Source organism: Varanus komodoensis, unplaced genomic scaffold (assembly GCF_004798865.1).
Source record: "Varanus komodoensis strain SLA01 unplaced genomic scaffold, ASM479886v1 scaffold25, whole genome shotgun sequence".
NCBI classification, from domain to species: domain Eukaryota; kingdom Metazoa; phylum Chordata; class Lepidosauria; order Squamata; family Varanidae; genus Varanus; species Varanus komodoensis.
Genome location: NW_025335661.1, coordinates 481,752 through 625,930, shown reverse-complemented (window position 1 = coordinate 625,930; position 144,179 = coordinate 481,752). Strand labels below are relative to the sequence as shown.

General features: G+C 40.0%; 2 protein-coding genes across 16 annotated transcripts; one reads left to right on the top strand and one right to left on the bottom strand.

Annotated features, from left to right (window-relative positions):
* The first annotated feature begins 26,088 nt into the window (after positions 1-26,088).
* Positions 26,089-110,604, top strand: FARP2 (FERM, ARH/RhoGEF and pleckstrin domain protein 2). Of its 13 annotated transcripts, none has more exons than XR_006414970.1 (27): positions 26,089-26,221; positions 30,813-31,045; positions 48,682-48,786; positions 50,001-50,043; positions 55,369-55,447; positions 59,166-59,263; positions 62,530-62,644; positions 66,351-66,498; positions 67,105-67,200; positions 68,773-68,936; positions 69,123-69,191; positions 74,384-74,441; positions 77,756-78,008; positions 89,804-89,967; positions 92,437-92,526; positions 94,053-94,186; positions 95,059-95,140; positions 95,658-95,895; positions 98,546-98,676; positions 99,431-99,499; positions 100,283-100,372; positions 100,938-101,020; positions 101,559-101,677; positions 102,301-102,464; positions 104,544-104,656; positions 106,977-107,084; positions 107,640-107,664. XR_006414970.1 is itself a non-coding variant. In XM_044432662.1 (27 exons), exons 2-27 carry the CDS (start codon positions 30,842-30,844, stop codon positions 108,851-108,853), a joined length of 3,096 nt encoding a protein of 1,031 aa, XP_044288597.1. In that variant the 5' UTR covers positions 26,089-26,221; positions 30,813-30,841; the 3' UTR covers positions 108,854-110,604. The 13 variants fall into 13 exon arrangements, 9 of the variants coding, with proteins under 9 accessions (XP_044288597.1, XP_044288599.1, XP_044288596.1 ...); XR_006414969.1 differs by having other exon boundaries at positions 104,517-104,656; XM_044432662.1 differs by lacking the exon at positions 104,544-104,656 and adding an exon at positions 108,763-110,604 and having other exon boundaries at positions 77,756-77,957; positions 107,640-107,791.
* Positions 110,605-110,788: 184 nt separating this feature from the next.
* Positions 110,789-132,352, bottom strand: STK25 (serine/threonine kinase 25). 3 transcript variants are annotated; one of them, XM_044432671.1, is made up of 12 exons: positions 132,253-132,352; positions 130,962-131,067; positions 125,600-125,830; positions 124,674-124,730; positions 124,139-124,247; positions 122,554-122,711; positions 120,824-121,009; positions 120,447-120,592; positions 119,624-119,738; positions 119,004-119,075; positions 112,724-112,860; positions 110,789-111,836 (listed from the first exon to the last, which is right to left on the bottom strand). In XM_044432671.1, exons 2-12 carry the CDS (start codon positions 130,989-130,991, stop codon positions 111,821-111,823), a joined length of 1,257 nt encoding a protein of 418 aa, XP_044288606.1. In that variant the 5' UTR covers positions 130,992-131,067; positions 132,253-132,352; the 3' UTR covers positions 110,789-111,820. The 3 variants fall into 3 exon arrangements, with proteins under 3 accessions (XP_044288606.1, XP_044288608.1, XP_044288605.1); XM_044432670.1 differs by having other exon boundaries at positions 110,791-112,341; XM_044432673.1 differs by lacking the exon at positions 132,253-132,352 and having other exon boundaries at positions 110,790-112,341; positions 130,962-131,006.
* Between the last annotated feature and the right edge of the window lie 11,827 nt (positions 132,353-144,179).

The following is a 144,179-nucleotide window of genomic DNA, read 5'->3' as shown; positions in this document are numbered from 1 at the left end:
GGTATTGTTACACTCCTGCCCTGCTTGTGGAATTGCCATAGTCAATCTGGTTGGCCTCTGCTGAACAGAATGACAGATTAGATAGGTTTTAGGTCTAATCCAACATGGCTGTTCTTACTATGTTTCTAGTATCGTGTTTTCTTCCCTGTACCAAAGGATTTGACAGACTAATAAGGGACTACATACTTAAATGCTTGTTTTTCATTGATTAAGCTTTATTTATTGTTACATTTATATGCTGCACCTATAACCAAAGGCGTTCTGGGTGGTTTACAATAGATAATAATAAAGCATCAATTATAAATACAGTTAAAATAACAAAATAGTATAAAAAACAATAAAATTATAAACAATAAAATAGTAATAAAAATAATTGAGAAAAGGTCAGTTTATAAATTAATCTGGCAGTTAAAGGCAGCAGTGAAATCAAAAACCCATTATTAAAACCCAATTACCAAAACAACTATGGAATACAAATGTTTTCAGTCATGATGAAGAAAGTGTTAATGGCTGTCAGATTTCTTTAGGAAATGAATTCCAAAGGTGGGGTGGTACTACAAAAAAAACCCCTCTCCTGGCAATCTCCCCCCACCTCACTTTATGGGGGGGGGCAAGTTGGAGAAGGGCCTTTGACAAGGACCTTAGTGATTGGGTAGATGTTCCCTCAGATATCCTGACCGCAAGTTGTTTAGGGCTTTGAAGTCAGCACTTTGAATTGGGCCCAGACAGCAACTGGTAGCCAAAGCAGCCTGCAAAGGAATGGTGTGATATGTTCACAAAAACTAGTCCTCATCAATAGTCATACAGCCCTGTTCTGAATTAGTTGCAATGTCTGGAGCATTTTCAAAGGCAGGCCCACATAGGGTGCATTATAATAATGCAGGCACAAGGTAACCAGTGTGTGGATGATTGTAGGAAGGCTCTACTCATCCAAGTAGGTTAAAAAGTATTCCTGGCTAGTGAGTATCTCCCTTGCTCAGGAAGGTGATATTGGCTATGGGTCTATAGCTGTTTACATTGTCTGGGTCCAGGCTTCTTCAGGAGTTGTGCAATCAAAGCCACCTTTAAGGCAGCTGGCATGACTCCCTGTCTCAAAGAGGTGTTGATCATATCTACATCTGCAGGCTGCAATAGCTGAAACTCATTCAGTATAATGGAACCAGATGGTGCACTGGACACCTCTGCCAATGGAACTGGGATAACTGTAGTGTCCAAGATGTTATGAAACCAAGTGACTTTATCCTCAAAGTATCGTGCAAATTCATCACAGCAAGCTTCCAAGGATTCATTTGGGTCTCCTTTTGGGCCAGAATGGAAAAAGCCCTGAGCCAAATGGAAAAGCTCCACTGGACAATGCTGTGAGGATGTGATGCTGGTGGCAATAAAGTGCCTCCTTGCCACCTTCACCACCACAGAATAGCCTCAGTGAGCACCAAGCCATGTTCAGTCAGATTCATTTTGAGTGCTGCTCCACCTGAGTTCTAGCCATTTTTCCCTTGCTTCATCACCCTCAGCTCTGGTGTATACCAAGGAGTCAATTGGGCTCTATGAGGAGGAAGATCATGGTGATCATGGAGGTGATCATGTCAATCACCCAGGCCATCTCCATGTTCCACAGAACAACTTGGGCTTCAACAGGAATGCCTACCATGCCACTAGGAAAATCCCCCAGAGCCTCTGGAATTCATCAGGATCCATCAGCCTCCAGAGATGAACCATCATAATGGGTTTCCCTACCTTTGCAGAGGGGAAAAGAGGCTACAAGTCAGGAGGAAGTGATCAGACCATGAGAAAGGGGTCCCAATTATCAGATCACCATCTTCCTGCCTGTCCAGCAAACCAGGTTCAGAGTATGACCGTTTATATGCATTCAGCTGATGACATGTTGAGACAGCCCCATGGTTGTCATGGCTGCCATGAAGTCCTGAACTGCCCAGACAAGATGAACTAACTTGCAGTAATGGAAAAACTCATTCCTTTATACATTTATAATCCACTAGGTGAGTCTTTCCCCTGACAAATGATAAATACTGATCTAGGCTATAATCCTTTATACTTTCTTCAATACAACATAGATTATCCTGCCACTTTCACCACATATGATGGAGCTGTGCTGGTTAGCTTGCTTATGCTTCATTCTGAAAGAATGTGGAGGATTAGTTTTCTGGAACTCCGTGCCACCCCTAAAGAGTGCCTAAAGAGACATCTGTTTTTGTGAATGCCGCTTCAGCTACAATAGAGTTAACAGTACTTCTGCACAAAAACGCACTCCTTGTCACCCAACATTTCTTCATCACTGGAGTATTTAAGGGTGGAAGTTAATCATTTTGTCACTGCTACTGTGAAATAATTGAGAGTTGGAAATCCTTGCTGATCTACTGCAAATCACACAGAAAAGAAACTAATTAGCTTGGTTCTTATGATGTGAGTACTGGATTGAACCACTCCTAGAGTCAGAAGTCACGATTAGAAACACTGAAATGTTTGTTAAGGGAATTACTTACCCAGAGGCAGCCAGAAGTCATCTTTTAAATAATAGGCTAACATTGATTAAAAGTACAGCCAAATAGGTTTTAAGTAGCTTTTCCTTGAACTCCACCCTAGGCAATCCTGCACAATCAGGTGCAACTAATGTGATGGAATAAAGAATAAAACTAATCAACAAAGACCTTTCAGAGCACTTGCATGCCTAACACAGATCAGAAAGATATGTTTGTCCTCAGGAATGCCTGATATTTGCATACTAAGCAGAGCATTGTGTACAATCTCAAGATGTACTACCACTTTGGTAGTTTGTACCCAGGACAACAGGGAACAAAGAAAATCAATTCCAAGTGCAGGTTGCCTTTTGACTTGTTTAGCACCAACAGTAAGATGTGGTCATTTACAAAGCACACAACTTCAGGAGGGGATATGCATAGGGACACTTGCCTAGTCAGGCAGATCAGTCAATTCAACCCTTGCAATTAATGGGTGGTGTGTCATCCCATTGCTCTCCACATCATGCCCAAGTTGATGGAGATCACATAGAAGCTGTGTGTGACCTGAATGGTGGGCTTGTGGCTGGCATTGTCTCCTGTTCTTAATATTGTTTTTGGAAAAAGACTGTCCTTCCAATGCATTCTACTGTAGTCTCAAATGTATTTGAAATCAGACACAATGTGCTATGCACAGTTAAGACCTTAAGGAAAATAAAATGGTAGATGAAAATAATGGAACAAAAAAAGAACAGAAAACCAGTTGATGTATTTACTATTTCAAATGTTGGAGTCCAAGTAAAGTGCTGAAACAAATATTGAAGGCCTGACTGTAAAATATGGCAATCCAGTTTAAAATGAGGAACATCTCACTTCTAATTTGTTCCACCAACTCAGGGTACAAACTGGAGAAGGGCAGGAAAGCTAAAACTTATGCTGATAACTTATATAGATACCAGAATCCAAATGTAGCTTGCACTTATACCTGACAGTAAGCCCCTTAACACAGGGAGGTTTACTTCTGAGTAAGCTTGTGTAATTGCGTTATTAATCTGGTATCATGTAGTTGGAAAACCTTCCCACTAGAGGGCAATAGCTACCGCTTTTTTGCTCACAAGCTCAACCAGCTTTTCTGTGGTTGAATGGGCTTCAATATCGCAACTTTCTGCAGTGTTGGTCTGTTAACTACCTTTCGTTTTGAGCACTTCAGTGGACATTATTGTATTGCTTCCATCCATTGTAAACTGATCCTTTTGGGGTGTAACAACCTGTTACAACAAGAGAACTGATGGAAGTGGTAGAACAAGTATGTGTGTGAACATGTACCAATATATCTTCAATGCAATGTTTGAACAGTCTATTTTTAATGTTAAAAACTAGCTGAAACAGCAGATGTGTTTATATGGACACAAGATGTATTATTAAAATCTAATAAATTAGATTGCAATAATGCTCTATTTGATTTACACTGTTCCTAATATTTTATTACACAAATTGGATTCTAGGCTGCTATAATATATAGCATGTTTGAGGTACTGAATAAAAGTATGTGGTCTTATTGAGATTTCTACAGCACTATTTGAAATAACATTTTACACGGGCCTTTTGTTAACTTGCATAGTGACAGTTTAAAAGATAAGCAACATTTACATTTAACTATAATATAGGAAGCTGTGCTCTTTTTTTTTTTTTTTTGGTTTATATCCTGCCTTTTTCCTACAAAGGGCTCAAGGCAGCTTACATCTTCTCCTCCATCTTATCCCCACAACAACCACCCTGTGAGGTAGGTTGGGCTGAGAGTCTGTGACTGGCCCAAAGTCACCCAGTTGGCTCCATGGCTGAGCGGGGACTAGAACCCGGGTCGTCTGAGTCCCAGTCCCACGCTCTTAACCACTATGCCACACTGGCTCTCTTCCATCTTTATGGATTAAATTTTGTTCTCCTTTTTTCCATATTATTCTTCATGGTCTCTGTGCATTACACACATAGGCTGGCTTTGAATATTCTGCCTTTTTCTTTTAAAGAACTCAAGGTGACTTACATCATTCTCCTTCTGCTCTCCATCTTATCTCCATCATTCTCCTTCTGCTCTCCACAACAGCATCTGTGAGGTAGTTTGGGCTGAGAGTCTGTGACTTGGCTGAAACTGACACCCAATTGGCTCCATGGCTGAGTGGGGACTAGAACCCTGATTACCTGAATCCCAGTTCCATGTTCTTAACCACTATACTCCACTGGCTCTCAGTGAATTGTGTGCTCTGAGACTTGGTCCTCCTTTGAATCATGGCAAGGTGGTGCTTGATGCTGATCTCTCCTTCCTTCCAAAGGTACCTATATACTTCCATCTAGATCAGGATATCACCCTTCAAGACTTTCCCCCTTCTTTTTCTTCTTCACTGGAGCATACTTTACATTATTTGGACAGAAGATGGGCTTTAGCCTCTAGGCTTTAGCCTAGTCTTGATCTGAGGGTTTCCATTGTTCTGCAAAGAAGGTGTGCAAAGAACTGCCAATATAATTGCAGCATTTTGCCTCTTGGATAGTGCATATAATTTCCCTGCTTTAGGAGCTTACAGGCATTGATCCTCTTGAGAAGGTGCCTGCTAACTCCACCAGAGGGACCACTAAACTGTGACATTTGGATATGACATTACTCTACCCAAATTCTGTTAAGCAACAACTTGGGCCACTCCATCTGTCTTCATCAACATTATAATCTGGATTTTTGAGCCCAAGTAGACTACTCTCAGACTACAGACAGCAGTACTTTCCTCTCTGTTGCGATGACAACTAACCCCTCTCCAAGAAGTCAGTTTGTTGTTCATAGTGAAGAAGCCTGGAGATGGGAACCCAAGAGGTTAATTGCACTGGCTGGTCTTTTCTTCATTCACCTACTGAACCTAACAGTAAAGGTTGGAAAAGTAAATAATTTATTTTCTGTACTTATCAAGGAAGGAGGTGAGCATAACCTCAAATGTCAGGTGTTATAGCCTTAAACTTTCAAGTCTTGATTGCCTGCAGCTGGGACAAAGACCAGGCAGGAGATGACAGGTGAAATAGCAGGCCATCCTAAGATCTGCTGTTGGGAATCTATTGCTAGGAAGTGGATAAAATACAGGCATGTGGAATGGGTCTCTGTAAGACAAGAGTCTGTCTGGGGACTTCCTGTTTGATCAAACCTGCTGGACCTCTACTCATGAGAGACCTGTTGCTAAGGCGATGTACCATCAGGACCATTTTGTTATTTTCTTTGTTGGGCGAAATGTTTGAGATCATGGTGTTAATCTGTTTTATTATTTTACCTTGGCTCTTTTTATTGCCTTTCACTTTCCCCTTCCCTTTTAAATCCTAGCAGTCCATTCCCTTAAAGAACAAAAACAACAACAAAACCCTCTTTCTACCAGCTTAGTGGGATTGTTTCAGATAAATCAGTGCTAAATCCTAAAGTGGTGCAGATTAATGAACCAGGGATGAGGAGCTTGAGTCCTTTGCTGAGGGCCCTGCTCCATCCTTCCTTCACACTCACCATATGTACAGTGCATGGAAACCACAAAGAAGAAAGGCAAGATGCTTACCTGTAATTATGTTTCTTTGAATGGGCCATTTTGCATTCATACAACCCACCCTCCTTCCCCAGTTCTTGTTTAGTCTCATACAGTTTTTTTTAAAGGAAATAGACTTTGTGCTGGTATTGATTTTAAGTATATATGGTAGCAAATTGCATTTTATTAGGTTCTGAAGCTACAATGTCAGTTTCAGGGAACTGAAGTAAGAAGCTGGAACTTCTTAAGGAGTTGTATATTAGGATGGTGGGATTCCTGCCAAAAACATTTCAGGAGGCTTCATTCACATGCAGAGCCCATATATGTGACTGTACAAATGACCCCCAGTTACAAGTAATCAGCCTGCCTTTTCTCTGTTTTCTTGCTCATATATTTTTACTCATATATACTTTTACATTTGTGGTTGCCTGGGTGTAGTTACATGTATTGGAGCACACAAATATCTGCATAAGCTGTTTTTAATTTTAAAAAGTGGCTTTCTGCTCTCCACAAATGATAGTTCTCTAAACTTTAGTCACTGAAACAGCTCGGCACAGCCTATTCATATTTCCCTGTGATCCAGAAAATACCACTATAGACTGTGAAATCCTGCCTGAAATGGAGCAGCCCCAACTAGCAAAGAAAACTGTTGGTGGCCATATATAACAACTTCTTGGGTCACAGAAGGAAGGAGCCAGGCTTTGGATTCTAACCCTAACCCTAAGCCTTTTGATAGGTAGTAGTAGGAGCCCTTATTCTGAAGGTACTTGGAGTTATCCATGCATGACAATTTGGAGTCTATGGCCATGATTGCCTTACAACTCAGTTAACGGCTTCCTCAGATGCAGGCAAGCATTGCCCCATGGCATCTTCAGAAAAGTGAGAAAAGGTTTAGGCATTGCTCATGCTGCTTCTTGCACTTGACACATGGGCAAATTGGGACTTTGCCACCGAAGACTGTTATGGCGCATGTCATACTTCTATGGATATATAGGATGATTCCACCACTGTCATATTTATTCTCTTTGCCCCAAAAGGAAAGACCCCAAAGTTACAGACAGACTCTGAGTATTGGCTCGTACGCTAACTCTTATGCCGGGCATGGAGAAGCTACTTTAGAAGAACTGTTGGCTACAGAAGAAAGAGAAAAACAAGTAAAGCTGTTGCTTTAAAATATATAAAAGCTTTCTAATTCTTCTTCTGTCTCAAAATGCTCCTTGAAAAGCATTGGAAATGTTTTTTGTGACTGGGTTAGAGAAAAATATGCAACTTCTTCAGGAAGGAAAGTTCTTTCTAAAACACATTGGACATAATAAAAATAAAATTATTAAGACCTGAGAATATTTCTCCTTTTCTGTTGGGACACAGAAGTATCTTCCCCACTCCCCACATGGATGTTTCCTTGCTTTAAAAACACCATTACAACCTTTAATTGAGCAGTAGTGAACAATACTGGGAGTTGTGGGTACTTGGACATGCATCAGATCATGAAGCTGCTGTGTCAGAAAAGGAGACGATGCTGCCACAAGTAGGACAGCATGGATGCTTTAAAAATGCTAAACTAGGCATATAGGAACAAGTAACGTTAACTTTAGTAATTTTTTATTATACTCTTTGGGCTCAGAAAATTACATTGGTTCATGTGGGCAGGAACTCTACTGTCAGTTTCCCAAACAGTACAAATGACAGGGTGTCGACACTTCTGTAGTGTAAAAGAACCAAAAAATAGTTCACTCCTGGCAACCAACATGCCTCTTATTTCAGGCAGGTGATAGTAACAGACTCTCAAAACCCAAGGACATAAATTTTGTCTCTTGCCCAACCCCTGGGCCTATTATAGGCTGTATCAATTCTATATGCATAAACTATGTCTATAACTTGTAAATCAAGTTAGGCTTTTCTAACTCTAACATTTGGTATATATTCTGTTTATATCAAATAAGTTTTCTATTTAAAAATTCTGCTCTGGGGGCTGTTTTGAAACTGGGAACACCCTCTTATGAACTCACAAGCAAGTAATCTAATAAGCCATGCATTAATACTTGCAAGTGCAATATGCAAATATCTTCATATTGTACATCCAAACAGAATTTAGTCATTTAAACTGTATATTAATGAAAGGGTACAATTTGTGGTGCAGAATTATGTAAATACCTTAACATGCAGGTAATTACATGTATACTAATTATGTGCATGCAATTACCTGTGTTCCAAAAATCTTTGTGTGCTTACATAAAATCATATGCAATCATGCCAAATATTTCTGCATGTTACCATTAAAAAGAAGAAATGAAAAATGTGAGTCAACACTTTGAGATGTTTTTAAAAATTAAAGTTTTAGATCCTTCTCTTTTAAAAAACTGAAGGCTGCCACACTGTATAGATCCCTGTTGCCATTTTCAACATCCATGTTTTGGGTGTTAACGCATTTGAACCACTTGGTCTATCTGAGACTTCTCAAAGAACTCACATGTGAAATTGCCGATCTTCTAACAAAAACATATAACTTCTTTCTAATAATAGACTTCATACCAGAGGCCTGGAAAGCAGCCAATGTGACAGCAATTTTTAGAAGAGGAATGGCGCAGGGGATGGGAAGACTCCAGGCAATTACAGGATACTTAACTTAGGTTTTCGGTAAATTGGAAAACATTATTACAAATGAAATTATCAGTCAAATAAAATACTTCTTGTAGAAAAAGATTGGCATCTGCAAAGGGTAACTTTTAGAGGGTTTTTTTTAAAGGGTACCAGCAGGCACATGGATAGAGGGGAATTAACACAAGTCATAGAATCATAGAATTGTATAGTTAGAAGGGGCCAGAGCCCTTTTGGATCCAACCCTCTGCTCAGTGCAGGACTCCAGGTTAAACTATCCCAGTTGTATTCCTGAGTTTTAAAAAAAAACAACAACAGAAACAGGGTGAGTCAAAAGGGGTCTCCTGGGCCATCTAGCTTGACCCCTGGCTCCAGCTGGCTTTGCTCATGACATGCCTACCATGAAGTCATTCATCAAAAGCTCCTCACTAAATTAAGGAGGTAAGATAGGTTCCTTTCAGGAGATAAGATTGGTTTCTCTTAGGAGTTTATACATAATAAGCAATTATCACAATGTCAGGGGCAGAATAAAGAAGTGAGATCATCAGGATTAAAAGCAGATGAAGGAGAATATAAAATGAAATGTTATGCTGATGATATAGTCTTGACCATTCTAAATCCACATCAGTCTATTAGCAAATGACAGAGCAAACTGAAAAATTTGGACTCTATTCTGGCTATAAGGTTAATAAGAAACCCCCCCCCCCCAAATTATATTAAATGTTTCAACAAAACAGGAAGAGGAAAATATAAAATAGATGTCAGGATGCAAAATAACCTTAAACCTGGTTAAATATTTAGGAATGAATGTAACAGGACACAATGATGCATTATTTCAAGATAATTACCAAATAACATGAAGACCCAAAATGATCTACAAAAATAGACTAAATTAAAAGTATCGTGATTGGGAAGAATTTCCATTATAAAAATGAACATACTATCCAAATTGAATTTTCTATTTCAGATGATACCAATTTCTATATCAGGATAAACTCTTCAAAAGTGACAAAGACAACTAAATACTTTTATTTGGAATGACAAAAGGCCGAGCATTAGATTAAAAACCCTTCAGGATGAAAAGGAGGCCTTGCAGCAACTAATTTAAAACTATATTACTATGCAGCTGGCCAGGCTTGGATTACAGATTGGATTCTAAATGCTAATGATAGGCTAGAAGTTAGAAATAGCAGATCTTGAAGATGGAATACACAACTTTTTATGGGTGAAAGAGTCAGTTGAAAAGGTCTTGATATCAAATAATAATCATGCATTAAGAGACTGCCTAATACAAATTTGGTATTTCATGAGAAAAAGAAATTAGTCCTCCAAACTATCCTCTGATGTTCCCAGTTGAAGCATACAGAAAAGGAAAAATAATGATTTTATAACTATGGGGATATGATCAACCGACAAGGACGAGTCAAATCTTGGCAACAACTAAAAGATGAAGGAAAAAAAAAATACAATGGTTTGTTTACTGCCAATTGGTTTCAAGACTGAAAGGGGAAATATAATTAGGGAAAGGTAAAAGATTTGACAGATTTTGAAAAGTTGATTACACAACAAAATGATCATTCATTAGGAACACTTTATAAGTAGTTACTTCAGCTTGATACTGAAAATCAGCAAGACAAAAAATGTATGACAGTTTAAAAGCAAAATCTTGGAGAAGAAATATCACCTCATCAATGCAAAGCTTTATGGAAGAAAGACATTAAATTCACAGCTAGCCAAGTGCTAAGAGAAAATTGGTATGTTTTTTCGGTGGTTATTACTCCAAAAGAGATAGAAAAAAAATATGAACTACAGTGGAAAATGTTGGAAATGTAGCAGGGTGGATGGAACTTTATACCATATGTGGTGGACTTGTGAAACAATTAAAAGATTCTGGAAGTTGATACATGTGGAAATACAAAAAAAAAACCCTTTTAAAACTAAGTTTCCTGTGAGTCCTAAGAATATGCTCTTGAACATGATGCCAAAGACTTTTTGAATGATATGTTGGAGTTATTTAAATATATGAGAACTGTAGTAAGAATTATAATTGTCTCTAAATGGAAAACATCAGACTCCCCAACAATTGAAGACTGGAAAAATAAGTTGGAAGAGTATGCAATGATGGCAAAATTAATTAATTATGTAAACAGAAGACTGACTGAAGAATTTAATGGCAAATGGTTCTTGTAAACCATCCCAAGATGTAAATGATGGGATGATATATAAAAGTTTTAAAAAAATAAATAGAAATTCTATTATACCCAGTATAATTAATATGATGTAAAAGGAAGTTCTTTTACAAGTTGTTGATGATTTCTAATAGATTTGAAGTGCTATACAAAATAATAATTTCCCTTTTTCTGACCTTCCATAGAATATCGGATGGCAGAAAGATAGGCATTTGTGATCTCTTCAAATTTGCAGGCTTGAATGCATTGGTTATACTTGTCCAGAATTCCTTAGCTATTTTATTTTACACACACACACACACACACTTCTTTTTTGTATTCTATTTCTGTTAATAAAAAAAGAAGTAAGATCCTCCAAGGAACTGTTTGATCTAAAGTTTTTTATAAATGACCTAGTATTATGGGTGCATAATAAAGTATCCAAGAGTGTGAATTCTGCATGGTGAAATCAAAAGGTTGTAAGAAAACCTCAAAAATGATATCTTGAGGCTAATTAGATGTACAGTAACTTGCAAATGCATTTTAGTGAAAAATTGCATAAAATAATGCACAGTGATGCAAAGAAAAATCTGAACTTTACATTTAGGCTGCCAAGAAAAAATATCTTGGTATTGTGCTGCATACTTCATTGGCATAGTTCAAATTTTCACATTTCATTGGTTTGAAATATGAAAATAAAACTATCAATGTTATGTTATGCTCCTATACAAATATATGTTTTGATTATTCTTGGAAAACCATTAATGGTTCTGGTTGCTGCATCTCAAAAAGGAGATGATGGAAAAGGTGCTGAAAGGGGCAACCAAGACAACCTGGAGGCTGGAGCAACTCTACAACCTGGAAAGACTCCAACCTTGGGGCTTTTTAGTTAAAAAAAGATAAATGGAAAGGGGGTATAATTGAGATGTATAAAGTTATGCATAGTATGAAAAAACTGGTTAGGGAGATACTTTTTTCCACCTTTTATAATACCTGTATTCATCTCATGAAACTGATTTGTGGGAAAATCCACAGATTCACAGATGCTGCTTCACACAGGGTGTAGATAAAATGTGGAAGTTACCATAATATTTGGAGGTAACTACTATCTTAAAGGGTTTTAGAAGCTAACTGACAAATTCACAGACATGGGGATAACAGTCATGATGACCTCCAGAATTAAAGGAGTTCTTCTGAATCCCAGTTCTTGAGGGTCAGTGAGTCTACAGTGAGAGGGTCATGGGTTTTCCAAGACACATCTGTTTGGCCCTTGTAGGAAACAGTTGGTGAATAGGTTTAGGGCTGCTTCTACCTTTGAAAACTGGAAGGGGAAAAAAACCCTAAACAATGTCTTTGACCTAAATGTTTACAAGAGAATGAGAATGATTCACTCTTCCTGCAAAGGTGAACATGATGCTGTAGCTGTAGCTTTTATGTCCACTGGCAGATTAACAATGATAATGAGATACATTTATAAGAATTACATTTGAATTGTAAACTTACTCTAGGCTGGATATAATTGTGTTTTTTATAATACAGATGAAAGATAAGAATGCTGACAACTAGATTGTGAATGTGGATCACAGCTTGTTTCCATGATTTAAACTAAAGTTCTCTCAGTTGGTGTTTATGAATTGTTTGAATAAAATTATCCTAATTACTGTATTTTTCGCTCTATAAGTTGCACCTGACCATAAGACGCACCTAGTTTTTAGAGGAGGAAAACAAGAAAAAAAATATTCTGAATCAAATGGTTTACTAAACTATTTAATAAACTATAACAGAATACAGTAATACCGTATTTCAACCTTGTAAAGTGAACAGCAGTCAATAGTGGCATTAAGAACCATCATCACTGTCATTAACAAAAGAGAGACTTTAAAGTTCGAGTACTCTTCTAGTTTTTGTTGAACCCATAGAACTCATCAGCGCTAGAGTCAGAATTTATGAAGCTCTGTTGCTCACAATCACTGACATCACTTTCTTAGCCAGTAGTGGAATTATTGAAGGAATCCACAATCTACACCAGTTATACAAGAGCTGCTGCAGACAATTCAATAACAAATCTAAAAAAGCCAGTAATGTCCACACTGCCCTACTAGTAAATAATAGAAAAAAACTTCTGACAAAAAATGAGATATTTACAGTAAATCAAACACACAGCAGACTAAGTAGCCTTTGAAGAATAAACTTCATACACGAAGGTAATGCTGTTCAAATATCCACTGATCCTAAAAAAAATGTGTCTGATCAACCAACAGATACTGGTCCTTCTATTAACTTAATAAAGCAGGCACTGTTCTGATCCATGGAAAGCTTCCTGATAATCACAGGCACATTCCCCATCACTTCCCCATGGGCTTCATTAAAAGACTTGAAAACACACACCGACCTGTGGGCGGTGGGTGGTGGGGGTGGGCAATCCGTCCCAGTCCGTCTCTCCGTGGCGGCCGGCGGGTTAAAGCCCACGGCTCCTGCTCCTCCGTACCCCTCCCCCTGAGCGGCACAGCTCTCATGGGTGCCGGGGGGGGGGGGGGGGGCGGAGCAGGGCACGCCAAGCACGTGCCGGCCAGGTGGTGCAGGGGGGCCGGCAGCGTCCCGGGGGGTGGTATTACATGTCCCGGGCGTCGGGCACACCATGCTGCACATCTGACAGACTTGCTGCACACACACATTCGCTCTATAAGACACACAGACATTTCCCCTTACTTTTGAGGGGGGGAAAGTGCGTCTTATAGAGCGAAAAATACGGTACATCTTTTCAAAATGGGACTAACAGCTATGTAGTGAACTTGCTTTGTTTTTATCAGAGATTTCTGCCCTTCCCCCACAACACACAACCAAGCCACACCCATTACTACATGCTGATGGCTTTTTAGCACTACCAGGAATGGATATAGCAAGCTTTTTAAAAACTAAGCCACCGCCCTGGAAAAGTACATATCTCTTATGCAATAGAATTAGGGAAAGACATTGTCAGAGACAGCTAGGAAAACGGGAAAATCATCCACAACAGGAAGAATGTTCCAAATTATTTTTCTTGATAAGCACTGTTTTCCCAAGCTCATGAGTCAGGTATGGCTGGATTCGTAATCTAGGATCAAATTTAAGAACTAGGCTCCTAAAAACTCATTTTCCCATGAAAATTTAATCCATCTTAGTCCACAAAATAAAGGTGTTTCTAGGGTGTTTATAATTCCATGGCCATGTCTTATTTACAGAATTTTATCTGGGGTTCAGAGTTTTCACATGAATGCTTCCATCTTTTTTCTAACCAAAGAAAATTTATTAAGGAAGAGGCAGAATAGCTGTGCAGTACATTACGATTGCTACAGCTAGGACTTCTTTGTACGAAAGCATCTTAAGTCTAGGAACAGGTAAGTCACCTTGCCTTTCCTGGTTTCACCTTGGAGTCTCCACTGTCAATATGTAAACTAGAAAGACTTTGGAGCATGGACCTGTGATTCTACTTGTGTAAATCTGTGAATTGCCAATTATTTTGGAATAATAATAATAATACATTAAAATAATTTTTAAAAATCTAAATTGGATAATTCTAACTATTTATTCAATTTCACCAAAACCCTGGTGCCACTGCTAATAGACTGCTGGACTAAATTAAGCTTGCTTTATGGAGTGTGTGTTAGAAATGTGTCTACCACTTTATTACCTTCTGTCAAATGTAATTTTGACAATTCTGCTTTTTCTCCACCCTCTTTGATATCATCCTCATCCTCAGAAAATGTGAGCACTACATGGAAAGTGATTTGGTTGTGGTTACAAGTATGATGCTAGTAAAGTATGGAGTATACCAGCAGTGGCCAAACTGAGGCTTGGGAGCTGCATGTGGCTCTTTCTGTTGCACCTTGCTGCCCCCACCCCCGACAGGCACCTGCTTGCCGCTCCCAAATAGCTGACATTTACCATATGTCGCTCTTCCGTTGAGCAGGTCTGACCGCTCCTGCAATATATAGTTGTCTGATTCTACCTAAGAATAAATTTATGCTTTGTAAATTGCTCTTTTAAACATGCTGCAGCCGTTAGCATTTTTTTCCTACACGGGCAGTATATACGCAGCAAACTGGTAAGTCATGTTGCACTGCCACGAGCACAAAAGGGTGGTGAACTCCATAAACGATCTGAGAACATTCATACAGTGCAGTATTTCGGCAAAGCAGTTTTGTGGCAACATAACACCAGTGTGCATTTTGCTATACATCCTTTACAAGGGTAGGGGGGAGCAGTGCTGGCTTCAGGTTTTTGAGGACCTTCGCACAAGACCTCCTCAGTAGTCCGCCTTCCTCACTGAGTCTACATTCTCATTGCCATGGTCACTAGCTGCTGTTATTCCTCTTATCAGAATTGTCCTTTTCATGGCTGTTAGGTATAGAGCCCATGAGTATGAAGACAATGACATCTACTGTTCCTCTTCTCACCACTGCTGTTGTCTGCATCAGAGCAAGGGAAAAGTTAAAAAAAACCCAAAACAGATTGCAATAGTGGAGAGAAGTGACTCCAGGGGGTTCTTGATACTCAGACCCTGCTGGGGTGTGGGCTAAATATGCCTACCCCTAATGCTGGCCCAGTGGAGAAATCTGTATCCATGAACAGCGGACTTGTTCCTGTCTAATGAGGAGACTCTTGCTGAATTGTGGGTTGTTATGTGTGTATTTAGAACTATGGGCTAACAATGGATCATTGACAATGAACTACCCACAAAAAGAATCCATGATTTGATTTGATTTGATTTGATTTGATTTGATTTGTTGTTGGGTTGTGGATTCTGGGTTGTCTAATCGGTGGGCTGCTTGTATATGTGAACACAGAAGATATTTTTTTGCTAGACTACAAAGGTAACAGGCAATAGCTGATAACAGGTATAGCCAGATGCCAGTACTGTGGTGTCACAAAAGCAGCTGGGATATATGAAGGGAATGGGCAAAAAGGGGAGACAAACAACTCAGGGACTGAGAAAACCATGCTTTGTGTAACTGTCTGCCAGAAAACTCTGGAGAGGGCAACAAACTATAGTTTAAATAACCCTTAATTCAGGATTATAAGCAAACCAGGCATGTAAGTGTGTGCGTGTGTTGGTGTTGGATTAGAACAGTATTATTACTCACGATATTTTAAAATATCCCAGTTAGATATACACTTCTGCCAAAGGGCTGCACAGGAGGGCAACATGGTCATACTATGGGTTCCTCCTAGATCCTGCCTGGCAGGTGGTGGTGTCCTTTTTTGCCAGCTTTGGTTGGTGAGCCTGCTGGGATAGCTATGTTTCAGATCAGGACCTTGCCTCCTTTCTCCATCAATTACTTCAATGTGCTTTACTTGGCATTGCCCTTAAACAGTATGGAAAGTTTGGTTAGCCTGCAGACCTACAATACAACTATAGAGTAGAGACTGTATTAATCCCACATCAACATGACTGCACTTTTTGTTTGCTGTTGGAGTCTATTGGCCTGGATCTTGCACATTTCAGATCTGAGAGCTCTTTCTAGTGTATCAACCTTCCTGTACACAGGAAACCACCCTTTCTGTATGTAATGCCCAGATTATAGAACTCCTTGGCACACAAGATACATCTTGCCCTCTCTCTATTGGTATTTTGCTGGAAGCTCAAACATGATTTTGTTCCAGCAAACTTTTCATCTGACTTTCAGTTAACTTTGTTTTTTCTAAGTGTTGCTGCTATTGTTTCTAATTAAATGTGTTTGCTTTGTTGACTGTGTTTTGCATGAATTAAAAAAAAAACAAATATGTGATGCAAGCTACCTTGAACTCTCCGTGCAAAAGCAGGATAAACATCTCTGTAAGCAAAAATGTTCTGGTGAGGACTTTTAGTGTGGTATCTTCAATCAGAATAGATCTTTGTGTTGTGGTGTTTGCATCTCTGAACTCTCTCCAGCTGGAGATCAGATTGGCTATCTTGCATTATAGCTTTTGCTAGTGACTGAAACATGTTTATTTACTAAGACATGCTAACTTGTGGCTTTTGCTATTATTGTGCTTTTGTGAGAATGTCATTATTAACTTTTTAATTTTTTATGTTTGTATTGTAAAGCATCTTGAGCACTCATGAGTGGAGGGGTACATTAAAGTACATTACATTAAACAAATGAATCAGCTATAGATTTACAGCCTATTGCTCATCAAGTAACTGAAAATGGGGGCAGGGGTTAATAATTTAAAGCACAATCCAGTGGATGTGCTTGTAAACCTCTGAAGGCAGAATAGTATGGGCAGCTTATGCAGGGCTGGAGGAATGCAGAAGCAATTTTTGATTCCATATCTCCAAAATCAGACTGCTGATTTTAGTCGTCCAGATGAAACACTTTGGCTAGAGAGGGAAGGAGGCTGGAGTTCTGCCAGAATATGATGTACCCTGACCTGATTTCCTCCCTTCCCTGTCTTCTAGAGCTTCAGTTTGTTAGCCTTCATCCCATCCATTGTCACAGCCAGGCACTGGTTTAGCACAGCCACAGCCTAACCTGCTGAAGATAAAAAGAATACTAGAGCTGTGTGCCATCTGCATACTCATGGCAACAAGCTCCAAAACTCTGGATAACCCCACTGAACAGTTTCATGTAGACCTTAACAGCATGGGGGACAAGGCTGGCCCCTGAGGAACCCCACACTGGGGAGTCCAAGAGACAGAACAATATCGTCCAGGCACCCCCCCCCCTTCTGCAGCCTTCCATCCAAATAGGAGCAGAACCGCTGCAGTGCAGTGTCCCCACAGTTCAGTCAGTCGCTCCTGGAAGATACTGCAGTGAGGGAGCCAATCACCAGTCTTGGCAGGTATCCCAGGGTGAACAGGACTGGGATTTTGAAAGGTAATGGGACCTTGAGACAGAAATGGGAGTTTTGGGAAACCAGGCCGAAACCTCTGAAATGCCTTCAGGATTGTTGCTAACAGGTTTCCAGGCTGACCAGGAGAGTGGAAATGTTCTGGGAGGAGGAGAAAGAGGAGGAGGACGACAAGCCCTTCCCTTGCCCAGTCCATGACCCCATGGACTGCCGTCTGGCCCTACAACAGTGGGAGACATCCTGAGAGTGGAACCCCCAGAATTACTGAAAGCGTTTTGGGGAGAAGTCCCTAAGTTGGATTCAACCGTCATTCCTATGCACAAAGGCATAGCTTACAAGGGAGCCTAGAGTGTTACACTGTCTTGCAGCTATGAAGTACCCATAAACAAACCGTATTGTGAAGAGACTGTCTGTTGTTTGCAGCTTTGGGGCAAGAAGGGGAGAACCATTCCATGGATGATGGTAACAAAAGTCACCAAGAGGTCCAGGATCACCCTCCTGCTGTCTTTTTCCATACATCATTATACAGGACAACCAAAGCTGTTTCTGTGCCAAAACCAGGCCTGAACCCCAACTGAAATAGATTTAGATAATCAGTGTTGTCCAAGAGTTCCTGGAGCTTGCAACCACCTACTCAAGAACCTTGCCCAGGACGTTTGCCACTGGCCTAAAATTATTAAGTTGAGAACTCTACAGCCAGTTAAAAGGACTGCTGGTAAACAACATCTGTCTTGTCTGAATCAAACTTGAATTTATCAATCCTCAATCACTCCATTGTCACAATGAGGCACCAGTTCACTACATCTGAAGTCTCACTTGATGAGGATGAAAGTGAGCAGCAGACCCATGTGTCTTCAGCATACTGATGGCAATGCTCTTCTGGATATTCCCACTCAGCAGTTTCATCTAGATATTAAATTACGTAAGAGCTAAGATGAACCCCTGAGAAACCCTGTGCTGGAGGATCCACAGAACCAACAATATTCCTCAAGCACCACCCTCTAGAGCTGGCCATCCAAGTAAACGGGAACCTTTCAATGCAGTAACCTCCTCTCCCAGTTGAGTTGCCCTAGAAGGATTGTGCAGTTAACTGTATCAAAAGCTGCAAAGATGTCCCAGAGTATAAATAGGGTTGCACTCCCCCATCTCTCTCCTAACATAGTTCAAAGCTGTTCCCATGCTATAATGCAGCCTGAAATGGATCTATATAATCAGTCTTTTTGAAGAGTACCTGGAGTTGATCTCCACCCACTCAAAGACCTTGTCCAGGAAAGGAACATTTGCCACTGGCTTAAAGTTTTTAAGATCTTCTAGGTCCAAGGAGGGCTTCTTCAGGAATGCTCTTGCCACTGTCATTTTCAGATGGCATGGGAACACTCCCTCTCACAAAGAGGCATTAATCAGCTCTTGGCCCAGCCAGCTGTATTCTCCCTGAAGGTTTTTATTAACTAGCAGGGCAAGGACACAGCATAGAGAAGGTTGCCCAAACCCATCCAAGTATTTTTTCAGCTTCCTTGAGCTGTACTAACTATAATGAATCCAATAAAACTTGGCCTGACTGTACTTTCGGTATCTCACCTGATTCAACTGCTTTAACATTTCTTGGTCCCAGTGGATACGAGATATTTTTGTCCTGTAAGGGCCTAGCAAGTATATCACAGCAGGCCTCAGATGGATCTACAATGTCCATAAGTGTTCATATAGTAGCCCCTGGACCATCCTAAGAGCTCTGCTAGATTGAACAGAGGTGATGAGATTTGTTGGTTTTGCTGCCCTTGGTGCCCTATGTATGATGCACCTGATTACAGGTGCATGCCAGGATTCAACTGCACTAGGTATTTTCCCTCCTTCATGGATCACTGCCTTGTTGTGGCGAAGGGGCTTCTGTAGCTCAATGAAGCTATGAACTATGCCATGCAGGGCCACCCAAGACAGACAGGTCATAGCAGAGAGCTCTGACAAAATGTGTTCCACTGGAGAAGGAAATGGCAACCCACTCCAGTATCTTTGCCATAAAAACCCCATGGACAGTACTGAAAGGCAAAAAGATATGATGCTGGAAGATGAGCCCCTCAGGTCGGAAGGTGTCCAATATGCTACTGGGGAAGAGCAGAGGGCTAGTACTAGTAGCCCCAGAAAGAATGAAGCGACTGGGTCAAAGCCGAAAGGACACTCAGTTGCCGATGTATCTGGTGGTGAAAGGAGAGTCTGATGCTGCAAAGATCTATACTCCATAGGAACCTGGAATGTAAGATCCATGAATCAAGGCAAACTGGATGTGGTCAAACAAGAGATGACAAGACTGAACATCAACATCTTAGGAATCAGTGAACTAAAATGGACAGGAATGGGTGAATTTAATTCAGATGACCATCAGGTATACTACTGCGGGCAAGAATCCCTCAGAAGAAATGGAGTAGCCTTCATAGTCAATAAAAGAGTAGGAAAAGCAGTACTGGGATACAATCTTCAAAATGACAGAATGATCTCAGTTCGAATCCAAGGAAAACCATTCAACATCACAATAGTCCAAGTCTATGCCCCGACCACTGGTGCTGAAGAGGCTGAAGTTGACCAGTTCTGTGAAGGCATACAACACCTTCTAGAATTAACTCCAAAAAATGATGTCCTTATCATCATGGGGGGTTGGAATGCTAAAGTAGGAAGCCAAAAGATAACTGGAATAACAGGCTAGTTTGGCCTTGGAGTACAAAATGAAGCAGGGCACAGGCTGGTAGAATTCTGTCAAGAGAATACGATGGTCATAGCAAACACTCTTTTCCAACAACCCAAGAGACGACTCTACACATGGACATCACCAGACGGTCAACACAGAAATCAGATTGACTATGTGCTCTGCAGCCAAAGATGGAAAAGCTCTATACAGTCAGTAAAAACTAGACCAGGAGCTGACTGTGGCTCAGATCATGAGCTTCTGGTTGCAAAATTTAGGCTTAAGTTGAAGAAAGTAGGGAAAAGCACTAGGCCACACAGGTATGACCTAAATCATATCCCTGATGAATATACAGTAGAGGTGACAAATAGATTTAAGGAATTAGATCTGATAGACAGAGTGCCTGAAGAATGATGGATGGAGGTTCTCAACATTGTATAAGAGGCAGCAACTAAAAACCATCCCAAAGAAAAAGAAATGCAAGAAAGCAAAATGGCTGTCTGAGGAAGCTTTACAAATAGCTGAGGAAAGAAGGGAAGCAAAAGGCAAGGGAGAAAGAGAAAGATACACCCAATTGAATGCAGAATTTCAGAGAACAGCTAGAAGAGATAAGAATGCCTTCTTAAATGAACAGTGCAAAGAAATAGAAGAAAACAATGGAATAGGGAGGACCAGAGATCTTTTCAAGAAAATTGGAGATATGAAGGGAACATTTCATGCAAAGATGGGCATGATAAAGGACCAAAATGGCAGGGACCTAACAGAGGCAGAAGAGATTAAGAAGAGGTGGCAAGATTACACAGAAGAACTATACAAGAAAGAGCTTAAAGTCCCTGATAACCACGATGGGGTAGTCACTGACCTTGAGCCAGACATCCTGGAATGTGAAGTCAAATGGACCTTAGGAAGTCTGAGCAACAACAAAGCTAGTGGAGGCGACAGTATTCCAGTTGAGCTATTCAAAATCCTAAAAGATGATGCAGTAAAAGTGCTACACTCAATATGCCAGCAAATTTGGAAAACTCAGCAGTGGCCACAGGATTGGAAAAGGTCAGTTTACATTCCGATCCCAAAGAAGGGCAATGCCAAAGAATGTTCAAACTACCGCACCATTGCACTCATTTCACACGCTAGCAAAGTGATGCTCAAAATCCTACAAGCTAGGCTCCAGCAGTATGTGGACCGAGAACTACCAGAAGTACAGGCAGGATTTCGAAGAGGCAGAGGAACTAGAGATCAAATGGCAAACATACGCTGGATCATGGAGAAAGCTAGGGAGTTCCAGAAAAACATCTAGTTCTGCTTCACTGACTATGCTAAAGCCTTTGATTGTGTGGATCACAACAAATTGTGGCAAGTTCTTAAAGAGATGGGAGTCCCTGACCATCTTATTTGTCTTTTGAGAAACCTATATGCGGGTCAAGAAGCAACAGTGAGAACTGGACACGGAACCACTGATTGAGAAAGGAGTTTGGCAAGGCTGTATACTGTCGCCCTGCCTATTTAACTTATATGCAGAGCACATCATGAGAAAGGCGGGGCTAGATGAATCACAGATGGAATTAAGATTGCTGGGAGAAATATCAACAACCTCAGATATGCAGATGATACCACTCTCATGGCAGAAAGTGAAGAGGAACTAAAGAGCCTCTTGATGCGGGTGAAGGAGGAGAGTGCAAAAGTTGGCTTGAAACTCAACATTATGAAAACTAAGATAATGGCATCTGGTCCTCTCACTTCCTGGCAGATAGATGGGGAAGAAATGGCAGTAGTGACAGATTTTATTTTCCTGGGCTCCAAGATCACCGCAGACGGGGACTGCAGCCCAGAAATTAAAAGAGGCTTGCTCCTGGGGAGGAAAGCTATGGCAAATCTAGACAGCATACTAAAAAGCAGAGACATCACTCTGCCAACAAAAGTGCATATAGTCAAGGCTATGGTTTTCCCAGTTGCAATGTATGGCTGTGAAAGCTGGACCATAAGAAAGGCTGAACGCAAAAGGATTGAGGCCTTTGAATTGTGGTGCTGGAAGAGACTCCTGCGAGTCCCTTGGACCGCAAGGCGATCAAAACGGTCAGTCCTAGAGAGATCAACCCTGACTGCTCTTTAGAAGGCCAGATACTGAAGATGAAACTCAAATACTTTGGCCACCTAATGAGAAGGAAGGACTCCCTGGAGAAGAGTCTAATGCTGGGAACAATAGATGGCGAAAGAAGAAGGGGACAGCACAGGATGAGGTGGTTAGATGGAGTCACTGAAGCAGTTGGTGTGAGCTTGGGTGGACTCCGGGAGATGGTGGAGGACAGGAGGGCCTGGAGGAATGTTGTCCATGGGGTTGCAATGGGTCGGACACGACTTCGCGACGACAACAACAACAAGGTATTTTCCTCCATCTGCACTCAAGCTGTCTCCTTTTTTATCACTCTCAGCTCTGAACTATACCACTAAGCCATAAGAGCTCTATTACAGAAAAGGCACTTAGGAGTGATCATGTCAACTGTCCAGGATATTTCTGTGTTCCAGTATTCAAGCTGGGTGTTAGCAGCCAGTAAACCCCCTAGTTCCGCCTAGAAACTATGAATCTATCAGCCTCTGGGAGAAGACCATCCTAATAGGTCTTTCACTCTTGTCAAGGGAAAAACTTCTGTCAATGGTGATCTAACAGATGGTGATCTGACCTTCACAAAGGGAGTAAATCAAAGTCCCCCAGCTTCAGATCATAATTCTAATGCACAACTGAAATAAACCATCTAGGGCATGGGTCCTCAAACTACGGCCCAGGGGCCAGATCCGGCCCGCCATGTCCATTTGAACTCACCGTGCCCGCGCCCACACATGCGCCCCCTGCCACCCATCTCCCCCCATGCGTGGGGAGGCAGCGGTTTGCTCATTCAGAGAAAATGATCTCCAAGCAAGCAAGCCGCTGCCTCATGCGCCTGCCTCGCGGAGCGTGCCCGCCCCCGCCTCCCCTCCCCTCACTGCACGCGCCCACCTGCACCTTGCCTCACCTTGTTACCCGCCCACACCTCAGTGCTCGCGCCTGCATGCACCACCCCTGCCCCGGCCCGTGAGCACTGCCGGCTCCACCTTTTCGGCCCACACCCAGCACCGGCAGCTTTCAACTGGCCCCCTAGTGAAAAAGTTTGAGGACCCCTGATCTAGAGTGTGCCCCTGTACTGAACAGGTGTCATGTTGGAACAGTCCCATACTCATCATGGAGTTGCTTCAGACAAGTTGGTTCAGTCCCATCATGGAGTTGCTTCAGCCTGCAGCATGAATGTTGACATCCCCCAAACCCAACAACCTGGGAGATTTCAGCTTCACATCTGAAACCACCTCTATGAGCTCAGCTAAAGAATCAATTGAGCAGCAGAGTTGGTAGTTCACCAAAAGAATCCCTAATCTGTACCACTGACGCAATGCAAGACACAGCTACTCAAAACTGGTGGTCACATGGACAGGAACTCTACAGAGATAGATTTAATCCTTGTAGACGATAGCAGTTCTCAGTCCCTGGACCTCAAGTCTACCCTGATGCTGAACAAAGTACCCTGGTGATCACAAATGAGATGGACTAATTCCACCCTGTCTGTCCACCTACCTCTAAGGCAGGGGTCTCAAACTCGCGGCCCGCGGGCCAATTGCCGGGACGGGCGGGGCACAGGGGAGGGGCCCTGTGGCCTTCAAAGCGCCAGCGGCGCCCGGGTCAGCCTCCGGGAGCAACGCAGGATGAGCGGCCCACCACCACCGCAGTGGTGGAATACTTGATGCGGCCCAGCCTCACCCAGACTCTACTTCCAGCGGCCCCCAGGTAAGTTGAGTTTGAGACCCCGGCTCTAAGGTATTACATGCTTGATTAGCTCCTTCATCCATGGTTAGATCATGAATGACAGAGGTCTTGTTCTGCACCCATGTGACATTTAAAAGCAGTACATGAAGATCCAAGGGCAGGCTGCTAGGGCAGACTTTAAGAGCTTTTGTCCCAGGCCTACCCGCAGCAATCACTATGTACACAGAAATCTTAAAGGTGTTTTTGAATGTGCTACCAGTCAAAAGATACTGTGCAGCTACATTATCAAGTGTATATTTATCCATGAAACTCACACAACTGCATTTCACTAAATGTTTTATTTGGTTGGGAGACATTTCCCTGGGTATGCATTTTATTTGGTCGGGAGACATTTCCCTGGGTATGCACAGAAAAAGTATGGCCTCACATCAGGAGCAAAGGAGCAAACATACATATTGTGTTTTACAAGTGTCAAACATACTTTTAATGTGAAATAGTTTGTATGGAAGGGCTCTTTCAACTTCAATATCTCAGAAAACCAGATGCTAAAGGGGAAAAACCCCAAATGCATAATTATGTTAAACTTGAATTCATCCATGAAGGTAATTTTCTGTTGCTTTTTCAACAGAGAATTGTTTTTTTTTTAAAGTCTCCTGTCAATTCTTTGCATGTAAGATGATACTGACACATTTAGCAAGTGCCACTCTAAGTGCTTCTGCAAGAATGCATATGTGAAAGAAATACAGCTTTAAATGTGTGTTGTATCACTTTTTTAAAAAAAGGTTATGATACTCTTCAATTTTTGTGTGTCAGAAATTATTTTTTATAGTCCGTTCCTATTTTTTCCTTTGAGCTTACACACTTGGGATTGGCTATAACCTTTCTTTATACCAATGAGAAGTGTCACTTTCATAGTTTGGATTGCTGTTATTATCCCCCTCCCTCTGTTGCCAACAACAAAAACTTCATCTCACTCGTTTCGCGGAAGAGCTGAAGTGTGGGGATGTGTCCAGAAATGACTTTTAGCCTGCTAGTTGGCTGGCTTCATTCATTAATTTTACAAGCGTTCCAAGCAATGTAGTCTTCCACTGATAACCACCCCACATTTGTAACCCCAAGACACATCCTTCCCCCTACACACACCCCAGATAAAGAGGAAAACATGGCATAGCTGTGCGATCCTTTTGCCTGATATTGCTAAGATCCTTGAAAGCAGAAGCACTCTGGGACAGCACAGTAGGAAGCTAGGATGGTTCCAGGTCAGTCTTTTAGTGTGCCATTGCCGTGCCTCTTTCACATAATTTTATGGGCAGTCTAAACGCATCATCTTGCACTTGTAACCTTCCTACATTTTTCCATCATGGCCTTTGTGTGTTTAATTATCGCAGACTATCCGTTAAATAAAGGCAATCACTGCACAAGCTGTCCTATTGTTAGCAGTAAAACCTCTCCGTCTGGGAAAGACGCTGCGTTTTCCTATCTGCCGTCTTTTCTCTTATTGCAGCAAATCGGTTAAGAGGGAAAGAGGTCAGAACTGTAGCCTAGCGCCTTCTTGTGTGTGTCCCCTCTGTCTGGAAGGCCCCTTTTAATTATCCCTTCTGCTAATTAAGGCGCTTAAAATGCCGTGTGCTTTGTGGGCACTGTTCCTCTGAAGAGATCTCTTGTCCGCCTTCTGCTCATCCATCCCGCATTAACATCATTCACAAGCGACGCTTATGCCACCCGCAACTAAAAACGATCCTGATACTACTTTGGAAAACGCCCTAACGTCGCTATTATTCTTCTCCAGTGGCCGCTAAACTCAGATTGCCGCGCTTGAACTGCAGAAATCAGGACTCCAGCGCCACGCCCTTCTGGAGCAGCTCGCAGTCCAGGCTTTAGGGCCCGCGCCGCCCCCGCTCCTGGGGTGTGGCGCGCCGAGTATGAAACCCCGCCCACCGCCGAATTTGCGGATTTCGGGCTCGTGGTTAAGCGTCTAAAGCCCCGCCCCAGGAAGCCCGCGGCAGCCAATGAGAGAAACGTGTGTGGCAAGGGTGTGAGGGTGATGGCGTTCGCCGCGCGAGGCGGGCGAAGGGAGGAAAGCCGAGAAGTCGCGAGCGGGCAAAAGAGTGGGCGCGCGGCAAGGGTGTTGTCGTCGACGAGCGAAGTGGCGCTCTGAGGTGAGGGCGCGACTGAGAGCGGGGGAAAGAGCGGACTACGGGCGGCGGGGCGGGGGCGATCCGGTGTGCCCTCGACGGCGACCTGCAGAGGTCGGGAGCTAGCGCCTTCTCTTTCTCTGGGGGCCGAGCTGGGGGCCTGTACGAATAGTCCCTTCGCTTCTCGCCATCCTTGTCCCGGTGGGCTCCGTAGGATTTGCAGCTTTGGACGCGGTGGAGTAGGTCGGTCGCGGGTGGATTTAGTGAAAATCTGGACCTTTGCTCGGGATGAAGCAAAACAAAAAACGACAGTTTGTTTCGTCCCCTTTGCTCCCTCGGGCGGGGCGGGGCAGGGCGGGGCGAAGCGAACTGAACTGGGTCCTTTCCTGATCAATGTCGAATGGGGTCTCTTGTGCCTGGTGGTCGCGTACTCGCAGTACTAAGATTGGGCGGTGTTTCAGAAACGTGCCGTGCGTTTCGGAGCTTTGTCGTCCCATTTTCGTAGGTGTTCTGCTGGAGGGATGTGTTTTTTTTTGTTTAACATCCAGGTGGTTTCTGAATTCGAGCGCTTTGAACCGTTTCGGTATCTCCCTAACTTGCTAGTAGATAAAGACATGTTGCTCTTTCCTGATGGTGGCTTTTAACAAACCTGGCGCATGCGGCTGTCGTTCTGATAGCTTTGGTGCAAGTACGTCGGCTTTTTCAAGTTTCAAATTGTATGCTTGATGTTTTTAGTTGTAATGAGGAGCCCACATAGTCAGCTTAACAGTTTTAGCATTTAGAGGTTTGTCTGTGCGAGTTTGATGATCATCTAAATGCTCCATAAGTTATAGGTAACCTACAAGGGCAATACTTTAGTGTGGGATCTTACACTGTGAAACCTGCTTGTATATGTATGTTCTCTGGGAAGTTGTGCTCAGTATGTTCAGTGACTTACATGATGATCTGTTTATGAACTTTTCATATAAGAAATTTGCAGTGTGTGAAATACGCTGGAATGATTGTTCAGGCTGTAGCTTTTCTTTGTATCTTGTTTTAGTACTGTAGAGCTAAATTGGAACTAAGGGGAAAGGAGTAACAAAAAAAGCTCAACGTTCACTTTCTCTTGTATTGCTCCTCACCCACTGAGTTTGTAGATCGATAGTATATTTGAATTACAGAGGAGTGAAATTAACTGACTGGCTGATTCTCTGTATCGCTTACAAGTGCCATGCGCACAGTATCTGTGCCTGGCACTTGAAACATCTTTTTTTTTTTTACCAAGTGAAGCACATTTCTTTGAGCTTATTCAGGTACCTTGTGGAATACTATTTTAATGTGGGCTCCAAAAAAAAAAAAAAATCTGAAACTGCACTTGTATGACTGCTTGTGAGTAAGTCTCATCAAACTGTATTCTAAGGTACATAAGTTTGAATGGCAAGACATAGTTTTCATCTTTTTTGCACTGATATATTTTTAATGTAGTAAAAATCAAGTGGCTATGTATAGTAGTCTCTCCTCATGCTTTTTATATGAATTTGCCCTGTCCTGTAGGCTCTGGGTGGATTCCAGTATTTCATACTCAAAATAATAGACTCTGCTGCAGCTCTAACAGCATTATATCCCATGACTAACCACCTGAACACGATTGGATATCCCTATGTAATCCCTATGTAATATATCCCTGGAGCTCAATCCAGAAAATATAGGAATGAAAGCTGGTAGATAGGGTCTTAAATTGTGGAATCGATTAAACATTTTACTCTAGGTGGGATTGTACCCCACCTTGAAGGAGCATGCCTGCAACTTGGGGATACTTGTGGATCCAGGACCTTCATCTGGTGTGCCAGCTCAGCCATCTCTTTCATGATTGGGATTTTACCCCCATCATCCATATAAGATTGGTTACTTGAATATTTCTGGGTTCACATATTGTTAGTCTTGCCCTGTTAAAGTGCAGCAAGGCTTAATACCTACATATTTGAAGAAATGTCTCCTTCCATATGTTCTACATTGTGCTCCTTGTGTGTTTTTCTTAAGCTATTCTGTACCCTCTATTGATTTAGGATACATTTTCATTGACAGATACAGTCCTCTCGGATCTGCCTGTGATATCTGAGAACAGTTCATCTTGTGCTGTTGTTTCTTGATCCCTTCTTCCTCAGTCTTGTGAATGGGTGGCACAAAAAAGACATGCATCGGTTTTCATAGCATTTTGGTCTGTAGCAGTTGCATGCACTTCACTGAAGACTGCAGCAATGGAATATACAAGTATTTACTATTTAAATAAAACAGTTTATTTTAGCTGAAGGACTTTGATTCTGTCTTAGCTAATGATTTGGAATCTTGGTTACTGATTTCTGCATTTATCAGAAGACTCAGGACAGGTAGCAGTTAAATACACTTACTCAAATTACAGTTGTTTGGAATCAGCACTATAGCTCACTCTTGTGTATATGCAGTGCCCTTGTTCAAATTAATAGACTTTTGTGTTTTCTCCAGAAGAAAGACTTGTGCTTAATAGACCTCTGAAAGAATTAAGGCAGCATGACATTTACCAAGTGTGCTTTTCTTCAAGTCCTTGTAGACTAGATGTGGAAGGGACTGCTTAAGAAGCTGCTCAGATGACTAGAAATGATGAGGCAAACTTTAATATCTTACATAATTTCATTTAGTTTATTGCTTTCTTCAGCATTTACACTGCAATATTAATTATGGTCACAATTTTATTATGCTAGTGCCCCACAAGTGTTACGCCTAATGGATAACAAACAACTGGTTGTGACCTAGTTCTTGCATTGCAGGTGCTGCCAAGTTACTAGTTTTCATACCTATCTTACTTTACAGACAAAAATCTCTACTAAATAGGCAACAGCTGAAAGCTTACTAAATCAAAGGTAGGAAAACCTGGCCCCTCATATGTTGTTGGATTCCAGCTCCCATCATTACAGAGCAATGATATATGTGGCTGATGGGAGTTGGAGTCCAATGACATTTGGAGTTTGTGCATCTATTGGTATTAATTCCCATTTGGAGCAATATTTGTAAATTATGGTGGCATTGGTTAACCTAAATCCATGATTACGTAAAGAAGGATTTTACCTGTATTCCTAAACTGCCCTTTGCTTGTTATACTAATTGCTGTAAGCTGTCCTGAGATATTATATATAAAGGACGGCATAGAAAAGTTTTAAATAAATACTGTTTACCTGCAAAAGTGGCATATCAGGTTATCTGAAACAAAATGCAGTTTACTGAGAGAAGTGTGTTTTGGTTGAGAACTGCTTATACTCATTTATTCTAGTTGTTAGCCATTTTCATTTATAAAATAGATAGGGATCTGTTCGTAGCATTCTTATTCTTTCTCTTCTATATACTTGCTACTTCATTCTGCAAGACACCCATTTCTCTCATTCATGTTCCCCCACAAACCATCACATCCTTTCCGGTTTACACACAAATACATTTATCTATGCATGTATATGAACAGCACATGCATATATTCACACAGCTCTTTCCACAGCAGAGTAGGTAGCTGTTACAGTATTGTCTCTTCCATTCCTTTCCAGTGGTGGCTGCAAAGGAGCAGAGGGAAGGGCTTGGTGGGTGTCTGGGGTACTTAGTTGGGGAGTCTCTCCTGTGGGTCACCAAGGGCTGCATGCAGCCCCCAGATTGGCTGTAGTTTTGCTACTTACTTGCTGATGTTAGCATTTAATCTGATCATATATTCTTAATACTGCATTATATTCATACCCTGCCTTTCTTCCTCTTGTGCAGTTCTCCTTCTCTCTGTTTTACCATCACAGCAATTAAGCTAGACTGCAGCTCCATGACTGGCCCAAATTCACCCAGTGAGCTTCATGGTTTAGTGGGAACAAGAACCCAAATCCCCACTCTAGTATTCTTAATTACTAAACCAACTGGCTTTCATGTATAAATTTGTACTTACTGTTCATCACTCTGATAAGACTTTGGTTTTACTGTAACATTTAGAGTACAACCCTAACCCCTAGCAGGAAGCATCAAAGCAGGCTGATTTTTGTTGGCTGAACAGCAGCTTAGACCTCTGCAGAGTGTATGATCTTTAGACCCATTATCTACATTACCCTGGGGTTGATGTAGCAAAAATGAAAAAAGTTCCCACCTCCTTCCTTGGCTAATGGAAGCCAGCAGGGTTTAGGACACACTGATACATTACTTTTCTCTGCCTGCTTTTCACTGTGGATTGTGATTCCCACCTTCAAGAAGGATAATTGTACTATGGTGCATGTTATGTTATTTCTAACGCCCTTGAATTGGGTATTGGGATTGAAATGGTGTTTAAACCTGAAGCATACATTTATACCCCAAATATGTATATCAAGCTTCCTTTCAATATCTTGGTGTTCAGTGGAGTCTTTAATGGTGTAAATGTATAACTAGTTGAAAGCTGGATAGGTGTTAGGACAAAACTCTCACTTGGTTTGGCTATTGAGTGAAAAGCGCTACAGAACTGCTTTATTCATGGGCACAAAAATATTTTGAGAGCTAGGGACTAGCATCACTTTTTTGTTCTCGTGGATAATGTGCTTATTTACAAAATAAATAAAAGTGTATTATGTTCTAAAAGCATTTAATTTTTATTTTCCTCTTTTAGGTCATTGGATTATTACTTGACAGTATAATATGGGGGAGATAGAAGGCACATACCGAGTGTTGCAGACTCCAGGTTCTCGTTTGGGAGTGCAGAAAAATTCTGGAGTTAGTACTCTGGAACCAGGACAGAACCTTTCCTCTGCCATAGCATCAGCACCTGCTAAAACTCATGAAAGATCTCTACAGATCAAGATAAAGCTTTTGGACAACACTGTGGAGGTACTTGATATTGAGGTAAGTTTTCACTAAAACCTTGGATATAATGTTTCTTTTCATAGAAATCTAACTTTATGCAGAAGGGATTTGGGAGGGTGGAACAAATGCATACCATGCAGGAATCTTCAAATTGAATCAGTCAGATGGTTTATTTAATTATTGTATCTCTATAATCTTATACATGAGAGTGAAAATGATAGACTACCACCATGTTTAAACATGTGTACTTCACTATATATTCTGTATGTGGCCATGTAAACAGGAGTGCTGGAGACAGGGCTCACTGTATCCTAGGAGGATCCCATCCCTGTTAGGTGTCCCTGCTGTGGAGCTGATGTTGGTAGAATTCAAGATTGGGAAGAGATACTGTTTTCTGTTCATCTTTTCAGTCTGTCTAACAGTAAGGCAATCGTGAGAAGAGACAATATGGTGTGTCTCTCCCTTCTTTTACCCCTGTTGGAAATTACATCATTTCTCTTTGCAAAGACTGGAAGAGAGTGCATTGGTATGCGGCATAGGCTTAAGAGGGAGTATATTCCTTAGTGAAGGTCAGTTGAGCATCTGTTCTTGTCCAGGCACAACTGCCATGTACTCATTAATATAAAGTCTGTAGTCATAAATATAAAGATGGGTGGGCAGCACTGGAGGGTTTGGGGGATGCTTCTGCCCAGCATTACTGCTGGTGATACAGGGTTCCTGGGCCCACATGCTGCCCACTTCTTATAAAAGGGATAGAAATTCACATGTATTTGGGAATGTTCACATTCACATGCATCTGGAAATACTTTTGGGAATGTTCTGATTGAATGTGGTCTATCATTTCTCTTGGAGAAGCAAGGTGATAGTAGAGGTAATAATACTTCCCATTGAGGAGTTATTCTTAATGTCAAAGAGCAGATTCCTCCCTCCCCATGTTTATACACATTCTTTTTTAAGAAACAGAGGTTAACTCTTAACTTTAAATTTGTGTACCATGCCTTTTATGACAAAGGCCATCAATTGCTGCTTGGTGACATTCCCTTGCACATTTCACCTAAGTAGCATCTGCCTGATGTTACTGATAGAAGATCTAATCTAACTTCAATTTTAGTTTTGCAATCAAAAAGTGCAAATTTTATCTTGAATGTGTGACTCTTGAAACAATTATTTCTCACATCAGGTGCTTCCCAAATCTGTCATTTGATGTAGGTTGTTTGGTTGGCTTGTATACCAAAGAACACCTCCACTACTTTGATGAAGATTAGTTACCTGGATTTTCAGATGTGCTGTGGTGGAGAAAGAACATCCTGTTTGTGTTCTGTAACTGTATCTTGAGTGGATTTTTCTCTCCCCGCCCACCTCTTCTCTTCTTGGTTTAAGGGCTCTGAAATCACTAACTCTGATTAAAATAAACCCCAATTATATTCCTAAAATCACTTTTAACACCTAGGTACAATATGCTTCCTAAGTAGTATTTGGTAAGGCCAAGAGTAAAGGACGGGGTTCTTTAGAGGTGACCATTTTATACCTGCATTCCAAAATAGTGAGATGATGTCAAGTGTCCAAGTGCCTCATGCGAATAGTTGAAAAGGGTGTCTTCCCTGCACGTGAAAAGCATGGGAAAAATTCTAGAGTTGTTTAAAAGATATTGGGTATTATGACTGTTTTTATTGGTTACTTTTTTCATAATTGCCAAAGCACTGTACTTCAGGTTTATTAAATATACTGGCTTGGATCCAGTCTTGGCCCTCTGCAAATGGAGGAACTTTCTGTTTGTGGATAGAATCTAGGATCTAGCAGAGGATTTCAGTTAGAGAAAGTGGGTAAGGTGACAATTTTTTTTCCAGTTCCCTCTAACATTGCAGCCTCTAAAATAATCTCTGCTGCTATTCCAGAGGCTCCTGCAACCCTCCAGAATTGCTACTGCTTCTCCTTTCTCCAGAACCAGTGGAAGTCCACTGAGTACAAGCTTCGATGCAGCTTACTGTTCAGTATTTGAAGTATGGATAACATGTTGTAGTTTTTCTGGCTTGTCACAGGAAATTCTCAATAGGAGGTCCTTATCTCACAAGCAAAGGAATAAAAGCAAACTTTAAAAAAGCATTTTCCTATTTCCTATTTTGAAATAAAATGTATAGATTTTATTATTGTGTCTGCAGGGTATTTTATGCAACCCCTCTCCTGCCCCTGTGTCTTCCTAGCTGATGTCATCTTAGGTCAGTATTTAGCTGTCAAATTTACTTGAAATCTTATCTGGATATAATTGAGCATGACTCACCACATTCTGAGGCCTAAAATCAGCAGTGTTGTGTTGAACCTTAGAGGATTTTTTAAATTGAGTTATAAAGGAAGTTATTTGGAAGTTTTACACTAGCCTGTTATTTCCTGTGGCTTTACAGTCAAATTCAGCTGCTAGCTAGAAAGAGATGTAAAAGACATGAATGCACAAACAAAATTGTGCCATTTGGCTTAAGCAGAAACAAGGTTTTCTGTTTGAAGGACCAGTAGGAGGGAAAAGATAGGAAAATAATTTTACCTACAGATTTACTTGGAAATCTTGTAGGAGGTGGTTGTGTCGGAAAATTCCTTTTTGACAGTATGTGCATACTGCATGTTTTGGAACGGTTTTTGGCAAATGCCCAGTGTTTCAGCTGCTCCCAAAGAAGGAAGGAAGCTAATTTTAAGCTTTATATTCTGGCAGAGACTATCTTTCTAAAATTCTAGTTCTTCATTTGTCATTCTTTTATTCTTCCCTTAGTTTTATTATTTCTCAAAACTCTTCCTGCAGTCTGAAAGTATTAATGGCTTTAAAAATACAGGGTCTGGGAGGGCAGGCTCTTTCAAATCCTATTATACATTTTACTACAAAGTTTCAAATGTTTTAAAGCATAGCCTGTGTCCCTTGCCTGAGAAGGAAAAAATAGACAAAATCCCAGAAAGAATCATTGCCAGATGTTTGTCATGACTCTGAATACTCTAAATATGGCCAGTAAACTGTCTTGAGCTTATTTTTATCTGCCCACAGAAGAGAGTTAGTAATTCATGGCTGTGGATATTACAGGTTCTTGCTGAAAAAGCTATTTTGGCTTTCCATTCTCCTGTTATTTGGTCTGCTGTATTGTTAAACCTGTTATTTTGTTATTTACCTAACTTTCCTTTGAAACAATTTTTGAGGACAACCATTTTGCCTCTGATGAAGTTCTTGTTATAACAAGTAGGATTTCGGCATCAGGTGGTGCTCTGCTTAATGAATGTTGCTTTTCATTGACAGATGAACTTCCTTGTTCCAGATTATTTCCTTTTAATGGATTCTTCAGTTTAATAATACTTGTTGTGTCTGGGTGATTAAATCTATTCTCTAATGAAGAGACATATTGCTCAATCCCCAATATTTTATCTATTGTGGTGTTCTTCCCCTTTAGTCTATTTGCATAAAATAAATGAAGATGTCTTATGATGTATTACCAAGCACTGAATGGCACTGGCAATCTAGGCTTTTTTACAAGAATTCCTCTAGCACAACATGCAGGTGCTAAAAACTGAACGTGGGAACTTTTGCATACAAAGCATTTGCCTGGTCAAACCTACAACCCTTCCTTTCTGTGCTTGCTTTCTGTTTGACAGCCTTAGCCCCTGGCATTTTATCACTAGTATAATTTGACGTGCAGGAATTAGGGTCTTGCTTCCCTTCAGGAATGCTAGTGGGAACACTTCAGTAATACGGAGCATTGTGCAAATGCAACTCAGATATCTAAATTCATAAAATAAGCTGTTTCAGTCTGTTGTTTGTTATGGATTATAGGCCTGCCAGGATAATTCTGTTTTGTTGAAGTTTGTGAAGTGCTATATGTATTTGGCTGAGCACTAAAATAAAATCATAGCCACTGTGCTACAGAGTGTTGTAGGATTATTTTGTCCTTGTTTTCTGTTGTACTCATCCTGTTGTTTAGCCAATTAGTGGCCTTTACCATGATTTGTGAATGAATCATGAAACAAAATAACGGTATTGTAGCAATGGAAGATTTTTTTGTTGAGGACTAATTTGCATGGGGCTAATGTCTAGGAAGTACTTTTGAATAGGTTCAAACTGTAAAGTTGATATTTTTTTCTTTAATTAGTTGATAGTGAGAAGGAAAGAAATGAAAAAGTCTATGAATGATATTATAATGTTAAATTAATTGCTGTTGGAATTCTAGAGTGGAAATGTCATCTGTAGTATCAGGCCAACACAAGAAAGTAGTTATCATGAAAATTGTTTGACTATATTAATTTCTAGGAAAAGTTGAATATCCCAGTAGTTGTCATAGTTAAGGGAGAACATCATTGGTAATATTCCTGATGGTGTCTATATATGCATGCTAGTGAATAAGTGTGTGCATGTTTCTGGCAGATACTGCCTTCAGGTTTTGATGTTTTTCAGAAGAATGGTTTTCCCACATTGGTTTTCCCAAATGTGGTGAAGCACTTGCCATGATGAGTTGTACATTTGGTTTTTCTGAGAACTTGTAACACAGCCTGGAAAGCCAAAGGGACTGGTTTGTTTAGAACTGTCATGATTCCGCAGTCCAGTAGTGAACTGGACATGGACTCAGAAGGAGAAGAACCATTGGTCCCCACAAAGGAGGTTCTGAGCACAAGCACCAGCATGAAATTGGAAACCCACAAATCCATGTCTCCTGAGTCTGGAAAAAGACCTGTTGACCAGAAGCCAAACTCCAGCACTGCCCTAGTACACTCTTTTCCAAGAGCTTCATATTTCATGGAACCAATGTGTAAGCTCTTACAATTTACCCAACATGAACTCTTGGAGATGTGGAGGGGTCCTAGACTTTAAGCCAGGTATTTGCCCTTTAAGGCGCCCATTTTGTGGGAAAGGAGTTGAGTGTGGGAGAAGGGTCTCTGAACTTGAGCATAAAAAACTTCAATCTGGGCTTACACCTTGTCAGAGCAAGCTGCTCCCCAAGAGCTTTCTTGGGTGCAACAGCAGCCCAGCTATTTATCTTTGAGCCTCACAGACTCTTGCTTAAAGCAGAACATGACAAGAATATGCCTGCAGCTTTATCTGACCTTCCTATGGAAAGCTGATAGTGGTGTTAACTAGCTAATAATATGATATCAAAATACAGAGTTTACTTTGATCAGTGAACTCTTACTCTCCTGTATAGTCAAATAAGCTTATGTCGTCATACCTTCTGTCTAGTGTGTTAAAATTGTGGGGTTGAAGGCTGAGCACCTATTAGATATTTTATGCTCATTGAAGTCTTTGCATATGTGCTGTTGAATTTGTACTGATGAATCCCAAAACATATAATTTCTTCTCTTAATAGTGGACTCAGTATTTCTGTGCTAACAGAAACTGAACCAAAGCAGGATCACTGAGAAACAGCAGCAGGGATCAAAGTGTGCCTCTTCCTTGTGTGCTCTGTGCATCATACGTATAGGCTCTATGCCTGCATGGAATGTCATTCAGAAACCTGAGGAATTTTGGGGCAGGAAGCCTTCTTTACCATCCTTAAACACATGTCCTTAATGTGTTCTTGCCAGGTGCCTCAGTTTGTCTTATCTACTATTGTGGTAGTCTTGTGAGGAGCTTCTGTCTTTGTATCCTGTTTGCTGAATAGTTGTGTTTTTTTCTTTTTATTCTTCAATTTGTCTATTTGGACATTTGTTTCTTTTGTTTGTGATCTTAGGATCACACCATCACCTTTACAGTGTATAGCCTTAAAGGTCCCATTTTGTAAATGTGTGAGATATGCCATTAGTAATATTGTTCTTCCCTATGTTCCTCCAGATAGTTCAGCAGCCTTGGAAGATAACTTTCCATATTACAACAATGGCAATGGCTGAAAAATATGTATAAAGTGCAGGACAAAGTCTCAATCCCTTTTCTGTTGCCCATGGCTGAACTCTATTATGGATTCTTTTCTGTACAGATCAAAAAAAGCTGCTTTCCTCCTTTCAACAAGGAAGGCTATTGACTAGACCTGACAAGATAGATAATTTATTCATCAGCAATATTTGGATTATAAATGACCAACTATTGCGCCACAATGTTGAGGTACCGGGTTCTTTTTGGGAGCAGATGGGCTCCTTTTGTGATAATATCCCTGATGGCCAGTGTGTACTGGCTCAGATGCTCCAAGCAGCGGTCATCAAGTTGTCCAGACAACAGATAACCTCTTGTTATCAGGCTGACTGTGACACTTAAGTCCAGGTTGGTTGGCTGAAGAAGGCATGCTTGGTTGATATGCCGGCCTTTCTCAAGAAGCCCACTCATGAATATATTGGTATAGTCCTGGACTGCCATACAGGGTGGGCTTAGCTTGCTTGGGATAAGCTCAGGCTATGCTTGTCTTAGCCTAAAAGAGCATTACGCACAATAATGTGGTTGCAGCAACTATTAGGAATGATGACATCTACCATGTCTGTTACTGCCTTCTCTCAACTCCAAATGAGCCTCCTCCAGCATTGAGTTTGTCAATTCTTCAACATAACTTATGGAGCCTATTTTGCTTACTTTAAGCCATCAGCTGTAGTCCAAGTTTTGCTAAGTGTCTCATATACTTGCAGAAGGCTATGCCATTCCTGTAACTTTAACTGACCATAATATCTTAGGTGGGATGCCAGTTGCAAGATGCTGACAGTTCAAGGTATTTGGTTGAATGTAGAACCACACTATATTGCATCTGTTTTCTGAAACTTTTGGCCATGTGGATGGTGCTTGAGTATTCTGAAGAGAACTAGAGGTTCATCAAATTCAGATTGCAAAAAACACCATATTACAGTGGTTGCATACTTGAAAAACAAAGATGGGCTCATTCTGTAGGACCCAATTTCTTGACTTAGAAATTGAATCACTGGGTAATATGGAGAAAAATGGATTTTGTGGTGATAGATATACAGTGTATCACAGAAGTGAGTACACCCCTCACATTTTATAAATATTTTATTATATCTTTTCATGTGACAACCCTGAAGAAATGACACTTTGCTGCAATGTAAAGTGGTGAGTATACAGCTTGTATAACAGTGTAAATTTGTTTTCCCCTCAAAATAACTCAACACACAGCCATTAATGTCTAAACTGCTGGCAATGAAAGTGAGTACACCCCTAAGTGAAACTGTCCAAATTGGGCATTATTAGCCATTTTCCCTCCCCCGTGTCATGTGACTCATTAGTGTTTCAAGGTGTCAGGTGTGAATGGGGAGCAGGTGTGTTAAATTTGGTGTTATCGCTCCCATACTGGTCACTGGAAGTTCAACATGGCACCTCATGGCAAAGAACTCATGAATGCCAACATGTACTGTGACATACTAAAGCAGAGCATGATCCCCTCCTTTTGGAGACTGGGCCGCAGGGCAATATTCCAACATGATAACGACCCCAAACACCTCCAAGACAACCACTGCCTTGCTAAAGAAGTTGAGGGTAAAGGTGATGGACTGGCCAAGCATTCTCCAGACCTAAACCCTATCGAGCATCTGTGGGGCATCCTGAAATGGAAGGTGGAGGAGCACAAGGTCTCTAACATCCTCCAGCTCCGTGATGTCATCATGGAGGAGTGGAAGAGGACTCCAGTGGCAACCTGTGAAGCTCTGGTGAACTCCATGCCCAAGAGGATTAAGGCAGTGCTGGAAAATAATGGTGGCCACACAAAATATTGACACTTTGGGCCCAATTTGGACAGTTTCACTTAGGGGTGTACTCACTTTTGTTGCCAGCAGTTTAGACATCAGTGGTTGTCTGTTGAGTTATTTTGAGGAGACAACAAATTGACTCTGTTATACAAGCTGTATACTCACTACTTTACATTGTAGCAAAGAGTCATTTCTTCAGGGTTGTCACATGAAAAGATATAATAAAATATTTACAAAATGTGAGGGGTGTACTCACTTCTGTGATATACTGTATCAGGAAAGGACTACACATTACTGGATTTCCTCAGCAAAGTCTCCAAAACATTGCATGAATAACAGCTGGATCCATCTGTTCTGAGCTCTGTCTTCTGCTTCAGGGCACTCCTGCTATTAACCTCTTTGCTACTTAGACAAACAATCTGTAGGAGTTTTTGTAGCAGGGCAAGAGTGGGATGCAACTCTTTTCCTGGGACAAGAAAATATTTTCTATTTCTTTCCACCTTTCCAACTTCTTACAAAGGTGTTGGTGACTTGTGAGCATAATTTTACCAACTGTATCCTTATAACTCTATTGTGGCCATGGCAAATATGGTTTGCCCCTCTTTACAAGGGGAAGTTCCTAAGACTTCCAGTGATACTGAGTCTCCTTTCTCCATCCATATCATCTGATTTCTGTTTTTGTTTTTCAATAAGTGCTTGAAAGCCTCTTTGATCAAAGTTTATTTTACTGTGATCTTAGCCTCCTGTGTGGCTCATGAGGAGCTCTGTATTCTTGTATCTTCTTATTCAGCTGTTCCTCAAAGGTGTACACAGTCTGAATCCTCTGGTCACCTAATCTACAATGGAGTTTGGTGGTGGTATTGCTTTGACAACTAAACTGTTTGACCCTTTGGCTCCAACTGACCTGTGCCTTCTCTCTTGGAAAGTTGCCTTCCCAGTGGCCATGATGTTAGCAGGTGTGCCAGTAAACTTGTACCTTGAGGATCAATCTAGCTTAATTGTCTTTCCACAGATGTGTGAAAAATGTGGTTTTGATTCCTGACACATTTCTTTTGAAGCTAGTTGCTGGTTTCCATTTAACTAATATATTGACCTCCAAGCCTTATTTTTCCTTCCTTTTCAGTAGAGCATACCTTGCATATGTTAGATGTAGGATGTACTTTTGGCATTTTACAGATACGGCCTTGAGGTTTTTCATTGCTCTCTAAAACATGTTGCGTGCTGTGGGAAGTAGTCTAGAGGGCTGCCATTCTCTTCACAGTATTTTTCTGTGTGGATGGGTCATGTTATCTCCCTGGTTTATAAACATGTTGGCCTGGAGCTTGCCACTTAGGTGAAGGCTCATTCCACCAGAGTAGCAGCTTCAGTGGAGTTCAGTCGCGGAGTTGCTTTGCTCGGACTATGTGGAATGGCAGCATGGTCTAGTCTGTCCACTTCTATCAAGCATTATTTATCTGATAGTCAAAATTGAGCAGACGGCCCTTTGAGGCAAACTGTACTCTCTTCAGTGCTACCATAACGACACTGACTTATCTTCAGTAAGTCAGCTTGTTAATTACTCTGTGTGTGTGATACACAGAGACCTGAAAGAGCAGTTTACTTACAGGTAACTGTGATTATCTGGGTAGTTGCCTGTGCACTCACACAACCTTCCTAGCATTCCACTGCAGGGTTGAAGTCAAGATTGATGTTGGTACTGTATTTGGTTGCAGTATCAGTGCTAGTTACTATTTCAAGATTTCTCTTGGTCCCAAGGCCACAGTGGGCAGGCTCAGGGAACTGAGGAAATAGGTGAGACATGTGTATTAGGATAGAGGGGGAGTGTTCCCTTCAAATTATTGCTCAACTATCAGAGTTTTCTGAATATGGCTCCACCTGAACTCAGAGCTCACACATGTGAATGCATGGATGACCACTTGTAGAATTACAGTTGCAGGTAAGCACCCTGTTTCTATAGAAATCCTTATGTTGATGGAAGTACAAAAAAACAAAGGAAACATTAAAAAGGAATAACGTCCATTCCCTTTGCATTCATGGATTAGCCTTACTCTTGGGTTCTACAGTCTGTGGAGTGTCAGTTGACACAGAAAACAAGAGGGTAAGTAAATTGGTGTGCTGGAGCGCATAAGGCCATATGCTAGCCATAGATTAGCACTCCTGATAAAGAGTAAGAATAAACTGCTTACATGATTTATCCTTGTATGCATATTTATTTGCATAACTGATGAACTGGCATTGTATGTGGCCCTTTGGGCTGAAAAGGTTGCACATCCCTGCCTTATGATTGTTTATGAGATTGAATACAGGACTGTAAAAACTGACATACTTGATATTTTTGTCTCTTTCTTCCCAGTCTTGCCCCTTTCTGTTTCATTTTGCCCTAGCCAAGGTACATTCTCACAAAAATAAAGTAACCAACACATTGACTCAAAACTAGAAGTAAGGTCTAACAATTAGGCAGACTAAAGCAGTTTATTTTCATCAAGTGAAAACGCAATGCCTGTAGTTTGGATCTGAATTTATGGTTGTTTAACCATGCTGATGGAGGAGGCATCCTTATCCTTTTCTGACTGTAGAAGTATCTCTAGCACCCAAAAAATGGTAAACAGTTGGGAAGGTCCTGCTAAATGGGGAATACTGTTATGTAAGGCATTAAGGGGGAAGGGTGATTCCTGAAAATCAGGCAGAGGCACCTTTTGTAAGCAGACCTCTGCTCACAGAAGTGACTTCAGCTAATTTTCAGGGATCACAAATTACCTTATTAAGCAGTGCCATCCAACCATTTAGCGGGGTGGGGGATACTTCTGTGGAAAGGAAGTCTGCCTTTGCCATCCTTGTTACAACATATTTTGAGTAGCTAAATGTAAATGCATGCTATTAAGAAATAACCAGTTCTTCATTTAGATAGGAAAGCTTCCTTTAACTAAATAAATTATTTACCAGTCATAGAATTGCATAATTACTGGTGCATCTTACCGTGTCATGGGAACCTAATGAGGGTGGCTGGTTGCTGCAGTTAAGAGGCCATACAGAACCCATGGGCTATTTTAGGGTTCTAGCGTGGCTTGTTAACTGCAGTAACAAGCCACACTCTCTAGTCTTGCATAATATAGCAAGCTGCATCCATGATGGTAACTGTAGATCCCAACAACAATTTCCTATCACCAAAAGATCTTTTCTTCTGATAGCTACCAAAAGAAATTGCTTGAGGAAGGGGATGGGGTATAGATCTGCCTTTCCTGAATACCTACTGGTTTGGTGATATGTAGAAAAGGTTTGGTGTAGAAAATTCAGAGCGATACTTTTTAAAAACCTTTTTCAGTTGACAGCTCACTATTGCATTTATATACTGCTGTGTGCTTTGGGCCACTGTGCAAACAGGGTGTTACTTTAGATAGGGTTTTGGTCTAAATCAGTGAGTCTGTTCTTACGGGCATAGCAGTTAATGTAGTATGACTTTCAAGAAGCATGTACAATAATCAACACCAATAGCCTTGGCAGTATAAACATGAACTAACTAAATAAATCTAGTTCACTAAACATATGAAGTTCTTTTCCAAAATACACCTTCATGCATTCCAAGTATGGTTTGCATTCTTGAACAATGACCCAAATATCTCTACAGCTGCTAATGGTTATCGCTTTAATACTAGAAGTATGCAGCTTCATGCTCACAAATAAAAACTCAATGTGACCAGCAATGTGTTGTAAAGGAATAAAGAGAGGAAGTTTCAAGAAGTTGAAAAAATATGTAGTTTTTTTTCCAAGGATTAGCCTTACACATTTGCCCAGGTAGGGGACCAGTTTCAGGATTCATCTTGAAGAAGAGAGCTCTGCAGGAACTTTTAGAAATAGAAATCGTTGAAGAAGACCCATGGATATGTTTCATAGCCAAAATACACAAGGCTACTATTCGGAATAAAACTACATATTTCTTCCAATATGCTGAGGCTTCATCACTGAGCATCATGGGTGGCCTTCACTTTTGTTTCAACATTAGCTGTGCTGTACTATTCAGTTCAGGTTTTAAAGAGCTGAATGGTGTTCCTTGAGTCTCTTGTCTCTCTCATCTAGCTATCTATCTATCCTTTTTCTCCTTCCTCCTTCCTCTTCTGTTCTCCCCACTCACCTCAGTTAAGGGTCACATCTCAGTTGTTACTAAGAGTGGTCTCTGCAGAGCAAAAATTGACTGCTTTTTTTTCTTTTAAATTGTTATATTATTATTTATGTATGTTTTTATGTATTCTTTGTGAGCCGCCCCGAGGCTTTGTTGGCGATGGGGGCGGCATAGAAATGTTTTAAATAAATAAATACATAAATATCTATCCTGTCAAATTGTTTGCATGCTTTTCTAATACACTTTCAATTAAATAAATCAATGTCCTACTAGATAATTTGGCTACTTTTTGTTACTCTGTTTTTCATGCTTTCTGAGACACTAGTACCCCATTCACATGCAACAACAATTCCCTCTTTTTTAATACTATGTTGTGAATGAGTCAGCATGGTAGTCACAGAAAGTTGTGCACTTTTTTGGTTCTTCCTGCTAATTGGAATGGCTAAAACTGGAGTTCCAACTCGGGATTGTCAGGGGAAAGACAAGCCAAACCTCAGGATGTAGATACTACAACAAACAACCAAGGAATCTATCTCTTGGATTGTTTGGCCAGTTCTGCTGGCAAGAATAGCTGAGAAGGAATGCTTAAGGTTCAGTGGCTGTCATGAGCTAGGGTTCCTCCGTTCACACATTCGGCGTCACAAGCCTTTCTTGAAAAATGTTATTTATTGATGAAAGCATTTTCCAAATAGTCATTTACCCAGAATGAATCTCTGAGCATACACAGAGCAGTTCGTTGAACCCAATCTAGTATTCACTTCCAGAAATTCTTATGAGCATGTCTGGCTCTCATCCACTGGGAGGGGCCTCCTCAATGCACACTTCCCTTTAAAGGGTCACTCTCCTTTGCTGATGATGTGCCATGAGGTTAAGAGCCATGTCACCTTGTCTGTCTCCATGCAAACTCCCCTGCTCTAGGCCCCCTTCCACCAGCTGTATATCTTGTTATTCCTTGAAATTGCATGCCCACGTGGGGAGTCTGGCCTTGAGATAAGTCTCTGCTTTTTTCATCTCAGTGTCTGGGAATGGCCCACCTTCCTTGGCCCCCTCCCATGCCACTCCTTCATCTGATTCTTCTGGTGACCCACCAGCAGCCCTTGAGAAAGTGTGCTCAAAGCTGCCAGCTTTCTCACTTTGAAAAGTGACTAGCATGGTCATTTGTTCGTAATAACTCAGTTTTTAAAAAATGGGTGGTTCTTGCATTTGAAATTGGTCTAAATGTCCCTTGTCAGTTACGGAAATTCTCTAAAACTACAAACCAATAAAACGACAATGGTTATGGTTACACCCGCCTAGGCAGGGTCTAGACAGCCATTGTGTTTCTGAAACCCAGCTACAAGAAATTGCTCCAACCTCATAATGAGGGACCTGTACTTGGATCAGACTCCAGGTTAGAAGTCAGAACAGACTTGGAGAAGGGCATTTGGGGTGTCCCAGTGTGTGGGAAAAGGAGGAGACTGGCACCAGCAAGGTACAAGTTATCCTAGCAGTGCCCCAGCTTCCTTCAGTTCTGCTTTGAAGCACCTCACTTAGATGACTGAATGTTTTGTAGAATAATAGAAGGGTGCAGGTGACCTTCATCTTTTCCACATCTCCAATCCTTAGTAGGGTTCTCATAATACTCCCTGATCAGAGGGTTCAAGGCATCTCTGTAGGATTGCACCCTAAACTGTTTCATGCAGAAGTATATTAGAATACTTCTGTTAATTCAATCCCTTTACAGCCAGCTTGAAATTTATGTATTTATTTATTACTTATTTATAAGTAAATTAATACAATGCAATTAAATAGGCAATGTAAGAGTCACACTGGCAATTGATAACTATTTGAAGACTCTTCAGTTTAGAGGGAAAGCAATGCCAACAATTATTAATAGCCATGCAATTTTATTTTTAAAGTGCAAAGCGTTTGTCAGAAACTGCTTCTAGAGACCACTTGTTGTTGTAGAATGTCTATTTTTAAATAGGTTTCACAGTGTAAGCTAAGAGAAGTGGCTTATACTAATGCTACAGCAGGAGTCTCCAAACTCAATATGTAGGGAATTTCAGAAACTTCTGTAGGTACCATAAAATGCATAATCAGCAGATCAGTGTTTTGACACCTACCTACATGTTAGGTGCTATCTAATTCAACAAAACTTTTTGTTGTATATTGTTTGGATACTGCAACCTCTCTGTAAGGAGGGATTTAATTCAGCTGTTTGGTGGTAGCACAGCATAACTAATGCATCTTTTAAACATGGTGTTTGCCGATGTTAAATAGTTGCTTCATTTTGAAAGGAGGTTATTAGATAAATGTTGCAGTGGAACACTGATATGTATGCTCTTTTACATAATTTGCCTATTTCATGTAAATTAACAAATGGAAGGGAAAATGGCTTCTCTTCATGCTTTTGATGGCTACAAAATATTTGATGGCTACTGATATTACAAAATGGAAAGGATAAAAGTTCACCTTTTATAATGCAGTGAATTGAGCGCTTTACACTTTTTGGAATATGAATGGCTGGCATATAGAAACATGTCAAATAGCCACTTAATTGGATATTTGGTCTGCTTTTGTTGAAGCCTATGTATAATTGCTAGGAAGTTGTATGCATTTCATACAATTGATGTGCATTTATTAAAATGAAGGAAGAAAACAATATAAAATTTATATTGGGTATCCTTTTGTGGGCACAATTTGAGCACTGAGAGCCTTGACCTTATTACAGGGTTTTAAAGATATCTGAACTTTTGCTATCTGTTTAGTGTTTGAAGTGCTACAAGACTTTTTATTGTGTTTGTTGCAGCAGACAAAATTTATGTATTCTGAAAATTAATAAATAACTGCTAGATCATAGTTTGATTATTGGGGATGTTCCTTGGTCTCATGTATTTCCTTCTTCACTTGTGCACTCAAATTCCCTCCTGCCCTTTCTGCCCTAATTAGAGCTTAATCAGGCACATGTTTTGCCTCCAAACCACAACTGGAAAAAAGTTGGAAGTGCAATGATGACTTGGGCAAACTGGAAAATGGAGGAAGGAAGTTATTGAAATGTGCATGATGGGGAGCCTGAGGCATAGTTCCAAAGACCAAATCATTGTTTGGTTTTTATGTGCGAACCAAACACATCTAGAGCTTATACCAAAATAAATTGGTTTATCTTTAAAGTGCCACAAAGCTCTTTGCTGTTTTTGCAATGCATATTATACAGCTACCCTCTGGAAATAAAATACATATGTATTTTAAACAGAAATTGATTACATAGTGAGTATGTGCCTTAAAAGATTTGCACAGTGTTTGCAAGAATATAATATGACTTTTATATAATGCAAATAATGTAGTGACAAGATAATGGGTTGAAGAGAGAATATTGTAGTGGACACAACTACATCAGAGGTGTTGAAGCCTCTGGCTGTTCAGATGTTGCTGGGCCCTTTGACCTCTGAAAAGGAGACTCTGGAGGTTTGGGGGCACCCTCCACAACAATGTGGGATGAGGCAAGACATTCCTTCTGTGAAATTCCTAAAGTTACTTTAAGATCCGAGTCATAGTGACTTGACAGAACTGGTCCACATGAACCAATTGTCTGACTCAGTGTAAAGCATCTTCTAATGTTTCTTTGACTAAAATCACAAGGTGGAGGAGTTAGTTAGGACAGAAAGAAAACAGAGGAATACTTGTTTTGGGGATACCAGAACTCAGGGATGTAAACCTTAAGATTCCTAGTAAATTCACAGCAAAGGATGTTGAGGCAGTAACTATAACCACATCTTTTTAATTACCATTAATTTGCTTTTATGGCTGGTAGATACCAAGGCTAAGTGACAAGAATAGCAGAAAATTCTTAATCTGGGAAAGGGATGAGGTAATCGGTTATCTCAGGTCTATATCTTAACAAGATCCCTCCATGGTCAAGGGAGCTTAGTGAGATCTTCTGTCATTTCTTAGTTTCACAGGTTGTGCCTGGTTTTAACTGCAACTGGCATTAAATTTGAAGGGAACAGTTTCTCTTTACCCTTTGGAATTTCCCCTAAAGGATCACTGGTCTTAACTTACTTTTAGTTTGCTTCAGAACAAAGCTGCTTTTATCTTTATGCAATCTCACATATAGGTTCTGCACCTGCATTCTGGGAAACTGCTATAGCTAGAGCTTTGGTGGGCATCCCACCCCTATCCTCCAGCCACAAACTCCTTCTTCGTTTCTCCCCAGCCACCACATTGAGAACATCTAGGTAATGCTATTTAAAACACAACAAAGTAACAAACTGTTTTTACATTTATTGTATTCTTTCTATCCTCCCTATTATTTAATCTTCCTATTTTGTGGTTTCTTCTTTTATCTTTTGGCTTTTAGCATTTTTTTTTCTTACTGCACATTTATTTTGTGTGCTTGTGGCCAAGAAGGTTGGTTTTTTCCACAGGTGCTTGACAGTGGCAAGCTTCTGCCTCCTGAGGTTACAAACAGAAGCCATACTCTTTTATTACTGTGGCTGGTGGGAAATACATTATGTTGATACGTGTAGGCTCAAAGTTTGGGTACTTTTAGGGGACAGGCAAGAAAAAATCCAGCATCCTGTCAAAGAATCCTCCCTTGGAGTGAGCATCGGAGGTTTCAGATTCAGGTACAGCGAGTTCCCGGCTAATTACAATTTCCTCTGGCTTTGCCAAGGTATTATTGGAAAGAGTGTGCAATAGTCAGCTCTTACAGTATTGTGATCACTTGTCTCATTAGCAGACTCACTACCACCTGTCTCTCTCAGCACTCTTGCTGCCCCTAGCACAGGGGTCTAAATTGCTGATTAAGGTGAAGCAAACATTCACAGTGCAAATGGATTTGATTTTGGTGGTGATGAAGTTCTTGTTACTAATGCAGTAGACTTGCATCTAGATCATCATGTATTGGGGTTGGCCTTGTTTTCTCCCATTGCTGCAGTTTTGTAGGAATTTCCATTACATCCTCCTGCCTCTGAAGGGGAAGTTATTGACCTCATTCCAGATTACTCTGTCCCAAGTAGTCTGTCTTAAAATAATGGCCTGTGCTGAGTCTTAGTCTCACTTCCGTTTCCCAAAGTTCACTCCCCATCCTCTTTGCCAGTCACCAACAGACTGATAGTACTACATGATAGAACTTGGACTTAACAAGCATACAGGAAAAGAGATGGTTTATAGTCCAATAAATCGTTGATTCTAAGAGATCTTCCTTGAGTATTGAATCCTAATTCAGTATATAATTTCCTGAAGGATTGATTTAAAATTAGGTTTTGGATGACTTTCAGTAGCATGAAATAAGAGGACTGTTACAGGTTTCCCTGAAACCAGATATTCTGTCTGACGTGTATTATTTTGGTAGGGCGGGATGCTTAATGTTTGTGAGCTTACCTTTAAGACTTTTCAAAGTAACACAGCTTCTAAAGTGTTCAGTACATTATAAATTGGAAAGAAAGGGAAGTGCTTCTACTTTCTTTTTGGAGTGCGAGCCACATGGATGTGGCATGTAATGTAAAGAAAGACTTCTCATGCATTGTATTGGTAGATACATGTGCAGAACTAATCTTAATTGGCAGTGCCAACCATTAACTTTACTTCTCAGAATATTAAATCTGTAATAGTTGTTCATAAATTTCTAGGAAGAGTTTGGCATCTGTTTTGTTGTTCATATTAATTTTGTTTTAATTTTACCTTTTTTAAGATTTGTGAATGCCTATTTGCTTTTAAATTATATTCCTGGGTCATTGTGACCAACAATGTCCCAATAGTGACAAATAGTGATAGTGGATTTGGTAATAACTATTGTGAACTGATTTTTGTCGCTGTTATTTTCTGTTAAATAAGGAGAGAGGAAAAAGAATCACTGAATTTTCAATATTTAATATATCTTGGTTCTTAAGTTGTGATCAACTCAAGTTCATATTTCTATTTGTTTTTATCTTCCCAGTCAAAATGTTATGGTGAGAAACTGCTGACAGAAGTATTTAATCGTTTGAATTTGGTTGAATCGGACTACTTTGGAATTGAGTTCCAGAACATGCAGTCATGTTGGGTATGTAACATGTCTCTATCTGAATGTAAAAGCTTTTGAATGGATTTCCTTTTTTAACATTTATTACAGTCAAATTTTTGTCAGATTTTCCTTTAGTGTGAAAATTGACTGTAATAGGGGAAGAAAAGCTGCATCCAAATGGCATAGTTGTTCTGTTAATCATAGCTCTGCTCAGTTCTGTTGAATGCTTCATTTCTGCTCCTTCCATATTTGAAGCAAACACTTCCCACTCTGCATGAATATGGTGTTTATTGGGCATGCTGACTGGGGATGATGAAATTTGTACATGGTTAATTAATAAGGGACGCCAAGAGCCCTTGCGTGTTACACAGCTTCATTGTGAATACTCTAATGTCTTAGGGCACAATCCATGCTTGTTTCGACAAGAAATGTTGTACAGTTCTCAGCATTCTCCGGTGAGAAGTACTGGCTGGGGAATTTGGAGAGTTGAAGGACTTGTTTCTGTCTACAAATGTATAGAATCGCACCTTTAATCAGATGGCCTCTGGATGTAGTATTCTGCAATCAAAGCACAGATGTCTAAAAATGCAAATGACTCTGTACAGATTCATTGGATCTCCTGCTGCAGCAACATACTTTGAAAAATACAATTTTGTAGGATGTGAGGTTTTTTTAAAATCTTGCCATTGAAATGTATTGAATACATTTTCACTTATGTACCTGTTGTAATATATTTGATGGAAGAATCTGCATGTTTAAGTGACATTATAAGCTTTTTGTAAAGTAGTCAGCTTTCCAGTTGACTACAAATTGCCTGTACTTTTTAACAAAAATGTATGTGACTGTCTATGGTGGCATGCCAGCTGCTTTCACAGCAGCTGAAAAAGGTCTGTGAAGTTATTCTTGAAGCTTACAAGAATATATGCTTTCATAAGTTGAAAGAGAACCAAAGAGAAATTCAGTCTAATCTTTGGCACTGTCAGAATTCCCTGTACCATAACTATCCTGTGCAAATTTTATTCAGTCACTTCTTTGAAAGCTCAAGAGAGAGTTTGTGTAAGTTCCTTGAGTCATGAACCCCATGGCACAAATGTTCATATAGCGAGTTCCCCCCCTTAGATTGATCCAAAATGCACTTTGCTGAAACTAGAAATCATTTGTTGAGTTGATTCTTTCATTATGTCATTCTGTATATTTCTGCAGTTATATTTCAAGACTTGTTTGAATTTATTTTATTTTTTTTGGTTACTCAGGTTTGGCTTGAGCCAATGAAACCTACCATTAAGCAAATACGAAGTAAGTTTATATACTTCTTTTACATTCTTTCTTTCCAGAACTAAATTTTGAGTTGATATATAGCTTTTGTTTATGCTATTATTAGAGATTATGTTCTAGAAAATTGAAGGAGGCAAAGATAACCCCCCATGCATTACACAGTCTCATTGTGAATACGCCAGTCTATGAGGTTGGAGAATATTCATATCACTGAAACTATTTTAAATCAGTTTTGCAAATGAAATTCCCATTCACTAACATTCAACAAATTAATTCCATACATTTCTGAAGTTTGGAGGAGTTAATTATCTTTCAGTTACTCGTGTCCCATTTTTATTACAATTATTACAGCAATAAAATGGGTTACAATTAAAATAAAAATGCAGAAGAATTAAATCCAGCACTTAACCATGGTGAAGTAAAAGATCAGCCTTGTTCCACAGACCAATATTTGTTTTCTGGCTGCAGCCATTTTAATTCAACCTTGTAAACCACAGTCAATTTCACTTTGTTTAACTGCTTAAATATGCCCAGCCTCCCACACTCACCAGCCCACTTTACTTCTCTTTGTTCTACAATGCTTCAGGCTCCCAGCTTTTGCCCTGATTAATTCTTTTAATCCTTTACTTCCTACCAGTTAATAGTTTCCAGAAGCTACTAGCAGCTTGGATAATGAATATTCCTGTCTGTATTTGGGATCTCTTTTGTCGTCTAAAGGTTGGGCTTGGAACTGACTGTGTGTATGTCCTGCAAACTATACTGCATTATAGTTATGGAATTTGATGGATGCTGCTTAGGCTGTACAATCTAGCTAGTTTCAGGATTGAATCAGTATTCCTCAGTTGCTTTTTGGTTTTAGTGCCTTATGTATTCATAAAGTTACCTGATAGTGAGGCAGTGAGTTGCTTGCATATCTGATTCACCATTTTAAAGATTTGCACTGTCAGTCTCTTGATATTTATTTACTAACATCTTGTAATGTTTTTAACATATTTCAGTGGAAAACTAATCGGGGTTTTTTTCAGTAAATGGATGACTTGTTAGTTGTAAGAAAATAATAAGATGGGCTAAAAACTCTCAACTTTGAGGTACCTCAGTTGCTGTTACCGAGTTGCATGACATGGAAACCCACAGTGGATTAGCATGTTGTGTGAACCTGGCCCACTTTCTGGCTTATTTATCCCCAGCTTCTCTCAAGTGGAGAACTGTGAGCCAAAGGGAGTAGGAAGTCAAGGTGTTCCTGAAACTTGGAAGCCATAGCTGTTCTGAGGAGGAGCAGCAGGGAGAAATGGGTGTGACAGATCCAAGGAAGAGAAGAATAGCAAAAACTAATAAGTGGTTCCAAGTGGTTGGCATTACAAATCTAAGAACTGCCTTGAAGACTTGGTTTTAAGACACCATTTACTGAGAAAGGAATTAATCAGTCTTGAATAACTTGGACTCAACTTTCAATCTGATTGCATTACGTTTATTAACCAATTCTATGACAAAGAATTCTAACCAATTCTTTATTTTTTGTTATTGATCTTTGCAGAGCACTTTAATCTGTAATCTGAAGCTAGTTTTGATTAGAATAATAATTTCTTTGCTTAACTGCAGAGGAGGAGGGAGGGAGGAAGCCTTGACATGGGCAAAATTAATCAGTGTTTTTGACAGGGTCATATACAGACTTTATGGCTGTGTATGTTCCTGTCAAAAAAACTCTGACTAGCCCTATCAAAAGCCATGTTTGAAAGGAAGCCTTTTGACAACTGTCAAGACTCTGTTCCCTCATAAATGGAATGACATGCACTTGCCCACTTCACTGAGTATTGGGAAAGTATGGAAAAGATGTGGTGGGGGGGGGGGACACTAAGAGTGGTAAGGTGCAGCACGCATGTGTGCACACAGACACCCTGGAGAATTTTGTTGGAAAACTGAAACCTTCCCCCCCCCCTTTTGCTAACTTATGAACAAATTTCTACAAGCCTGAGGTGTATTTAAAAAAGATGACAAAAACATGACATGTCAGTGACAATGGTTTCACTCTGCTTCTTGGGTACTTTGAAGGGGCTGCCAGTGGCTATTACTTTAGAAATTGCAAAAAGCAATCTCTAAAGAGAAAGAAAGGATACAAAGATAAAAGCTGCAATGATCACAAAAGGGATTGTGATCACTGGGGAGAGGGATGCCAATATAGGTGCTTCCTTGGAGCTGCTGGGATACCTGCAGAAGGATGAAGTGGGAAGACAAATCATGATGAGCTTGATTGCCTCTAAATTCATAGGGTGAAAACACAGCTATTGACTGGGTTTGCTCATCATGGCAAAACATTGTGGGTAACCAGCCACGGTGGTTTGTCATATCTGAATCCACAGACTGTTTCTCACAGGGTGGCATGTTTATGGATAACCTGCTATACTGACAGCCAGTGGTTTTACCTAGGGATTTTTTGCCCTTGATTGGTTTTTGTCTTGTCCAAACCTGGGACACTTATTCCATCATGAGAATTGTGTTGCTCTTTGTGGTTTCATCCATGTTTCTAGTGGGGTGCTGTCAAAAATGTGTAGGGCATGAAGAACAGTCTTTTCAACATTTGAAATCCCAAGGATTACACAGCTAATGGGGATCTTGTCACCACTCCCTTTTGATGAACTTACTTTTTTCATTGTTACCAGTGATTTTCAGTTGGCAGTTTAGCAACTCTGTGAGTGAGCCTATTTATTTATTTAAAGTTTTTATGTGCTGTCCCCTTGCTATAAGGACGGCTCACACAAATAAATAAATATAATACAAAAACAGTTAAAACTCGGAAACACCTCGGCTGCACAATTAAAACCTATAGGTATTGAACATTATTAAAATATTGTTTGAATAAAAAGGTCTTAGCCTGGCGCCGAAAAACAAATAATGACGGTGCCAGGTGGACCTCTCTGGGGAGCGCATTCCACAGATGGGGCACCACCGCAGAGAAAGCCCACCTCCGGGTACTTTGCTTCCTGATGTCTCTCCCAGTGGAGGGCCTCTGCTGCCGATCTCAAGGGGCAGGAGGGCAAATACGGAAGCAAGCCTATGTGTAGTCTTGTCAGTTTCCATCCATGTTACCAAATGCAGTTGAAACTCACAAGGACATCCAGCTGGCAAGAATACATATGTGCCTGAAAGTTGTAAGTATGCATTTCCACAACCTTGAATGATGGACAAATTGAAAAAAAATTCTGACTATATTTGCACACATTTCTATGTGCAAAGAACTGAATATGACTACCGTTCCAGTTTTGAGACTTTGGGGAAAAAAACAGCAGCAAATGAAAAGGAAAGTAATTGGAGCAGGAATGGGGAGAATATGGACTCCACTATGAAGGACATTGGGATGCTAGCAGGAAAACCAAGTGGATAAGAGGAGGAGAACATCTCATGTGAGCCTAGTCATCAGTCTCTCGGATGCACTGTGGATTGTTCTGCAAGTTGCCCATGAACTTTGGCTTATTTACAGGGTGGCTTAGTATGTTGTGAACCTGTTCACTTCAGTTGCAGTTATTCTGACTCACAATAATACTTCTGGTTTTTTAGGCCCTATTCATGATTCATTTTCTTAGTTATAGCATAGGAGTAATTTTCACTTAGTTGTATATAATATCTGGCTATAAAATAGGAAGAAACCCCTGGTTCATTCATTGTAGGGACCCACTATTATGGTGATCTAATTTGTAAAATGATTTCATTGCTTTAATAGGTTCTTTGGGATTTCCTTTTGAGATTGGTAATTCCTGAATTATCAGTGAGCAATATTACTTAAAAATTGATAAATTTGCCCCCCTGTAGGAAGCATGAAGTATTCAAACCCTATGTATCTCATGTGGAGTTTTGATATTATGTAAAGAGATGCCAAAACAATGAGAAATAGAAAGTATGTGGATAATGTTTTCTTAGGCTGCCAGAGTTGTGTGGTTTGGTATTATCCATTCCAGATGAGAGCTTTTCATTCACATGAAAAGATGCTGGAGCTAGTTAAAATTAGATAATGTAGTGACTTTTATATAGCACTTTTTCTGTTCTGCAGCCCACATTTTACACAGCTGTGTTAATGGATAAAAACTTAAAATTATATAAAAGTGACTCCACAATAATAAGGGCAGGGGTGGGCAGAAAACATTGTTAAATACTAGTTTCTGTTTCATAATATTATAGGCTGTGATATTACAACTAATTAATTCATGCTGTCTTGCATTCTGGTTGTAGGCGAATGGTGTTCTGGCAGCAGTTACTAAGCATTGCTCTCATGTTTAGTCATGTGTCAAGGGAAATTATTTTGTTTTCTTATAAATTACTCAGATAGTATATTCATAAAAGTCTCATATTTTAAAAATCTAGATTGTATGAAGAACACTAAGATTTGCCTTTAGTTCATTCAAATATTGGCATTCATTAGCATAAAGTAAGCAATTGCTGTGGTCTGTGGTTTTAATGGTTGCTGAGCCAATATCTGAATATTGCTAAAGTTTGATAACATATAAACAGATTTCTTTTGTCCAGAATTCCATTCTAATTTTTTTGAAAAGTTTGAGAATCCTATCTTTCATTTAGCATTTTCCTGCTAGAGCAGCATTATGGCAGATTCAGAAACCTATGTCCCCTGTTACTTTGTATTCCCCAAACCTTTTTTTGGGGGGGGGACTTTATAGTATTTATAGCAAAACACTATAGATGGCACACACATCTCTTCTCTCTTTTCCCTGTCCTCTCTTCCTCCCTCCCTTGTATGCACATGAATATACTTTAACCAATCTGTTCCTGATCACAGTGGTTAGGAGTGCAGCTACTGAGTAATCTGGCTCTAAGAATAAGGAAGACTGTTTTTTGAACATGCTGGGTCTGCATGTCTTATCAGTTTCCTGCATGACAGTATGATTGTTATTGCCATGACAGGCTAGATTTTCTTTGCTTCTTCACACAGTTCAGTAGTAAAGCCTTCCTATTCAACTTTCTGGAGCTTTGTTGACTTCTCATGTGCTGGATGCTACTTTTGCATAAAGGTTTGATCCTCCCACAAGGAAAAAGCCAGGCAATCTGGTAATAGACAAGGGATATCTTGAAATATTGTGTACTGGTCCTGTTGTTCACTTGATGAACAAGTTAAATTCAAGGATCTAGATCACAAGCATTTCATAGAAAGGTCTCCTGGCTTCTGGCAACACCATGGAAGATGCTGTAAGTACATCCATGAGGTCAGCTGCAATCCACTGACAACGTAAATGCCTACTTCTCATGACATCACTTTGAGATGTGGCAATTATGTTTTAGTTTGTGTATTTAAACTTTAACAGTAGATGGTAATAGAATATATTGGTTTACATTTTTGCACAGGACCAAAGAATGCAATGCTTCGTCTAGCTGTCAAGTTCTTTCCTCCTGATCCTGGTCAGTTGCAAGAGGAGTATACCAGGTAAATTATCTCAGTATTAACTTCTTAATGATTTACAACAAAAAGACAAAAAAGTGAGAAGGGTTAGCAGATACATTTAAAATCTGGAGAACTGGAAGGTTCATTTTTTGTTTGAGTTGAGTTCTAATTTTTTAGGTTAATTTAAATGAAATTAGGTTTCCCCTAATCTAATTTAGTAGCAGTGAGGCTTCTTCAGCTGCATGCAAAGACAATTGATGTGCCAAGAACACACAAATGGTCAAAACATCAATTTTTAGAAATTCTTATAAGAAGAAAAATAACATGTTTAAGTAGCTTTGTGTAGTTATTTTCCTGGGAGAAAAATTCAGGCTGTCATCCTGTAGATATTTAAATGGGAGTAAGTATCACTGAATATACTGCTACTGAGCAAATATGCATAAGATTTTCATAGCTTATGAATTCTAGACTTCTTAGGGTAGCAAGGCACAATTTCCTGTGTTACTTTTATGTTTTAATATACTAGATATTGTCTCAACAATTCCAGAACAGTTAGTCTGATTTCTCCCCTACTCCCAATTTATCTTGCTGTGTCTCTGTTTGGTAATGTAGCCTTCTGTGCAAATTTTGAACATAAGTTATCTAGGAAATGTTTTCTTCTGATTCTTTCTTAAGAACTGACACGTGCTTTTGTAGGTATACTCATCTCCAAGCGTCTATGTTTCTGTCAAGCTATGATGCTTATATTTTTAGTATTGTCTGCCTCAGTCTATTTGCACATACCTTTCCATTAATGTATCTCTGTGCGTGCCAGCTTTTCTTCACAGCTAAACTTAGTGGCTTTCAGTTGCTGCTGCTTCCTCACTTTGATTTGCTTCTGTCTTTATTTGCTTCCTCCTTTCCTAAGTTACTACTGTGTATGGCTACTGGATTCAGGGGAACTCTTGGTGTATTAGAATTATTGGATTATGTCTTATTTCTTTCAAAGCAAGAAAAATTGGGAAATTTGCAGATTCTATGGTGCTCTGTGGAAGGGAGATGACCTTCCACTTCCATGAAACATTCTTGTGTAGGATGGTGTCTGGAGAGAGGGATAGCAGAGATGGGGAACGTTATTCTGTCAGCAGGAATGTTGTTGGTCAAAGATAAAGGGGAGATGTAGGCGAGCAAAAACTTGGGTCTGGAAACTCCCTATTCCTGCTACATATTATCACAAAATCATTAAAATATTGAAAGCTTTTAATATAAATATATTGCTTATCATGAAGTATTTGTGTTGTGTTTCCTGCAGTGGAAGGTTGTAAGCAGGTTGTGGAGAAACTAGTAAGTTGAAAGGGTTGTGGTAGCTGTAACTGCACCTCACCTTCATTGAGCCATATTGATAACAGATTATGCAACATGTGCAAAAGCTTCATTAGGCATAGCCCTAACTCTCTTTGCCCACTAGACAGTTAAATGTCTTGGTGTAGGTGAAATTTTCCCTGGCCTGTACCTAGTAATCCTATATGCCTAGAATAACCAGTGAAGTGATGTGGTCGTAGTAAATAGCTGTCACTGAACAGTATTACCATAACAAGACAAACCATACAGTAGCATAAGCCATGCCCCAGGGCCCACAGTATGCCTGACAGAAAGTTCATTACATTGTGGGTCCTTACCTACCTTCTCCCATTTTTTTTACCCCATGTCATTTTATGGGTATCTCAGGGGATACTGTGGGAGGAGAAGGTCTGCCTCCACTAGCTGCTGCTGCAGCAAGCTCAAAAGGACTTGCAACAATGGAAAGTGGGGATCGCTTCTCTTGACTAGCTGCTATCCAGTTCCCTGAAGTAGTCTCCACTCCCCAGTATGAGCTGGGGGATCAGGGTTTGCTTCATTGAGTTGGCTGCCTAACCAGCCAAAATGATCTCTGTTTCACAGTATGCCCAAAAGGGAATGTGGGGGCAGTGGAGTAGGACAGCCAAGGGCTGTAATGTGTTGCTATTACAGCTTGCCTAATAAGGCATGTAGGGAGCTGGGGAATTAGCATCACTCTAGCTTGCTGTCAGATTGACTTTGACAGGTTGAAGTGATTCGAGCTCCTTCATACCCTGGCAACCCCAAAAGAGCTAGGAAAGGAACAGGGAAGCCTCTGACAACCACCCTCAAGTATTCCTTGACCATTTTGGGGTGTTGTGTTCTAGTATTTAGGAAACACCTCAGGAAGTATCTTAGAAGCTGTTTATTGGAATAACTCCTTCTTTGAGTCCTCAGCTGAGCCATAGGCAGTCACAGTCTGCAATTCCAGGTTGGTTTGGAGCCCCTTGTGTCTCTTGAAATATACAGTCCATCAATCCTGAACTCAGAATTCCTGGATGCTGTGCCAATCAATGCCCATAAATTCACAGATGCTTAGAAGCTTTTCCAGCTGGCATTCTTTTGTCTCCTGCAAAGCCACTGAGAAACTTCCTTGGTTTATATATTGTTCAGTCTTGGATGCAGGCAGGGAAACTGTCCCCTCAACCTGTAACTACACTGAGTTGAGCATTTCTGCCCTGCCCTCTTGCTGACATACTCGTATGGTACAGACACCCCTGGCAACAGACAGCAAGCCCCTCTCTTGCTGTCTGTACAGATGACTATCCCTGAGTGATTAGTAGGTGTCTCTGCCAAGGTTGAGTCTCCTATCTGAGATTAGCTGTATCAATCTGAAGTCTTTCTCCTCTTCTGTTCACCAGACAGTAGAAGGCCAAGCTAAGCTGAATCATCCTGATTCTGAGAATACTGATATTCTCAACTGGTCCAGATATTACCCCCTCCTTCTCTAAACTTGACACTGCATCCACAGTGGAAGCTCTGCCTGGATTGGGGAGAGGTCCCATTGAGGGTGGCTGGCAACCATGTAGACCATTAGCCACTGGGCTTGAATGGCAAGGAATTTTGTCACTCCTGCCAAGTAGATCACTTGTAGTTGGACTGGATCCACAGTGGGATGTGTTGCCTGGATTCAGATGAAGTGACAACCTATTGTGGGTCAAACAAAGCAAGCTGGCTATGCTCCTGCTGCTCTCTATGTCCCTGCCCAAAAAGGAACCTTGTAGCCTCTTCTAAAACTCACTTTAGAGAACATAAGACAAATAGGGTAGATCCTCAAACACCCCCTTCCCTGCAAAAACCTGTGTTTTGTGGGGAACCTCTTATCTTCCCCTTATCCCATCCAGTTTGCACTTGTTTCCAGGATGCTGATGAGCTGAGAACACGCAATACTAAGCAAGGCTCCCTTTACAAACTAAATCTAGTTTGACGGATGACCTCATCTGTCAGTGGGGAAACCTGCATTGTTAAAGATGGAGTTCTTTGTGCTTAACTAAATGCTTTCGCAAAAAAGCGCGTGCACACACACACACACACACACACTCCTTTCCCTTTATTGGCCTTTAAACATTTTTTAAATAAGCACTAAGAACTCCCATATGTCTCCACTGCCATTCCCATGTAACTGCAGTAGGCTGTAATTTTGCAAGAGTGGCAATAAAAGAAATAAAAAGCAGTAACTTTTCACAAATATTTGGGAAAATTAAGGAGTGCAAAGCATTTTTAAAGATATCATTGGGTCCTCCTGGAGGAACTTCTCATGGTTGCCAAAATGGGGATCATGAAAGACCCTTTGCCATCTGTGGAGGGGAGGGAAGCTTAAACAGAGGGAAAGCCAAGGTGAGGAGGGGAGAATTTACCATAGTTCCTTTAACAGAACACGATACTAACATTTGTTCCCTTTTAGGTATCTGTTTGCATTGCAAATCAAGAGAGACCTAGCAGAGGAACGGCTTACCTGCAATGATAACACAGCTGCACTTCTCATATCTCACCTTCTGCAGTGTTAGTATTTAAAGTTGCTCATTGTAATTTGATTAAATTTCAGTACTTTAGAGATACTGCAAAATACATTGGCACAGTCTAACTACACATGATTCAGAGCATTCTCCGGTTTTGTCAGTGCGTGCATGCATATCAATTTAATATCCATATTTACTGTCAGTGTATAAATTGAATAACTGACTATGTTAGTTCAAAAGAAGAGCTTGTCTCACAGAAGACCTACTGTATTTCTGGAATATTACTTTCATGGGTGGAATCTCTGTCTGTAGGCAGAGTGGTTAGTTGGGTCCCAGCCCTCTGTTTCTGCTAGTGCATTAGTTGCCCATAACATGTATGTTAGGCACTAGGCACTTTGCTTTTTTTTTTTTCTGCTTCCTTCGATTTATATTCAGCCTTTTTCCTACAAGGGGCTCAAGGCAGCTTAAATCATTCTCCTCCTCCATCTTATCCCCACAACAACAGCCCTGTGAGGTAGGTTGGGCTGAGGGTCTGTGACTGGCCCAAAGTCACCCAGTTGGCTCCATGGCTGAGCGGGGACTAGAACCCAGATCCAGTCCCAGTCCCATGCTCTTAACCACTACACCACACTGGCTCTTCATTTGGTAACAACATATGCAGAAATGTTTTTTGGTTCATGGCAGAAGTAATTAGATTTTTGTAAACTGCCCAGAAATCTGCTATTGGGCAATATAGAAATTTAATAAATAATACATAATAAGAAATATTTTTGTTCCTTGTCAAGCAAACACAAACCTGGTGTTTGATTATTATATGATTATACACTGCTAAGTTTTTGGTAAGGGGCTTTGTCAGAAGCTTTTTATATGTAATGTTTAGTGTTAGGTGACCTCTGTTTGTATGTTTATAAATACTCTCCAAATACCTTAGATTGTTGAAGAGGCATACCTTCCCTTTCCAGAAGGTATGCCAATTCTTGTGAGGCTTGTTCTTTTCTATATACAGCGGTGCCTCATAGATCTAACTTTGAATGATCTAGAGGTTGAATGCTGGAGTCGAGATAAAATTGCTCCAAAGTTTGAATGCTTCTATGTCCGAACTGCAAGTGAAGTGAAAAAATGAGTTGCAGCGTAAACGTCATCTGTTGTACACCCAAGTCATCTCATGTTTTTAGTGCATGCATGTTCATGCATGTTCATGCATTTTCAGTGCTGTTTTGTTTTGTTTGTTTTGTTTTTGGTTATATACAAGGCGTGATCAAAAAATATGGTGAATGCTTAAATTAAAAAAAGAAAAAACCACTAAAAGACACATTGCCATTAATCCCCCTCAGAATACCCCCCTCACTTCAAACACACTTATCCCATCATTCTAACCACTTTCTGAATCAATTCAAAACACACATTGCTTCTGGTACAGCAATTTCTGTCAAATAAAAACATTACAATGTGTCCTTATTCACCGGATCTGGCACTCTGTGACTTTTGATTCACACTATGTTTCTTTGTTCATGTGGCAATTTTAAATTTTGTTGCTTGTATTTTCTCGTGATTCTATGTGGCTTTGTGCTGCCATTGTCCTAAAAAGCAACTAAACTTTACATAAGTAAATATATTTCCTTTAAATTTTTAGTATTAATAATCAAACAATCACCATACATGCTGAAAATATTTATTTATTATTCTTTCCTTCATCTTGTTTTTAATTAACTCCTCACATGGGAGCCATCTCTAAAGGAAGCTAGGAGGATGGCTACCCAAGGCAGGGCCTTCTCAGTTGTGGCACCCCACCTGTGGAATTGACTTCCCAGAGGTATTCATCAAGTGCTGTTCTTATACATATTCTGGCGCCAGACTAAGGCACTGTTATTCAAGGAGTATTTTATTTGTTGATGATTTTACTTGGAATTTGATTTTAATTATATTTTAATGCAAATTTTAGTATTCCTAATTGTGACATTTAAGATCATTCCAATCTGTTGTTAAACTATTAATTGGTGTTCCTGCTCTGATGTTATGTTATTTGTTATTGATATCATGGTTTTAATTAATTGTGTTCAGTTGTGTTACTTATGATGCTTTATGTTCTTGGTTTTTTATTATGTAAATCATCTAGGGAGCCATGTGGCTATAAAACAGTATGCAAAAGTGCTTAATAAATAAATTTTGGAAGTTTCTCTATAAGAAAAAGTTAAATCATGTTGTGTTACACATATTGGGCATAAATGCTGTTTGTATTGAATTTAACAGCATTGTGGTCATTTTTCTAAAGTGGTTTAGCAATACTGGACATTCTTGGACTTTCAAAAAAGCTTTAAACAAAGTCCCTCACCAAGGACACCTGAGCAGACTTCACAGTCATGGTTAAGAGGAGAGATCCTCTTACAGATTGGCAACTGATTAAAGCATAGAAAGAAAAGAGTAGGACTTGAATGGACATTTCTCACTATGGAGGGATGTAAACAGTGCGGTCTTATGACTACCTGTTTTGGGGCCACTGCTTTTAAACTTGTTAATAAATGATCTAGAGTTAGGGTTGAGCAGTGGCATGACCAAGTTTGCTGATAGCATCAAATAATTTAAAATAAATGAAATAAAGAGGGGCAGCAAAGAGCTGTAAATGTATATTCCCAAGTAGGAGGAATGATGGCAAATGCAGTTTAATATAGACAAGTGCTCAGTGATATATACACTGGAGCAAAAAAAAACCCCTAACTTTAGCTATAAAATGATGGAGTCTGGAGATGACTGATGGCTAAATTCGTGTCATTCTCAGTACCATATGCTGGAGTAATTGAGTGATATTTTGAACTTTTCATAGGCATCTGGTTCACCTCTGTGGGGTTAATGCAAATATATCAATTATATCAACCACTTAATGTAAATTACATATTTCAATATGTTTATATTTTGCATATCTCACTAGAACATACTTTGCATATTTTGCATAGCTCACTAGAACATACTTTGAAGATCTACAAATCTTGAGCGGTTAGAAAACACGAAGTAGTAGGAAGACATCCATTCAGAAAATTGAATAAACCAGTGACATTGGAAAATAGATTATCTTTGTAAACTGAAACTACGAGAAGATTTGTCAGATAGAAGGTTCTGAATTATGAAAAATATCTATTGCACAAGACTGTAAATAGTCCCTTCCCTTAAGAAAAGCCACTGTGAGTTTTTGATAGGGGAAGTCAATAGATAATTTTGATATGTATGATAATTTTAAGGATTTTTTTTTGCAAGGTCTGTGGAAATAACTGCAATATGTAATAACTATTCTTTTAATTTGTCTATGTGTCACAGCGGAAATTGGGGATTTTGATGAATCAGGGGACCGAGAGCACCTTAAAAACAACCAATACTTTCCTCATCAGGAAAGGCTACAAGGCAAAATACTTGAATTTCACAGGAAACACATGTAAGTAAGAAAAAATGTTTGGTGTCTATTATTCAAGACGGTGCCTTATTTTATTGCAAAATTGCCTTTGCAGGAATGATAGAAGGATTTTTTCCTTGCTGGTGTTAAACTGGGCTAATTTGTGTGTTATGGGTCATAAAAACAAGACTGTCTTCGCGTTAAGTTTGCCATGAATAAATGGATGATTGGTGTAATCTGGCCATATTTCAGAACACTTAGTTGACACATGGTTTTAAAATATTGCTTTTAGGACTTCCATGCTTCTGATCATGTTTTGCCCTCAAAAATGACATAATAAGATTTTTTCATCAGTAGAAAATCTTTTTTCCAGCATCCATTTAAAATGGGAAGAAATGTGAGGCTTGGGAAGGTTGTCCAATATATATTACATCTGGATTTTGAAGACAAAACTAAAAAAGTTCTGGCAAATGTAAGGCCTGGCTGATTGACAAATGGACTGACCAGGGTGGAGACTTGGGACAAGCAGAAGCTGGAGGGGAAATAGTAACTCTGTGAGGGTTGCTGCATTCATGTGTGCACATGCGTATACAAGAAAATGTCCTTGCATCAAATGTTTCATCTCTCCAGTCCTTTCATGTCTTTTTCTCCATGCAAACATACCTATATAGGATTGCATCTGCTGGCCCTGTGTTATTGCCTCCCACGTGTTGTTGCTGCTTTCCCCGTGTACGCTTTCCTGCTAATGAGAGCACTGTTCCACATCATGGAGGAACTTATACATGTAGAACCTGCTCCTTTCAACAAACACGTAGAATCTGCTTCTTACTGCAACACATGGAGGGAGACACTGCATTTAGAACTCTGCGTGGCTTGCGTAGTCCCATTTTATCCTCACAACAACAAGGTAGATTGGGGTGAGAGTCTGCAGCTCAAAGTCATGCACCAAGCTGTGTGGCTGAGTGGGGACTAGAATCCCAATTTCCTGGATCCTAGTCTAACACATTAACCATCACACTGACTGAAAGAGATACCATGCGATGGGTCTTCTCTCCCTTCGCAATGTGTAAATGTGTCTGTGCGCTTTTTGATTATATAATCCATATAACAACCAGGTGTACTCTGTGGTTTGGTCTGCATCCTCATTCATTCTGTTGTGAATGTATTTTGAAAGATCTGTCATGGAACTACTTGATGGAACCAGTCTCTAACAGAAGTTGACTACAATACATCTCAGTTTTAGCGCTTCCACATATTTATCACTCCAGGTAATATGGGGAAAACAATAATGGACAACTTCTTGAACAACTGGGCAAGCCATGGAGCAGAGCATGCACTATATTTTGACAAGAAACCAAATTAGCTTGCACATTTTGAGTAACCAATCCCTTCATACCTGTTTAAGTATGGGAAATTTATGATTCATCTCAAGCCTATTTTAAATTTGTCTTGCAACTTCACAATTGCTATTGGGTGTTTGCTCACAATAAGCAATCCCCATTCAGTAAGACTGGGTTGTGAACCTTTCTGTGTGTATGTCAGCAGCTACATGCCAAAGCGGGGCCACCCTTCTGTCATTTTCTCTCCTCTCATCTGTTTCTTCCTCTTCTAGCCCAGAGAAGGCCAAATCATGCCAGAGTTTTGGACTGATAGTGGGCAGAGGGCTTCTGAAATTGCGGAAGCATTTGTGAAAAGTGGACTGGGTTTGAATGACACAATAACCTACAGTAGCTAGCCACCCACAGTGAATTATCATGTCATGATAATGAGGTCATTGCACCACTTTGACCCTAAGTATTGGCTTTATACTGCAATATATACTGCATATCCTTTAATGTCTGTACAGGAATAGAACTCATTAAAGAACATAGGATTGAAATCGATTGCAGGGATATTTTTCTCCTTCAGAAAATTCTGTAAATTGGCAGTCCATTGGATTGTAGCATGGCTAAGCAGATTTATCTGCTTAGCAGATAACAAAATTAGACCAGATTGTTTTCAAGCCAGTCTGTGAGGATTAGGCAACTGAAAACACCTGATGATAATTACTCCAAAACTGCCTTACACTTATAAACAGTTGTTTGCATACAGTAGGCCACTTGATGTAATTCCCGTTTTTCTCTGCTTCAGAAATTAAGCATCTTCTGAACATGCAAGAATTGTTAATTGAAAGCACTGCTTTGTTTTTGGGCAGTGATTCCTTCTTGTCATCAAAATAGAATAGAAAATTTGGCAATTTTTACCTGTAATAAGTATGCTACCTAGAAAACTGCTATTAATAGCCATATTGTTGCTGTATTCCAATATAATGGAGTAACCCCAGTGTTCTATGTGTGAGCTTCCAGATTGTGTTCTCTCTTCCCCTCTTTCCATGCTACAGGAAGAAATTTGAAAGTGTCTGATTCTAGTTTTAAATTAATCATGGAGCAAGATTGAAAATAAAGCAGGAGACCCTATTAGGAGCTTGGACTCATTGGGAAGGCAATAAGGATCTATAGTAGCTGTGGTTCAGACAGGCACAGTACCAAGAAGAACCACAGTTTGGAGGCACTGTGTGCAACCTCAGGACTTACTTGGTAATAACTTATCACTGAGGTGTTAGCTGATAGCTCTTGGAACTTGCAAAGGATTCTGATGCATGTGAACGATTAGAACTAAGGTGGGATGATTCTGTCAGCAAAGCACAACAGTGTTCAGCATGGCATCAGTTAACTGCAAATGATGGGTAGGTTAGACTATAAAAATATTTTTCTCAGTTGACAAGTAGACCTTGAGGCTGTAGAACGGCCAGACTGAGATTCATACAGTATAATAGGGTGCCCCTGGAGCTATCAAGTACTAGTTTGTCTCTGGGTGGTTAAAAGAAAATTGAATAAACCAGATTTTAGAATTTAAATCAGATTTTTAAAATACTGTTAGTTATTTCTGACAAAAAATCAGCAATGAAATGCATTTCTCTCTCATTTAAAAATAGCATTGTTGCAGTTAATCCATTGAATTTATGCCTTGGCTTTGTTCCTTTTTGCAAGGAACCCAAAGAAGCTCACATGGTAGTCCTCCTCTCCATTTTATAATTTATTCTTCAAAGACCGAAAAGCAGGGACAAAGTATATCCTGTCACCTGTCATTGGTGAGGGGAACAAGGGCTGCTGGAAGTTTTTCACCCTCTGCTTCCTGGAGGGGAATGTGACAATGATGGGGAGACCAGCCTGGTTCCATGCATCAGTTAGAGAAGGAGCAGCTGCTGCGAGTCCCCCCCCCCTCCCTCCCTCCCTCCCTCCCTCCCTCTCTCTCTCTCTCTCTCTCTCTCTCTCTCACACACACACACACACACACACACACACACTAACAACACTCAGTTTCCGTTACACTTGCCCTAGGACTGCAGATCTGAGGGGCAGCATGTTCTGGTCCAGTCCACCAACCAGATTAAGGGCTCTTTGATAGTATTTCTGTGTGAGTTGTGAGAGGGTTTTTTTAAGTTGCCTTGAGAATTATTTGATTGAAGGGCAGGCTATAGATCCTCAAAATAAATAGATTGCCTTGTGCTCAACTTTGAACAAGTTTTTCCTTTGCTCCAGCACAGTCAAGTGCTGTGTGACTACATGGTTCAGTGTCTATTTTCATGGATATATACTTACTGACCTTGTTAGACTGTAAGTTTTTAAACTTAAAAATCAGTTTTAAAAACATAGTTTTTTAATGTTGCTAATCCGTTAACAGCTTCAGTTTGTTCTGATTGCTCTAGGGGCCAAACTCCCGCCGAATCAGATTTTCAGGTGCTTGAAATAGCCCGGAAATTGGAGATGTATGGCATGAGATTTCATTTGGCATCTGACCGTGAAGGGACAAAAATTAACCTGGCTGTTTCACATATGGGTGTTCTGGTATTCCAGGTAGGAAAGAAATATTTAATACGAGAAACTGTATTTACACTGATAGAAGACCTTTTTAAAATCCCAAATACAAGTTTAGCCCTATGCCTGCCCTAGGGCACGTGCTAATTGCTCCTGAATGAAAGGCAACACCTATTCCTTGCTGCTGCAGTCTTTCCAACCCAGAGAAAGATATCAGTGTAACACTCAGTGGTGAAGGCCTAAGTGGAAACTCCAAACCCAGAGGAATATGGGGGAAGAGAAGAAACAGCAGCAGGGAAATGTACTTCTGAAAGCAAAGTTACTTAGTTGAAAGAGTAGCATAGAGCAATTTTACTATTGGTTCTGCTGCATTATAGAGGATATCCTGGCTACACATTGTCCATCTTTGATTTAGTTGTTCAGTATCTGTAGACTGAGTTTTCCTTTGGACTGTGCTGTTGCTGTGGCAGAAGTGGGCTGGGTGGGTTCCTGAGTGACTTAACCAAGACTTGTCTGCAACTTTGATCCAAAGAACAGGAATAGTTTTGATAGTATTATTATATTGATAGTATATTTATATGTTCTTTATTCAGATCACATATATTACGTACTTTTCCTCAACTTTTTGCTTTGTCTTCAATATAGGGTAATACAAAAATTAATACTTTCAACTGGTCCAAAATCCGAAAAATAAGTTTTAAGAGAAAAAGATTCCTTATCAAACTTCACCCAGAGGTTCATGTAAGTACTTCCATAACAGTTCTTCCATATTTTTACACTGAAATGTAGTTTTCTGCATGTGAACTAGTTATTCCCCAGACTCTACAGTTTTTCATGTTAATAAGAGATGTCTAGTTCAGATTGTATTGTATTGGTTATTAATTTTCTATTCCAGTTTCTTTTCCTTCCAAGGAACTCAGGGCAGCTTACATAATTCTCCTTCTGTGTGAGGTAGTTGGGCTGAGATACTGTGAGTGACTGAAAGTCATCCAGTGAGCTTGATGGCTGAGTGGGGACTAAAACCAGAAACTCCTGAATTCCAGTCCCACACTCTTAACCGCTACACCACACTGGCTTATGTTAGTTAAAGAACATGTCATTAAATACCATACTATTTAATCTATACAATATAAAATTATTGGACACAATCAACATGAGAAGGGAACATTTGGAATGAGAAAAAAATGCAGAATCAGATAAGCATAACAGTCAGCTTGATTATAGGGAAAAGTAAGTTAGATTTGTGTTTTAATATTTATTTTGTGCTGTTTTTAGGGTATTTGTATCTTCCCATTCTGATGGTAACTTACCATAAGAGGAAGATACAGGGAAATGTTATTTTCTTCTTCAGGCACAACTCTATCTTTATGTTAAATGTGTTACATAGTTTTGGTACTTAGCTTTTTAATAACTTCATCCTTTAGAACTTATATTAGATCTTTCTTCAAAAATTTGTTTCTTTCCTTGTTTGATTTCTGTAACATCTGTACCACCCAGCAGTCAAAGCTCTCTGGGCATTTTACAGGACCACAGTACAATAAAAAGTACAATAAATATAGAAAAAAATTTTCTATAATAAAAATAGAAATAGGTTGCCATAACCCTAACCCTATACCACTGAATAAGATGAAAGTTTATTTCAAAGGTTTTGTCATGTTCGTTGCAAGCCAAGCTTTGTAAATGGCCACCTAGTAAGAAGAACCTCTAGACAACCAAATGCAGAAATGTTTTATAAATTGGAAGAGTGTTTGTTCCCCCTCACGCACGTAACAGCTATAATTGTGCCACAAATGTCTAATATAATTATGTATGAGAAAGGGCTATAGCTAAATGACAGAGCACATGCTATATATGTAGAAACCCCAAGGTTCAGTCCCTGGCATTTTCAGGTAGGGCTTGGACAGCCATTCCCAGTCAATGTTGACAGTAAGAATGCTTCCTGGGACCCTATAGTAAAAATAATTGTGGCTTGTATGTAAGTGCTGCAAATGTACTTGAAAGATGGAGTCATACCATTTATTTCACAATCACCTGTGTTCAGTATATGTATTAATCATTCTCTGTGTAAATATTATGCTAACATTTTTGTTCAGCAATAATTCATACTGGTCCAAACAGGCTCTCATATTTTAAGGAAGAAATAGGAGTGGGGGATTAGTTGCCTTTCAGAAAACCTGTTTTAAAATGCTCAGTTCCCTCTAGCCAGTGAGTTAATGGGTGCTGTAGAACAAATTTTACAGACCTGCACTGAATATTGGGGTTATATATGCTACATGGAAGGTATGTTTGAACCCCATTCTGTTTCAATTCTAGGGTTCATACCAGGATACACTGGAGTTTCTTTTGGGAAGTAGAGATGAGTGCAAGAATTTCTGGAAAATATGTGTTGAGTATCATACTTTCTTCAGGCTGTTTGATCAGCCAAAACCAAAGTCAAAACCAGTCTTCTTCAGTAGAGGTTCATCTTTCAGATACAGGTATGATATGACCCAATTCATTTTGCATCAAGAAAATGAAATCAAGAAAAGCTTTTCAAGTAATTCCTTTAAAATTAAAGATTTAAGACGTTGTTCTTCAAAGTACAAACACTGTTTGCTCACAGCCCAGAACTGTGTGTACTTTTCATGAGATTTTTGGTAACATTGTTATTTCTTGCTTTGCAGTGGGCGTACACAAAAACAATTGGTGGATTATGTTAAAGAAAGTGGGTTGAAAAAAATTCCATATGAAAGGTAACAAGCTATACAATATTTTATTTTACTTCTATAGGCTATCTTGTGTCTTTCTTAGTATGTTCCACAATAATGAAATTTTGCTCACATTTTAGATGTCACTCCTATGCCAATCAAAGGTCTTGTTTTTTTCTAAAAGAACATAGAACTATTTTTTGTTTTTGTTGTTGCTGCTGCTCTGCTTCAAAGTTAGACTTCTTTATTTCCCAGATTTGCTTGTGTTGTGTTATCTAGAGGGGCTGGAGCTTCTCTGTGCTGCACATCATTATCAGTGTCGTATGGTAATAGAAATGTGTGTATGAGTGCAAATTGTGTGCATGCTAGTATGTGTTTCTCTGCATGTGCACATGTCTGGTCACTATAACCCCATCAGAATCTCCATGTAGCCCTCTGGTCTGACAAAGTTATACCCTTTAATGCCCAATACAGTTTTGGGACCAAAATAGCTGAAAGACAGCTTACTTACATGTGATTTCAGAGACCTTGGTTGGTTGGTTGGTTTATTTTTAGATGTCCTGATAAACAAGGCTCTCTGGATGGTTAACAATAGGTAATATTAGATGAACACTAAAAAGACATGCACAAACATTAAGTGAATGAAACCACAATAGCAATTGCAAGGATTTAGCATAGAAGCATAGAAGTATGGAATAAAATGGAGCACAGATAAAAACAAAGTTTAAAAGTTAAACTGTTAAAATACTGGAACAGTGAAAAAGTCTTCACCTGATGCTGAAAAGAATACAAAATAGGAGGCCGGCACACATCTTCAGGGAGTTCATTCCAAAACCAGTGTGTCTCAACCAGAAAGGCCCTCCTCCTGGCAGTCATGTGCTTCACTTCCTTTGGCAGGGGCTCTCAGAGAAGGACCCGCGAAGATGAATTCAGGGTCCAGATGGGGGAGGAGGCAGGTCTTCAGATAACCTGGCTGCAAGCTGTTTGGGGCTTTGAATGTTAGCACTAGCACTTTGAATTGGACCTGGACTTTAACCAGCAGCCAGTGCAGCTGGAAGAGGACTGGTGTAATGCATTCATTAATGTTTTTGCTGCCCTGTTTTTGGATCAGTTGAAGTTTCTGGATTATTTTCAAAGGCAGCCACATATGCAGCGCATTGTAGTAATTCAGACAAGAGGTTATCAGAGCATGCATAACTGTTGCTAGGCTCTCTGTAGTTGGTATATCAGCTTAAGCTGATAAGTGATGCTATGTGCACTTGTCCACTTGTGTTTCAAGCAACAACTCTGGGTCCAGGAGTACCCCCAAACTAGGAATTTTGTCCTTTGTGGGGGTGTGACCCCATCCAGAACAGGTTGAATATCACCCAACTGGACAGACTAACCACCAGCTAACAGCATCTCCATCTTGTCTGGACTGAGCCTCAGTTTGTTGGCCCTCATTCAGTCCATTACTATGCTCAGATACTAATTCAGAGAGGACACTGCCATATCTGGTTTTGATGAAAAAGAGTGAGTGTCATCTGCATATTGGTGGTAGCTCATCCTATATTTCTGGTATCCTCCCCCAGCAGTTTCATATAGATGTTAAATAGCATAGGGGATAAAAATAGAACTCTGTGCTACCCCATGCCATTACTGCCATGGCACAGAGCAATAATCCCTCAACACAACTTCTGGAATTGACTAGTCAAGTAGTAGCAGAACCACTGCAATATAGTGCCTCCTACTTCTAGTCCTGCTAGCCTAGGATACTTTGCTTGATGCCATCAAAAGCTGCTGAGAGGTCCAGGAGAATCAACAGGGTCACGCTCCCCTTGTCTTTATCCCAGCAGAGGTCATCCCACAGGCTGACCAAGGGATTTTTTTTTTTTTTTTGGTTTTTTGTAAGCCTTCCAGAGACTTTAGTATTGGTCGGCATATAAAAACTTTAAGTATTTTTTTCTGTTCCAAAACCATGCCTGGAGCCTGCCTGAAATGCATCTAGATAAGCTGTTTCATTCAAGGGTGCCTGGAGCTGTTCAGCCACCACCCATTCAAGCACCTTGCCCAGGAAGGGGATGTTGGCTACTGGCCTACAGTTATGAACATCCTCTGGGTGCAGGTTAGGCTTTTTCAGGAATGGCTTAATTAGAGCCTCTGTTAGAGACTGGCACCACTCCCTCTCTCAAGGAAGCATTCACATCCTTGTGGATTCACCTTGGAAAAGAGGTGTGTTATGGGGACATGGGACACAGCCTTTTCTGTGGCAGCATTCCAGTTGTTGAACTCCCTCCTTAAGACTGGGTTTGCACAACACACAACTCTCCATGGGCAGCAAGTCACAGTAAATTGTTGTGTTATCTGAACTCAGACTGTTTCTCACAGAGTGGCCTATTTTGGGGCAATAAGCCACCAAGCTTGTTCCAGAGTTGATTTGACTCATGATAGATTGTCATGTCATCCAAAGCTGGGAGACTGGTTGTGAGGGCTGATACAGGTTACAAGCTGCTCTTTACTATTTTGTCTGTCACTGCTAGTAACAGCCTCTGTACTGATGCCCAAGTGGCACTTTGAAGCAATGATCACTGTGAAAGGGAGCAAAGTATAGTTGGTAACAGAAATGGACACTGGCAAGCAAAAACTTGTATACAGTAATTTGTACACTGTTACAAGAACATCAACTAGGCAAAACTACATATATCAGAAAGCTGTAGGTGTGCACCCATATACCTCCTAGAGACTGATTTTTTTTTAAGAAAGTACACGTACACAATTATAAAAAATAAAAAGAACTGTGTGCTTTTGAGACTCTAAAATGAAACCAAATTTGGTAGTGGATAAAAAAGAGTAGCAATCAAAATGGGGAGGGGGAGACAAGATGGCTTCTGCCATGAAGGACACTGTGATACTGGCTGAAAGACAATTCAGTTCACCTCCCCATTACTCTATCAGATGCACCATGGGTTGTTCTGCAAACAGTGAACTCACCACAGCTTATTCACAGAGTGGCCTAGTGCATCATTTGAATGCAGCCTAAGGAGGACAGTGTCAGGATCTGGGCTGTGTTGATGGCCAGTACCAGAGCTGTCACCACCATTTGCAGGATCAATCCCAGGTCTTGCTGAAGCTCTCAGTCTACTGATGAGCACTAGTTGGGAGTCCTGGGGAAAGAACTATATAAAAGCAAACTCTTCCCTCCAGAACTGGCCTCAGTAATATAGGTCCTCCTGTTTGCTGTAGTACCTGCTTCTGGCTCTTGCTGTGTTCCCTGCTTTACCATGTTCCCTCACAACACAGGTTTACCTGTTTGTTGCTATGCCCGCCTCTTGCCTGACCTATTTCTTGTCTTGCCCGTGATCTTGCCTCACTGTGTTGCTTCGCTAACTCAGGGCTTACTGCAGTCTTTCCTGACCCTTGCTGCATCTGGTTCCGGTTATTTTGTGTACCTTGCTGTTGTGTATCATGCCATGTCTCCCACCCTGTTATCCTATTCAAGGTATCTGCACTTCTGTTTGTCCTCCTGGTTCTTGATCCTTGGCTTGTTCCTGACCATATCCTTGTTCTGCCTTCATGCGTTCTTCTGGTTGCTGACCTTGGCCTGTACCATGACTATGATTTGGACTTTCCATTAAGCCCTGCTTTTGGACTTTGTTTTTCTTGAAGTTCTGTTGCCCTTGTCCTGGTGCCTCTGATCCTCTGGTCTCATGTCATCTTGTCTCTGGCTGCCCACATCCTGGCCATGGACCCTGACTGTCAGAGTGGGCTAGTTATAGTAAATGTATCTGTAAATCATAGTATGTTAAATGTTAGTATGAAAATTTAGATGTGCATATTCTACACCTTGACCAGCTTACAATTCTTATTTTTAATAAAGGGTTGTTTCTCATGGTAAATCCACTGATACATGATAACAATGTTCTGAGGCTCATCTGCTTACTACTGTTAATCTTTATGGCACACATTCACTAATGGTTGCAACTACTTTGTGAAGTAATTTAGGCTAAGGAATAGCATATTGCCAAAGAATTGCTGCTTTTTAAACTTAATTTTATATGTTATAAGTTTATATAATTTTAAGTGTATATAGCTGGTGAAGAGTGTTAATTGATTTGTTCTTGTTAGACCTGTGAATGAACCCATACTTGTTCTGGTGAGACGTACACAACCATTGTAAGGAATTTTCAGACAAATGGTTCATCTATATCAAAGTAGATTACTTCCATTCATAGATATCCACACTTGACAATGTAGAAGAAGCTAAAACTGCAAGGACAAATTTATTAAAGGTTACAGAGATTCAAATGCACAAGTTGATTTTGGGGGAATCGGCTGAACATATAGATGTGTTAACAGATAAACAAAGTGGTAAACCAGTTGTCACCAAGTTATGCCTAGATGGGAACATTCTTGGCAAAGTTGGATTCCAGGCCTAAAAGTTGTTTTCAACACTATGGAAAGGATTCTTTCCAAGGCTTGAAGTGCATATACAAAAAGAAAAGGTGTGAGGAGAAGCAGTAGTGGTTAAGATTGTGTACTAAGACCTTCCAAGAACAATATACATTTTCCTGGGCTGAAATAGCAAGCATTGCAATTCCTAGTCTGAGATAAACAGGAAGGAAAACAGAAAGCCTTCAGTATGAGAGGCAAGCTGTGCAGTGGTGGCACCTTGCCTTGGCAAGAAAGGAGCCAATCTTAGTCATTTCAGTGTGCAACCTTTCCTAAACCAGACAACACTCACAAGCAATGGAAATGGTGATACTTGCTAAGGGATAGACTGAGCTGGACTTTTATCTGTATAAAAAAGTAAGTGCTTAGAGTTGATGGCTATACTTGCAGAAAACAAAAGTCTTACTGGGTCATTTCCCCATTCTGTTGAACCATGAATACACTGATCTTAAGTGCATATGTCAAGGCTGGAGCACGTTTTTATGTTGTTGACTGAGATGTCTCAGTACGTAGAACTCTTGCTCTCCGATACAGTCATGTTTGCTTGATGTTTAGCCTCACTTTTGCCTTTGGGAAATGCATTTGAGGAATTTCTTGCTGTAATCTTAGTTCATGGCTCTTATCCCTCTTCTGGTACTTTTCTCCTATCTTTGCTGAAGTTTGGTTGAAGACTTCTGGCTTACTTTACTGTCTTTGTTTCAAAATTGAGACAGTATTGTTATTAAGTTGCTCTTTTTCTGAGCCAGCAAGTGCTTGGATTATTTCTCAGGTAACTTCTCAGGTACTTATAGCATATTCTTTATTTATAGGAGGCATAGCAAAACTAGAATGTCTGCTCACACCTTGAATGCTGATCTACCCAAACAGGTTAGTCCTGAAATTAACCTTTTTAAAATAAAGATGACGAAACTCAACCTATAGTGACATTTTTTGCATTTTCAAAAAGATTTTTAAAACACTTCTCATTTTTCCCTATTTCTAATAGTGATGTTAAATAAGCATGTACTATTCACTTGAAGCACCTTATAATTTTTCAAGTTATACGTGAATGTAAAGCAAGCTTGCTTTGTGGATATATATAGTGAATTTTTCTGTTTTCTCTAAATGACAGATCCCTATGCCATGTCACAGGCTACTTATGAAATTCTCCTTTCTTGCCAAGGAGCTCTGCCAAGTGAAATTGAGGTGCTATTAGTACAGGCTGTGATTTCCTTGAGGCTCATGGAACAGAATAATTCTTTGGATCAAGACCAAGATCTGATCCTAAATCTTTCAAAGTATTATTAGTGAGCAGCTCTAAGTTATTATGGCTATTATGGCTAGGCTTATCTGTATATGTATCAAATAAAGCTCTTCTCTGCAGTGCTCATGGCTAGTTGCCTATTGTCATCCATTTAATAAATTTACTCTGGCATAAGCTATTGTGGATTAGCTTCATCAAATACATGAAATATTATGGAGAGTTTCAGGTTTATGATATACCTTCATGTGTGGGCAAGGTGAGTTGTAAACTGTGAAATGCCAGAAGGCTTGCTTTTGCTGCATTAGATTAACAGGGCTATCAGCTGGTGTTCATTAATGTTGCACACAACACTCTATGTGTAAACTGAGAAATAAGTAAAACTGTGTTCAATTTATTTTACGCCTAAGTACATGTATGAGTGTGCAGCATTATAGTACAATTATAAATTTGTCTAACTAGAAAGATGTTCAGTAAGACTTACTCTCAGGAATGTGTGCTTTGTTCTATATGTACATAGAATTGTGGTGTAAATTCTGCCCTGCCCTGTTCCTAGGTAAGGTATAGAAAGAACTTGAAGGAGAAAGAAATCTGGGAAAGCTAAACACACTAATTTTCTGCAAAGTTGATTGTTTTACTGCTGCAGAGCAGGGGTGGGGAATCAAGAGGGGGGTAATTGACTGTGTAGGAGTATACCTCTGCCATAACCAATCACTGAACCAGCAAAAAAAAATGCTGTTTCTCATTCCATGGACGCATACATGTAAAGTTTCTTGGGACGAAAAAGAAAAGAAAAAAAGAGGGTTCAGAATGAACCAAGAGGTTCTCTTCTGCAGATAAATAGTCACCTTATACTTCTGCCTATGGCCAGAATTTGATCAGGGTTATGACATTACCTTCCATTACCTCTTCTCTTTTATATTGATCAAAAAGTTTTGATTCTACATAAGTGAATGAATGAACAAAAACAAATCAGACATTAAAATATACAGAAACCAGTGGGTGATATTGCAATCTGCCTTGCTTTCACCAAGTATATTTCATAGTTTGAGTCAAGATTGTTGCTGCTTCTTAATGGAGCATTACTGCAGTTTGTATTTACATTTGCATCCTGGCCACCAGCTTCAGATGCACACATTCAAAACATTGCTAAAGCAGAGGAATAGAACCATGGTAAGGCCACCACAACTTAGTCTGTCCCTGCCCGACATTCCCCAAGTCTTGCCAGCTGCAGTGTAGATAATCCAGGTAGGCAAAGCTGGCAGATTTACTCCCACAGTCTTACTTAACCAGGTGTCAGTGAGATAGGCCAGACCAGCATTATTCATCCTATATGGCAGGTTTCATATCAGTCACCAATCTGGCATTCAGCAGAAGTACCTTTAACCCAAGGGACTGGTCACCAAGCCTACTGAGGACCTTGGAATTCTCAGTAACATTCAGAGTTTGTTCCATTGTATTATAAGCTGCCTGGGAAGGCCTTGGCAGTTATAGGCGGCCTATAAATAGGTGTTTAAATAAATTTGTTTAAGAGTTTTTGATAGAATCTTGCTTCCTAGTACTCATGGGGCCAATTCTACCTGGATGTAGAAATGACAATTCACACATAGGTTGCAGTTATGATGCACCAAAATTGTTGGATAGAGCTGGCAAGTTATACTGCATTTTATGTGGAACATGACCTTGGACTCAGTGAAATAGCTTGCAAAAGATTTCTGTTTGGGTACATGAGGGAAATGGTTTTCTCTGAGACAAATGTGACAGGAAAAGTGGGATCCTGTAATCTCCAGAATAAAATGGAATATTGTATTAGAAAAGAGTTACAAGAAATGACGCTAAGGCTGGTTGGACCCCAGGTTAGTCCTGGAGCCGAGATGCACACCACCATGAGGGATACCTAAGCAGAAAGGATGAACATTAAATGCCATAAACTGTTAGGCAATTAAAGAGATCAAAAAGGACAGTAGTTAAATGAAACCAAAGCTTAAGGAAGCTTTTCCCCTTTGACTGATCTACATCTCGTGGGTTATACAATGCTGCATTGAACACTATTAAAAACAAAAGGCGTCATTAATGGTATTCAGGTAGAGCTTGTTGACCTATGTGGGAGATGGTGCAGCCTCAGGCTTGGCCCATTTTTCTTGCCAGAACTTTGGATTGACCAATTCGAAGATCCTGTTATGGGTTAGTGAGTTGGGTGGCAGTTTGGCAGTTAAGCAGACATGGCTACAAGGAATAACCAAAGAAGAAGCATGTATGCTTCATGACTCCTGTGAGTTCAGAGTCTAAGCAACATTCCTGACAGCTTTTCTATGCATTCCAGAACCGAATGAAGTCTTGAGTCAAGGTGTCATGGTAATGCCAATCAAATACATAGCATACAAATCTGTGTCAAAGAGCCAGTTTATCTGAAACTTCTCTGTAACAGTATATTTCCTCCATTATCAGAGGCATCATGCCTCGATACAGTTAATGTGCAAAATGCGGGCTTTCCAGAGACATTGGTTGACCACTATGGATATAGAGTGTGGTTCCAGTTAAGCCCTTGGTCTAGTCCAAGATAGCTCATATGTTCTTACAATTGGTGTTAATGTTTGCCATCAGAATAGAGACATACAAGTAATCTGAATGTTCTAAATATAGTGAAAAGTACTTGCAATAAAAAGTAGTGTTTACATTCCCATAGAAATTAAAATAGAACAGAACCAGGGATGTTTATACTGCACCAAGTCTTCAAGACTTTCAAGTAGCAAACTATCCTTAAAAATCCTGGAAATATGGCAAGGAAGAGTACCCAAATTGTTTTGGTAAAATACTTTTCTCATGTTTGGTGTCCAAGTATGGACAAAATATCTGAACTCACTTGGATAGTACATATGTATCTGCTTAGATGTGTGCTCTAATATGTGGTCTAGTAACAAGCTCTCTCCTTTTCTTCCAGAGTGTCTCATATACAGAAGGGTTAAGAACTCCTGGGCCTAATGCATGTACATATGCCTCCTTTCATTCGGATAATGTGTTATCTACAAATCTTCCCAGCTTGCCCACTTTCCCAGAGAGCAGTCCATTGTTTTTGGAGTCCAGAATATCACATACAAGGAGCTTGTCAACAGAAGGAAGTAGTGGGATACCAGAAGAAACAGGCAAGAAAGTGGTACAACAGCCTGGATCACCAATGCTCCAGTCATTCCAAGGTGTTGGGTTTTGTAATGTTGCAGAAAACTGCAGCCCCATTTGTGCTGCTATTGAAAGTAGCTGTGGTTTAGATGTAGCAGTAGAAAAGTGTGGCAAAGAAGGTGAAGTTGTGTATAAAAATGACAATGATGTGGATGATTTTACCACAGGTAAGGCTGCTAAACTGCATCAGCCTCCCTGTAGGAGTACCCCTCTTGTTAAACTGGTTAATTCCGCACTTCACGTTTCAGAAGAGTTTATTGATGATGATCCAGCAGAAATCTCTTTTTTTGCTGGAGGATCTGAAGCATTTTCTTACTTGTATGGTAGTTTAGATTTACAGGAGTCAGAGCTATCTAAGTGCCTCTCAGAATCACCTGCTTTAACTAAAGAAATTCTGCAACAAAATATGGCATCTTCCCATTCAAGTCCTGATAGATATTCCATAGAAGCAGTAGATATGAACATAGATGATGAGTTTGAATTTGAAGGAGGGAGTGATTTTAATGGGAATGAGCAGCCATCAGATACCTCAGAATTATTTGAAGTTAAAGCTCAGGCAAGTAGAATGCAAAGTCTTTTGAGTCCGTCTGATACTAGCTCACTAATTAACAACCAGTCTGAAAGTAGTTCTCTCAACAATTTGACACTAAATGGTACGCCATTTTTGCACACTTACAGCTCTGCTAATCATTCTGAAGCTAGTTCTATGGTGAATTTTCCGGCATATTCAGTTCGCTCTGAGTCGAGCTCAGCTTTTCAGTTCACTGATATTATTGACCAGTTGGAACAGCTGAGCTATCCTCCTACCACCACAGAAGACTCCAGTAGTTCTGATGACTCATGGGATTCAGAAACTGCAGCCCCATTAGATATAAACCTTTTTTTTAGCAATCCCTTTGCTCAAGCAACTGGAGAGCATTTCAGTCTTGATTTTCAGAATAATCTGAAGAATTGTTCCCAAGAAGACAACACAGAAAACACAAGCACAAACACAAACCATTAATATTTGGTTTATAAGGCATATTAAATTAGGCTATCTAGAATCAGGTATTTTAAAGTGGAATGTAGACTATTTCTGACCTGATTCTTTTCATTAATTAACTTTTTAAAATGGCATTCTGTAGCTGACCCTTTTTGATCCTCGTACTTCTGATTTTTCTTCAGAGCATCATAAAAAAGTTGCTAAGTTGATATGTAGGCATCAATGATATAAAAAAGCCACTGTGCGTATCCTAAGGTAATATACTAATGCAGTAAATGTTTTTATTCTTAGATAATCTGTGGCAAGGGCTGTGCACCGCAGCTGACATGTTTTCATCTGGTTTTGTTGAACTAAAATCTAGTCAATACCATCTGACAGTGGCCTAAGGGTTGATACTTAGCTGGCAACAAATACAAGTAGTTTTTCTGCAGAGGTGCATTTTTGGAATCTAGATGGATATAAGCTGAGCAGACGAGACTTTGAAAAAGATCAAATTTAAGAAAAATCTTGCATAGTTCCAAAAATAAAAATTGAACTGATATTTTAGGGAGTATGCATACATGTGCCCATTGAATGTAGGGCATTACTCTGATTTCAGAATGTAGGCACATTTTACTAATAACAAACCTCTTACTGTTTTGCGGCAGTTGGGCAGTAAATATCTTGAAAGGGCACTTGGCTCTTTTTTATGCTTTCTCTTAGCTATTTTAGATAATTTAATCAGTTACACTGCAGAAAGAAGCCCGTTACTTAAACAAATCTACATAAAGGTTTGTTTGATAGAGAAAAATGCTTGTTGCAACTTTTATTATAAAGTTGCGCTGCTTCAAAGAAATGACCTTTATGAATGTTGGAACAATGTGAATGCATGCTCCAGTCTGAAGGCTGCATATAACATGATTAATATGCAAAGTGATACTGTATAATGGTAGTAGAGAGTTGGAAAACTTAGTTGTCCCAGTTCTCCTGATAAACATGTGAGAATGGGGTGCCAACCCTTGTACAAGATAAAAACTAAAATACTGTTTCAGCTTTGTCTGAAAGGATTATGTCTTGAAGTAATTAGTTAGGCTTGTGTTTCTTTGTGGTATAATTTTCTAACAATGTTTGTATAAAAGGAGAGTGCAATATATGAATGTATCACATTTCTTTTAAAATAAGCAGAGCGTTGCTAGTTTGTATACTCTGTAATAACTGTGTTTATAATAGCTCTGGATTCCTTATCATACTTAAAAAAAACCTGTTTAGGCTTCCTGACCAAATTTTAATTAGATTAGCCTTATCAATATGCAGCTCAGATTAATGGAGTGATTATCTTTTGCTGTCTGTTAGTTTGCTTTTAAAAAATACTTCATTTGTTCTCACTAATACTTGTAATAACTGCTAAGATATGCTTCTTATATTGTGTTTGAGATATTTTTATCAGCAAATCCTATATTAATTTGGGATGATGGCATCCTAATGACATACCATAAAGTGCAATTTTGGCTGTTTCATTTCTTTCACTATCGCATAGGAAAATAGACTTTGCACATGGCTTTCCGTAATTAATATGAATCTTAGATTTAATTGTTCAGTTGGTTCTTTTATAGCTGTGGTGGTAATGCCATCAAAGTGCCAAATGCTTTATTATAAGATGAACACTTTAAAAAAGATGCCATTAGACACTATTGCTAGTCATATAACTGCATGCCAAATGGAAATGCTTTGCTTGAATAAATGCATACATTTCTGGTGATGAAGGCTAGGAGTTGAATGTGAACTGTTGACTTTGATGGTACATTCTTAATTTCTAAAAATAGCTCCTGCTACTACATAGTTATATGAGAAAGCCACAGCTCTCAACCAATTCCTGCACTTGTATTTCTTTTTAAAGATAACAGATTTTAACACAAGCTGGGAGGAAAATTGGAAAAGGACAGTATTTTCAGCCCCTGCTAGGAAGTGTGCAAGTGACCTGCATTTGAGCAGTCTCATACTTAATAAGAGAAGTCTTGAAAAAATAGGGATGTCATGTACTGCCCCAAAATAAAATGGATATGGTTATTCAGTCTTACCAATTGAACCAAACAATTTTGCAAGCAATCTTCAAAAACAAAAACAAAAAACACAGAAAAGTAGCTCTTATTCTAAGTTCAAATGTGAATCTGCAAACACAAGCCTTCCCTGTGTGAAGAAATATATTATCTATTTCGCATAACCCCCTTGTTATGAGACATGAACTGCTTTCCCCTATGAACTTATTGCATTTAACACTTTGGAATAAAAATATTTTTTACTGTTAAGATACTGATTTTTTACATGCCCCGTATGAGCCAGAAACTAGTGTTTGAGCCTTTAAGTTTTACATGTCAAATTGTTAGTGAGATCTGATTCAAAAATAGAAGTTTCACACTTTGGTTATCATATATCTGATCTGGTAAGGTTATGTTGCTTAAAACCAATTCTGATATGCAGCTCTGGAAGGAAATATACTGGACAAATTTCTTTCCTCTCTAGCTTTATTAAATAATTTGCAATGTAGGTAGCTGAGTGAGCACTTAAATGCTGAACTGGGTATTGCAATGAGCTAGAGGCTCACACTAACCCTTTCATGGATTGCCTTAAACTTACACGGCAATATAAAAAGGTGTTCCTTTTATTATGTTTCAGAGAAGAAAAGGGAATCCCTTGTACGTTTTTAGTTCTCATAAAGTATTCTGCTTTTTTCTAAGGAAATTATCAGAGCTCAAGTGCTGTTTGTCCAGTCTTAAGCCAGCTATGTCACAGATGCATTTTTGTATCCTAGTAGCATCTTGCCACATTCTGGGTGCTTGATTATTGCGAAGTCATGCTTCAAGTGCACCTGTTGAAACCAATGGGGATCAAATGATTGAATGACATGTCCCACTGATTTCAGTGGTTGTACACAAAACATGTCAAAATCTGCACTCAACCTATAATGCTTTTTCTAAACTTAAATTTGAGAAATTTTGAAAGTGTTAAAAACTTATTTTTTGAGAAAAGTGTATCAAGAATTGTAGTTGTTTTTTAAAGTTGCATGTGAGTAGCTGTTTATGGTAAATGGCAGCTGATTGCTTCAAGAACACCAATCAGGCAACAGAAAAATCACAGTCTTTCTCTGATGTGAAGACACATGAGGTAGCCAGGAGACATGAAAGATTAGTACATAATATTAGTTTCCATAGTAACAGCCTTACATATGCATTTTACTCCATTATACACTGGTAAAGTATTTGACTGCACTTTGTGTTACAGGTAGTATCAAATACTTCAGAGTTTAAGCAGATATACTCAAAATATTTTCTAACTTCAGTCAATTCGTTTTCATTCAAACATAATTATTTTGACCCAGTTCAAAGTATATGAAGAGCTGATTTGTGGAATATGAGTGAGTGTTCTGCATTTTTACAGTTGCAGTTAAGCTTTGGCAGAGGTAACACCACTTCTGGTAATCTATCCTTTGAAAAATCAAATATAAAATTAATTATTAATCTCATTTTCTAGTAATCATTTATCACTTGAATTGAGTAGTGCGATACTTTGTATTCAGGTACTTAAACACTAATAACTTCCTATCAGATATAGTCGTATAGGAGAGGATATTATATGAAATCCTGTTGGTAATTCATTCTCATTATTGTCATTTTGTGAAATCTTAATATTTCAGGTATTGCATACTAGAGCTAAGCTTTCATAACAAAAGCCTTAATAGGGATTCCCATATTGATTACTTATTCTTTTATATTAAACCTGATTCCCAATGAATGCAGCATATATAATTGTGTGCACATGTGGAACTTTTTGTAGTTCTTTACCTATAACTGTAGCTAAATCACTCACACCTTATTTATGGGACATTAGAGGGTTCCTCCACTTAGTAATGAGGAATATTCCTGGTTGTTTTATCAGCAATGAAAATGAATATGGGTACAATCATAATAAACATTTTGCAAAACTTTCATATTAAGTGTCAGGTTATAATGTCAGCATGTGGGGCACATAAAATGCAGGCTCTTTATATAGGCAACAAAGGATGGATATCAGAATATATTGGAAGTATATATAAAAGTTTTATGTTCCAAATTATTTGTGTATAAGTATGGTTAATTAGTAAAATTGGTGCTTATATATTCAGGAAAAAATAACATTTCTTGGACTGGAATTCTTTATCACAATTATTTTCATACTACAAATGTTTGTTTTTATACATGTTTTGTTTTCTGTTGAAATTACTGATATATCTACAAATTTGTACGAATAGTTTTCAAATTGTTTATACAATAAAATAAGGAATTATTCAATATAAATGACAATATACTCTTTCAGCTTTTCCTTGTTTCACAGTTTGCTTCAAAGAACAATTGTTGTTGGTTCTATTAGGCTGCCTTTTCCTGTTTGCTCTGTGAGGTTTCAATGGAATACACGTGATATTTTTCTCTTGAGGTGTTTAATCTGTGATCATTCTCTTAGAATAAGCCAGTTATGACTATAATTCATTATTTTGGAATTAGATAGTCTATTAAAACTATTCACATATACAAATAAAATTCTCCTTGGCTTTATTAATGCAGAAAGGACTGTGAAAGGAACCTGCATTTAGTTTAACTGATAGGGACACCAAAAAACCTATACAGGCTCTGCATATAAAAAGTAAAAGGCTTTGCATGTCAAATCATTTCTGTACTCTTATGTTAAAGTTGGTCCTTCATTATATTTCAGTAGGATTTTTATTATTTTTCAAAGTTTGGTTTAATTTACACAGTGAACTGCATATAGGTGTCCCTCTTTCTTACTAGCAAATTTTTGGGATCAAAAGTGCTTAAAGCTTCTCATTTTAAAAAAATGTTGCGCTTCTTACATTTCTAACTATTTCAACTCTTTTCTTGATTTTTTTTTCTTTCCCTTGGCTTGACAGTGCAGGCTATAATACTAGAATACAGTGAACAGAAATAAAGTGCTTCCAACACCAATTAAATATATCTGATGGCCGTTTCCCCACTGACATTTAGTATTTGAGCAGTGACAGCATTCACATCCCCATTAGGCACCTTGTTTGTATGTTAAAATCAGATGCTTTTCTAGTAACATGATGTTATTACACAGTCATTCAGATTTAGTTATGTGATGTCACTGAAGGCCATTTCCATTGAGAAGCTTTGGCCCTCAGGATGAGCTCACTTCAATGACATCATCACCTACACAAAAATGGCAACTGTTTTTACATTTCAGGATAAACTGTCCTGTATCCTGATGTATATTGGCTCTGTAGCAGAACTACTGCAATTCCAATATGTTTATATTATCTGAAGATAGGTTTCCACAAGGTTAATCCTTAGGAATAACATTGATCTCAGTGTAGCACAGTTCTATCCAATGTCAGTAATATACTCACCTTTTATATTTTCATTGTCAATTATATATGTGTTATGTTTTCAGGCACCTTTATATAATTTTGCAAATAAAAATAGATGCACTATTGTTTGGGAATTAAAACATGCAGTATGTACTTTTTATAATACGAAATTGCTCTTTAAAAAGTTATTTCATGATTGTCCCTCTCTGCATGCTTTTATTATGATAATGATACCAAACTACAAAGCTGTGTACTGTGTACATGGATGCACAGAACCTATTCTTGAGAAATTTACCATGCAGGTAAGTAAAATATTGCCCTTAGCATTTGTACATGCAACATACATTCTGTTTGTCTACCAGTTTGTGAACATATATGATAGATAAAGTATGATTAGGTAAGAAAACCAGAGGATTAATGTCTAGTTTCCTCATTTTTGCTATAAATAGCAAGATCACAGCCTTTTCTTATTTAGCCTTAGTTTTATTATATATGTTGCTGCATGTATTCTATTTATGACTACTGTTAGTAGGTTCTAGATTTATTCTTTGCTATAGAGTTGTGGAAGCAGTGTGAATAATGGGGGTAAATACTTTTCAAGGAGATAAAATATATGTGTGAGCTTAAGTATACCATAATATTAGAGCAGGATAAACCTGTACTTTTAAAACTTGGATGCAGATTTTGTGCCCAAAGTGCGCAGACTAAAGAATTTGAAACTTTATATTTAGTTCAAATTGAATGCCACATCAGAATTTTGATTTAAAGGTTTTATAAACAAATAATAAATGCATATGCTTCAGTCAGGTTTTACTACTATTAGAATGATTTGTAAAAACAAAAAGCCACTTTTGTGAAATTTAAATTTAGTTCTTCTGTGTGGTTTCAATGCATGTAATATAATACCTTGCTTATTCTTTAGAATATTCTGTAAGTAGCCCAGTATTATTCCTGGCTTAGCGTTGAGGGCTGAGACTGAAAGAAAGTGCCTTCCATAGGGCTGTACAGTAGAGTTCATGACTGCGTTAAATAGCATCTGTAGGAGCGTAGCAAGCTCCTGAGTCAGACTATTGGTGTATTTAGCTTAGTATTGGGACACTGACTGGTTGCAGCTCTCCAGGGTTTCAGCATGACCTGGGGATTGAATGTAGGACCTTCTGCATGCGAAGCAGATGCTCTGCCGCTCAGCTGCAGCTCCTCTAGAGCCGGTCTGATTCATACATTAGACTGTTAATCACTACACTACCCCAGAATGTACGTTGATATAGACAAAATTACAGTTTGGACAAACGTTGGGCAACTATTACCAAACGCTAAAGATGTTCCAAATTGCAGATGTTTGAGTTCAATCTCATCTTTGTCTCAGTGCTCTTCCAGCAAATATATCTCCAGTAAAGTGCTGGAGGTCAGAGCTTGAACTTGGGTGTTTCAGGGAAAGGGTTTGTTTGTTTGTTTGTTACTTGTTATTTATACCACCCAATAGCCAAAGTTCATAATTCTCAAATTAGGAATTGTATTATCCATACTTCACTTAATTTTCATTATTGAAAGCACTATACAACACGAGAGGTGGGGGGAGAATTAGCTGCTTTTAGAAAATATTGAATCAGAATGATGTACAAAAAAAGTCCTACAAACCAGACACTTCAGCTTTTCTGCTGATATTCTGATATACGTATCTGCAACATTGGCTATACTTTGATTTTTTTGGTATTAAGCCATGTGTGGGCCTGGAATGTTAGCACTTTGTACTTTTTGAGAAGCTATCACATTTCATTTTGAAAGGAGAGATTGTGCGTATACAATGAACAATTTCCGAACCATCTCTATTCAGAGGCAACTAGGGATTGCGGGTGCATCATTTCTGGAACTGTATTGGAGGCACATTAAGAAGATTTAATCAGGTTTTAAGTAATTTTTAAAATGCTGGCTTTATCGAACATTTATGTCTTGATTCTAAAAGGTAGAATTTTCACAAATGCTCTGCTATAACCAAGGTCTGAACACTCTCAATTCCCTAGCCACCTCTTATCAACTTCCCTGGAAAAAGCTGGGCTAATGGGACAGTTTGCATAATTATTGTGCCTTAAACCTATGAATAGTTGTTGAGTTATTTGTGGGTTGTTTCCATCTTTTACAGGCCATGCCACCTGGTTTCAGATGACGGGGAAAGTTGCACTCCTGTGGGTGATTAGCCCTGGCATGCATCATGACCTGAATAAGCCATTGTAGCTTGTTTAATTCATGTTGATTGTGTGAACAAGGCCATTGTGAAATCTTGCCCAGAGGATTGTATCCAATGATGTCAATGCTCCAGCAAAACAGATAACTGCTAGTTTGAATAGATGCCCCTATCACATGCAGCCCTCCAAATGTGTTGCAGAAGAGTGATGACCCCTATGAGGCAATATTAAGAAGGGTGTATAGTTTAAGGAGGGGAGTATAAAAGAGAGTTCTGTTGCATGAGAATAAATCCACACAAGGTTGGCTGTAGCTATAATAGTGCACAGAAAGTGTCAGTTTTTGAGAGAGTAGTATCCATTTTGAAAGTAAAATCTTGTTTCACTGCCCTTTTAATGCATTTATACCACCAGCAAATGCATCTATTTATTTGTCAGATTGAAAAGCAAATGGCTTCAGAGCTTTTGGAGAATCCACACTTACACATAGAAAAGCAGAGTTAAGTACAATTTTTGTAGATTAAAGGTACAAAATGAATTTTTATTATTTATTATGACCTGATAATAGAAGAACACTGTTAGTACCAATTATAAGTAATTTCCTTATCAAAGTATTTTGGTAGGGAAAACACAGGAATATAGACGTTTCTGTCTTCCATTCTTTAACTGCTGACAGGTATATATTGGAGTTGTTCTACTTCCCATTAGTTTTTATACAGCTGTATTTCAACTTCTCTGATGGAGGTGTGTGTGTGTGTGTGTGTGTGTGTGTGTGTGTGTGTGAGAGAGAGAGAGAGAGAGAGAGAGAGAGAGAGAGAGAGAGAGAGAGAGAGAATGAATCTTCAGCTGAAAAACGAAAGTGTAGTCCTCTCTGGAAGCACAGAAGGGGCAAAGCTGGCAAATGAACTGCAGTTTTTCATATGTCCAGGGATATGTGTCTACAAAGACAAGAAAAGAATCTGTAAATTGTGGGATAGATTAAAACTTAAAGGCAAAATACTGGTTCCTACAAATTTGAACAGCTTTCTACAACTTAAGTAGCTTCTGCTCATATCCTGAACACACAGTTTTCCCCTCCTTTCACTGAAAAGAGACTTGTAAACTATCAAAGATGTAGAGATGCCATACAAATTCTCTTCTAAATTCTCACACATTCAATCTGTGATAAAGCAGTCTGCAAAAGAGTTCTACCAGTTATCCCTCCTGTATCAGGAAACATTTACTATTTATAGTAATCCATTTAGAGAAAAGTATTTTAGTTTGTTCACTCTTACATGCTGATTTGTATCAAATTTCAGAACCATCTTTGTTTTAAAGTTTAGCAGTATCCCATTGACACACATCTATTAACACTTCAATACTGTTGGTGATCAATGTGAGCCAGAGCTTTGAGTCAAAAAATGTTTTCTTCCTTCATATATGCAAAGAAAAGGAAACAAACTGCAAGACTTTAAACAACACCTTCAAATTTCATGTTTAAAAAATGATAGAGATGTTTCTATTGGCATTTAAAATACAGTTTTAACACCTTGGGACAGTTGCAAACTGTTTGGCATCAGTTGTAAGTTAAAGCAGATTTCCAATAAACTGCATTCCTGCAAGGAACAAATGCCAGCAAATTTTTAGTTTTAGCTCTTACAGTTGCTGAAAAGAAGGTGGGAGGGACTCTGTGATCTCATACAATATGCAGTGGTTTGGCTGAAGAATGTTAATAGTTAACTTTGTCCCTGATGCTCTGAATCTCTTCCAGGTGACTAAGTGTAACAGTGTTTAGCTTCCTGAGTTAGTTTGAACACATTCACTGAGAAACTTCCTTTCCTTTTCATACTGCCTTCCCTTTCTTGCTTCATTCATGACTTCTTAAACAGCTTTGCTTCCTGAATCAAAAGATCAGCAGTCAGTTCCTTCAGTTCCTTTTGATAGTGCAGCAGAAAGCATGGAACTGGCTCTTCTCCAACTTCTTAATCTCTGCCTTTAAAAAAAGCATTGAGAAGTATTGCGTGCCTGTTTATTGCTATGCCACAAGATCACTTCGGGTGGGCATTATTTGGCAATTTGGAGTGACTTTTTAAAATAATAAAATAGCAGAATAAAAAATAAATACTGACCAGAGGTCAAAGACTTGTGCTATTGTGCTGTGGTTGCACAGAATGGAATTTGGAGTGAGAGTTACAACATATCTAAAGTGTACTTTGGTGTCAGCATAGGTGCTGTCTGGTGTGGCCCTCTGCAAAACAAGTTTAGACCTCTTCATTATAACATTTAAAAAGTTACAAAATCCAATGAAGTCTGTTTTGAAAATGAGTGATAATGATATGGACAGCTTAATTTGGGATTTTGTGCTCTGAGAAGCAAATGGTGCTAAGATGCTATATTTGTGCCACTGTTTCCTTCAAGACATTATAGTATATGAAACAGCACAGTATTTGTTTGCAAAAGGGAGGGTCCTGGAACCTAGTTGTTCAGCATGTTAAGGTTGGGAAGCCTATGTAGAGAGCAACATTTGTTTAGTTGATCACTTGCTTGTTCCAGAGAAAGGCTGAAAGAAATGAAACACTTCTTCAGCTTGGAAACATGCTAAAATGTTATCTTGCCAATCTCCTTGCCTTCTCTAGTCTCCTCCAAGCCTTGCTACATGACAATTACCTTGATAGTGCGATTATCCACACCCTCAAAAAGTACTCAAAACATGAAAGTGCTATCTCCACCCAATTAATGATGCAATGTGGTGTTAAGTCAGTGGAGGAAATTGTATGTAGAAACTTGAGGAGCAGTGAGCTAAGCTATCCAAGTCAGGAAGGGAATGTAATCTGTGGTCTCAGTATTCTAGAAGCCCATTTCCTCTCTCCATGTATTCATAACTTTTGAAATAAGCTGTTTTCTGAAAATATGGGAGACTCGCCTGCTGCTTCCTACTACCATTTTTTCTTGGGTGTTGTTTCTATTGATCTTTTCTCTCCCTTTTCAAAAGAGTTCTGTAATTTTCCAAAAAGAGCATGTTAAAGCAGCATATTATCCTGACATGTTTAAACAGAGTATAGGAAGTTCTACTGGTGGTAGTTACTAAGTTAATTTTGTTTAGAGGTTTGATTCTTACATAATTCCAGTTGAACTCCAAGAAGTTCTGTCAGTTACTTTCAAAGATTGTTTACAAATATTTGAGGGCTAGTTTCTTAATATTGGGGCTAACAGCTGCTTGTATGTACAATGTAGATTTGACTGGTATGTTACTAAAATTGAAATCCTTAACCTATTTTCCTCCCTCCCCTTCTTGTTTCTTAATGTGATGCTTAGGTCCTCACCTGTCTTCGTTTAAAATGAAAAGTCCAACAACCTTGAACCCTCCAGTTCATATGACTATAAATGCACCTGCCCAGGGTTCATCTCCCCTCTTGAGTCCTGTCTTGAGTGATGTTGGTGGTGCCAGGGTAGAAGAAGAGGATGAAGCAAGACGTAAGGTAATAGGAAAGAGATTCTCATTAACGAGGAGTACAGTTTCTGTTTCTTTTCACTGCATGGTTTTCAACTTTGATTGCTGTTTTCTGTGTTGCATGTTAGTACTTGATCTGTGCCATATTGTAGTCCTCTTAAAAGGGCTACAGTAAACATTATCTTACAACTGTTTCACACATCTTTTCCCCCAACAAGACTTTCCAACGAATGTATTAATGAAAAATGAAGTACCCCACACTTTGCAAGTATTTTGAATTCCTAAAAGGGGCATGGCTTTTGTCATACTCATTCATAGCAATGAATTTAATGCCTCTTTTTATTCCAAGAATATGTGGCCTTCCTATCTTGAGAGGAGTGTTTATAAGTAAAACTAGAAATACAATTTAATAAAATATTTTTAAACTGACTCCTAGTATTCTGCTGTAATCCAATAATTGATTATTCTTTTTCCAAAATGTTTTTCCCCTTTTTTGGCACACATTGGTGGAATGGGTGGAAATTTTTCTGTTTCTTTACCAAATTCTATCAACCCTTAGGCTATTTAGCTTGATTAACAATAATATTGTTTCCAGTTGTTGATGTAACCATGATAAATGTGAAACTGTTTAGAACAAAAGACAGGTTCTGAAATTTAAGCAAAAAGAAAGTTAGCATTATGGATAGAAGTTACCCCCCTGCAAAAATGTAGAAATTTTTCCAGTTGCATATAACAAAATATAGGAACATTATGGTTGGCCTCTGTGTAAAAACAAAGGGTTTTTAATATTGAAAATCATATAGGAAGATGCAAAGCTGAATCTTTCTCATTGGAGATTAGATTAACTTTTTCTTCAAAACCCACTTTGTGACTTCATTAATTTCTACTTACATATGTTCAGCGTGAGTAAGTAACAGAAGCCTGTTCAAAGCAACATGACTGCATAGATGCACACATAACAGCTAGACAATCTTGTTAGAAGAGCAATATGTAATTCAAATAAGGCTATCACAGAATGTGCTATTGCTTCTTTTCAAGAACACTCTATCAAAAATTTACAGTAGCAAAATACAAAATCAATATAAATGCAATACTATGCTCATAGCAAATGCAATTTCAAATACGATATTAACAGCAGAGCAATGCAAAATCAAAAAAGTTACTTAATAATATTAATAATGTTAAATATTAAAATACAATGAACCCCACCCACTCAAACCCCCATACAAACCAGCACAGACTGGCTCAGAAAACACCCTCAGCACAATCTTGCCTCAGCATTTTCCTTTCCAGTAGAAAACACAGCAGGAAAAGGAAGAGGCCTGGTCTTCTGGGCTGCTCCCAGAGGGTGGACCAAGCATGATGTGGCTCCCAGCTGGCTCCTGTTGAGCTGCCTCTACTGCTCCCCAGCCTCCTTGGCCAAGGAAGTGGTGGGGGATCAGCAGCGAGAGCACAGCTAGCCCTGCGCTGGTCCTGGCAAGTGAGATGTGCATAACAGCAGTTCTTTCATGGACCAGCAGGAAATGCCAGTGGGCCAGTGCTGGTCAAAAACCACTGCCATACGGCATATGTGTTGATCTTCATGTCCATGAGCCAAATCCAGACCAGTTGCGGATCCAGGACAGCCCTTTGGACTTGTCCAGATAACCATACTCCTTTCTTCTGACTGCCTTTTTCGTGTTTTCTCAGCCTTTGCATAACCTTTTCACATTCTATAAGGTTGAAATTGGCAGCTTATTGGCAATTGATTTAAAATTAATTAATTTAAAATTAAGTTAAATTAGGCTGGTATTTTTGAACCTGTCCCTTTGCGTTCAGCCCACCTGTGGAATGTGACCCCTGATAGATTGTCCAAAACTGAATTTGTCCAATGAAGTCAAAGAGATTTGACACCTGTGCCATAGAAAAACAGTAGAACTCAAAAAGTGTCCCTCATCCCTCATCTATCTTACTCATTCAGGGGTGGGGAGCAAATGTACTTTGCGAAGCCACCCAGCTAGATTAGAAATCTTTCATCCAGGTACCAAATGAATGGAGTTTATATGCATATTCAGATGCAGTGCCCGTCAGTCAGCATGATTCTTATCAGCACTCATAAGCACTCATAATGAGGATGTCCATTCCCATCAATTCAGCTCTTATTTTTATTCTATCTGTAAAATAGGGGTTATTATGCGCAGTGTCTCCATACCTATTGCAAGTCGGTAGCTCTATGCTGTATTCAACTAGTTGAAGATCAGGGTCAAGCTGTGGTTTAATGAAACCCACATTCACAGCACAGATTCAGGATTTAGTTTCCCAAATTTTGGCATAGTTGCTTCAAATATTTTTAAAAGGCAACTTCAAAGCCATTCACAGCAGGAGAGCACTATTTCAACTATCTACTATATTGCTACATCTGGTTGTTTCAAAGAGTCTTACTACAGCTTAACCTAGTTCATAGTTAATAAGAACCATTTTCTGTTTCATTTATTTGGGATTTGCTTGTTTCTTTCAGAGATACCCAGCAGATAAAGCATATTTCATTGCAAAAGAAATTCTTGCTACTGAACGAACTTATTTAAAAGACCTAGAAGTTCTAACTGTAGTAAGTTATTTAAACCTATTACAACTCATTGTATTTCCCCAAAGAGTAATTATAAACAAGGTTATAACTAAATCATCTTTTTTCCATGTAATCTACAGCTACTACTCTTTCAAGGAGTGGAGCAAAATCATTTCTTAACACTTTCTTTTTTATTATTCTGCCCCTCCATCTTCTTGGCACTTTTTCCTTTTGTTTTAATGAATCTAATTTGTTGTATCCATTCACCCATTCACTTAGAAACCTTGCAGATTTCTAGTTGCAAGAATTACTGTTTCATGACCCCATGTAGAGGTGCTTCCACCTAATGGTAGTTTGGGAACAGCCATTTCAATTTTAAAACAACCCTATCATCCTATGTTTTTTCTTTTTCTCTTTTCTAGCATTCATCTAAAATATATAGATATTATTTAGCTCTCTGTTTAATGCTAAAGTCATGACAGAAATATTTCATGAGCAATCTTGTCTATTTTGAAGCTTAAACTGTTTCTTTTATGAGCAAATATCTTCACTGAAAGTCTTATTGGTGGTTGAACGATAATCCAAAATAGCTGCTGTTTAGGACCAAATTAGGTATGATAAGGGAGATTCATGAACAGCATTTCTTGTGGCCTTTTAAATGTAAAAGCAGCTGTGAGTTTGGAGTGAGTTGGTTCATATCAGCATCACAATGCTTACAGGAGAAAATTAATTCATACTTCTGCTTGTTTACCTGCAAGGGAAATAGGTACATCTGGAAAGGCTATAAACTGGGGGAGAGATGCTTAGGGAGAAGACTTTTCCCCTAGCTTTTTGGTCTCAATCCAAATCATGGTCCCTTGCTTTTACATTTTAAGCACACACTTGGAAGATTCTGTTCATTGATTTCTCCTGACTTGATTCAGACTACCAAAACCCTGGCTTAATAAGCCAGTAGGTGCAGAAGATAGAGGACCTACACTTGACTACTTGGCTCCTTGCTTTACGAGAGAGAATGAGTGAGTGAACGAACATGGTAGGAACTGCACTTAACTTTGACTTCCTGTTACATACAAACAGTGCAACTATGGTTGATGGCTTACAAACAAGGCCAAATACAAAAGCCAACTTTAAATCATAGCTACATATTTAACTTCCTGGTTTAGATGTCACAGGAAGCTATAATTAACTCAAATTCTTGAATTAACTCATGAAAAACAAGGAGTCAAGCAACTACATGCAAGCATCTAAAACTTGTGTATATCTTGGCTTGCTTAAACCAAGATCCTAATCATCCAGACAAGGCCAATGTTTTCATATTAAGAGAACTTTGTTGAGTGTCTGACTCTTCCCTATTTATAGAAGTGATAATCACGACCTCCTCCTGCAGATGTTGGAGATGCATGTTACACTGACATACTGTTCGGGTAAAGTTATAAATTAGAATTTCCTGGTATTTTGTGGTATTTTTAAAATTTCCTCACATTTTTTTCTGGATTATCTGGCACTAACACTCTGGCACTGACCAAAGGAAATGAACCACCTTTTTCTTATTCATCTTTCCTTTTCAGTGGTTCCGCAGTGCAGTTATCAAGGAGAATGCGATGCCTGAAGTTCTTATGACCTTGTTCTTCTCTAATATAGACCCCATTTATGAATTCCATAGAGGCTTTCTGAAAGAGCTTGAGCAACGGCTAGCACTCTGGTAAGCATATATGAGCATTTGTGAAAGTGAATATTTCATTCCTGAAGTTCTCCAATACTTGATGAAAAGTCCTTTCCTCTAGTAGTAGCTACAGATATTTAATTAAATCACCCCAGAGGTTGATTTTTGCCTATCTGCATGAAACGTGGGCTCTAAATCTTCAGTGAGTACACAGTCATTCCAGAGATTGAGTAAGGGTTCTTTCTATTTGTAGGAGAAACTAGTAGAATGATAAAGGGACATATGTATAATAATCAAAGGCTGTTGTGTATTTTCTTAGTTGTATCTTTAGTCAGTAAACAATTGGCCCAAAGACAATATCTGGGACAACTGATATTACAGTGTAAATATGTCTTCCTAAAGGAAACCTTAAAAAAAAAAAACTCACAAAAATTTTTGCATGTGGTTTACATTACATGAGAAGATAAAATGGGCGTTTCTTCCTTACTATTTCATGCTAATTTAAACAGTGCTAGTCTAGATTGGTCTTGCCCCCTTAATTTTAAGAAATGGTTGGCCTAAAGTTACTATTTCTGAGTTGAAAGTAAAGTATTGTGGGTATGTAATTTTTTTTTTTAAATGAAGTCCTTTCAAAAATGTCATTCTTCAAAAAACGGTGCTTATACACCATCTTGTTATGTTCACATTTAGCTTTTCTATCTTTTTGTTGTTTCTGATAAATACAAATAAATACATTGGAGTGATCTGCAGGGTTTGCTGTAAAAAAGCTAGAAACAGTTTTGGTGCTCTTTATTTTCTTTCATAATTGCAATTTGTATCCTTCAGTCACTGGAAAACAATTTTATTGACTGTCTCTGAAAAGCACTTTTAGAGTTTTCCCTAGAATTTAATTTTTTTCCTTTCAATTGTAGGGAGGGGCGTTCTAATGCTTCCGTGAAAGGAGACTATCAACGAATTGGTGATGTTATGCTGAGAAATATGCATACACTAAAGGTTTGGAAATACAAATAACTTCCATCCATAAAAGATTGTTTGCTGACCTGTCACTGTAGTTCTTTGAATGGTCATCTCGGCTTTCACATAACTCACCAACAGCCCCTTTGCCAGTGTGGAGATACATGATCCTCTTTGTGTTCTTAACTGCTGCAGCAAACTCATAGAACCAAGGGGAAGTGGTGAGACCACATATGTGTTGGGATGGTGGGGGGAAGTTCTGCCAAAAATTGCTGAGATGTAGAAGATTGCTGAGTGTATGAATGTACAGATGATCACCCAAAAACTATAGGTACAGGTAAACAACCTGTGTGTGTGTGTGAATGATGGCAAGTAATATATTTGGGTTGCTTTCTGGTCAGAATGGGTATGTTTAAAAAAACCACAGTGAGAACATGTGTTTCCCTCAGTATTTGTTCCAATATCGCAGTTAACGTTATTTCATTGATAGGCTCAACAGTGTGTTTGAAACGTTATTGTGCCTCTTCTCAAGGCCGCATCTTCTTTGATTCCTCAGGAATTTACCAGTTATCTGCAGAAACACGATGAGGTCTTGACAGAACTAGAGAAAGCAACAAAACGCATTAAGAAACTGGAAATGGTTTATAAGGAGTTTGAACTCCAGAAGGTTTGTTATTTGCCACTCAACACTTTCCTGCTCAAACCTATCCAGAGGTTAATGCACTACAAGCTGATCCTGGGGAGACTTTGCAAACACTACGTAGCAGATCACCGAGACTACGCTGACTGCAGGAGTGAGTGAGATCAAGCAAATCGCTATAAAACCTCATGCTGACATTTATTTATGTTGCCGATTGATAGCATTTGATGGAAATTGTATTGCTGCAGAGCTGAATCATCTAATTTCATTTCCTTTGACCTCTAGTACCTCACAAGAAACCAAAACAAATTGGTGGGCTCCAATTGGCTGATGCTGTTCTCCTGAATACCTCAAAAGAGTGTCTAAATAATTAGCTCTGTCACCTGTAGAAATACCTGAGCTTGTGTCCTTGTATCTAGTGTTGTCCTCTGTGAGCACTGTGTCATTGAGCTAAAGACTGACTCATACCAAATAAAGGGGGGGGGGGGGCTAGAGAAGGACATCATTGCCCAGCACAACTCCTTGTGCCTCTTCTGTGGGTAAAATTGGCTGCTCTAAGGATCTGTGTAATCATGAATAGAAAACGAAGTGCAAATGTGGGAAGGACAATTTCTGCAGGCAGATTAGGGTTGTAGAAAATTTTAAGCAGACCCAGACTATTACTCAGTCCTCTGTTCCACTTCCTGGGCTTGTATTCTGCATTTAATTCCTTGTTTTCCATCATTCTTTGCAAAGTAGAGCACAGCATTATGAGAATCTAACTCTTGGACACAATGTCAGTAAATATGTCAGGGCATAAATCCTTCAGTTAGCAAAAATTATTTTAAGCACAAAACTAGAAACTTTGTGGCTTTCACTGTGGGTTTTTTAGGAAGTATAAAACAAAATATTTGTTCAGGATAGCTTGCCCACTTACCAAACATTTCCAAGATGGTGCTCTCTCTTCAATAATTACATGAATCATTCAGTCTTCCTATAAAGAAAAGTTACTGCTTATACCCTGAATGCACTGCTAGGGGTGAGAGTTTGTAGTAAGTATGATTTATGACTATTGTTTCCCTTGAAAATTATTGTTAGATACATTGTGTGCTGAAGGTAGGCATTAGTGCTAATTTAACAGCTGCAAAGCTGACAAGAAATTGGTAGTTTTTAATTGTGACTGCAGCTATACTGAAACTTTTTGTGGTATTTATGTATTAAATACATGTTTTGAGATTAGTCTTCTAAGAGATGCTGTCCTAAATCATCCATTGATATTTAACAACAATACTTGGCTTTACCAAAAAAAGAGCAGAAATAAGCGGCCATATCAAGATCTGTGAGCTAAAACTAACTGAATATTTAAGCATTTGGACTTGATTCAAAGGACTACTTTGGCTGTTTCTAGCCTAGGGTATAATCCTATGGCTCCTGGACATCTACAAGGTTATAGGATAGTTTGGATTCCCAGTTGTGGGGTTGGAAACCGTGCTCTGATCTCAGAGCTAGCTGTTGGAGCTCCAACCTCTCTCCCCTGCCCCCTCACTTCTGATGTGAAAAGAACTGTGCTGGCTACTCTGGAAGGGTGGGAAACCAACCTTGGAGAGGGAAAAATGGGGCATTTTGGCTGCAGGTTAGGAGAATGGAGAGGCCAGTATACAACCTATCCTTACACCTCTCCAGATGTGTCCTCCCTCCCTCCATGTTGCTTCAGTTATCTGGGCAAAAAGCCCATTTAGTGGAAAATACAGGGTGAGAGAACTGGATGTCAACAGTTGTCTCTGCTGCACTTCCCAGTCCACACTGGGTAACTATAAGCTTCCATGTTCAGGGTCTTATGGGCATTGCCATGGAATTTATACTCTTTCTTTTCTTTTGAAAAGCAAATCCCCTAGGAATGTCACAACCTGCCTTTGAAACACCCCACAGTTTGGAGACTTCTTAGTTGATCTTCCAGTAACAATATTCTTCCTTTGATGCACAGAAATTTTGATGCCAACCTTTGTAATAAACAAAGGGAAATAGAAATTGCATCCCTGGAACTCTGCCTCCGAGTGCACCCCCTATTTGCATCATTGTGCCATTAGCAACAAGTGGTCACACCACCTGTAGAGTTATTCCAAGTGCCTGTTACTGCTTGGAGCCATAATCAGCCTTTGCTGCCACTAAAGCGGCACAGTGGATGCTAAGCATGTGCAAGACTTGTTTCCGTCTAGCCAGGCTTTTGTTGGCTAGAAAGAGGACAGATGCTACAGTGCGCATTAATTGACTGCATACTTCCACTCTGCTCCCCACCCTTCAGCTTTTTTAAGGTTAAGAGGGACATTGAGCCTTGCGTACAGGTTTCACAGTGCTGTCCTTCACAGAAGAATGGAATAATGGCTAGGGTTGAGTAAGAAACTGTAACATTAAAAGGCTGACATATTTGTTGTAACTGTCTGATACCACACATACTAACATTTTGCTGCATAACATCTTATAAATGAAGTGAAGCAAGAATTATGGAGTTGTAAAAGTATGTGTTCCCAAACACCTCCTTTAACAAAATGTTAGTTAATCTAGAAACCATTTTGGATACGCAGGTTGTAATTACTGAGTGATCAGTGCATGTATCCAAGTTGAATTATACTTCTCAGCAAAGAGTCCTACCTTTGATAATTGCATGCAATTTTATTTCAAAGGTGATACTGAAACACTTTAGAAAGTTCTGCAGTATTTTGATTGGTGCTAAACTAAACATTGTAGTCTTGTTAGTACTGCTTTCATCTGATGGTTTGGCATGGGTGGGTTTTTTTTTTCTTTTTTTTGGTTCTTCTGTTCTGCAGATGCACTGAAGGAAATCACAGAAATGACGTCGCAACTTCAAAACAGCCTGATCCGTTTGGAAAATTTCCAGAAGCTCACAGAGTTGCAGCATGACCTGCTCGGCATCGATAACCTTGTAGCAGCTGGCAGAGTAGGCAGTTCTTTTTCTGCTTACATTTAAGTCCTATGTACTGAAAGCAGCATTTCTGAATTTGCCTTTGCTTGCTTCCTATAGAGGATGCTGCCTTTAGATTTTATTGCTTTATTTTGGGGCTGGCAAAGACCATGCTGCTATTGCCAAAAGCAGATCTCACCACTGAAACATGCACACCAAATCATTCTGAAATATTATACTTGTACTTACTGATGTGGTTTTTCCAGTATGGATCTTAAAATGTAGTGCTGAGGCATGGTTTTTTGAAGGGCTTTCAATTTTAGGATCAGCAACATAGTTTCAGTGCCTCAGTCCTTGGTGATGTCCTGAGATGACAAGGACCAGCATAGGATGGATGAACATATGGCTGAGCAGGTTGTCTTTATGTACTCACCATGCTTCTTCCTGAATACTTTCAGCCCTCCTGGTTGTGTGCTATATCAGTGAGGAACATTGGAAACTTTTGCTAATAGGTATTTTATAAAGAAAGAGGAACTCATATAATTTGCGGCGACCCTAAGCCATTCTTAGTTATGGCAGAACACTAGTTCCACAGCCATCTTACAAACACTCTGCATATTAGTGCAACTGCCATTTCTAGTGCAGTATCAAATTGACAACTTACCTGAGAGAGTTGTTTTTCAACCTCTTGTACTGCATACATTTTTGGATTGAGGATGACACTGAAAGGGTTAGTAGATCAAAACTGATCGACTTTGAGAAAAATAAAGCTTTGATATTTTTTCCACAGGAATTTATCAGGGAAGGCTGCTTATACAAGCTGACCAAAAAGGGATTACAGCAAAGGATGTTCTTTCTGGTGAGTTGATTTCTTTGCTCAGGATTGTGACCCACAATAATCTTTCCAGAGCTTACTCTTCTTCGGTACTGTGACAGATGGCTTGGGAAAGATGTATTTCAGTCTTGCATTTTGCTGAGGACTAGATTGTTTATGTGAATGTCTCAGTTTTACAAACAAAATACACTCAATACACTGTTGAGTACAATGTGAATCCCTTTTATGAGAAGTGGCCAATTGCATTGGTGGATCCCAAGCACTGACTCTAAGCTCAGACTCCATTTCCTGAATGGAGTCAGGTGACAGGGACAGTATTGGAGGCCTTGACAAAAATGGCCTTTTCCAGGTGGTCAGCCTCTTTGGTCTTAACTATGCACAGAAAAGCTTAAGTATTTTCTGTGATCCTGTGTGAATTAAATACAAGGTTGAAAATTGCTGTTTAAATGAAAAAAAAAATGCTATTACAGTGGGAAATCATAATAGCAAAATCCTGATTTATTAATTGGAGTGAAGTTGATTTTTAAAAACCATTGTTAATACTAAGCTAAATTAGTGAAGTAAAACAGATAGAGTATAAATAAATAAATGTGTTTTATATGGAGACAGTGCATAGTGAATGATGGCTTATGTTTTTTGTATGTGGAGCGGGAGGGGGGTTGTCTTGCTTTTGTTGGGAACCAGTTTGAGTGCAGTGTGTACCAAAAAGTGGGATATAAATAAAGTGATTGTGACCATGACAAGAGAGAAGGGTTTCTTTTCCTAAAAGGTATACTTCAATTTAGCAAAAATCTTTCCATGCTTCAGTTTTCAGATATGTTGCTGTATACAAGCAAAGGAGTCACTGGTACCAACCAATTCAAAATTCATGGTCATCTTCCTCTACATGGGATGCTGGTAAGAGTTTATTCGCATAGAAGCCAAGCATTAAAATAGTGTCACCATAATTTGAACTTCAACTTTCTATATTGAACTTTCAAAGACTCTTTGTTAATTGGGTGTTCCTGGTGGTTCTAAAGTTTTTCTTCAGACATTTCTATACATAAGCATCTTGCCTAGATCATGAGAGTTGGAACAGTAAATACTGTACGTTTACTGGCACTGGAGTAGTTGAGAAAAAGAAATCAGAACTTATATTTGTGGTGTTATTGTTTGGTAGTTGGAGGTGCTGTGTGGTGTTCCACACCAAGGCATTGCATTCCCTCTCACTCTTTAATGGAACTTTTTGTATGTCTGTGTTTGATTTTCAGTTGATTGTCCTGGATCCTCCGGTGAGTAAGTTGCTAGTGAGTGTGCTTCAGCTAATGTGCAGTTACCAATTGCTGAAGCAGCAGTGTAATTGTAGCTGATAGTTTTCCCACTAGAAGTGAAATAGATGTGAATTCACCAAAGTCTTTCTTTTCTTTCACAGCATAGATGTATACTGTGCTCACAGTGTGATCATGCACCTCTCTTGTTGTAGGTGGAAGAAAGTGAAAATGAATGGTCTGTCCCTCATTGCTTCACAATCTATTCAGCTCAAAAAACCATAGTAGTGGCAGCAAGGTAAGTCCTTTTCTGGTACTCACTTATGAAAAGGCAGAAATAACAACAGGTGGTAAAACAGATCTTTTGATGACACTGAATGTTTGTGTACATGCAGGCACCACTCCACTTTTACTTCAAGCTAAGAAAGGAAGGATGGGGGATCATGCTACTCCAAAGCTGCCTCCTTCTTTTTCCTATACTCTGCCTGGAGTAGTGCTTCTAGCCAAGAACAACCAGGAAAAGATATCTGCATCCTGCAACCTGATTGAGAGACACTAATGTGCACTTCTGTGTTTTCTTTTCCCAATGTAACTTCAGATTTTTCAGGAAAAATGGGAAACAATCTTGATAATGTTGTTGTTCATGCTTGAATCTGGGTGTAATATAAAGTTGTTGAGATGAGCCCCCCAGTTGCCAAAATGCAGACTTTAACAGAAAACTTTATTATTCCACTGGGAATAATAGGAAGCAAGTGTTGATCAGCAGTGCATTTCCTTCTGTATTGGGACCGAGCTCCAAAAACATTGTTCTCAGCCATCAGTCCTCTGTTTTACAGCACTCGTCTGGAAATGGGGAAATGGATGGAAGATCTAAATATGGCAATTGAAATGTCCAAGAAAACCACTGAGAAATCTGACATGTTTCTAGAAAATTCTCTGTGCAGTCGTTCTAACAGTGAGTAACATCATGTCAGTTGAGCTTTTTGACTCTTGGGTTAGTGGTGTGCTCTGCATGCATCCCTGAAATGGAAGTAGTAAAAATTATGTAACCCACAAGCATTTTAACTAAACAAGCTTCAATACTTCTTCCTGATGCTCTGGATACTGCAGGCTTGGCAAATAAGAACCTCTAGCAGTTAGTAATAATTCTGGAATTGGCTGTGTGTGAGCTTCCTTTTCCACCCTTTACATGGGAAAGTAGGGAAATTGTTGAATAGATTTCCATACCTTGTGATTTCCTGAGAATGTTCCTTACCTATTGGGTCTCTCCCATGGCCACTGAAGCAACCTATTGCATTCCAGTAGATGCCACCTCCCTCACTACAAAGCAGATCCAGTTAGGATGCTTTCAATCAAACATTTTGTACTTACATATATTACAGTATGTTTTTTCCCTATGTAATGGCTATGAAGTGTCATATCCTACAAGAAAATTTGGATTTTCAAGGACATGGATGCCAGAAGCAGAATAACTTCCTTTTATTAGAGGAAGATGCTAATATAGTTTTGGGTCCTTGCCGCTTATCACTATCCATGTACCATAGTCTGTTAAATGTCTGCTCCCTTCTCCTCCCTCAGGATCCTCAGATGAGGTTTCTCTAGAACAGGAGTCCGAAGAAGACATACATTCCTCTCGTAGCTCCCTGGACAGGCAGAGTCACCACCGTGCCAACACTACCATGCATGTCTGCTGGTACCGCAACACCAGTGTCTCCATGACCGATCACAGTGTGGCCGTCGAGGTACCCAGCAGCAGCGCACACACCACTTTCACTTACCACTTTGTCCTGGTCGCTGCTCTCTCTGCACTCTGTTTTAACCACCATCCCTTCATTGCTTTCAAGATTTTCCATGATGAATGAGTGGCTACCAGATGTTCGAATGTGTACTTTGTGTGTGTTTGTGCATGCTTCCATCATGTCCTTAACAAAGGGGTGCTTTGAGGGAAGAAGATTAAAAAGAGAAAAGCCAAAAATGATTACCTAAAAATCTCTGGTTTTCAGGCACTGTTTCTGCACATCTTACGGCTTGTGCTTGGACTATCAAAGCCTGGGTTTGCATGATGTTGTATATACTTTTGCTGTCCCCAGATTGTCTTAGAAGAGAAGTTACGTGCTTCAGAGTTGCATTTGTACAGTGGCATTTTGGGGAATATAACATTATAACCTGCCACTGCCTTTCAAAAAGATTGCACACATGTACAGCTGGGTAGGGAATGTCAAGTATTGTGGCTCCTGTCTGGTTTTTGCAACCTTCTCCTGCCATGGTAATTGCTAATTTTAAACCTTTTCTTCATAGGCTTTCTAGGGAGACAGGCAGAGTCTGATTTAAAATATATGTCCTGCAGGAGATTATAAGAACCTTTTCAGGATGAAATCTGCTGCTTATAGGATTATCGTACAGTTCCCAGACTAAAATAATCATCGATCTGTGATTCATGGGTGTTTTCCAAATTACTGTATGTATTGGCTTTGAAAGGAAAGGCCAATGGTGTGATTTTTATGGGATACATACATTTTGGAGAAGATAGCTATATTCACTCAGGGGTTATTGAACCTAAATGTAGGCCCTTAATCCATATACTGTGTTTCCCCAAAAATAAGGCCGGCTCTTATATTAATTTTCGCTCCAAAAGACACGCTGGGGCTTATTTTCAGGTGATGTCTTATTTTCAGTAGCTCAGCAAGCTATATTTATTCATTTATTCATGTACAAAATCTACATTTATTCAAATACAGCCATGTCATCTTCTTCTGGAACATCATCATGACTTTCCAAACCCTGAATTGTGTTGCAACGGATGTACTAAATGCATCCGTCTGGCTAATGATCTTAACTGGGGCTTATTTTTGGGGCATGGCTTATATTACGAACATCCTGAAAAATCATGCTAGGGCTTATTTTCTGGTTAGGTCTTATTTTCGGGGAACCAGGGTAACTATGGCTTTGTTAGTTCTCTAGAATGTATAAGTTACCACCATAGCCTTTATCAGGGTGATACAAACTGATCACATGACAGATGAAAGTGTGATCCACTGGCTGAGTTAACAAAGAGACAGCTACCCTCCAATTTACATTCCAATCTTTAACACTTTAACAAAGAACTCTGCATTTCTTCATTCTAGGACTTGAGGCACACAGTTAACCTAACAGTTGAGACTACATGCCTAAATTTCATTGAGCTAAATGAGAGAGAAATTATAAGGAAAAGAGTTTACCAAAAAAAGTACTGTAGAAGTAATGCCTCTTTTTATTTTCATCCTTTTCTCTTTCACTGCTGATTATGCTCTTGTGCATCCTCAAAAGCAGCAAAAAATCCCCAGTGAGGCTGTTTTGAGTGGTGCTTCTATGAAGTGATATTTTCCCACTTGCCTGGACTTCACTGTTTCAGGGAGATTCCTTCAGCAAAAATGCAGCAAAATAAATTAATATCGAGCCATTAAATGAAGCATTTCACAGCAAAAACTGATAGTAGAAACCAACTTTTGGGCTGTAATCAAACTTCTGTAATCTTGTCCACTGGCTAATTCTTCCTCCAAGATTACCTACTCCTGTCTTTGGGAAATTGTTAATCTTCCTGCTTTCTGCACAAAGTACCGTGCCCACTTATGCTGCTCATCTTAGGGCCTACAAACTGTGAACCTTATGGCACCTCCATATCTCCCCCCAGCCTTTCTCTCATTCTTCTTTTTGTTTTTCATACTATTCCTTTTAACAGGCTTTTTCAAATACTGCCCTTTCTTGATCTAAAACTCTTTTTCTGTCTTTCTCTGCCCTGCACCCTCTCTGCTCAGTTCTCTGCTCTCTTGCTGTTTCTCCAGAGCTTCCTCCTCGCTATTTGCTGGGCCAGAGTCAACGGCCCAACACTATCACCCATGTTTGCTGGTACCGAAACCAGAGCCTATCCCTGTCTGACTATCTGTGCATGATTCAGGTAAAGCTGCTTCTACCACTCTCAGTGTTGATAGGAGGACTTATGTGCATCATCACTTTCTGTTTGTAAAATCCCCATTATAACTCTTAAACCTAGCTGTAGTTCGTAGAAACAAGGATCTGAAGCACTAAGGCAATTGACTAAGTCTCTTCTTTAAGTTGGAGAACTGGCGTGGGGTGGCGTTGCACTGGCAACCTGCAAGATCCAGGTCCTAGGCTCCACTCAGCCATGAAGTTCACTGGGTGATTTTGGGCCAGTCATAGGCTCTCAGCCCAACCTACCTCACAGAGTTGCTGTGAGGACAAAATGGAGCTATATAAGCTGCTTTGAATTCCTCACAAGAGGGAAAAAAGGTGGCATATAATTGCAATGTAATAAAAACAATGTGAAAATCAGTCCAGTGAATTGCTTTGGTTATCATACAAATAGGCAATGATCTTGAATACACAATGCCATTTCTTATTGTTTAAATGGGTTTAATTTACCCCATAGATTTGATCACAGAGAATCTCATGTGCATAGACCTCAGTGTACTAGTATGTTACCTTAAATGTGGTATTGCTGTTGTGTATTCTGCAGAGCTTTGCTTTCTCCTAGTTGTCCCTAACCTGTGCCTTTCTTTTTCACATCGTCTGCTTTCACTTGCATTGTGTCTTTAACAAAATTCAGGTTCTCCGTGTTGCTCACTAGTTGTTAGCATGTTGTGTGGATCAGGGAATGAACTGGGAAAAATATTTAACTAACCAATGTATTTAAGTCCGTGCTCTTTTCACAGCAGGGCTCAGGTGGGAGTTAAGAGTGTGATGAATAATTTGTGGTGGGAGGAACTGCATCCATTACCAATATGGCCTAGCCAGGATGGAAATGTAGAATGCATGCAGTTACAAGGAAGGTTGATACTCTGTGAAAAGGGTGAATAAAGAATATGTATCATACGTAGCCATTTAATACCCATAGTTTGGATATTAAATTAGTTCTTGGGATAACCAGGAGAGGGCTCCTTTAGAGCCTTTCTGTACATTCCAACAAATCATGACTTAAACAACATTTTTTCCTTTATGTAATAGTTCCATAAGTCTTGAGCCAGAGGAAGCAGTGAAATGGTCTATCTGGACAATAGAGGTGGATGGGGAGGGAAAGAAGTCATCCTTGTTCTAGTGGATAAAAACTGGGATGAGTATGAATTCCATATTGAAAAGAATCTTAAATAACTTAAAAACAATTAAGAGGGGTAAGGTTGCATTGCTAGTTCCTGTGATTAAAAAAACCTATCCCAACACAATGCTGGTTGAGCATTCCAGAGTTGTACTTTTGTGGTAGAAAGAACAGAATCCCAACAAATATGTTGAAGAAGAAGAGAATAAAAGGTTCAAAGTGATGTCATCATGAAAGAGGTGTTAGATTTGTTTTGCTAAGTCACTAATTCTATCTCCAAAAATGTCCAAGAGGGCAAACACATACCACATGATTGCCATGTTAGCTAGAGGTGTATGAGAATTTCATTTTTATTTGCAAAACTTGTGAACCCTGTTTAAAGCCCCAAATAAGATTTGCAACAAGCACATGTCTGCTGAAAATATTCAGATTGCCAAATGTGCTAATGTTCAATTCGTACAATTTTCCTGGTTTGCACAAATTTATCCCATTTACTGAATCAGCCTCACTTTAGTCTATAGAAGAAATCTACTTAGATTTCACATGTGATTACAGCTTGATTTGCAGTTTTCCCATTAACACAATGCAAGGAAAAATCTAAAATGTAAATAGAAATTGAACATGAGATAGAACTGTTAGATGATGTTTGGAGAATCCCAACAGGTTTGCCTGCCACTAATTTACCCATCCCTAATATTATTAATTTATTAAATTTATAAACCACATCAATATTAGTAATTGATGCACTTTCTGAGAATTATGGAACTTTTGAAGTACAGTATAAAATACTGTACTTTAATGAACTGGTAAAAAGAAATTTCACCATAGAAACATAATTTTTGCTCTTATTGTACAGAATATATAGACGTGCAAAGAGGCTCTGAAACAAATGTTTATGTGCTGTTCCTCAATTTTTTTAGAGCTGTGGTGGTGAACATGTGACTGCAACTCCGATCAACCCTATCCAGAATATCAAGTGGTGAGCGGAGTTATAGTCCAACAACAGCTGGAGGGCCACAGGTTCCTAATCCCCGACTTAGAGAATCACAGCCTAGGGACAGCAATCTGTTTTCAAATATACAACACCAGTAGATCATTTGCTGCACTGTTAAGGAGAATGACTGCTGATAACAACTTCTCATGCTATCTTTCTCCGTCCATGTAGAATCAGTTATCAGGATACCTTCTGAGGAAATTCAAAAACAGTAATGGTTGGCAGAAGCTGTGGGTTGTTTTCACAAACTTCTGTCTGTTCTTCTACAAAACACATCAGGTAAGATGGGTATGGCACAACCAGAATGGTATTAGGCACACACAGGAATAAGAAACAATATTTGCATCTGTCTTGTGAGTGCATCCTGGCTCTTACATTAATTTATATTAAAGCCCTCTGGTATGGCAGGGTTAAGTTAGCAGGTATAATTTTTCACTGCCTTAAGGGTTTTTAGCACTGCCAGTCCACAGCATAAAATGGACTGATTATAAAATGAACAGCAGGCTTTCTGTAATTGCTAGCAGGCCGATTCTTAAAGAAAGGACATCAAGTTGGGGAAAATAGCATTTGAAATGAACAGGGCCAGTCCGGTGAAGCCTGGGGCTTTACAGTCATGGCTTTAGTTAGGCTATCTAGTTATCAGTATTTGGCATCTGTGTGCTGGCTGTTTTTTCTTAATACATTACTAACGTAAAATATAAAGTAAATTCTGTGTTGTGTAGTAACTTTTAAAAGATATGTTTGCTATTTGTAACTTTTAAAATATTGTGGAAACTTTTGTTAATGGAGGTATGAACATACACTAAATAAGTAATAAACTTGGTTGTTTTCTAGGATGATTATCCACTGGCCAGTTTACCACTCCTTGGTTACACAGTCAGCATTCCTGTGGAGGCAGATGGCATTCAGAAGGATTATGTCTTCAAATTGCAGTTTAAGTCTCATGTATATTTCTTCAGGGCAGAAAGCAAGTACACCTTTGAGAGGTAAACATACTTCCTAGTCCCAACTTAGAAAATCACATTTCAAAGTTGCTCTTACACAGATGCTTTCTATCACTGTTCTAGCACAGTGAAGAACCTGCTGGAGAGGCTTTCTATCACTCTTCCAAGATTAACTGATAAAAGTTGCCAGTGGATTCTGCTGCGTTCAAAATCTGTCTGAAACCAAGTAGTGCAAAACCTTAGTGCAAAAATAGTTCAGACAGAGTTGTATGTTTAGTGAAGTTTGCAACCACCTCAGAGATGCTGTCTTAATCTAAAGGTGTGAGATCTTTCTAGCCTGGAGAGAAAGCTAGAAAGATTGGAATGGCATGACAATAGTTTTTATCATCATCATCCGTTTTTCCTAGTGGAAACAATATATGACAGTAAGATATTTCAATCCCCATATGTGATAACACAAGCAAATAAAATCGGTTTTGCTAGGCTAGAGAGATCCATTACTTTTTAAGAGAGTTGGAAATGATTTGAAAGACATCACTGCTTACAATGTATGAAGAGACTAGTTTAAAGCCGAAATAAATTGTTTAAAAATCCTTTTGTTTCTGTAGGCATAGAATGTAGTAGCAACAGGAAAATCAAGGCATTTTTAATTCCTTGTAGAACATTGTTTTTGTTCTGTGACCCCTTTTAGGTTGATATACTTAGGGTAGACAGGGTAACTGAAGGGTATTAACTACCACTTTTACCCTTCTCCTGCATAACAGTAACAAACTTAGCATGATTGTACAGACATAATTCTTACAGAATTATGTGGTAGATGGGATATTGTGGTTCTTCTTTCAATAAAATACATTTTAAAAGTCAGCCAAAATGTTAATCTTACTGGAAATGTAAAATGCAATATGAAATTTTAATATTTCTGCCAAAACCAGCTGTAGCTAAAGAAGGATGGATGTGGCTAAAATGGGTATCTAGTTAATGTCTTGCATGTTGTCCTTTTTCTCACATGATAGGTGGATGGAAGTGATAAAGAGAGCTACAAGTTCACCTGGGAGATCCAGCCTCCTCATCTCAAAGGATGAAAAGGACAAGATCACAAACTGAAACAAGCAGAGCTGGGTCTCTGTTGTAAGTTAATTGTTTGCAGCAAAGGGGAAAGGGAACAGGAGGCTGAGCTTGATAGTAGTAAAAAAAGGATGCCATCTCTCACCTGCTGGGGCCAAATTTGCTGCTTCCTGAAATATATTGAATTTTGCTGCAGTGTGAAAAGCACTAAAAAGTGACAACAAAGCCTCTGGAGAAGTCAGTTCATGGAAACTTACATGAATAGCAACTGTTGGTGGAGTTTGGCTGATCTTAAACCTTCTGGGTCTCAAATGGTGTCTCAGAACTTGTTAATGCTCAGTCTGGCTAAGTAATCTTTGTGCGATATGTTCTTTCAGCCTTCCAACCACACATGCTGCAAGCTGTGTTCATACTATTAGTAAGATGGAATGTCTATGTGCTGTAGAACAAAATGCTCAAGAATATTGCCAAGTAGCAACTTTACTCTTCATACTTGCCCAAAACAAACAAAACTGACATCAGAGGGGCTTGCTTGCACAGAGGGAGTGGGGCATGGGAAAGCAAAATTCCTTAGGTTTAGGGTCCATATACAAGTCTGACAGATGCAAAGCTGTCGGTTCAGTGCATCTGGACTATTGCCCCTGTTGCAGTTAGAGTTTTGTGTGCTGTCCTGCTACTGCTTTCCACAGGTTTCCTGTAAATGTATGCTTCTCCTGAGCTTCTGAGCAGCACTTGCCCTGGCTAGCCTTTTTAAAAAAGTTCTGAATATACGCATAGGCAACTTGATGGGGCAGGAAAGGTAGTTTCAGAAATAACCATGTACTGTTCTTCTCAGCATAAGTAAAAATGTGTTGCTGCATCATTGTATGGTCAACATATTAAAGCTTGGAGCAGCAATCATAGGTACAGTGTTTAGGCATTATTAACTTGTGGAAGGGTTACTACCTCATTAATGATACTTTGAGACAGGGAAATTAAGATGGGGAAACTAAATAGTGACAGGACAGGGCCATTCTACAGTCAGGTATAGTGTAAGAATTTGTGCAGACACATCTTTAAAAGCTCGTATTTAGTAATTAAGTTGGCTTGAAGTTCCTATACAACTTCAAGATAGGAATATCTGAAATCCCTTTCACAATAGTTTCTCCCACAGTTTAGTACCATTGTCTTAGGTCATGGAGGCAGAGCCTATTCAGCATGGGAGGGGTTTTAATGAGCCTGTGAAAATTGCCCTGGCTTTATGCTTCTTCCATGGCACAGTTCAACATTTTTGTTGCCCTTAGATAGCAGTGGAAAGTAGTTTGCTGGTTTGAAGATGGATAACTTTAATCAAAGGTTATTTATGTGATAAAATATTGAGAAACAATGTGGTGGTAAGGTAGTGTGCTTAAAGGAAACCGTCTGAAACAATAAACTGTGTATTTTGAAGCATGGTGTATGGAAGGAGGTGTGATATGGATACAGGTCTTTTCATTACTCTCAGAAATGATGAAAAAGTTCTATAGAGCTAGAGCAGATTTCTAGGTAGAAGGGGATGGTGTTGGATTTGGATTCCTACATTAGAGGGCAAAGGGAAGATTTCATGCTTTTTGTCTGACAGTATCACAGATAAGCTGCAAAGTGCTAAAGGTTATATCTCTCTTATAATAAGAAGTGTGTATTTATTAGTGTCTGTTTTTGGAAATAAACCATTGTAGATAGCTATTTTTGACTCGGTAGGTAGTCTGTGATAACTTAAACAGCTCATATGCTTTTGTGAACAGTCATATAAAAAGGCTTCCGCTCCCTCAGATGTAGTCATGCTCTCTCCTTTTAGATGCATAGTCTGTCTTATTCCCATGATTGGTTGCTTTTTCCTTGCTCACAAGTCTGATGAGATCAGATTGCACTCGTTGCCATCTGACTTGAGGCCACCAGTGCGCCATGACTGACCTACAAGTTAAACCAGGTCATGTCCTGAGCAAATATAACAGATCACTCTTGGGAGAGTGATACAATAATATAATTTTGTGTTAGTACTTGTGTTCATGTATAAATAAACACACAGATAGCTTTTACTTGACAAGTTAATTTTATTGGAAGTGGCAGATCCCTCATTGCTCATATGAGAACTAAGACATTGTTGCTTTGAATACTGGAGAAACCTTTAAGAGCATTCTGGTGACATTGTGTGAGCTAATGCAAGGTACCTTTTATAAATAGCACAAAGTAGCAGCTTCTTGTTTTCCCTTTATCTAATGTTCCCATCTGCTTTGTAAGCAGACCTGAAGGACAACAGTAAAGGCAAATGGATTCTTTAACTTCCTATCCATATTCTTTACTCAGCTGTCCATAAGCAAGTCATAAAAGCAGCAGCTGCAGCTTTTAAGATGTCTTTCTCAAAGGAAGACATCCATACCACTGAATCTACACGTTTAGGAAATGAGTCTACACATTTACTGCTCCAGAGGAAGATCTAGCTGGCATCTCAGATGCTTCAGATATGTACTTCTCAGTCAGAATCAGAGATAATGTTCATGAGCAATTTTGACATAAGTAAAAGTCCAAAATGTGGTAAAAAAGTTGAGAGACACAGGCAATGTTTTGAGCATGTCAGCTATTACTTTCTCTAGCTGTTGGCACCACACATATTTCAGTTTAACTGAAAATCTTAGCCAAATATCATGGAATAACAAGTCTTTACAAAGTTTGCAGACTTTGGTTAGATCCTTACCCTGTCTCTAAGCTGTAGAAGTAATAAAGCATTTAGCTTCCTTCCCCTCTGTAACAAGTACATAATACTCTGCCAGAATATTTGAACTTGGTATGCAAGTGTTTATACTCAAGATACTAAGTAGAAGCAAAAGGCTTTGACTGAGTAGGAGCACATCTGCACCACACTCTAGTGAATGAAACATGGATTAGTATATAATACAGCAGTAGTCAAACCTACCTCAAAAAGGGGCCAGTAGAAAGGAGGCAAGATTCACTTTTCTCAGCAACTGCTAGCCCAATCTTCTTCTTCTATTAGCTGAGGAGAAACCTGAAACAAAACTGTCGTGTAGCACCAGCATATATGACCATCTCACTGGATGGTGATAGCCCCTTCTTGCTGATCAGCTGCTCAAACACTGCCTTTGATCAGAGCAGGAAGCTATCACAGTCCCACTTCCCTTTGGGAATGTATTTGCCTAAGGATTTCCATTTTTCCAGCAGTCAGGATTTTGCGTTGAAACAAGGACTGACCTGAGAAAAATTGGATATAATGAAAAACCTTCATGAAATACACTGTAAAAATTACACTCCTTGGGCTTTGCAAAATAATCCATAATCATGTGTATTGCAAATCCCATACTAGGTGGTCATGAAACACACACACAAAGGCTCTGAAATGTCTGGGAATCCATAGCACAATGTTAACATCCAACAGCAGATGGTGATGGATTCAAGATGCAATTCCTATGGAGCTGGGGGGAAAAGTCACCCACTAGTAGAAAGGGCAAACTCCTCAGCGTGCTGAAGTTAGGTGGTTCCTGCTGTGTGAGAACCTGAGAGAGAACAAAGGAAATTTACCAGGTTGTTTCGTAGTGAACTCTCACTGTCATTTTCAAAACAATTTAAAGTGATGACTTTCGCCAAACATGAATAGATTGTAGTTAACCAGAACTAATTGGCTTGGGTTAAGGGTCACTTGCTGGATCTGCATTCACTTGCCAGTGTCAATTTAGATTCCACTTTTCTACCTGAGTACCAGACAGCTGACTTGTGAGACAGTGAGGTTTAGAGCATATGGTATTATCTTGGGCCCAAACAAAGTGCAGTATTACAAAGGGAACATGCACCGAGGAGGGATGTACAATTGGTTTCTACTGTACTTCCCCAGCCATTCCCCCACACCAAATTACTTTTGGTCAAGTTAACAGCACTCACCTTTGCACTCGCTCCACCATGTGTGCAATCAGTTTGTCAGAAATTCCTGGACAAGACTCTTCTGCTAAGCTAAAAGCATTCTCCAGTTCCTCCATGGCTCCTACATTGCCTCCAGTCTGCTTGTGTTTGTCTTTGAGCTGCCAAGTAGTTAAGAGTTAGTCAGCTGCGGAACAGTAGAAAGCAGTAGCAGAGACTTACTTATGTTAGTTTTTCCTGGAGCCAACACTATTCATTGGCAGAGTTATACAGTAGTATGTTTTCCCAATAACATTCTTATAACAGGAGTGAGTGGACTTCAGGCTTGTTTTATCCTTTTTTTTTTGTTCTAGAATCCTAAGATCCACCAGCCATGGCCAGGTTCAAGAGACATAAACTTCAAAAGGATGCCACTGATTACATCCTGAACCCACAAATGTCTTTTCAATATAGCCAGGCTGATTTAAGCTCACAGCACTTTCCTGAATATTCCAAGCTTTCTTCATATTAGCAACCTAATTTAAGTGAAAAAGTAGTTTTGAACATTTGGGAATCAGAAAGCCTTACTAATCTATAGCAAATTACCCAGAGACCTACCAGTAGATCTCAATCTACCTTCTGCTCACCCCTGTTCTAGAACATGGGCAAGTCCGAAAGCGCCTTTGGCAGCAACACTAGGCTCACTTATTTGGCATGACTGAGATGTACTTTCATATATATGGGTTTAAGAACAGGATGTGAGTTTTCATTTCTCTTGAACAGCCTTGTGGATATTGGCAACACTTGACAGAATAAACAGTCAACTTTCCAGCACAATTTTGTAATGCACTCAGTTGCTTGCTTCATGTAAGAGCTCATGAAGTAGCTGGTGCCCCTGGGAAACTGGCAACTCCAACCATATTGTTTGAATAAAGAATTCAAGTGATTTTTGAGCCCTGTTAGTAAATCCAAAGCAATCGCTAGAGAGCGATCTGTTATGCTTTGAGTAGGCAGGATTAGGGAACAGGATGTCTATTTTGCAGTTTCTGTCTCATAGTATTCATATGCATGCATTACTTCCCACTTCACCCCTACCCCGAATAGCATGGTTTTTTTTTTCTTCTCTGTACACTAAAACAGATGTCAAACATGTTTTGCAACCAAAATCTTTCAGGATCAGAATCAAACAGCAAATTTTAGGCTGAATCTAGAATTAGATTGTATCCAATATTTACATCTCATTTATTTGAGTGGGGATATTTTGAGCAGGTTTAATATTAGATACAAGCCTTAACCAGGCCTAACTTAAATCCTATTAATTTCATTGGGTCTTATCTAAGTGTAATTAAGTCTGGATCCAAACTTTTCATTGTAGCCTTGGATTTTAGGGTAGAAGTTTAGATCAACCTGTGTCAAGCATGTAATGCAAAGATGAGTACTGTTGTTGTTAGTTGCGAAGTCGTGTCCGACCCATCGCGACCCCATGGACAACAATCCTCCAGGCCTTCCTGTCCTCCACCATCCCCCGGAGTCCACTTAAGCTCACTCCAACTGCTTCTGTGACTCCATCTAGCCACCTCATTCTCTGCCATCCCCTTCTTCTTTTGCCATCTGTTGTTCCCAGCATTAGGCTCTTCTCCAGGGAGTCCTTCCTTCTCATTAGGTGGCCGAAGTATTTGCGTTTCATCTTCAGAATCTGGCCTTCTAAAGAGCAGTCAGGGTTCATCTCCTCTAGGACTGACCAGTTTCATCGCCTAGCGGTCCAAGGGACTCGCAGGAGTCTCCTCCAGCACCACAATTCAAAGGCCTCAATCCTTTGGCGCTCAGCCTTCCATATGGTCCAACTTTCACAGCCATACAATGCAACAGGGAAAACCACAGCCTTGACTATACGCACTTTTGTTGGCAGGGTGATGTCTCTGCTTTTTAGTATGCTGTCTAGAATTTGCCATAGCTTTCCTCCCCAGGAGCAAGCGTCTTTGAATTTCTTGGCTGCAGTCCCCGTCTGTGGTGATCTTGGAGCCCAGGAAAATGAAATCTGTCACTGCCTCCATTTCTTCCCCATCTATTTGCCAGAAAGTGAGAGGACCGGATGCCATGATCTTAGTTTTCTTAATGTTGGGTTTCAGGCCAACTTTTGCACTCTCCTCCTTCACCCACATCAAGAGGCTCTTTAGTTCTTCTTCACTTTCTGCCATGAGAGTGGTATCATCTGCATATCTGAGGTTGTTGATATTTCTCCCAGCAATCTTAATTCCAACTGGTGATTCATCTAGCCCCACCTTTCTCATGATGTGCTCTGCATATAAGTTAAATAGGCAGGGTGACAATATACAGCCTTGCCGTACTCCTTCCTCAATTTTGAATCATTCGGTAGTTCTATGTCCAGTTCTCACTGTTGCTTCTTGATCTGCATACAGGTTTCTCAAGAGACAAATAAGATGGTCTGGGACTCCCATCTCTCTAAGAACTTGCCACTATTTGTTGTGATCCACACAATTAAAGGCTTTAGCATAGTCAACGAAGCAGAAGTAGATGTTTTTCTGGAACTCCCTAGCTTTCTCCATGATCCAGCGTATGTTGGCAATTTGATCTCTAGTTCCTCTCCCTCTTCGAAATCCTGCCTCTACTTTTGGTAGTTCTTGGTCCACATACTTTTTTTAAATTGGTATATTATTATTTATGTATGTTTTTATGTATTCTTTGTGAGCCGCCCTGAGGCTTTGTTGCGATGGGGGCAGCACAGAAATGTTTTAAATAAATAAATACATACATACATACATACATACATACATACTGCTGGAGCCTAGCTTGTAGGATTTTGAGCATAACTTTGCTAGCATGTGAAATGAGTGCAATGGTGCGGTAGTTTGAACATTCTTTGGCATTGCCCTTCTTTGGCATTGGAATGTAAACTTACCTTTTCCAATTCTGTGGCCACTGCTGAGTTTTCCAAATTTGCTGGCATATTGAGTGCAGCACTTTTACTGCATCGTCTTTTAAGTTTTTGAATAGCTCAGCTGGAATAGTGTCACCTCCACTAGCTTTGTTTTTGCTCAGACTTCCTAAGGCCCAGTTGACTTCACATTCCAGGATGTCTGGCTCGAGGTCAGTGACCACCTCATCGTGGTTATCAGGAACGTTAAGCTCTTTCTTGTATAGTTCTTCTGTGTAATCTTGCCACCTCTTCTTAATCTCTTCTGCCTCTGTTAGGTCCCTGCCATTTTCGTCCTTTATCATGCCCATCTTTGCATGAAATGTTCCCTTCATATCTCCAATTTTCTTGAAGAGATCTCTGGTCCTCCCTATTCCATTGTTTTCTTCTATTTCTTTGCACTGTTCATTTAAGAAGGCATTCTTATCTCTTCTAGCTATTCTCTGGAATTCTGCATTCAATTGGGTGTATCTTTCTCTTTCTCCCTTGCCTTTTGCTTCCCTTTCTTCAAGTATTTGTAAAGCTTCCTCAGACAGCCATTTTGCTTTCTTGCATTTCTTCTTCTTTGGGATGGCTTTAGTTGCTACCTCTTGTACAATGTTGCGAACCTCCATCCATAGTTCTTCAGGCACTCTGTCTGTCAGATCTAATTCCTTAAATCTATTTGTCACATCTACTGTATATTCATCAGGGATATGATTTAGGTCATACCTAAGTGGCCTAGTGCTTTTCCCTACTTTCTTCAATTTAAGCCTAAATTTTGCAACCAGAAGCTCGTGATCTGAGCCACAGTCAGCTCCTGGTCTAGTTTTTACTGACTGTATAGAGCTTTTCCATCTTTGGCTGCAGAGCACATAGTCAATCTGATTTCTGTGTTGACTGTCTGGTGATGTCCATGTGTAGAGTCGTCTCTTGGGTTGTTGGAAAAGAGTGTTTGCTATGACCATTGAATTCTCTTGACAGAATTCTACCAGCCTGTGCCCTGCTTCGTTTTGTACTCCAAGGCCAAACTTGCCTGTTATTCCAGTTATCTTTTGGCTTCCTACTTTAGCATTCCAATCCCCCATGATGATAAGGACATCATTTTTTGGAGTTAATTATAGAAGGTGTTGTAGGCCTTCACAGAACTGGTTAGCTTCAGCCTCTTCAGCACCAGTGGTTGGGGCATAGACTTGGACTATTGTGATGTTGAATGGTTTTCCTTGGATTCGAACTGAGATCATTCTGTCATTTTGGAGGCTGTATCCCAGTACTGCTTTTCCTACTCTTTTATTGACTATGAAGGCTACTCCATTTCTTCTGAGGGGTTCTTGCCCGCAGTAGTATACCTGATGGTCATCTGAATTAAATTCACCCATTCCTGTCCATTTTAGTTCACTGATTCCTAAGATGTCGATGTTCAGTCTTGTCATCTCTTGTTTGATCATGTCCAGCTTGCCTTGATTCATGGATCAATACATTTCAGGTTCCTATGGAGTATAGATCTTTGCAGCATTGGACTCTCCTTTCACCACCAGATACATCTGTAACTGAGTGTACTTTCAGCTTTGACCCAGTCACTTCATTCTTTCTGGTGCTACTAGTACTAGCCCTCTGCTCTTCCCCAGTAGCATACTGGACACCTTCCAACCTGAGGGGCTCATCCTCTGGTGTTATGTATTTTTGCCTTTTGGTACTGTCCATGGGGTTTTCATGGCAAAGATACTGGAGTGGGTTGCCATTTCCTTCTCCAGTGGATCACATTTTGTCAGAGCTCTCTGCTATGACCTGTCCGTCTTGGGTGGCCCTGCACGGCATAGCTCATAGCTTCATTGAGCTACGCAAGCCCCTTCGCCACGACAAGGCAGTGATCCATGAAGGAGATGAGCACTGTAGTTCCATTTAAAAATATATAGTTCAGTCAAAACAATATAGGTTTTCCATTTCCAACATATAGCATATTCCTTGGAATCCCCTGCTTTGTTTCAGTAACCCTCTTGGAGTTTAGACTGTAGAACTTTTGCTCCAATCAGAGGCTGATTATAAGAAATTCTCAAGAGACTGCACAGCTAGCCTCAAAGCAAAGCTGAAAGCAAAAGCCATTATAGGTAACAACAATCTAATCTAAGCCTTTCTGGCTTAACTCTCTCCTCCATCAACTCTGCAAATTTAAGTGGGTTTGACCTGTCCTCCCAGATCCTTGCTTTTAATCCAGGGATCAACCTTGTTGTCCTTTGCCAAGTTCAAGCTGCCACCCACATCATCAGAAAGCAGAACATAGTGAACTTTAATGCTAACAGTCTTGGAGAAAAGCAGCAAGGTATATTCTTAGGCCTACTCATGGATGAAAATGACTTTTGCTAAGGTGCACAGAAAAGCATTTTACCATGAAGTTTAAAAATCCCTTTAGAGTAGCCTAAACTTTTACAATGTGTATACATTTATTATGTGAGTTGATTGGTATCAATTTGGTTTTGAGTGATTTCTTTTCTGAACAGTGTGTTATTTTGAACTGGACTAAAGACATCACAGACCAGAAGGACTATAGGACAAAAAGCTAAAGCCCTGAAAGCATGAGATAATTCCAGTTTTTAGAACAATTAATGACAAAGGTGCAATGTGAGAGGTTTTCTGTAGACCACCTAGAGAGATTTGGCTAATGAGCAGTATAGAAACAAAATTATTACCAGTAGTAAGTATTACTGAACTGGAGTCATTACAAACATGTCACACACACTGTACTTGGCAGCTTCTTACAATCTCAACTCCAAAGAGGCTATACAGTTATGTCAACTAGATGTCACGGAACAGTCTCGAGCATTCATTTATCTATCCACTTATGAAACAGGAGAGAGTCTATATTTTCTTTTCTCATGCATAGAGTAATGCCTCCTACCCTGCATTGTTGTGTTTCTTCCAGCCAAGTGAGCAGGGCTAGAGGAAAAACAGCTTGAACACAGCAAAGTAAGGCAGGGGAGAAGAGGAGAGGGGCAAGGTTTGTTCCCCTTACCTGTATCATTCATCTCATGCATGTGAATGGAGCAGATGTGGGGGGGAAATTACAACTTGCTTCATCACATCTTGTTGGCACAGTTGTGAGCTACAGTCACTGTTCAAATACTGAATTTGGGGCAGAAGATAGGAGAAGCTGTAGCATCACAACGCATACACTGGCAGAACTGGGAGAAGCTGAGAAGCTCTTGATGGCAAGCAATGGACTATAAGCAAAAAGTAGAAAATGCATCTCATTTTTACCAATAGGCGCTCTCCCACACACACTGCCTGTTCTCTCACATACCTCCGCCTCTGATGCTTCTTTCTATCCTACCCCAATATTCCACAGTTTCTCAACAAAACATTCACATGTTATAGCAAGTATATGAAAAGACATCAGCTCTGCCATTGTCTCACCTCTCCAAAGACAGGACGTACAAGAGTAGAGAGACACTGAGACCGTGGCTGCCGCTTGATGGGTTCAACTGGCTAGAAAAGGAAAGTTGCTTGTTAATGTTAGCCTAAGTTTTCTTTTCAACCACTTACTTTCTCTTTTTCTATTGGCATGCAAACAAAGTAGGAAAAATACTCATTAAGAACTTTCTAGTTTCTCCTGCATAAAACAGCAATGGTAGGAACAAGCGACTATTCACTGGGAGCATAGTTGTACTGCAGGGGCAGAAGCAGGAAGGCGTCAGATGTTTTGGCATACAACTTCAGTAGCCCATGCTGGCTGGGCTTACAGAACTTGGTATCAAAACTATCTGGAGGGCACCAAGTTTCTTACCTGTGCACTTCGTTCCATTTGCTGGCAGCAAATTAGGAACAGCATTGCTGTCCTTGGCAAAGATTCTATATTACAGCTGCATTAATTAAAAGGAACCCTTGGAGTCAACAAAAAGCAGGGCAGAGAAAGAACAGCCCCTAATGTCAAATCAAGCCATGTTGTAATATGGGGGCCATGGCAAAACATTCCCGCAGACCTACCACCACTAGCGTGGGTTCCTGCTCTTCAGCTGCACTGGAACCAAACTGACCTTTTGGGACCCGTGATGAGGCATCCCTTTGTGCAGCTTGTTCAGGGAATTGGGGCGAATTGTTGGTGGGAAAGTCCAGATGGGTCCCTGATCTCTCTCATCGGCATCTCCATCACTAGAAATAGAGAGATTCAGGGGTCATACTCAAAGACAGCATTCAATACAGCCATGTGTAGTCAAGATTATCAGACAGCAGGCAGAACTACTTCAATTGCTGGTATGCTGAACTTAGTTCCACTTTTTCACAGTTCTGTGTCTGCCACTTCCCAGCTATTGTAACAAGAGATTACAGTGCATTTGGTACTCAATTCACAGAGCTCCCCTTTTCCCAACAGATTCCCAACTCACTACCCAGAATTGGGTATACATACTCTATGTCTCTCTTCTGTTATTTTGTTTAAATGGAGACAGCCAGCATGCCAATTCATTCTGCTTTTATTTTCATCTCTCCTTCCCAACAAGCCATACTGAAACTCATGTTCTTGCTACATGTTGTGTCTTCAATTTATAGTGACCCTACAAATGAAAGCCCTCCAGAATCTCCTATCCAAAACATCCCTGTTTTTAGATCCACTGTTACACATGTTATTTATTTATTTAAAACATTTCTATGCCGCCCCCATCGCAACAAAGCCTTGGGGCGGCTCACAAAGAATACATAAAAACATACATAAATAATAATAATATAACAATTTAAAAGAAAAAAAAGCAGTCAATTTTTGCTCTGCAGAGACCACCCTTAGTAACAACTGAGATGTGACCCTTAACTGAGGTGAGTGGGGAGAACAGAAGAGGAAGGAGAAAAAGCAGAAGGAACACATACATTTCCGAGTCATCCGAGCTGGAATCCTCACCATGCCCCTCTGACTTCCAGCGTTTGTACCGGTCAATGAGCTCCATGAGAAATGATGTTTTCTTGGTGTAACGTGTGATAAATTTGTGCTTTAGCAATTCCTTTGCAGTGGGCCTCTATGGAAAAACAGGAGACAAGACAGGGAGCCTTAGCTGGTGGGGGCCATCACAAAAAAGCCAGCCAGCCACTGTGGTTTTTCTCAGGAGTCTTTTTTATTTTGCTGTGCCTTTCTTTGTTCATCACCAAAGGTCAATCAACTTTGCTTAGCAGTTGTCAGGTTTTCTACCCTCAAGAGATCTCTGACCTATACCCAGGCTCTGCTTACAAGAAGTGAAAGTTACACTTACAAATCTTGGGTCCTTGTTAAGGCAGGCTTCCACAAACTCCTTAAAGGGCTTGCTATGGTGTCCCTCCAGTGTTGGAGGATTGTTTTTGGGAATCAGAAAAAGAACTCTCATAGGATGCAGGTCAGAATTTGGAGGCTCTCCCTTTGCCAGTTCAATAGCAGTAATGCCAAGGGACCAAATGTCTGCCTGGAAGAAAAATGAAAAAGAATGTATTTAGAGCACTCTGCATTAGTCTAACACTTAAAGACTAATGCTGCATTGTTACACTCAATACAGCATCCCATAGATGTTTCCTCATAACATTTTATCTGACTGTAGCAACCAGCACTTCCACTGTAAATTTTATTTTTTAAATTATTATGGCAGGAGTGTAAGCTTAGACATATGCACTTTCCTGATAAGCACATTCTTTTCTGATTGAATGCTGATGGGAATACCAGGTGGCTATTGGTATGTATCAGGAATGGGAGCTGCATAAGGCTCTGAGCTGATTTTTGGCTTGCTGCTGTGGGCACCTGCAGACACCTGCTCGCTACTCACTATCCACCGCCACCACCTGTGGGTGCCTGCTGCCGCTTGTCATCTGCTGCTGCCACCCCTTGGCGCCTGCTTGTGGTCCTCAAACATACAACATTTACCGTATGTGGCTCTTCCATTGAGCAAGTCTGGTCACCCCTGGTATGTATGTATGTATGTATGTATGTATGTAAAGCATTTTTATGCCGCCCCCTTTGCAACAAGCCTCGGGGCGGTTTACAAAGCAAATAAACAAATGTTGAATAAACTTTAAAAATCCGGATACATCTCGGCAGAGCTATAAAACCAATAAATAAAAACAGCAATTATCAGTTAAAATATCGTTTAAATAAAAAGGTCTTGGCCTGGCGCAAAAAAACAAATAACGACGGCGCCAGGTGGACCTCTTTGGGGAGCGCATTCCATATATGGTAGACTTCCATGAAATTGTCTGGCAAGATGGGATGAGGAGCAAATTCAGAGTAAACTGGACTAAAGTCACAGAAATACGGAGATTTTCCTTCCTTCACCACCTAGCCTCCCTTTAGCAAAGGGTCATCTCCCATTTTCATAACTGGGAAGGACCAGGGTCTTTGGTCTGATGCAAAGTGGTATAACAGATCCCTGACAAGGAAAAACTTTGAAGGCTTAATGGAAACTTCCTGTCTGTATCATTGAATAGATCCAACTTGAGTACTACAGAGCAGAACACCATGCATTTTTATAAGGACAGAATTGTGACGCATGAACCCAGTGGGAGTAGAACAACATGCATTTTGGAAATAACAGAAAAGTGGCACAGTTGCTAACTACAAAGAAAAATGAGGGAACATTCAAGCAGATGGACAAATAATAGCCGGATATAACCCATGGAAATTCAGAGGAACCACCCCAGAGTAGCAAACTATGCATTTCAAAGATGATCAGAACTTGATGGTTAATTGGTAAAAGGTGTCTCTATGAATGTAGATGTCCTGGCAGGTGGGGTGGGAGAAGTATTCTGACAGTGTGCTCAACCTAGTGGTGTGGACAGAGGAAGCCAAACAAGGGCAGGCACGTGTACCACGCACACTATGATGCAGGAGCTGTGGGAAAATCTGCACCAGCTGCTCAGAGATGTGCACCTACATGCATCCTTTGTTCTTTTTAATCCCAGTGTTATCACCTGACAAGATAACACATATTCCAACACAGAGCTGCTGCTCCTAGATTACCTTAAAGTCATAGGCTGACTGCTTGATGACTTCAGGTGCCATCCAAAATGGAGTCCCGACAAATGTGTTTCTTTTGATCTGAGTGTCTGTCAGCTGGCCAGCCACACCAAAATCAGCCAGTTTCACATCCCCTTGCTCCGAAAGCAACACATTGGCAGCTGTTCATACAAAAAAGTAATAGAAGAACCTGAATCCAAGGGGTATACAATACTCTCTCCCTGTAAAATGCTTTAATGATACACTGGTAAACAGTTTTGTGTTAATTCTCCTCATAGCCTGTGTGGTGTTTAAGGAATATTAAGCAAAAATGAACACAAGAAACATTCAGAAAATTGCGTAAGTCTTCAATTCCACCTCAGTCCAATTCCTTATTTCAGTTTTCCCCAACCTGATACCATTCCAGTGTTATTAACTTCTACTCTCATCAGCCCCAGCCAGCATGGCCAGTAGGCAAATACTAAGTTGTTAGTAAACAAAAAAAAACCCCTGCCTTACACCTTTCTAAGAGGTTCAATGGGCTTATCTTGTTGCCCTGGGTGAGGTCTCATTTAACCCCACTTTGTACTCCATCCTTAGTCGCATCTTCTTCTTTACTATTTCCCTTTTCTATATCATATTGGAATTGCCACCACAAGTATTTGGGAAGCAATGACCCTGCCTTTTATTCTTCACCAAGGTCCTTATATCATGATTACTAGCCACAGGAACTATAACATATGTAGCTTGGGACACACTGTGGAAAACCCAGCAAGAACAGTGATGAGTTAAATAATTTGCTTCAACAGGACTTTACCACAGCAAGTAAAAGCAAAATTGTAACAAGCACAATAATGCTAACATCAGCTAACATCAATTATTATACAACTTGCTAATGTGCTCCTATATCTTTCAAAATTGGATCAGAAATGTTCATAGCTGGCAGGCAAAGTTTGGGAATTCTGTTAATTTATCTGGCACCTAGAAGCCAAACTTCCTTCTCTTCACACCTGCAACAGACACCTTACTCCCTGCTCCACTTTCACAATCATGGTTCATGTCTCCTAAAAAATGGGATTCTTCAGACTGACAAGTGCACAGGTTTGTCCAGAATCCAGATGCCTTGGTTTAAGGTGTAATCACAGAAATTGTACAAGATTTTGTATACCTTGGCTCAGCTATCAATTCAGAGGGAGGCTGCAGCCAAGAAATTGGAAAAATGAGACTTTGGCTGTCATACTTTGAACACACTGGAAGAAGGCAAGATTCACTGGAGAAGACAATCTTGCTAAGAAAAGTCAAAGGCAGAAGGACAAAAGGAAGAGAAAATAAGAAATGGATTGACTCCATAAAGGAAGTCACAGCCTTGAACTTAAACAGAATTTAGATGTCATGGATAGGACATTTTGGAGAGCTTTTGTTCATAGGTTTACCATAGGTCAGAGATGACTAGACAGCATTTAACAGCGGCAACAAAGAAATGCACGTGCCTAGGCTTGGTTATTCCCATCTGAACATAATCAGTATAAGCAAACTGCAGTCATGATTTCACTGGTCTCAAAGATGAACTGTCAAAAATAAGCAGAAGTATGTATTTTGCAAGCCTGACCTTTTATGTCTCTGTGAATTTTCCTCTCAGAGTGAAGGTAGTCTAAACCCTTTAGAATTTCTCGTAGGATAGTGGCAATGTAGGTCTCTTCCAAGGGGCCAGGCTTGAGCTGTAAGGAGAGGGGAGAAAGATGATCAGTAAGTGAATGATTGCTTTTGAAAATTAAGATTTTCAAAAAAAAAGTTTGCCCAGTCTTCCCAGCTTAACAAAGTTTGCTTGGATACCTGCCACAGTCTTTCACTGAGTAATGAAATAAAGAATGCAACATGAGCCAAATTTGTGTGCCTGCACTTCTGTATGAATTGCAGCAGAAACAGAGAGCATTTGCACCCTAAGTTCCTACTGTTGAATATTGAGAAGTTCACACATAAGTCATTTTGTTGAACAACCCAAGGAGTCTATGCAATAAATATGAATTATGGCAGTTCTGAATGAGCAGGTGAAATCATAGCTCCATTCATCCAATATCAAATTCACTTGAATTCTATGTATCTGGCTAAATAAGGAAGCAGAAATGAACAACAAAGATACTTACTAGATCCAGTGCTGAGCCACCCCCCAAATATTCCATGATTATCCACAGTTTGGTGCCCTGTGAATAAGAAAGAGAGATGGGTGAGGGCAATGCATGCTGTTTAGAGCTTAAATTGTCTCAAAGTCCATCAGGATTGCCTTTGAAGTTACAGAGATACATTTCTCAGTTTGCTGAATCATCCAGGTCTTACAAACAAATGTTATGGAACACAAAAATTACATAGATAAGGCACTTAATTTCGCTGACAGCATGTTTAGTGGTCAGATTGTTGGACTGGGGGCCTGGAAGATGTGGGTTGTAGTCTTCAGCCATGGAGCTCATTGAGTGACTTTGAGCCAGTCATTCACTCTTAGCCCAACCTACCTCATAGAGTTGTTGCAAGGATAAAACGGAGCTACATAAGCCAGCCTGGGATCCTCATGAGAGGAAAAAATGTAGGCTATAAATACAATGTAGAGTAGCAGTAATAAAAGAGTCACATAATACAGCTCTTGACAGGCTATACCATTTAAGACTACAGGTGACTATAATCTCATTTGATGCTTTCCTATATAGAAAACACATACATACAGAGAATTGGCATGTCAGGAGGAGGGTTCCTGCTAAGCTTTTTTTCCCTACACTGCTATTTATGTGCTGAAAGATTCTGTGTATGGGAGAATTCAAATTTGTAATCTCCAAACCACAGATTTAAACGGCAGATCTAGCAAGAGCTGCCCTATGTGTTTGTCCTGATCATACAGCTTGATCTTGCAACAGTAGATTTTGACACCCTGGCACCCTCATTTGCTTCCAAAGAAGAAAACAAAAATGCACTATCCTGTAGCAAACTCCACCCACTAAATGTATTTACCCATTTTACACATTGCTGCACTGTTCATTACAGCAAGACACTGCGATACGACTGTCCTGCTTGCTTCAGTTACCTTCAAGTAAGAGCCATAGTAACGGGTGATGTAGGGACTGTCACACTGACTGAGCACTGTTATCTCCTGCTGAATGTCCTCAATTTCATCTTCTGCCTCCTCGAGGTCAATTATCTTGATAGCTACCACCTCCTTGCTACGGTTGTCAATTCCTTTGTACACCTCCCCAAACGACCCTTTACCGATCCTCTCCAGCTTGGTGAACAACTCCTCTGGATCAACTCGAGAGTGCTGGCTCAGCAGGAATGTGCAAAAAGAGAGAAGCAGACAGTCAGACACTCAAAACATATCCACAGGGTACTAAATAGCAGATCAGTGCTTTTCCCATTACTGACTCACCTTCTCTTAAAGCCATCTTATGATTTAGGCCTTAGGGCTCAGCCCTTACTATCATTATTACTACATTGCATGTGCATCAAAGGAGGCATCTGAGATGACTGACGCACCCAACATATCCTACAAAATGTACATGGTGTGAGGGAAGCAGATGCAGAAGCTTCTCCCTTCCATATTCTGACAGCTCAGGATAATCCAATGGCCAATGATTCACAAAAGACAATGTACTTCTTCAATACGCAATTCTTATGAAATGTGCTAGGTGTGGTGTTGGTCATTCTCTTAGATGGATTTAAAGGAGGATTAGATAGTATTTTTAGAGCATATGTCAATCCACAGATTTCAACCATAATAATTTAACAAAGTCTTTCACATTCTGGCGACCTCAGATGTGTTGGACTACAGGTCCCATCATTCCCAGTGACCAAGGCATGCCATGTGATTCTGTGTTTGTGAATAGGAGACTTTAGTTCTCATATTCATACTGTCTATACAGCTTCAAACTGTCTTTGAATTCTAACATTTTTGGTGGAAATTAAAATGTACTAGTAATGCTGCTGACTTCTGGAAAACTCAGAACTGAACAGCAAATTCTCACTTCTATTTGAATTAGAATTGTACTGGGACATATTTAAAACCTGCTGAAATTTGACAGGTTTAGCTGTGGTACTCCTAAGACTTCATATATGTGGTAGGGCTCCCTGCATACACATAAAGGCCAATTATTATGTGGCATCATAATATACTTACAGTAAGCATATATGGTGACTCTGCTGCACCCTGAACTTTCCAGAACCACTGGCAAGTTTGCCAGCAGAACTTCAAGAGAAATGTTCAAGAACAGGTAGTGGAAATTAGGCAATAATTTGGAAAGATGATCTAGTGCCAAATTTTCCTATAGTGTACAAGCCTAACTCTAATGAGCATGGCATAGGAACTAAGGAAACAAGAGTTAGGAAGATCCTGCTGCGATTTTTTCCTCATCTGCACACTACAATGCAGACATAATATTGACGTACTGTATGGGATTGTTGTAAGGATTAGAGAGATCGTAAGTGAGGCACATACAGAAATAACTTTCATCTGTGGGTTACCTGTGTTATGCATACCCTCCCCCATAACTTCTCTCCATCCACAGAAGTGTAAAACAGAAGGTGATATTTTCCCTTCTCTTCAAAGCTTTAAACTCAAATTTAACATAATACCCCATGCTCACATTTGCCGAAGTTTTTCTTCTAGTCACATAAAGAAAAGGAGGTCCCTTCAGCTTCAAAACTAGCCCCATCTAGCTATAAGACAGGAGGTTTCTGACATGGCTCATATCCAAGCTGTATACTTTAGCCACTTATTCCCTTTGCAAGAGAGGAACAATCCTTTCAGGCAGAAACTCAGACCATACCTGGTTACATCCTGACCCCAAAGCATACAAGAAGAGCATAGTTTGAGGACAGAATGTTTCTGGGAAGAAACAGCCTCCCTCCTCTAGTGCAGCTTCCTGGGGTTGGCTTCATCTCTTCCCATTCAAGGCAGAAAAACACCCAGTACCAAAGCAAGAGAAGCGGCTGGTGAGCCCCCCACCCCCGTTCTGTTGTGCAGGCCAGTGACCCATCCTGTACATTGCAAAGCTATACCAAATGGCATTTTTCTACCCCTTCCAGGATATCAAGGATCTAACAGTCCCCATCTGGTTTGAAAACACATCTGCAAAGCTTATATTGCATTTTTACCAGTGAGGCACATGATCGTTCATTCTCCAACAGGATGTCCGCAAGATCTTATCAAGCTGGTATTGCATTTTTATACCCTCTCAAGCAACTTTCAGGGAGTCAAAATAGATTCTCTGTTCTTGTGCATTCAGAAAGTCAGTTTTAATCTTCTGTCCACCACACACACAAAATCAGTGTGATGGGTCAAATGTAGATTTGAAGAGAGAACTGAGTCAAACAGTGTTGACTTCTAAATAAATAAGGGCATGGCATGAATACCTCAATGTGCTAGATATCAGCTTTTGCAATACTGGTACCCAGAAGGACAAAAGCTATTTTCATATATTCCCCACAGATTTAGGCCACATTTATTTCCAATATCAACAACCTCAGCAGGTCTGAAGAAATTACAGTACCTTCTTTCTGCCTAAATGTCTCTCATCCAAAAAGAATGTAAGGCACAATGTGGGAGTTAGAAGCACTTTCCATTTTCTGTTTCTCTAACACTCAGGGCATTAACAGCTTGCATCTTGGTCATGCCCACCTGACAGCCTTAGGTTCTGGGGTTTCTACTTCCATGGTGGTTACTCAAATAAGACATTGCATATCTGGTTTATTAGTCAGCAATGTTCCAACAAAATGCTCTACATCCCTCCTTCAGAGGTACTGCAGTTTCCAAAGCTCACAGAATGTCACTTTTGATTGAAATATGATACAGGACAGTTGTCTGAATATCTGACCATACATTAATTGAGGCACTTTCTTAATGATACACCGGCTGTTTCTGATTAAGCCTTTAGATGAACAAAAGAAGCAGAATTCTATCAAAATATGCAATAATTTTTCTGAATATTTGTACAGATTCTTGCTGAAGTTTTTTTGAAGGGCACATCATACTTCTCCTTCCTTATGAGCACTACACATCCAGTACATGTGCTGTTCTGAGTAGTGTGAATGTGTCATCAACAAGGACCACGCCTGTTTCGGTTCCTGCTCTACCTGAGATTTTAATCAGATTTAAATGCTCTCACCATGCATAATTAAACTGATAAGGTATCATTGAGAAACCTTTGGATAGGATACGAAAGATAAACAACTTGTCCTGTGATGACTGCACACACCCTTGAACAGCAGACTCCACAATTTGTGGACTATTCTAACAGGGTCCATCACCTTAACAACATGAGAGGACCACGAAATATGTTCAAGCCTCCACAGCAAAACTGAAACTGCATGGGCCTATAAGCAGACACACACTAGAAACCTAAGTATCAAACTGGAAACAGCAGAGGGTAAAGGAAGCAGGAACCACTGAGCTGGAGTAAGCAACCTCTGATAGAAGAATCCAAGGAAAACGTTGTCTGTTGGGAAAACCAGGAGGAATAAGGGATGCACCAAGAGGACTGGCACATATAAAAAGAGATGTAGTGTGCTGTAGCAAAGACCCTGGATGAAGCATTCAGAAAACCTACCTTAATCTTACAAAAGCCTTAAAAATAACACATTCAGGAGTGATCTCAATGTTCCTGACTGAACACAGGTCAACAGCCTACCCTCAGTGATGCTCCTTGGCACTTCCCAACTTGACATGATACTCCTCCTGACCTCTTGTTCCTACCACAAACACTAAAATGGTAAAAATAAAGGGGATTATACTGTAGCTTACAAAAGCGAGTATTGTACACAAAAGACTCAGCTTCAAATTCCACTAGCTTTGGCAAGAGTGGCCCAAATCAAGAGCAATGTGCAAGGCTCCCAGCACAGACAAATTTTACTTAGTATTTACAGTGTATGTGCCAGGAAACCAAACTAAATATACCCATCATTCACTTTGTGAATAACTGCCTGCTTTCCTACCTCTTACGGGATTGCACATAATGTTGCTATGTCAGTTGACTGTAAAAATCAATTTAAATGATAGGGAAAGCAAACAAAAATTGCAGAAAGACAATGCTTTGATTTGTCAATACTTCATGGGCTGGCTCAAGGGGCAATACAAAACATGGGAGGAAGTGACAAGGTAGACCAAATTTTGGATGCAAAAGAAATAACACAAAAATATTGAATCTGTATGGAACAAATTTTCATCTTGTAAGAGTAATCAAGAATAATCAGGATGCTTCAGAGGAGTCAATATTATACAGATGCTAAAATATTGTGTAAAATAAAGCTGTCTTTCCAATAAATGCTCTGAGAAACATACCACACCAAACTTTTAAAAAAGGATGAAGAAAATACAGTGCAACAGAGTCATCCAAAGAGTCTATGTGGTGAAGTGCTTAGTACTGGGAAGCTCACTGTGTGACTTTAGGCCAGTCACTGACTTCCAGCCTCGTGGGATTGTTATGAAAATAAATAGAGGGAAGGAGGGTCAGGTGCACTGCCTTGCCCACACTGGTGTAAAAGGTGGGACAAAAATGTTCAAACACAAAAAATGGTGGCAACAGACTAACATGGTTATCCTTCTAGACACTATCACCGCAGAACCACTGTCACATTGAATAAAACCAGTGGAAGTCAAGACCTATCATTTTTGCAGCACTTGGGAAATGGAGTCAAACAATAGTTACCTGTTCAGTGTTAAGTGGAGCAGATAACACCCTGGGTGCTCCCTGCAAATCTAGTTGTGATAAGAAGGGCGACTGCTCCCTAGATATCTTTTGCACCATTCTATTGTGCTCACTGCACTAAAGGGAAAGCACCACCAGAACCCCATTTTTTCCTGCATCATGGTCATCTCAATTCTAAGTCCTGTATGAATTACACAGTCAAATGAATATGTATTCACCTATGCAGCATAATGTAATTATGTTTTAATCATAGGTAACAGCGAAGAACTATCCTGCTCCACTCCTCAGCAATGACAGCTGAGATTCAAAGGATGCTGAGTTTTGTGTCACATACCAAACTCCACATGTGAGCCCAATTAGATATACTACATTAAGTTCTGGCTATGCTTTCCTTATAGAAAGGTAAGGAAGCTACTTTCTGCATGTTGTAAGCCGCCCCGAGGCCTTGGCAAGGGGCGGCATAGAAATGTTTTAATAAAATAAATAAATAAATAAATAAATAAATAAAGTTCCCAAACCCTGATGAAGAAAACTAGCTGCAGAGAGAGAGGCACTTTGCTAATTTTAAATGAGTGAATGCTACTTTATTAAGTTAGATGCTATCAGAAAACTGACAAATCATCAAGAATTTTAGTAGGAATGTATTCAAGTCTATTGGCCAAGTTTCTCACACAATACGACTGTTTTGTTTATTTGGGTGCTTCAGTTTGATTTACCTTGGTTTAGGAAACAAAACCAATTTTCACTTACCTGATGGGCAAATTCCCTCAAGTGAGCCATGGCTGCAGTTCAGCACAACACCCATGCACCACTCTCCTTTCACAGTAATCAGAAACGTGCTCTTTTCTATGGATCACTTAACGATAACAACAACAAAAAATAAACCAATCATTATTGTAAGGCCTGGGTGAACTGCACTATACAATTATTAATTATTAAGAATAATAAGAGCAATTATTTCCCACAGACAGTTCTATCCTCTACTGGGCGCTGAGATTTGGTCTACTTACATTGTAGACCAGCCTCTCCCAACCTTGTGCCTTCCAGACACTTGGATTGCAACACCCAGAAGTCCCAGTCAATGGCCCTGCTGGATGGAAATTATGGGAGCTGAGGTCCAAATGCCTCTGAAGTCCACCAGATTGGGGAAGGCTGTCCTAGACAACAATGGAGAATTTGGAGCCAGGTTAGGTTCTCTCTCAGTTTAACCTCCTTCAATAGCTTGTGGTGGAGATACCCAGGCACACCACCCAGAGCACCTTGGAGGAAGAGTTAAATAAACATTTGAAGAGGACAACAACAACGATGAATGCCTACACTTAGGTTTCATCCTTTACCAGTCACATGCTAAAACACAGATTTCCTAAGCAACCAAAGGCTTCATTTTGGTTAAACATGAGAACTTTGTAACTGGTGGTCAAGCCCCAGCAAAGCTCAATGGGGAATCCACTGCTCATGGCCAGCCAAGTGTGAGCAAGTTCTTAAAGAGGCTCCCCTATGAGTTTTAGACAGAAAAACTCCTAGCATAACGGCTGGGGAATGCTGAAAAATGCAGTACTTTATTCCGTCTAAACATGCGTAGAATTGCGCCCTAGATCTAGAAAGAAAAAAAAAGCTGTCCAGGCTACAGGTCCTAGTGCATACACAGATGCCCGACCTCCACCCCACGAGGAAGAAACGGTTACCCAGCATGGTAAGGGCTCTGCAGCTCGCAAAGATGAATATTAGGACGGCGAGAACAGCGAAAGAAAGGAAGAAGCGCTCTGGAAGAGCAGTTTGTGGAAGACCTTGGAAAGCGAAGGGCACCTAATCCGGAGCAAATAGCTTATGTAGGCACAGGCCGTTTCGAAGGATGCGGACAACAAGAGATGAACCGGGTCCAGGTTCCCCTTGCCCTGCTTCGTCCAGAGACAACAGCTCCACCCAGGCTCCAGATACACCTGCCATGGCAACACAGCCGCGCCGTCGTCTTCAGCCTCGCCCCCACCCCGGCCCCGTTCCCGCCGGGCAGCAGCCGCGCGCTGCTGCCCGCGCCCCTCACCTGCTCCCCGGGGGTGCGTCCTGCCCAGCTGCCCATCTCAGCTCCGCGCGCACCAGCCCAGGATACCGAACACGGTAACGGTAACTGCAGGGGAGGTAGGGAAAGAAACGCGAACAGCCATGCGCAGAAATCCGCCCCGCCGCCTGATCTGCTGGGAGACGTAGTTCTTCTAAGCTGCTTATCGCTGCAGGAGGATAGCAGCCAGAGACTGTAATAACCGTCATTCATCCCGAGAAGTCGTGGGCGGGAATCTGGGAAAGCGAGGATTTCTGGGAAAGGTAGTTTGTTAGGCTTCTCGGCGCCGAGAAGGAAATAAAGATTCTTGCAACCTGCGCGACCTGAGATTTCGTGTCTTCCCTTCTGATGACGGGGATGTATAAAGCAGATTTTGCGTAAAGCAAAACGTCATGTAGCCTCCTCTGCGCCTCGGTCTCCTAAATAGGTTCTCTACGCTAAATCAAATGTCCATTTTATGGCTGGCCCAATTATTCATACAAATATCACATGCAAATTAAAGAATTAGCATCCTCCGATTTTAGGCGTTCACAAGGTCTCAGTCACTCTTACTGGAACTGCAGCAGCAACCTGTGTTATCTTCGATCAACACGGACTGTTCAACAATTAAAAAATAATTGTATTTCCCACAGAGATCCATCATCAAATTAAGCTAACTCTTTCATCATTTTGGAAATACATACATCTTTGTTCTAAATTTACTTGCTTCAAATAAATAATAAATAAATTACCTTGCAATAGCTTTCTTGATGGTTCACAGCAATTAAACCCATAACAAAGTACAATATGAAAGTTTAAAACTACAGTATAAAATAGAAATAAAAGGCAAAGTAAAATCTAGCAACATTGCAAAGACTTAAAACATAGCAAAGGATTAAAAATAACAGAGACCAAAAGACTCGAATTCCTGGTCAAATAAGGAGGATTTCACCTTGCCCTGGGAAGAGCACTACACTCCATAACTGGAATGCAACAGCAAAAAGGATCCTCTTTGCAGTAGCCACCTACCTCATTTCCTTTGGCAGGGGCCCCCAACAGAAGGATTGCTGAGGATGATCTTAGGGTCTGGTAGGTGTAAATTGGAGGAGACAATACTTTAGGTAACCTGACCCCAAGTCAGGTCTTTGAACAGTAACAGTTGCACTTGAATTGAGCCCCAGAATGAACTGGCAGCCAATGCAGATGATATAGCACTTCCCTGAAACAACCATACTGGCCAGTCCCTGTTATGGACCATCTGAAGTTTCTAGACCTTTTTCAAAAGCAGACGCACAAATGCATTGCAGTAATCCAGCTGAGAGGGTTGATATGGAAAAACGAAGCAACCCATTATAAGTGGTACTTATTCCCAACTAAGTGTGCATAGGCCACTAAATACACCTGCTTGGATGTAAACTCCAAAGAACACAGTAGGATGTACATCCAAGCAAACTTCCATATGACTGTGCTGGTAATTACCATAAATTAATATCTTGTTTTAGTTCAGTAGAATAGGTGTGATGATATATTTTGTTAAATCAACCAATTTGTTAAATTATAGGTGTTGCTGAAAGCATTTGAATTACACAAACAGACCATTTAATCTACATAGCCTCAAAAGATAACATTTCTTGGTTACTCAGTTTGGATTATATCATAAAAAGTAGGTATGACTGCTTTGGCAAATCTTACTGTTTTTTTTTTTATAGAAGGGGATAGGGTAGGGCCAGGATGCTCAAATAAAAGATGGAAAATGTGTGGAAATTCACAGGGGCTCACATTATGACAGTCACTTAGTAGGTGACATGACTGAACTTACATTTACTTTGACCCTTTCTTTTATGCTTCTTGTCTGCTGCTGCAGAGGTTATCCATTTCAGCATTTGAGTCTCATGTGAGGGCCCAGAGAGAAGAATAGGCTCTGTGTTGCACAAAAGTTCTTTTTATGGGTCAGGAATTATAGCAGGGAAATATGTCACTCTGCTACACTTAATGACACCTGTTGAACTCAGCACCCTACCTGATCCACTGCTTCTTGATAATCAAGATGATACTAGAGGTATGGGAGATATGTATGGATTACTTTGCAAATACAGTTGATCACAGATAGATCTAGAAATGGCCTGATGAAGAGGAGCTAGTGCAAATGTTGCTTTAGATGACAGCTGCATATGCTGAATTAAATGGGATCATCTGATAGTCCCTTTACTGGACCTTGAACATAATTTTGTTCTAATACTAATTCTAGATTACACTAAACACACTATGAACATTTTCCAATATCTTAATCTTTCCTAAATTGGCATCTTTCCCTATCAATTGTATCAGTTGTATTATAGTTTTATGTAAAATACTAGATGGCATCCTGTTTTCATGTCAGGGTGTCATTCTTTATAGCCTCCAAGAGAGGGCACAGTAACAGCACACACTTTATCTAGAACTCAGTGAATGCTGCATCTTAAGCATGTATATTTAGAAATACTTGTAACCTGTTGAGTTCAGTGAAAATCCAGTAGGTTTGGGTATATGATTGCACCTTCAGTGGTCTACAGTTCATGGGATAGAACCTACTGGATCACTGTCGGACCTAAGCTACATGACAATGACAGCACTATGACTGTAGCAACAGAAGGTAAAAAAGTAAGAAGTAGAATTTCAAAAGCATGTCTGAGCAAAGTCCAGCTCTGACAAGACTGGATTATTGGTATAACTTCTCTTTATTTTTAGTATGGTGTCGTCTTAAACCTATGGGACTCAGTCCTTAATTAGGAGAGCATGAAAATACAATCTAATATTAAATATGTTTAACATTAACACTGTACATGGCCCATTCAATTTACATTTCATGTAATTTTCAACATTTCTCAAAGCTCCAGATATTTGCAAATCACAGACAAAGAGAATATATAAGATTCTTATGCTTTATAATACATGTAGGTAAGTAATAGAGATTTTCCTCAATGTGCAATCCACCATTGCACAGCTGCTGCTATTATCTATACTTAGTGACAACACAAAGTAGGACCTAACATAACTGGTGAAAAACCAGCACATGCTAGGAGTTGTAGGCCTTTTCTCTGTCTAAACATGCATAGGATTGCAACCTAAATAAATTAAATTCTGTACCTTACTTTAACCATGGCAACTCAAACCCTGTTCCATTGAAATGGCAAACTGGTGAAAATTAATCAGATTTACATATAGTCTGCAGAACAGATTCTCTCCATGCTGCCCAAGACTTTTGTTCACTGATCAATGGAAGTGCTGCTCAGCTGTAACGTCAACACTTGATATTGCCCATATATTTTCAAGCCTACGTTCAAAGCAAACCGGGGCCCTCCAGATAATTTGATTTAAAACTCCCATCATTCCTCACCACTGGCTATGCTGACTAGGCTGGTGAGAGTAGTAGGCCAAAATCTGGAGAGAGACAAGTTCCCTATCCATACCCTCAAGACTAGAAATGTATTTTCCAAATGAAAACTGAAATGGTCCAGATGTTCAATTCTGCATCCTATTCTAAGTCCCATATTTAGATGGCTGCTCAAAGTTTACATTTTACAATGTGCTGGACATTGTACAGGACAGTGAAGTGACTTGGTCCTTTACCCAGACAGTGGAGGGAACAGGTGAGTCTTCATAAAGAGAAATCAAGATATCAGCATAGAAATGATGACTGGCCATCAGACAGCAAAGAAAACACGCTTTTGTGGCATAAGGAAAAGTTTGCAGATGAGAGATTTTTAGATGAGGGGGAGAAATTGGCCAGAAAGAGGCAGGCTCATTTATGATCAGCAGAGAGATATGCAAGCCACAGAATTAGAATCACCAAAAAAGAAAAACAAGTGCTCCCCCCTCCCCCGCCACCATCCAAAGTATTTATAATAACAACAGAGAGCTTGAGCCAAATCTGGCAACTGTATCCATAGGTAAGAAATTGCTAATCAGATGGTCTCCAGCAGTCATCATCTACCTTTTCAGCACATCTCTGTAAAGCAAATCAGCAACAGCAAGACTAAATGATCTGTAAGGTTATTTGTACTTTTAAAAACAGCTCCTTTCATAGATTTGAGTTTGGGTCCACACAAGGAGGCTCTTACTACTGACTGGAAGGCCAAGTGTACAGCTCTCCTTGGCACAAGAACAGATTTTCTGAAGTTTTTTAAAAAAGGAAGAAGAGGTGAGAAAGCACAGGAGGGATACAGGAAGACAATATTGCCTGGAACTCCCCCACCACCTGAAAATTCTGTGACCAAAGCCGGGCAGTGGTGCCAATATATTCTCATCTAGAAGCACCCTGCCCAGTTTCTGGAACAACTGGGGCTCTACATCCTTTTGGGTGCCTAGTAATGTTCCACTCAATCCTATTCAGAGTCTCCACTCCCTTATTATAGCATGAGACATCTCAGCCCTTTTTGTTATAAAACAAGTTCCTTCTTAATCATTTGCAAGTTCATGAATAATGTGCTATCACATGTATGCACACAGATTATGTGTAATTTCTACCAGTTTCTGCTAACACACTTAAACAAGCCACAGGGCTGCCAAGTGGTGGTGTTGTATTGAAAAGCATGTTAATTGCCCACAACTCGGCAGGTATGCACCATTGTGCATGATCAGAAGTGTCATAATCTCAGCCAAGAGCAGCAACCAGTGAGGCCAGCCAGGCCAGGAGTGTAGCAGCACAAGTGAGAAGATGCTGGACTCAGCTCTCCTAAGCCCAACAGCCAAGAGTCTTGGAGACAACAACTCCTGGAGGTTCAGCACTGTGGGCCTCTTATTTCATAGTGCCCTTTCACCAAAGAGGGCCATTTAGCTGGCAGGTGATAACAGAAAGGCAGTGGCATCCTCAGCTTCAAGCCACTGGTCTAGTCTTTCAACAATCTCCCCTTCCTGAGAAGCAGGATTGAACTGGGGGGGGGGGGGGGTAATCTGCCCCAGGCTAGGTATAAAGGCTCAGTCTGATGTGAGAATCTGATGGTTCTTAGGTGCTTTCTAGAGTTGGTTTGGACGTACTGGGGGACTGGTCTCTGGCAGTGCTTGTTTTCTGGTTAAATATTCTTGGACTTGGTTTGTTGTTCATTTGTTGCTCCAACCAGCAATTTTACATTACTTGCTGGACTTGCTAAGTGGTGTGCTGGTAAATGTTGAGTGCCAAAACTCATCAAACCACATCCAAAGGAGAGTCTAAACATTTTCTTCATCAGCAAACCAGTTTTGGCAGTGTTCCTCTTCACCAAGAGAAGGACTTCTGCAAATTCTTACTTGCTCTTTCTAAACCACATCACCTCAACATACTTTACCTTACAACAGGGAGCAATATACTGCTGCTAGGAAAATTAATTTCAGCTTAGCTCAGATGACAAGTGTGCCAGGAAGCACCATGCCTACAAATAAGATGGCATACTTCTTTGTGATAAGAGTATAACTCCAGCGGGCAGATTAGACAATTGCTTCTTCATCTTTCAATCTAGTTGAGAACCCTGACCTCATAATTTCTAGTCAGGCTAAAAATTACTTGGCTGGTTGCTATAGCAACACATTAACTTCCCACACTCAATGCAAGCATTTTTGCCCCTTCGTTGCACTGCAACTCAAGTCTTACCAAGTTTAAAACAGAATTTCTACACTATAGATGTGGATCACATTTCAATGAGACGTGTTTTCTAACATAGGCAAGCTATTGATATTCTATATGAGCTCGCTTATCACCTTGAAGAACATCCGAACGCACCTCACTTGGAATTGGGTATAGTGGTAGATATACCAAAAGTAACCTCAGCTCCCAAAGGGACCGTCCTGGGGTGCTGGTAGATTATATTTTAGAGCACCATCACCATGCCTAATTCAATGGGGGTTCCAGACATTGTCTTCTATAGAAGTTGTGGACATCATCTTCTTCCCATACTGGCCCATGTTCAACTGAGGAAAATCAGTTAAGGAAAAAAATACATAATAGTTGCATAATGCCTTCCAACAGTTGGCACTAAGATCCCTCTGCCTTGGATTTGAAGCCATTTTCTTTTTGTTTATCAAAACAACAACAATAATATATGTTGCATTGTAGCTTAATATTCTTCTTAAATACTTTTTTGGTACACCAAATGTTTAAAAGGAGCATCAGTTTCACATATTGCCACAATTGTCCCTTTTGGTCAATGCAACTTTTGCTTTGATTCTATTTGATCCAAGAAAGAAAAAATAATATACTAATATCAGATTGCTATTAATGTCCAAAAATTCACAACTCATTCTTTCCCTGCATTAATATTTCTTCCCAGAACTTAAAGCTTCAGTTAAAAATGAAAAGATAAGGTAAGATATAAGTTAGGTAACAAAATAGAAAATTATTCCAAGTTGCCATTAAAGCCTCAATACTACAGTTTGGGTAGACTAAAACACCTGTTATCATTGATTTTATCCTCTTCCAGCATGGGAGTATTAGCAATAAAATTTACTGTAATACTGTTCTATAATAAACAAAGGCAACCCTTTGTACATTGATCCTTTGGGCAATAACTTTTAGATGAGTACATTGCAGTACTTTGTTGGCAGAAAAATCCTATAGCCACTTAACAGAATCTAAATGGCCATAATTGCTTGGGTTCCCAGCTATAAGGCCAGAAATTCATTCTGCGCTCCAATCCTCTTCTCTGCCTCCTAGCTGGCACAAAAAGAACAACTCCAACCAAGTTATGGAAGGTCTTTTGAGGGTCTTCTGGGGAACAGGGAGCAGACTGGTGCCATCAATGTACCTGGGCATGGTCACTAGATTTCATGCAACAGGGGTGGGGGTGGGGAGTTTAAAAGGAGTGGATCCCTTGAAAGAGGACAGGAAGAGGAGCTAGCCAGGAAATTAGTGTCTTAGATGGAATGAAATTCACCTCATTCACAAGCAGTAGCAGCAAAGAATCTTTTCCACCCTGAGTAGCTAATTTTTGAAGAAAAGAAGGGCATGTGTGGAGGGAGGGAGAGTGAGAGAGCGTTCTTTTTTTTCAATGAAAACCAAGCCAAGGTCCCAAGAAATGGCCAGGCACACAATCTATTATGTGTTGGGTACTGAGGTAGTGGGCGGGAGAAGAGAAGGGGTTAGGAACAGCTACATGCTATGTTTGTTTCCTTAAAACTTTTCTACCCTGTCCACCACTAATATCTCGGGACGGCTTACAATAAAGAACAAATAAAATAAACAAAAAAAGCACAGCATCCGGCAACTCAAGATAAAAACCCCAGTTTAAACCAACTAGACATTGAAATAGTGGAAAAAGAAAAACGGTTTTCACCTGACGCTGAAAAGAATAAAGCATTGGCACCAGGCGAACCTCTCTGGGGAGCATATTCCATAGTCAGGGCATCACTGCAGAGAAGGCTTGTAAAAGTTTAGCCATCTCTCTGTTTAGATATTTAACTTTTAAAAAACCAAGAGAAGGGGATGAAACCTGAAATACTCCAATGCAGATGTGTGGCATCCCAGCATCCCTGTGATGTTTTTAGTTTACAGATTGCATTATGTTGTAAGGCAGGAGCAGCTAACTTGTGACTCTCCAGCTATTTTGGCTCTCCTGTCATAAGAGTTGTCAGCGGGCCTGTTCTCTATAGCACTGTATCACCATTTCCTTGGAGGGAACTGACAATATGGTGCAGGGCAGTGATGTTGAACCTTTTTGAGACCGGGTGCCCAAACTGCAACCCAGAACCCACTTATTCATCACAAAGTGACAACACTGCAATTAAAACTGAATACTGAGGTTTTAGTTTAGAAAAAAACAACTCATACATTAACCATTATCTTTTGTCTTAAAAGAAAAACACAATAACAGAGAGGAGGAGCCATGTTCATGTTCAGCACCCCCAAGTCAGGGGATGCCGGGCTTGTTTGAGCCCGAGCACACGCACTCCCTCCCTCCCTCCCTCCCTCCTCACCCGCAAACCAGCCACCGGGAATGCCGCAGGAGCTTCAGTGGAGCTTGAAAGTTTCTCAGGGGGGCGGAATGTGGGGGAGAGAGACCTAAACTACAGGTGAGGAGAGGCTATCGCTGATCCCTTCCACGCTTCCATTGGGATCTTCCTCGAGGCGCCCCCACGGCACTGCCAAGCCTTGGCAAGTGGGGTCAGGTGGGGAGGGGGGTCCCCGCCACGCACCCACTCCTCTCGCTTCGCAGCAGTTCCAGCCTCCACTTTTCCTCATTTTGGCCTCCCCCACCAGGAAGCGCCATATCAATCCTGGGTGCCCTCTCTCTCCTCCTCCTCGCTTCAGCTGCTGCTGCTGCTGCTCTGCTGCCTCGCTCCTGTTGCTCGTTCCCTTCACCTGGCTTCCCCCTACCCACGGCCACCGGCAGGGGAGCCCGGGCCGGGAGCAGGCATGCGGGCCGCCTTGCTACGCCTGTGGCTACCGAGTCAGCAGGGTCCCGCCACTTGGGTGGCCACTCACATGCTGCAGGCCGGGAGGAGGAGGAGGAGGCAGGAGGAGGGCGCCGACGCCAGCGCTTGGCATGTCTGCTCGCTGTTGCACCTGCCTCTGGCCACCTCTTTCCAAATATGTGCATGACTGCTTGGGCGATGCTGGGGCGACTTGGCTCACATGCCAACAGAGAGGGCTCTGCATGCCCGCTGTGGCACATGTGCCATGGGTTCGCCATCACTGGTGTAGGGCATCCTCGGCTGGCCAGCAATAGGCAGAAGCCAGCAAATCACATTCCAAGCATAAACACAACAAAAGAGAATGTACAGCGCAGTCACACAACAGAGAATCACCAAGGGCTGGAGATGAAGTAATCTCCTGCCCCAGAGCCTCCGCCTCAGTCCTCAAGTAGACCAGCACCCCAGGTCTGTGTGAAGATGGATTCAAATGTGCCAACCAGGAATCGAGATAGGGATTTCAACGCAATAAGCAGCTATACCTGCTGCCTGACCAGGGACGGGTATAAAAGGGAGCGCCGCCATGCTTCCAGGGTGGATTGCCATTTTGCTGTGATCACACTTATTCTGAGAATAACGATAATTTTTCAAACTCTCACCTTTGCTGTGCTTAATTGGGCCAAGGTCCAGACCCCTTGTATCCAACAATGGTATCAAAGGACATGGAAAATACCCATTGACTCTGCTGGATGTATGTGGCATGTTTGAAAGCTAAGAAATAATACCATAAGCAGAAGATAAAAATAAGAGATCCTGCTTCTCTATTTTACTTTGTGATTTATATCATGCCCTTCAGAATATTTTCCTGAGACCAACTTTCAAAATGTAAGAGAATTGATGTGGGAGTGGGAGGAATAACTTCCAAAGCTACTCCTGGAGCCCAACCATCTGTTTTCTTTTCACAAAAAGTGGAATGATTTGCTTTGTTTTGGTCTGGCTCTCACAATATCCTTCTTTCATTTATCTTCTCACATGTTCCTATTATGTACCATGGTGCACTCCCCTGGCCTTAATATGGGGGTAAAATACCAGTGAAAGGGGCGATTTTGAAAAAGCCTTCCTTGAGTAGCTTTTTTTCTGTGCTGCTCATCCTTTCTGCCCATTCTAAACACATTCCAAGCATCAAACTCATGCCAGGGAACCAAGTCTTCCTAACCCTAACCCTACCCTGGTGCAGACCCCTAACCCTAATATATGGGTAAAGCTCCATTAAGAGGGGTGATTTTGAAAAAGCCTTCCATGGGCAGCATTTTCTGCACATCTCATCCTTTCTGCCCATTCTAAACACATTCCAACCACCAAAATCATGCCAGGACACCTCGTTTTTGTAACCCTAACCCTACCCTGGTGCACTCCCCTGACCTTAGTATAGGGGTAAAATACTACTGAAAGGGGCGATTTTGAAAAAGCCTTCCTTGAGTACCTTTTCTTCACTGCTCATCCTTTCTGCCCATTCTAAACACATTCCAAGCATCAAACTCATGCCAGGAAACCAAGTCTTCCTAACCCTAACCCTACCCTGGTGCAGACCCCTAACCCTAATAAATGGGTAAAGCTCCATTAAGAGGGGTGATTTTGAAAAAGTCTTCCTTGGGCAGCATTTTCTGCACATCTCATCCTTTCTGCCCATTCTAAACACATTCCAACCACCAAAAGCATGCCAGGACACCTCGTTTTTGTAACCCTAACCCTGCCCTGGTGCACTCCCCTGGCCTTAATATGGGGGTAAAATACTACTGAAAGGGGCGATTTTGAAAAAGCCTTCCTTGAGTAGCCTTTTTTCTGCGCTGCTCATCCTTTCTGCCCATTCTAAACACATTCCAACCATCAAAATCATGCCAGGGAACCAAGTCTTCCTAACCCAACCCTACCCTGGTGCAGACCCCTAACCCTAATATATGGGTAAGGCCCCATTAAGTGGGGCGATTTTGAAAAACCCTTCCTTGAGTACCTTTTTCTTCACTGATCATCCTTTCTGCCCATTCTAAACATATTCCAACCATCAAAATCATGCCAGGGAATCAAGTCTTCCTAACCCTAACCCTACCCTGGTGCACTCCCCTGGCCTTAGTATAGGGGTAAAATACTACTGAAAGGGGCGATTTTGAAAAAGCCTTCCTTGAGTACCTTTTCTTCACTGCTCATCCTTTCTGCCCATTCTAAACACATTCCAACCATCAAAATCATGCCAGGACACCTCGTTTTTGTAACTCTAACCCTACCCTGGTGCACTCCCCTGGCCTTAGTATAGGGGTAAAATACTACTGAAAGGGGCGATTTTGAAAAACCCTTCCTTGAGTACCTTTTTCTTCACTGCTCATCCTTTCTGCCCATTCTAAACACATTCCAACCATCAAAATCATGCCAGGGAACCAAGTCTTCCTAACCCTAACCCTAGCCTGGTGCAGACCCCTAACCCTAATAAATGGGTAAAGCTCCATTAAGAGGGGCGATTTTGAAAAAGCCTTCCTTGGGCAGCATTTTCTGCACATCTCATCCTTTCTGCCCATTCTAAACACATTCCAACCATCAAAATCATGCCAGGGAACCAAGTCTTCCTAACCCTAACCCTAGCCTGGTGCAGACCCCTAACTCTAATATATGGCTAAAGCTCAATTAAGAGGGGCAATTTTGAAAAAGTCTTCCTTGAGTAGTGTTTTTTCTACCCTGCTCATCATTTCTGCCCATTCTAAACACGTTCCAATCATCAGAATCATGCCAGGATCATGTTTACCAACATGCTTTTTCAGTGAGATCTGAAAGGCAGAAGTGATTCCTGTGTCCATACTCTCTACTTTCCTAATGGTTCCTAATTTTTGAAGTCTAATTGATTAGTAAGATTTGAATCAGCTGCCAGTCTAGGCTCCTGATTCTTAGTAACCCAACACACATAATTTTCCATGGCTGCCTTCTGCCATCACCCACAGCCTTTAGAGCAGGGGTCTCAAACTCAACTTACCTGGGGGCCGCTGGAAGTGGATTGTGGGTGAGGCTGGGCTGCATCAAGTATTCCACCACCGCGGTGGTGTAGGCCGCTCATCCTGCGGCCGGCCCGGGTGCCGCCGGCGCTTTGAAGGCCACAGGGCCCCTCCCCCGTGCCCCGCCCGTCCCGGCAATTGGCCCGCGGGCCGCGAGTTTGAGACCCCTGCCTGTGTGCAGCAAAGGATTCTGATGAGAATGACACAAGCTATTTCCTAGGATCTGGGACAGACAGATCTTCATTCTTGTGAATACAGAGAGGCAGAGCTGACCATTCTTTTCTTTTCAGTTTTTCTGCCTTCTTTGTATGGTTTTGTCCCATTCTGTAGCATGTCACTTTACATAAAAAGTGTTTTTAATAGCGAACCAAAAGCAATCACCATTGTTTTGCCATGTCAATGGCAAAGAGATTATGTCCATCAAGTCCTTTGTGGCATTTCATGATAAGGGGCTTCTTGTACCTATCTTGTTGTTCCACATGGTGACAACAATGACAAATGTCATCTCAAGTTTATTATTGGCCTGCTTAGAATGAG

Bases quoted from the DNA above. Each gene is read 5' to 3' on its own strand.
- FARP2 (XM_044432660.1), top strand. From the start codon at position 30,842: ATGGGGGAGATAGAAGGCACATACCGAGTGTTGCAGACTCCAGGTTCT. The intron at 48,787-50,000 runs GTATGTAACATG...TTGGTTACTCAG, and splicing joins AGAACATGCAGTCATGTTGG to GTTTGGCTTGAGCCAATGAA. The intron at 100,373-100,937 runs GTAAGAGTTTAT...CTCTTGTTGTAG, and splicing joins TTCCTCTACATGGGATGCTG to GTGGAAGAAAGTGAAAATGA.
- STK25 (XM_044432670.1), bottom strand. From the start codon at position 130,991: ATGGCTCACTTGAGGGAATTTGCCCATCAG. The intron at 124,731-125,599 runs GTAACTGAAGCA...TCTTATTCACAG, and splicing joins ACTATGGCTCTTACTTGAAG to GGCACCAAACTGTGGATAAT. The intron at 120,593-120,823 runs GTAAGTGTAACT...GTTTTTCCATAG, and splicing joins TTAACAAGGACCCAAGATTT to AGGCCCACTGCAAAGGAATT.